Here is a 140418-nt window from a genome sequence, read left to right as displayed (position 1 = left end):
GATATGTCTGTAGCATTTCAAACAACGCCATTCCATCATAATCATTTTGATTCGAGTCCAATAAAACCTAAAGTTGAGCTGTGGTTAATCTGGCGATACAAAGTGCGAAATAAAGAGGATGGGGTGGATGTTGTGACACCATTTAGCAGACCACTGAGACTCGGATCAAGGTGACATTTCCTGATAAGGTAAACTTGGAAGACGGCCCAAAACAATCAAAGTTCATCAAAACCCAGTCATTTATTAATTGAATATTTTTAGGGCAACCTTAGGGCTTATAGCAGTCGTTCTAATACATGGCACAGGGGGATGATAAGAAGATTTACATACCTAATTATAATGACATTTCAGGGGCCCTGAGATGGTTGATTCATTTTAAATCACGTCTTTGCCGTTCGCCATCAGTTTGGGGAGGGGAGGGGGTGTCCTGATGGGTAATGCGAGGGGCTGAGGGTGGTAGTGATGATGGGCAGAGCTGCCGCTTCATTAGAGCTGATGGAGGTTTGGGAGGAGCGGAGTCTGTGGTGCGTGCCCATCTCCGTGCCCACGGCCATGCCCACACAAAGGGCCCGCAGAGCAGGTGCTAACAAGGTCGCAGTGCCTCTGAGCCATCTGGGCAGAGCCTGGCGCATCGTTACCGCACCTCTCTTTGTGCGGGGTGCCGTCTGCAGCCACCTCCGCCAGCGCTCAAAAGAAATCAAAAGACGCTTGCTTTCTTTGGAGGATTGTGTGTTTAACTTGAGCTAAACAAAAGGAGCTCTAATTGGTTTGGAACAATCTGTCGCTGCTATGCAAGGAGCAGTTGGCATGTGCTGAAATCATATACCTCTCTCTCTTTTTTTTTAATTATAATCATTATTGCTTGCAGTGAGCTGCATTTACTCACAGTGTGGCTAACAGTCCATCTGTAAGAAGCTGCGAGTGTAAACATCCAGGAGTCGTCCCCAACTGCTGCTGGTTAGTTGTCGTTTATTCTTTGTGTAATTTTAGTACGGAGGGCTAAAGGTTCAAATCTGAGTAAATCTGGCTTTCCTTCTCTTTTTTTTCTCTGAAACATCTGGAGGAAATTGGCTTTTCATGATCACGAACTGCCTTCAAATATTGCTTTAAATCTGGCCTAAGATTACGAAGGCCTGCCCACTGCACTAATCACAAATTACAAACCCAGAGGCTGGACGCAGACCAAAATTTGTGAGAAGGCTGGGGGAAAAAAACACCATCGCTGGAGTCTAGTTTGTAATTTACGATTAGCTTGGACAAAACGCTACGTGCTTAGTGCTGAATAGCTGGAGACTTCATTTTCACATCGGCTTTTATTATTGCTCTAAAGATTTGCTGACAATGATTTGCGAGTATACGCTATGGCACTGTATGAATCTGATCTATCTCTTACGACGCCATTAGCTTTGCAGGAGGAATCCTATACTTCCTTAGTTTTCTTCTATTTTACAGCTTCGCTGTGGTCTGTTTCTGAAAGTCTTTTGGCTGTCATTATGTGGTTACCTGTTTGGCTCTTCTGGCATTCCTTCTTTGATTTAACCAATTGACGTTTTCAAATGAAGGTATATAAATGGGGAATAATCAGCTGGCTAAAACTATAGCCTATTAAAGCGCGTAACCGCAGCCGGACCTTCTGACTCGATTTGCATTCCAAAACCATTTCAAAGGCAACAGCAGAACTGTAATCTTTCTGTTTATTTAAAAGATTTGAGGGTTCTGTTTTGTGGTCAGCCATGTGGCATTCGAACAAACATGAAAGGGAAGGTTCATTCATAAAGAAACGGCAACCTTATTACTGAAAGACCCACACACGCAAGCGGGCGCACACACAAGCCTGCACTTATCCTCATTTACTGGACTCCTTCAGCAGAGCTGGAGAGCTATAAACATTGATTAAAAATTCATTCCACATCCAGCTGTTTTAAAGAAGTCTTGTTGTATTGTATTAGTGAACCTATGTTTCCATTCAACAAAAATAGGATTGTCGCAAAAACTTTTTTTTCTTTAATGACAATCTTTGGCATTTCAGAATGACCAGAGTACAAAATTACCTATTTCTAATAATGTCTTCTCACTGAGTAAAAAGCTTTTGGAAACTTTATTTCCATTTAGTGTGAATTTTCATAAAAATATTCAGATGGACCTCCTTTATGGTAAAGTTCAATTCATTAAAGGATTACTTCACTAATTATTCAAAACTCAAAATTTCCAAAGAACATACTCACTCCCATGTCATCCAGGATGTTCATGTCTTTCTTCATTCAAAAAGAAATCAAGGTTTTTGAGAAAAATATTCCACTATATGGATTTCGTTTCTATATAGTGGACTTCAATGGTGGCCAACAGGTTGAAGGTCTAAATTGCAGTTTCAGTGCAGATTCAAAGAATTCTATACAATCCCAACCAAGGATTAAGCGTCTTTGTATGAAGAGTTCAGATGCAAAACCAGCTAAAAGCCATCACGGTCAAAAATTAGATAATGATACTGAGTGAATGCTCCTGACACGTATTATACATCCATCAAATACTTTTACTTCAAAATCACTAAATTCCAGTCTCAGCCCAGCCCTCAGAAGTACCAGTACTTAAATAGAAGCCTATACAAAGTAGCCAGAAAGAAATGCTCATTTTAAAGAAATACGTCAGATGGATTTAGAGGCTTTTGCATCTGAACTCTTACTTTTAAACACAAATGCTCATCTCGCACTAGCTTTGTGATTGCGTCTACAATTTCACACATTACGTAATCACCCTATAAATATCACATGCTTGTGTACTTTGGTTCAGAAAGTTAGGGTAGGGCGAAAAACTCCATCTTATTTTGTCCTCCAACTTCAAAATCGTCCGATATCGTTGTTTTACCTTGTTTTATTATGTTTGCTTTGTAAACACTGGGTCAGTACTTCACCCTACGTCACATGTGACCTTTTTTTTTGGCATAAAATGACCAATCGTTTTGCTAAATATGACCCTTATTCCTTGGGCTGGGATCATGTAGAGGCCTTTGAAGCTGCACTAAAACAATTTGGACCTTCAAACCATCCCCACTGTCCATTATATGGAAAAAATCCAGGAATGTTTTCCTCAATAACCTTAATTTCTTTTCAGCTGAAGAAAAAAGACATGAACATCTTGGATGACATGGGGATGAATACATTTTCAGGACATTCTAATTCTGGAACTAAATTATGAACTAAAAATGAAGAAGAAACATTTCTACAGCATTTATGAAACAAGTTTAATGTTAATATTATTATTAAGTTTAGTTTATATTATAATTTATGTGAATGGATATTTTTATTAAAATGTCTTAGTATAAGCAGAAATGAAAATTAACCACACTCTAAAAACTGCTGGGTAAAATATGGACATACCCAGCGATTGGGTTGTTTTGACCCATTTAAATGTTTAATCCAACCTTCTGGGCAGTAACCCAACCGCTGGGTCAAAACAACCATATTTTGTAGTTTGTCCATATTTTACCCAGCGCTGGGTTGTTATTAACCCAGCAGTTTTTACAGTGCAATAAATATTAATAACATTAAATCGTCTTAATATTCATTATAATTTTACATATTTGTATAGAACTTTTTTTCTGAAGTGTTAATTGTTTACTCTACTTTTACCCTTTTTCAGGAAGCTAGAGAACCAGAAAACATCTGTAGCTCTTCCTGAAGGATTTCCACGATAGTCGTAATTAAATCCTTGGCCCCTAATCTAGTATATACACTAATCTAGTGTACACATAAAGGAAGCTATCATAATCCATAGTGTTGAAAGCTACAGTAATACACCGAATGCTGGCTTTTGGCTAGACAACATCTGTCTAAAGAAACGTGTTACACTTTTCCACGACTGGAATCTTCCTCCTTTGCTGTTCATTATTGAGCGATCTATCCTGCTGCAATCTCTGACTCGATAAGAGATAACAGAGCTTTATTGTGACTATACTATAGACTCTTCCCAATGAGTTTTAAAGAACAGAGATGTCTTACAACAATCATAACGGATATTAAAATGCTGTCAAAATTCTGCTCATGCACTGCTCACCACAAAATCCCTTGTATATCTCAGCACAATAGATGACATTTAGGCAGAAGGGGAAAAAAAGGCTGAACTGGGCCTTTCTTGTGGGAAATCCTGCTACTGGCCTGAAATAACAGCATTATCTTGAGAAAATCCCAGATTAAGCAGACAGGTAGGAGCATGGCCGCGCTCTGGGAAGCGCACGGGGTGGAAATCGGGCAGGCTGGGGAGGGGGTGCGGAGAGAGAGCACCACGGGGGGCTAATGCTCCCATCCCAGGCCACAGCTGATCCCCACCTTGACTGACAGGGTGCTGTGCATGGGCCTGCATACAACACAGCCCACGGAGAGACAGACACGGCACAGCATGGCACCTCCCTGCGCAATCCCTCCCAGACTCCTCCGTGCATTCACAACCATGTGCAGCACAACTGCAAAGCTCCACGCATGTAATCATACACAAACCTGCAGTTATACTAACTGCAGATACAGACCTCATAATTATTTAGTTATGTAAAGCACTGCCACATGCTCACATTAGCAGGAGAACATTAGCAACATAGAAATCAACAAAATGCAATGCAGTTCAAGGATTGATTGCATACTTAGCACATCTACATTAGCAACAACACTAGAAAAATATGTAAAATGCATGTTATGGATTCATATACACGACCCTGGACCACAAAACCAGTCATAAGGGTCTATTTTTTAAAACTGAGATTTATACATCATCTGAAAGCTGAATAAATAAGCCTTCCATTGATGTATGGTTTGTAAGGACAATATTTGGCCAAGATACAACTATTTGAATATCTGGAATCTGAGGGTGCAACAAAAAATCTAAATATTGAGAAAATCACCTTTAAAGTTGTACAAATTAAGTTCTTAGCAATGCATATTACTAATCAAAAATTACGTTTTGATATATTCACAGTAGGAAATTTACTAAATATCTTCACGAACATGATCTTTACATAAAATCCTAATGATTTTTGGCATAAAAAAAAATTGATCATTTTGTGTGGGATACAATGTAGTTTTGGCTTTTGCTACAAATTTTCCCCATGCTACGTAAGATTGGTTTTGTGGTCCAGAGTCATATATGCATCATAAAAAGGCATAACCATAAATAGAAATGCATAAAAAGTTGAAGTTACAAGCTATGAAGTCTGAGGTGGCAGTGTTTCAGAGATTTTACAGTCTAGATATTACACTATAAATTCTAAAATGCAACATGTTTACATACAAGAATGACTTCACTTTTATAGCATAATGAACCACAAAATATTGTATGTCCCTCCCCCAGGTGTATCAGTGTTTTGGGGAGGGCCAGAAGATATGGCACGAACTGGAAGTCAACTAAAATTGGAGGCCTTTGTTGCAGACTTAAAAACTTAAACTTAATAGTTCTTATAGTGTGCACTTGCCTTAAAGGAGAAGTCCACTTCCAGAACAAAAATTGACAGATAATGTACCCACCCCTTGTCATCTAAGATGTTCATGTCTTTCTTTCTTCAGCCATAAAGAAATTATGTTTTTTGAGGGAAACATTTCAGGATTTTTCTCCATATAATGGACTGGTATAGTGCCCCGACTTCCAAAATGCAGTTTAAATGCGGCTTCAAACGATCCCAAATGTGGTTGTAAACGATCCCAGCTGAGGAAAAAGGGTCTTATCTAGCGAAACGATCTGTTATTTTCATAAAAATAATACACTTTTTTTTTTAAACTCCCATCTCATGTTGTCCCTCAACTTCAAAATAGTCTTATATCACTGTTTTTCCCTTTTTTGTTGAGGGTGTTTGATCTTCTTTACATGTTCACTTTGCAAAGACTGGGTCGGTACTTTCGTTTGGAGTTTTTCGACATACCTTAACTGTCTTGAGGCAGAATACACAGAGTTCAGGGAGAGCAAGACAAGACGAGCATTGGAGATTAAAAAGTATTTAAATTGTATTTTTTTAATGAAAATAACCGATTGTTTCACTAGATAAGACCCTTCTTCCTTGGCTGGGATCGTTTACAACCGCATTTGGGATCGTTTGAAGCTGCATTTAAACTGCATTTTGGAAGTTCAAAATCGGGGCACCATATCAGTCCATTATATAAAGAAAAATCCTAATATGTTTTCCTCAAAAAACAATTTCTTTACGGCTGAAGAAAAAAAGACATGAACATCTTGGATGACAAGGGGGTGAGTACATTATCTGTCAATTTTTGTTCTGGAAGTGGACTTCTCCTTTAATACTCAAACACAAAACGTAGTTTACAGTACTGAGTCCATGTTACAAGATGGATACAAGAATGTGAAATTAAACTGACATGTTCTACATGTACTGTAGTCGCTCTATGTATTCATTAAACGATCTGTCAACTGGCAAAGAAAAAAAAATGAAGCCCAAACAAACTGGCAGGCATTTGGCATTGATGATGCAAGCAAAGAACTAGCCTATTTTCGACCCTCGGTGACCTTGACAAACCCTGGGAACGCTTTTAAAAGTGGAGGCATGCAATAATTATTTTTTTCTCATTCTTCATCCTGAGCCTCCCACTGAGGGGGGGAGCGTTTCCCTCTGCCCATCCTGAACATCCTTTACTAATGATGGCCCACTATTTCTCGTCAATGACCTTACACTCAAACACAGTTCGATTTACACTCTCTCCTCTGAAATTTACAGAAAGGATGGGTAACCTGAGGAATAATTGGATAAGCAAGGCCAATTAAACGGCTCAAAAATGAAAATGTGCTGATGGTGCCAAAAAGAGACGAGAAGAGATCGTTTCTGTGCTTGATTGCCCTCGCTCCTGAAAAGACACTGGGCAGGGTGCGTGTTTGGGCAAGAGAGATAGAAGAAGGACTTGAAAAGGTTTGACTGCTTAGCCTAGTCCTTCAGCAGGACCCCAAGCGCAGTAACCTTATATCAAAGACAGAGTGTCGAACAGGGAAGGGAACTACATTAATTATTAAAGCACTTTTGGTAACAAGCTGCGCGTCGGTAGATGCCTATTGTAAGGACGACTTCCTCCTGTTTCCAATTATCTACTTTTAACAGTCCTATAGCACTGCGAGTTTCCCCCGAAGCCCACGGACGGGTCTGGCTGCTCCACGGCCAAGTGAGTGAGAGGTGTGTGCTAAACCGTATAACGCTAACTGCTAACATAAGGCGAACTCACTATCCATGTATCCACAGAGGAACAGACTTGCGAGAGGAACCGGTTCATCCCAGCTTTCAGCCGTAGAGTCGGATACAATTATAATTGTTCACTTCAGGAACGCAGTACATGATCTCATTCAGAGAGCTGGTGGTTGACTCCACACATAGCAGAAATCACAACCTGTGCTGAAGGTCTTATTGGAAGGCATCTCAGGCACTCCGACAATTTATTCATTATCTGCCAGACTCGACAGCACCGGCCTGCAGTCTGCCAGTCAGATTTCTCTTATCAACTGTCTTTCGCTTTTTAGCATTTTCCACATTATTTGGTGTCTGTGTAATGCACTTCAGGGGACAGTCGAAACATTCTAAAGGTGTTTGTATTCCATCAAGGTTTTTTTTTTTCTTTTTCTTTTTTTTTTTTACCAGTATTATACATTTGTTGTTGTTGTTGTTATTATTATTATTTTTTATATTCTTTACACTTATTCAAAAGATAGATTAAATTCAATTCAATTTTACTCAAATAATAACTAATTTTAGTGGGTGAAATAACATTTTAGTTGATAATAAAGTGCAAAATTAAAAAAAAAAAAATTAAATGTTTATACATTAATTTATATATGTACATTATTATTTTTTATTTTTTTCCTGTCCATTCAGTGAAAGTCTTATGTATATTTCACAGATGAAAGTAAGCCAATCCCCATGGCCAAAAAAAGATCACAATATATATTTTTTTTTTTTTCATATCACTCGATAAATCGATAATTATTCTCAATAAACAATAAATGTCAAATTTTTATTTCTTTCAAGTTTAAATGCAGATTTTTGCTACAGTGTGAAAGTTGTAAAAACCAGATGGTTAATTGTGGTTTTAAACTTCTTTATGGTCAGAACATGACAAACACTTCATACACTTTTTCCCAGTCATTTTTCCTTAAAATAAATATCTTAATAGAAAAAAATAATTTCTTAGTTGTTAATTTCTTAGTTCTGCTGTTTTAATGAGTAATATTGTTTCAAATATTGAAATATTGATAATATTAATAATAAAACCTTTTTTTTTTTTTTTTTTTTTTGTGTAGCTTGAGTTAGGATGAAGATTTATGTTCATTATCAAAATCAGTAATATCTGTAAAAAAATGTAGCAACCTCATTTTTATATGGTGAAATTTGATTATTCTGACTGAGTTTTTGATTTTATTTTTTGTTTTTTTTAAATTAACCATTGCTCTTCCATAGTATCATCCATAGATCATGATAATACCATGTTAAAACCATAAATATAGCACCTCAGTACCATGGTAAAAATGTAATATGGTTTCTTGTATGGAAAAACACTAATCTAAATACATGTAGTATAAATGTATAAACACTATAGCTTAATCACAAAAATTACTGTAATTATATTCCATTACTCCCCCTTCAATACATTTAATACATGTCTACATTAACAATATAATAAAATTCGACACAAATATACTCTCATTTCTGACACAATACACTGTGCAGTTAGTGCTACTACAGTAAATGATGGCGATTTGTAGATTAAAAAGCCTTCTGACTGTATCGTTGCCGCCATTTGAACTTTGATCCGAGCGGATAAACGGTCCGAGTGGCGAGCTCTTTTGTTCCGCCTTTGCCGCATAAACATTATATCGAACATTTATTGAACTCTTGTTATCATTTATCGAATGTGTGTGTGTATATATATATACACACATATCCCGCGATAATTATCGTTATCAATTTATCGCCCAGCCCTAGTATATTGCTGTTAATTTTCTTTAAAATTATTGCAATAAATTATACTTATGATGCACATTTTCCATCTGAGCTTCCTTGTTACTGACAGGTTTAAAATTCTGTCATTAATCTATGGTGTTCTGATGTAGAACATCCATTTCTCTTAGTTTATTGTCTGTATATTCTGGTTCAAATAAGTAAAGCTGGGTACAAAACTGCAAGTCATCCTCTCTTCAGACATGTTTATGAAGATTGTTTTATGTACAGTGTGCATCAACACATGTCAAAGACTGACACAGAAGAGAAGAAATTGTCAAATAAAGTACTACAAAAAGTACTTACTACCTTTTTGGGCCTTGAATGTGGTAGTTGCGTTGCTGTCTATATGCAGGGTCAAAAAGCTCTTTGATTTCATCAAAAATATCTTAAATTGTGTTCTGAAAATGAACGAAGAGTAATTAAGCAAGCAATTAATGACAGAGTTTTCATTTTTAGGTAAACTATCCCTTTAATACTGGTTGCAGCTATAAATTGAATAAACATTTGCAGACCTCAATCATAAAATTCAAGACTTTATTTCATAATCTTAAAGACTGCTACATCCCACATGGGACATGACTGAGTAAATGGCTTTGTATTGCGCAGGCAGTAAAGTTAAACATCCACACCACTGTGTCAGGTGCACTTTGCACAACACATTGACTCGGCAGGGCTCCACTAAAACTCCACCTCCATCCACTCGGTGAGTAGCCGCTGATTAGCGTGTGATTTGTTTACACTGACTGATGGCCTTTCACCCTGAACTGTCATTTCACACGTCCACAACCTTGTGCCAATGAGCCATTTAACACCCTCCAATAAGACCACCAGCTAGCAGTCACCCCACCCTGAAAGAATCATGTTTATTGGGCTCAATAAAACTCTTTGTTCCTCAGGCAAGAGCAGATAACAGACAGGCAATATCTCAGAGTACTAAATATTGCCGTTATGATAACGGAGATTGATCTGTGTATCATTGCACCGCACAACAGTAATGCAATTTGAAGACTCACTCAGAGGTCATTATCACTTTTATTGCAGCGATGAGAACTTCAGGAAGCTTTGCATCTCTCCTACTGCCTGAACTTGGTGATTCTATCCAATACTGAGTTGAGCATCTTCCAGTATTTCTGCTTACTCCTCTCATGTTTAATTCATTTGTATAATTAAAATATTAATAATTGAAATTAGAATTAATATTCGACAACAATAATGCAGCCTTTGGTACAGGAACATGTTCATGATTGATAAAGATAATTGTATGATTATTCATTATTTTGGTCATTTTAAGTGCGGGATTGATGTAGTGCAACAAAGATGAACAAAGATGAAGTTCATTTCATGGCTCCTTTCAAGAAGACCCAACTTTTAATGGGCCAACTTTCAGCAACATGAAACGTTTTGCATATTTTCTCGAGTTTCATTTTTAATGGAGCTTTTAAGAACTTCATTAAGTACCGAGGAATGTGAGCGCAAGTATGCATTTGATGTGTTTTGGGCTTTCTTTTTTTTTTTTTACTATTATTTTTTGGTGAAAAGAGCAGAACCACACAAATCCCATTGTTGTTGGTGAAAATAAAAACAAGTAAAACTAGCCTGTGTAGTACATAGTCAGGCTGGAGTCCTTTCAAGCACAGTTGTTTCAATTATCTTCAAAGCAGAGTAGAGCCGAAACCTTTGTTTTTTGCACACCAATACGCCGGCTTGAACCTGACCCTGTTTCTTCAAGCTTGTTGAGGATTACATGTTCCTTTAGTACTGTTTGATAGTAAGAGCACTTTTTTCTCATTTATAATTCATTTTCTCCTAATTTATTATTCATTTGATCTAAAATTTCATTAATTTTCTAAAATGTTCCAATTGGGTTTTTCTAGCTCAGGCAAGGATTTCTTTGTCCCTCTTTATAGATGGTTATTATTCTTTAATGTCTCGTGTTGTAGAGGTTATCGTCTTCTTGGGGCAAACAGCATTTTTAAAAGTTTTAATCAGCCTTTAATGAAAAGGGTCAGTGTCAGATTGCTGAGATTATGTCTGTCTCTCTGTATTTTTTTTTTTTTCATGATTTCTTTCACTATTGTTCCGTCACTTTCTTTTCATGGTTCCCTAGTTGCTCTCTCTTTCTCTGAAATGAAACGGCTGCGCTAATTACAAACTGCAGCACGTGGCTGGTCAAACTGGACCGGGAGTCCCTGTATAAGAAACTGATACATGTATTATATGCTCATTTAGACGGCAATATGCGGTATGAAGTTGTGCAAGTCTATAGCTCATTATAATGTTCCACATATACTCTTCTCTAGAGACTTTCTTATAATGTTAATTCCTTCTCACTCACTTCTGATATTTTTTGCACAAGGCTAGCAATACTTCTCTTCACCTACCCCATTTATAATTCCCATTTTTCATTTTAATAACTAATATTACAGCATTGACTTCAACTTCAGCCTTGGGCTTAATGTATTTTAGAAGAACGCTTTAATCCCTGACACAATTAACCCTGTACAGCCATGGATGGTCATTCCAGACTACTACCACACTGAAAGAGGTGAAATAGCTTTATATAGATATTATGTATATGTATCTATATTTTCATGTTGTACAGAAACACCTTGAGATATTAGTGTAAATTTTACCTCAGTTCAGTAGGCTACTGTTAATCATTTAATAATATCTGATTTAACAATGATTAAATGATTTATGCTATTGTCCCGATCTGAATCAAATTATTCATGAACCCACAAAGAAGTCCCGATCTGAATCAAATGATTTGCGATTCACACTCTGAACACACGATCTGAATCAAATGATTTGTGATACGAGCCCCAAAGTCCCTGTCTAAAGCAAATAATTTGCGAACCCACACTGAAGTCCCGATCTAAATCAAAAGGTTCGCAATATGCGCTCCAAATTCCCAATCTGAAATAAATGATTCGCAATTGCGCACTTTGAAGTCCTTATCTGAATCGAATGATTCACAAACCTGCACCGAAGTCCCGATCTGAATCAAATGATTTGCAATCTGAATCAAATGATTTGCGATCTGAATCAAATTATTCACAATCTATGCATCGAAATCCGGATCTGAATTAAATGATTTGCGATATGAGCCCCGAAATCCTGATCTGAATCAAACAATTTGCGATCCAAAGTCCCAGTCTGAATCAAATGATTTGCGATCTATGCACCGAAGTCCGGATCTTAATTAAATTATTCACGATACAAGCCCCAAAGTCCCTGTCTGAATCAAACAATTTGTGATCCGATGTCCCAATCTGAATCAAATGATTCACAAACCTGCAAAGAAATCCCGATCTGAATCAAATGATTCATGATCTACGTGCCAAAGTCAGGATCTGAATTAAATGATTCACTATACGAGCCCCGATCTGAATCAAATTTTTTTTTAGAACCCTCACCAAAGTCCTGATCTGAATTAAATTATTTGTGATACATGCACTGAAGAATCAAATGATTCATGATACATGCGATCTGAATCAAAGTCCCAATCCCAAACTGAATCAAATGATTTGCAATATGCACTCCACCGATCTGAATCAAATGATTCATGATACATGCTCCAAAGTCCCAATCTGAATCAAATGATTCACAGTACACACTCCGGAGTCCTGATCCGAATCAAATGATTCGAGATTCGTGCTCCGAAGTCCCGATCTGATTTAAATGATTTGCGATACATACTCCGAAGTCCTGATCTTAATCAAATGATTTGAGAGCCTGCACCAAAGTCCCGATCTAAATTAAATGATTCACGAATCCTCATCACAGTCCTGATCTGAATCAAATAATTTGCAAGCCTGCACCAAAGTCCCGATCTGAATTAAATGATTCACAAATCCACATCACAGTCCTGATCTGAATCAAATGATTTGCAATCCACGCTCCGAAGCTCCAATCTGAATCAAAAATTCAGTAAAGTTTAGGTGTTTTCACAACGGAGGGACCTTTTCATAGTTCTTGGAACTATTGGCAGAAGTTTCCCCTTTTTGCTATGCTCGCAATGCAGGAAATAGGAACGTATTTAGTTCTAGGAACTCTGTTTGGGGAACTAAATTAGCTCCTACTTCAAAGTCCGGATCTTAATTAAATTATTCACAATACAAGCCCCAAAGTCCCTATCTGAATCAAACAATTTGTGATCCAATGTCCCGATCTGAATCAAATGATTCACAAACCTGCAAAGAAATCCCGATCTGAATCAAATGATAGGAACGTATTAAATAGGAACGTATTTAGTTCTAGGAACTTTGTTTGGGGAACTAAATTAGCTCCTACTTCAGAGTCCGGATCTTAATTAAATTATTCACGATACAAGCCCCAAAGTGCCTATCTGAATCAAACAATTTGTGATCCAGTGTCCCGATCTGAATCAAATGATTCACAAACCTGCAAAGAAATCCCGATCTGAATCAAATGATTCATGATCTACGTTTCCCGATGTACGTTTCCCGAAGTTTAGGTGTTTTCACAACGGAGGGACCTTTTCATAGTTCTTGGAATTATTGGCAGAAGTTTCCCCCTTTTTGCTATGCTCGCAACGCAGGAAATAGGAACGTATTTAGTTCTAGGAACTCTGTTTGGGGAACTAAATTAGCTCCTACTTCAGAGTAGGGTCTAAAACAGTTCTATAGGAACTATCAGTGACGTTAAGTGTACGATGATTGGCATACGAAACACTGGCAACCCAACATTTTTTTGACATTGGTAAATACTGCAAGTAAAGACATCGCTGTTGGCTGCTTCAGAGTTCCTGCTGCTGGTATGAATGCAACCAGTAAAACTACCCAAGGGACAAATTGGTTCTCTAGAAATCAGCCTGCTAGCTACTGTAGTTCCTAGAACTTGTGCAGTGCAAAAGCTCCTCTTCTAGAACAGTGCACTTAAGTACTTCATTATTATCATTTTTTTATTTAAGAAACATACAGCAAAATGACTTTAACGGCAGAATTTGGAATGTTTTTGGAAAACCCAGCTATTATTACTTTATTCAGTTTGTGCATGTGTATGCTACAGTATAAGGTCAAAATAGAAAGACTGGCTCACCTCAGGCCTTCATACAGCAGAATAATAGACTGTATCCCTGAGTACTCCTGACAGTAGGTAGGCTTGAAGTATGGACTCATGTGCGCTACATAGATCTGTGCTGCACGTTGTATTCTGGGTATAGAGTTTTATGTGCCCTATATGAATATGTCTCCTAGTGCATGCATTCATACCTTTGTCCTTCATATAGGCGGTGCGTCTACAAGCCCCAAATGTCAGTAGTATTATCAGGTGCCTGTTTTGGTCAAATTTGCATCTGGCAGCACCAGTGCGGGCCCATTTCTAAAGAGCAGAGGTTCAGAGCAGTCACAGCTTAGCATTCATATTGATAAGGGTGTACTCAAAGGAGGGCTAAGAAATGCATTTGCCATGTCAAAGCTGGACAAATTCCCTGCTGCCTGCCATGAGCTCGTGCTCCTCTGAGGTTCAAAGAGAAGATGACAAAAAGGAAGATTGTCAGGTGCAATGACTGAGAATAAAACCAGTGCAGATAGAGGGAGCAGGAACAGGCGCTGAGCTGTAATTATGACCAGGGTGACCATAGTCTCAGCCTCAGACAGACCGACCAACCGCCCACAGTCTGTTCACCGATTATCTGATGCATATTGCACACAAAACTGCAAAGTCTGTGACTGTTTTGGGCTTGTAAATTCTAATCTAGCTGACTCAATGCAAATACAGTTTGTGTAAAGCAACACAGGGATTTTATCAGTTAGCCTGAAACAAAGTTGTGTTTACAAGGTACCAGCACTGATACAAGTGTAGCAACTAGATATCCACATGCAGAACTGTAGGCCTGTATTCCTATATATCTTCAGAACACCTGCACCACAACAAAAGAAAAAATAGTTTACCTGAGTTGTGATAAAGCAGCTTACACTAAATGTAATGAGATTTAAAAAAAAAAAAAAAAAAAAAAAGTAAAATGCATTATAAAAAATTGAAGGTTTGTTCGTCATGTGCTTTAATGCACTATACTTTCTAAAGGTGTAACAATGAATCCTTCACTGCAGGTAATCATTAGTGATGTCCGTTTGAAGCAAGTTTAGTGTACTTAAGGTTTGTGAAACTTGAATCTGTATTATGATAACATAATTGGTTTATGACTGGTTTATGATAATTTCTCAGGAATTAATTAGTAATATCTAAGATAACAATATAGTAATATCTAGATTAAATATAGCCATGTATGTATGTATACCATTCAGCACACAAACTCATGCATGACCTATATTTATTTATTTCCAGACGAAGTTGTTTTTTCATTGCAAAATACATGACAGTAAATAAATAAAGGTAACAATACAATAAGGTGTCATTTGTTAACATTAGTTACAGTATTAACTAACATGAACGAACAATGAACAATACATTTATTACACTACTTATTAATCTTTGTTCATGTTAGTTAATAAAAATACAGTTCATTGTTTGTTCATGTTACATCACAGAGCATTAACTAATGTTAACAAACTCAACTTGTGATTTTAAAAATGCATTAGTATGCATTAGTTGTAGAAGTATTATTCATTAATGTTAACTAATGAACCTTATTGTAAAGTGTTACCTAAATAAATAAATATCAGTATTTTAATTTTAATCGCTTAATATATTTTGTTACTGATCAAAATGATAAAGAATATTGGATTTCTTTTTATTAAATTATGACAATATTATGATATATATTGTTACTGACCAAGCGATAAAGAATACAGTGACAAAATTTTTGCAGACAAAGCAGACAGTGCTTTATTGAAAATTATTTTACATTACATTGGCTAAATTGTACGAATTAGTTCTAGTAAGGTCATACAAATTTGTTCGATTTCTGAAAATTAGCACACATTTTATAAGTTGGCAAGTTATGGGAATTCGTATGCAGGACCACCTCTAAACCTACCCCTCACATAATTTGTACAAAATTGTACAAGTAAAGTTGTACTAATTAGTACGCCTCGTATGTGATGTACGAATTGGTCGTGAGATAGCGTCAACCCTAACAAAAATTCTTTAGTTGATGAATATACAGTTGTGTCTTTCACAAAGCAGAAACATATCATACTGTGAGTGTGATTAACTCCACTTTTGTTTTTACATAGCGTTTGAATTTATGATGCATGCACATGGTGACATATACAAGGCAGACCATAAATGTTCAATATGTAATGATGGAGGTAACAGCTATATGTTATAGCGTCCACAGCTGTGCATTGTTCCACACAGGCAGGGTGGCTGCAAACACACAGCATGTGAAGTAAAATGAACACACATTCTTATCAGATGCAGATTTTTCTGTTGCAGCATGTGGCAGTGTGGTTGGCTGGCAGTGGCGGTGGAGGGGCCGCTGGCCTGCGCCGGGGGGCATGCTAAGGATAATTGGAGGGCCGGCATATTGAGAATGAGGCCAGGCAGCCCAGTCTGCTCAGGGGGGTCAGCGCTCTGCACTCACAGCTGGTCATTAGTGACCCACGCTGAAAGGAATATGGAGGTATGCTAAAAAACCTATTAAAATTTTAGCTCAATAGCTGTGACAACATTACAGGAGAGAGGTGAGGGAGGGAGATTAATCTTTATTGGGCGATTAGCGAATATGGCCTCCGTCCGCTGAAACGGGACGCACAGGAGGTTGTCAAGTACAGAGCTGACACACACAGACGAAATGTATTCAAAAATGCATATTACTATGTGGTGCTCACTCTGAAGGGCAGAACACTTGTAGCAAGTAGTATGAAGGGTAAGTACATTTGAAATCATTCAAATGTATTTAAACTTGTGTACTATTTCCTGTTGATTGTCCTTGGGTGCTTGATGGGTTTAAATACCAGGTAAGATCTTCAGTAAATTAACTAAGGTTTCAAAATAGATTTTGAGGACATGCAACCTGGGATCTCATTACTGTAAATGGCAAAATTCTTCAAGTGACCATTGCACATACCTATCAGCCTTGTGAAAGGGCCCTTTATTAAGGGATTCAGCTGTTTAATTCATTTATTTCAACTGAATGTCTGTGACCTTTGCAACAGTTTGTTATGAGGTTCAGTCATTCTAACCGTAGTGTAGAGTAAGTTGAAAACAAGAATCATGTTTGGAGATTGCAAAAGTGACTTTAAACTGATTGTATCAGTCATTTAACTTTAAGATGATAGTTTAAAGGCATAGTTATTGGAATTAATGTTGAATTTTAATGATGTCCTCACTACCTTTCTGGGCCTTGAACATTGTAGTTGCACTTTTGTCTACGCAGGGTCAGAAAGCTCTCGGATTTCATTAAAAACATCTTTATTTGTGTTCTGAAGATGAACAAAGGTCTTACGATTTTGGAACGACATGACGGTGAGTAATGAAGAATTTTAAAGACAGAATTTTCATTAATTAATCATTTAAAATATAGTCTTCGTCTGCTCAAACAGGACACACTGGAGGTTTCTATATACAAAGTACAGAGCTAACACACACACACACACACACACACACACAAAACCCAAAATCTGTGTGAAAGTGAACATCACTATGTCGTATTCGCTCTGATAGAGATTATTTGGATTCATTCAAATGCATTTAAACTTGTGTACTGTCTCTGAACCTAGTATTTCTTGGTAATTGTCCTTGGGTGCATTAATGGTTTAAATAGCAGGTAAAATCTTCAACAAATTACCTCTGGTTTCAAAATAAATTGCAAGGATCCACAACCCAGGATCTCATAAATGGCAAAATTATTTTTTTAAGTGACCATCAAATGTACCTTTCACTAACAGCCTTGTGGACGGGCCATTAAAGATGGGATTCAGTTTTTTACTATCATTTGGAACTACCCTTCGAGTAGCAAAAATGCTGTTTGACATTCACCCTAAAATTGAATGTTTGTGGCCTTCACAAGTTTTGTTTTGAGGTTCAGTCATTCTAACCATAGTACTGCAGGGTAAGCCAAAAGCAAGAGTCATATTCAGAGGTTCAAAAGCTCCAAAAGTGGCTTTAACTTGAGTGTATCACTCAGAACTGAAGATGCTAGCTTAATATTCCAAACAAAAAATATTCTATTTCAAATTGGTGCCGGTGTCAGGGGTCAAAAAAACATGCGTTAATGAGATTTTGCATTATGTGGAAAACAAACACAGATTTGAGGATGCACTCCAAATAAAGGTACACCTTGAGGAAAGAAAGCGCTCGACAAAACACTGCAAAATGACCAACAACCTCGTCCAACTTGAAACAAAAGAATCCAGGATCTGAAGGTAGATAATAAAGACAAAAAAAAAAAAAAAAAAAAAAAAAAAACATGGCCTCAGCATCTCCTTTTATCACCCGCATTAATTTGTTCTCCAGAACAACAAATGATTTTTCCAGCTCTTGTGAGAATTTTGTTTTTCTTTTATGTGCTTCTCAGACATTAATTATATATTTTTATATAGAATATGCAAAAAGAAATCTGAATGTTGGAAGGCAAGGTGATTAAATATTAAACAATGCAGAAATCATTCTGTTACCTAAAGGGATGCTATTTCTTTTTCTTCTTTTTCCCCCTTCCTCTTTTTTGTCATCTTTGTGTGTTGAAAATTCCTTTAAAGTACAGCATACTCTGAAGGCATGCATGCCAGACCCGGGCAAAGTTTGTTTCAGACCCCAGCTATTTATTATGGAGCGTGAGGCGACCGGGTCACTTCACTAAACTAATGTGTCATTACTCGCCGGCTGCAGAACTGACCAAAGCGCTTGCAATATGCATTGAGTTTGAATTATTTCTCTGCCTCCTGGCAGCAACAGTGAGGAAGGAGGCAAACGAAGGAGAAAGACTAGAAGAGACAGAATGGGAGAGAGAGAAATGTGCAAAAAAAGAGGAAAGAGGACATTCTGCACAGTTTGGGTCTGATCCTAAGGGAAGCATTAGCAAACCTTTGAAGGGGGAAAAAGGCATCTGCACCATAACCGAGACTAACACTGCAGGGTGAGGGGGTCACAGTCCATTCCACCATGCTGCTATTTTTGGTAGCTGGGCCTGGGGAAGAGGAGGGGCTGAGGGAGGCTTGGAGTATTCTGCGCTCAGACTGAGAGGAAACTTCACGGCAGGTCTTCGTCGGTGTTAAGCGGATGCTCTCATCCAGTAGCGGCGGTAAACAAACGCAATCGTTAGGGTGGGTTCAGGGCTTGTGGCCTCCTGGTGCAGTAGACCTGGGGCTGAGAAGATCAAGGAGACTCTGGCAAAGGAGGGTTGTTCTCTTTGTGCAGGCTGTAAGCCTGCAGGGCTCTGACTCACATACGGTACCTGAATCAATCCACTGCATCATCTCACACTCTCTCAGAGACTTTCAGCTCTGTTCAACATGTTTCACCCGAGGAATGGCTGGATACAGAAGCATCATGCCCATTCAAACTGCTCAGATTCTTGAGCCAAGTGGATTTTGAATGCAACTTCCAAAAATATATATTTGTATGTTTGAAAATGTAAGTGTAAACCAGTGCTTAGCAGAACCACTAAGCTGTTAAAGTTGTTCTTTTTCTTTAGTAATGTCAAATAAGCCAGGACTAGGGATATGAAACAAATAATTTAACAGTGGTTCCGGATCTGATTCATCATTAAAATTCTGGTTCTAATTCGTTAACTATTTCATTAACAATTTTTAGTACTTCTAAGGAATAAATATTTGGGGGGTGGGGGTGCAAATCCATGCCAAGTTTTGCGTTTTTAGACAGACTTTTCACAGTCAGTTTTAGATGAGACATAAGTGCATATATACTATATAAACTTTGTTGTATATTTACTAAACAAACAAAAAAATTGGTAAATTTCATTTATGAATATTTATATACTGAAAAAAGGGCTTTGAAACAATTTGGACTTAGAAATTTCTAGTAAATTTCCACTGATTCCACTGTTTTCTTGGTTAAATAAACATTACTTACACTATCAGAAAAAGAAAAAATATATATTTTATATTTTCACATTAACAATGTGATCAATATTTTATGTATTAAAGCCAAGTATGAATCGTTTTTAGGCATTTTACATTTATTCCAAAATAACTCAAGACAGTAGCAATTTAAACAATGTATTTTATTTGTGAACTTACGTTTAGCTATTTTTTTTTTCCACAGACATGGAGATTTACTTTAAATTTCAGTAAAATAGCTGATTACTCACTAAAAACTCGCACAGATTATGTTTTCATACTATTTTATTTCTTATTTTTATGTAACAAAGTAGTTATTTCTAAGTGTGTGAGTTGTTTACTTACTTTTTTTTAAATTAGTCTTCTCAGTAACATCCTTATATTGTTAGTTCAGACTGATTCGCAAATGCAGAACATGCACAAACACAAGAGGCGGGATTTATTGCATGAACCAATCACAGTCGATCATAACCAGTCGTATCCAATCATACCACAATGGAGGCATTGCCTCCTCTCACGTGACTTTTCCCCCATTCATTCTCAGTTACCCCCACCAAATCCAACGCATGCTTTGGGGGGGTCTGTTAAAACTCAATAAGCTCAGGGGAGACGAGGACTCCCGCTGTAACTTCATCTGCTGGTGTCGCTTTTGGACAGTGTTTCTTTAGAAAAACAAATGATTTTTTTTCCCTGTAATATAACTGTTTTATTATATAAGTAAGCACTCTTTGAGTGTTTTAGCACGGTATTTCCTGCTCGCATAAGTGAAAGAATATTTGTTAATGTTGGTAATTTCTTTTTCTTTTTCTTTTTTTTTAAATAAGCAATAGAACTTGTCCAGTTCTGAATAATGCCCCTGGCAAGATCCACACAGCTTCACTTCATCTGATCTCTTAATATTTAAAATGCATTTCTGGATTTCGTTTGAGATAACTACGAGATGATTCACATGAAAGCGGTCCAGCAGAGAAAGGTTTTTGGACACATTGGTTCCACAGTCAGCTAGCTAATCTGTGAGAGCAGTCTTGCAAAACAAACCATCACCCTCGCAAAGGACCTGCCACCTGGCTCTGATTTCCCTGAACAACCGTGCACATCGTCACTGAAAACACACACACACACATTTTGCGGTCTGCGTAGGTCATCATACTGTCTAACAAAAACTTGCTGGAAGAGCAAATGATGACAAAACAACTTTATAAAGTAAATAACTTTTAAAAGAAGTCTTCACCGAGCAGAATAGCCTCCAAAAAAAGATCATATTGAAATGCATCGGTTTTCGTCAGACAGGAATAAACAAATCTGCGGAGGAGAGCCAAAGTGGTGTTGCTAATGCTTCCCCTTTGGAAAGGCCTGCGTTTGGCCCCGTGGGCAGAGGAATGATTGGCAGGCAGAGGAAAGCAGGAGCGAGACCCGGAGGGGAATGAGCGCGGCAGGGATTTGGCTTCACCAACCCCCCCCTCCATGTTTTGAAATCTAAGAATAAACAGCGATAAGGCTCCAAACTCTTCCCGCCGTTTAATCTTGCCCCCCTCCACCCTGTCTCGCTGGGCAGCCTACCTCAAATGGACTGGGAGGGAAAGAGTGGGCATGCATGGCTGCTCTCACCTGCGCAGGCTGGCTGTGCGGGCAGGAAGAGCCCCCTGACTGCTGCGCTAATCGCCTTTAACAGGAAGCTCCAGTGTCTCTGCTTATGATTCTTCCCCATCTGTCTTTCTCTTCAGTGATGAAGGCATCCGTCGAGATTTCTTCCCCTTCTACTGTATCCCATTATATGCTCTTTCATGCTGCTTTCTGAGTTTGTCTTTCATAGCAACTATGGATGTCCTCTCCTGTCTGAATTTCTAGACCGGTAGTTCTCAATTTTTTCGGGTCAAGTATCACCTTTGATCAAGTCCAACTCTGACCTTTCAAGTACCACCTAAACACAATGGTACTCCCTTAATTTCATAATATCTGCGAGCAAAATGCCATCAGAGCAGCATCTAAAAACACAATAAAAATTGTTTCCTGATTTTGCAGTCCAGTTCACATATATTGCAGAATTAGGGACAATGTAACCCGTTCTAAAATTGTTCAGTTTAAACCCTTAAATACATATAGAATTAAATAACTTGAAACATTTTAAAATTTAGGGTCTTTTAATGTCTTGTGTTTAGCAAACGCATTTATTTGAACAAAATACATGACATATAATTACAAAAACCTTTAAAAAATATGAAATATTTATACAATTCAAAACAACTGATTTCTATTTTAATTTAATTTAAAATATAATTTATTCCAGTGATGGCAAAGCTGAATTTTGTCACATGACCCTCAGAAGTCATTGTAATATGCTGATTGGGTGCTCAAGAAACACGTTTGCTATTGTTGATGTTGAAAAAAAAAGCTTTTTTTTTGTTTGTTTGTTTGTTTGTTTGTTTGTTTGTTTTTTGTTTTTTTGGAAACCATTATACTTTTTCTGGATTTTTAACTGAAAGTTTAAAAGGATTTTTTTTTAAAAATTGTTTTAAGTCTATAATGTCACTTTTAATCAATTTAATGCGCCCTTATTGAATAACAGTATTATATATTAAATAAAATCTGAATAAAATATAAATATTGTTATTTATCTGTATATTTGTTGCCTGGTTGTTATAGATGGACTTTTCAGACATTTCTAATTTTGTTTTATATTGACACATGGGTTTTGGTTTTGTTTTTTTTTTTTTTTTTTCGTGTGTGTGTTTCGTTTTTGTTTTGTATATGCCTCACGTTATAGCAAAATGTGTGTGGCTTTGAGATTTGCTTCCTTCCAGCATATTTGCAACACAAAGGAAGATTTATAGTGGCCTTGTTCAGTGTGAGTTTTTAGCGAGAGTGAGTATTTTACCTATATTTTACCGCACACTGTGTAGATTACAGACCCCTGTGAACTGTGTCCTGACGACCCGGAAGCTGCAGCAACATTATTGCTATTATTCACTTACATGTGTCACACAGAAAGACAAATTATGAATGAAAAATGTGGCAGAGTGAGTGAGAGAAAGCTGATGAATAGAAAGTCAGAAACGGAGTGAGAGAGAAAGAGAACGAGTGTGACAGAGAGAGAGAGAGAGAGAAAGAGAGAGAGAGAGAGAGCAGTCGGGGTGGCTCGGTGTCAGCTGACATATATAATTACAGGAATGGTTCTCTCTCCCTAAACCATTATTTATTTTAGCAGTTCTGACCCACTGCTGTGGCTCTACCACCCCCACTCCTGCCAAAAAGTGGCTTTTTAACTGAAAGCTTTCCAAACAAGCCTCACTAGTACTTGGCTTCACTCCAAGAAACTGTGTATTTTGGTGAATCTGGCCTGTTTTACTATGAGTCTGTGTTGGATCGGAACTACTCAAGTAGCTAATTTGTGTGTGTTTGTGTGTCTGTTAGTTTGTAATACTTTGTGTGTGCGTGCCTATGCGTGCATGTGTGTGTATATGTGTGACTACACGCAAATGGTGTGAAAGTGAAAAGTTTCAGCCTCTCTAAAAGGTGTGTTAGAAAAGACAGAAAGCCTGAAACAATCATATTTAACAGTGTGATCACAGATTAGAACAGAAGGTTGCTGTGTTTTTTTGTTTTTTTATTTTTTTATTTTTTAAGTTAGTCTTCACTTCCTTCTGTTTGAGCAATCTGGTCCAGTCCTCTCCGCACAAAGATTTTTAATATTGTAGATAGGTGGAAGAAATCCAGATAAGGGCTCCGAATGAGAGGTTAAAATAACTAAGTTAAGGTGTGAATGTGCTGAAGAGGCACTTGTCAGAAGTACAGGAAAATGTCACTCATCGCATGATTAAAGTTCAGCTCTGTACTGGCAGCTTTCCTCTGTTCTGAAAAGAGTTGATTTGAATTTAACAGTATCTGTGCTTTTACTAGTGATTAGAAGCAGTGTTGGAAAAGCTTCACAAAAACTAGCTTGTCAAGCTACAAAACAGATTATTTAAAAGAGTTAAATCATAGTCAAGCTACTCTTAAAAAAAAAAAAAAAATAAAGTTGTTGGCTACATCACAGACTACTAATAAAAAAAAAGCAAACAATTTTTATTGTACTACAACTACAAACAATGATCATTTCTACAATATGGATTTGTAAAGTGAGTGTGAGAGAGAGGTGAGTTTGTTCACTTTAAAAATTCAATATTTTGAAACATTTGAAATATTTTTTTCCATGCCTAGAAAGGACAAATCAACATAATGTACACTACAATTCAAAAGTTTGGGATCAGTAAGATTTTTAATGATTTTTAAGTAAGTCTCTTATGTTCATTAAAGTTCCATTTATTTGATAAAGAGGTAAACAAAAAAAAAATGTACTATTGTGAAATATTATTGCAATTTAAAATAAGAGTTTTCTTTTTTAATATACTTTAAAATATAATTTATTTCTTTGATTCAAAGCTGAATTTTCATCAGCCATTACTCAAGTTGTCACATGATCCTTTAGAAATCATTCTAACATGCTGATTTATTATTAAAAGTTTAATATTCTTAATAATTTTTTGGAATCTGTGATACTTTTTTCAGGATTCTATGATTAAAAACAGAAATCTTTTCCAACAATATAAGTCTTTACTATCACTTTTTTATCAATTTAACACATCTTCGCTTTATAAAGTATTAAAAGAAAGAAAGAAAGAAATTTACTGACCCCAAACTTTGAATGGTAATGTATTTTATACAAAAAAAAAAAAAACAAACAAACAAAACAGCAAAACAAAACAAAACAAAAAAAAACACTTTTAAATAAATGCTGTTCTTTTTAACGTTTTTTTTTTTTTTTTTTTTTTCATCAAGGAATCCCGAAAAAAGTATCTCAGGTTCCAATAAATTAATTAATTAATTAAATTTAATTAAATAAGTAGCACAACTGTTTCCAACACTGATAATAAATCAGCATATTACAATGATTTCTGAAGGATCATGTGACATTAAAGACATGTTTATTAATGATAAATAAAAACAAAAACAAATATATATATATATATATATGTGTGTGTGTGTGTGTGTGTGTGTGTGTGTGTGACGTGATATTAATGACATGACATATGATGTTGAAAATTCAGCATTGCAACAAAGGAATATATTGTATTTTAAAGTATGTTAAAACAGAAAACCACTATTTTAAATATCAAAAATATTTCACAATATTGCTGTTTTTTCTGTATTTTTAATCCAATAAACACTTTTAAAAGACTTTAAAAAAGATTACAAATTATACTGATCTCAAACTTTTGAGCAGCAGTGTATATAATATACACAATACACAAGAAAAGTGTCACCCAAACTTAATTAGTTCAAGGGTAAAACAGTAATATTATTTATGAAATATTTAATTTAATGCTTCCGTCCAATTTTATGCTTCCTCGCTGAATAAATATTAATTTTGTATTTATAAACAGACACACACAAGCTAATAAACTTAATAACTGCTAATACAATCTATCCTATTCTGTTCTACCCCATAAAGAGAAAAACTGCAGTAATGTTTCTGTGATTTCTGACTGTTTATGTGAGGGAGTTACTGCTGGACATTTGTTAGTACTTGCAGATGGATGATAACAGTACTGTTTTACATTACAGTACATTAAAGCACTTCCACTCTTTCACAATTCACTCTTTATTCTTTCCAAAGGCAATGAGTTAATAGTGACCTTTGGCCCCTATCAGCTCTCACAGCCTGTTATACCACTGAGGCACATGAGACTGCTAAAACACACCCTAGTGGACAAAAGCCTACACTACAGGCTCAGGATCAGAGGGGAACAGGACTGTAAGCCAACACACTCACTGTAAACAAAAGACACTATACAATAGAGTCATAATATGCTGAGAAAGAGCTTTACTTGTGTATGTGTGTCAGTGCGGTTTCTGGTTTATGGGTTTCAAAAGCTAGTAGCAGCATTGTTAAGCTTTAAAGAAGAGCTGAAATACTTAATAAAAAGGCATGTGTGAGAGGTGCGTGCATGTGTGTGTGTGATAAATGAGCCAAAACAATAAAAGGTGGCCCCTAACTGAAAGATGCACACTGTCAAAGAAAATAAATAACTTCAAGCCTCATCACCTTCTGAGGGGAGAAAAAACTTTCACCGCATGAATATGCAAATATATCAGCGAGTTTACGTTTGTTTACAAAGCTGCTGCTTTTGTGTTGAGCAATTAAGAGCGCAAACATTTCTTTCTTCTCCCGCTCGTCCCATGAATACGCATATCTGTAGAGATGATATGTAAAAGCTGGCAAATGCATGCAGATTATTAATGCAAATGCCATGCAACTTTTTTTCATTTGTTGACATGAAAGGAATGAATGCTGGATTCAGCATATCCTGTGGGCTGTGGGTTGCAGCCAGGCCGGGGCGGGCTGCGCACTGCACTAATGTCCATGATTTTCTCTCCCCTCACCCTGACCGCAACAGTGGCAGAATCGAGTCGATCCGGGGCCGGACACAGGGGACAGGCATTGTCACAATGCATGAGAACAGCTACTCGCATCAATTCACCCCCTCTGCCTCCATCTGAGATATTAATAATTCTAATGAGGATGATGATGACCAGGGCAAAGCGGCCCGCACGAGCAGCCCCATCCGCAGGCTTGTTGGAATAACCTCCTGCTCCCTGGATCTTCCGTCCGAATACACATACACATATATTTGGACACAACCATGCAAATCAGTCTCAGATACGCCCTGCGGAGAGGCAGCGGTCGATCCCCCACGGACAAAACGCTGTCCTTCTCCCTGACCTGTGTCACCCGGAATCAGCAGTCGCTCCTCAGCCGTCCCCCTGACCCACGCATTAGCATCTATGTGCTGTGCATTGTTTGCTGGCTTCTTAATGCAGTGTTTTATATGCTGAATATGCAGTAAAAGGCCTCGGCAGAGAAGACGGACAGAATGTCCTATGGGTAGGAAATGCTAATTGTTGTAATCGTATAACTCACTGCTTGGTTATTTTAAAGGGGGCAGTCCACCCTAAAATTAAAATTATGTCATCATTTACTCATCTTCATGTCTTATTTTCTTCAGTGGAACACAAAAGAAGATATCTAGATGATTGTTAGTAACCAAACTGTTTCGGTTCTCATTGACTTTTAAAGGAAGTCGGTGAAAACTGAAGCTGTTTGGTTACAAATATTCTTCATGATGAAAGAAAGTCATCCAGGTTTGGAAGGACATGAGGGTGAATAAACGAAGATCGAATTTTTAGTTTTAGGTGGACTGTCCCTTTAAGGGGTTTGTTGCTATCTTGTTGAATTTTTTTGCATGGGTTTGAGAGAGAGAGTTAATGTCATCTTGACTGTGTGCACAAGTCAATAGCTAGAAAAGTGCCATTGCTCATCCTGAGAGGAATTTCTCTCATCCTTTTAAGATGTTTTCATGTGACTCGGGATCAATGCCTTTTTATTTCTTTGAACAGCGTGGGATCAATAGTCGGCCGCTGTGAAGAGTGTGACCACCGAATGACAAGCCATGTGAAGAATATGACCATCAACGCACCACAGCCTGCCCTCTCCTATTCTCTTCTTCTCTGCTTGTCTTTCTTTGACTCTGAATCTCCAATTTGTTTCCCACTGCAACAAAATATTTTTCAGAATCAGTCATTTGTCTTAAAATATCAACATCCTTAAATCAAAGTATTTTTACATTAAATTCACATTTAATAAAATACATGCATTAGACCTATTAAACATGATTTACTTCAAATATAAACGTCCAGTATATACTCTCTCAAAATGCTAGGTTATTTTTTTAACCCAAATACTGGGTTCAACTAGTTGGGTTATTTTATTGGGTTATCTTTAATATTTTTTACCCAGGTGCTGCATAGTATTTCTGTAAGTTGCTGGGTCATTTTTAATGCTGGGTTATTTTTTTCTATGCAACCGCTGGGTTAAGCCTGTCTCTGATGAAACAAACCAGCTGCTGAGTTACAGTCAGAGCACAGGCTTTTTGAGTCCTCTACAGGAGAGAGCTGTTCTCAGCGCTGACGATTTAGTGCACTTCTTGAGCAAAATAAAGGTTTGTATACATTTTTATTTCATAAATAAAGTCTTTACTGTGCTGTACATTGCATTATTTTATGCAATGCAACATAAGGACGAGATGTCAATTAGCTACGTCAGCAGCGGTTGTTTTACAGGATGGAAATGCCTTTTGCCTTACATAAAATAAATGGATTTTATTTGTTTTTGTACTAAGTTTAAATTAGTTTGATAATAAAATATGTTCTCTAATGTCAGTACTGTTTGTTTATGGGTTTTGGAGTCAGTCAAAGGATCTTTTTAGCTACAAGTGAAACGTGAGGCCGCTGTCTGAAGTTCGCAGTTACCCCGGCGAACAGCAGCCCTTCACCGGCTCAGATTTTAGCGACTGGCATGAGAATTGGTAAAATAGCGACATTTCAGTAAAACAGTGCTATCTATCTATCTATCGGTAAAATGCAATAACAGAGAACGGTTGAATTGTTGGTTGAATACACTAAAATTAAAATGCTACTTTTAAATGTTACATTTTTACGTCTATGCGTCTATCTATCATTGGATGCAGTTTGGACATTTTGCTAAATTTCTCCTTTTGTGCTCCACACAAGATAGTCATACTGGTTTTCAGTCAATTATTAAATGATCACAGAAGTTAAATTTTTGAGTGAACTATTCCTTTCAAAGATCTGTGGTGGAAAATAAGACAAAATACTCATTGACTATAATGATTTTTTCTGCTCTCTCTCTCTCTCTCTCTCTCTCTCTCTCTCTCTCTCTGTCTCTTTCTCTCCCTCTCTCTCTCGCTGTTGCAAAGATTGGCTATGGAATAGATTAGTGCTCTGCAACATCACTTCAACTCCCAGGCCAGCCAGTGTGTGTGCCCCCACTCCACATTTGTGTTTAATCTTATTTAAATGAAAGGGACTTTGGCAAGAAGGCGGCAGGGAGTGCCAGCCTGCACTCCGGAGCTGGGGAGGAGGATAATGCCCAGCTCGGTGGCAGTGAGAGCAGGGTTGGGGGGGAGGGAGGCCGGAGGGTGGAGAGTCCGATCCAGCCCAGCAGGAAGCTCCAGATGTGAGGCCACGGAGCTGACAGCGCTCATTCCCTCTGGGAAGGAGTGTGGCTAACGTAGCTCAGAGAAAATGAAGAACAGAGAAAGAAAGACAAAGAGAGAAAGGAGAGGCCGACAGGCTGCTGTAATTTATTCTTGTGAAATGGACACAGTTTGGAGTAAACCATAAGTGCAGAGGAACAGAGAGTCTTGTGAACTGTGAAAGTGTGAAGCCTCCAGCCCTCTGTTTTATGTGCAGAGGAAGTGATGATAGTCCCTTCGCCTATATATATGAATTTATTCAAAAATACATTTTTACACTTCTTCTATAATGAGCATGTTTTCAGTTTCTGTAATAAAATTTTATTTTGATGCCTTTGGCAGGGGAAAAATTCAAAAACTGATACAATTATCCTGATAATGAAGAAAAGGCTTTATTAAAAATAATTTGGCATATTTAAGCATAGCTGCTTCACTGCTACTAATATTCGAAAAAAACATTTGACAACTAAATCAAAATCATGAGATGCAACTCCCCAAAACGCTGATATTCATGAACTATTGTACTATATCATCATTCTTGTTCACCCAAAAATGTACTGTAAATTATGTCTTCATTTATTCAACCTTATGTGGATTCAACCAAACTACTGTGGAACACAACAAGGAGACATTTTAAATGGGTCTCATTGACTTTCATTGTATGGTCACTGGTAACTGAAACTGTTTGGTAAATAATGATGGATTTTTTTTTTTTTTTTTGGGGGGGGCGGTTAGGTGAATGCAAATGACATAAAAACGCAGAGCACTAAAATGCTCTAGCAATAGTGTAAAACAAAACTTTCTCTTTCACTCATACACTATTCACATGTGGCCATGAGCAACCAGAGACTTCTCGTAAATGAAAGCTGCACTGAAACTTGCCCGTTTTAAATATTTGTGACCTTACATGGTCTAAAATGAGTTCATTTTTTCCCCATGTTGTCCTCGACCACTGAGCCAATCCAGTAAGTGTCTTGAGATGATCAAATATGTTTAAGCTCTCCACCTCTGAGTGTGTGTTTGTGAGTTGGGGGTCACTTCAAGATATGTAGCTACAGTATGTGTCCCATATCTTATCGTTCTGTTTTTACTTGTGAGTCAACAGTGTACACGTACAAATACACACATGTGCACTCACACACACCCATGTAGTGCTGCGTCAATGTGGCCGGGGGCTGAGAGTGTGGTGGTGGGCCAGATAAGAGGCCGGTGGAGCAGGCGTAGTGTTCCGAGGACAGTCTGAGGACCGATAAGAGCAGATAAGATTCAGCCTGCGAGTGCTTATAGGAACATATAAGCTGAGAGACCCTGCCACCAGCCCTCAAGACTGTGTGTGACACTCCAGAGGCCCCAAAGAAGAACTCACACACACCCCCAGTGCCTAAACGCTCAATTGCTTTTGCCTGAAGCAGTACGGCGAGGAATTGGACATTTACATATTGCTATAACAATAAGTATGTTTCATATTTATTTAATTAGCCACTTTAAATGCAATCAAACTCTTATGAGGGTTTTGCAATGCAAAAATGGTACGACTTTTGTGAAAGGTCTGTTATGACACTGTTCGCTTTAAGACCTTATCTGGAGGTTTACTTCCAGACCAAGCACGAAATACGTCAATGTCAAAGGAGACATTTTGAAGTTCTAGCGGTGGATATTAAGGCCACGCGTTTCTCATAAAACATGACCTTCATTTTCTAGGAGGAAGCCGCCACACGGATCAGGAACTGTTTTGCATTTGATACTGGCTGGTGGGCCTGAGGTTTATTTTGAGACATTTATTGTAACACAGGTGTTCTCTTTTCTGAGAATCAGGAACTAGATGGGTCTGCACGGACCACCATGCTCAGCCAAGTGTCGAAAGGACAGCTTAAACGAAACTGGCCCCAGAGGAGGTGCTGGCAGTGGGGGATAGATCGAGCAGAAGAGCCAATATGACCGTGCAAGCTGCCCTGAAAGGGAAGGAAGGAAACAGGGGCCAGTGGTTCCATCAAACAGACAGCCTCTCGGCTAAAGTCTCTCATGGTTGTGACCACACCATCCCCCTCAGAGTGAGAGCGGACTCCTGACTCTCTCACAGGCCCGAGAGTGAAAATAAACACCACATGCAGCGACCAGACTCCACAGTATTTAATGAGGGGAAAGTGTTTTAAGAGGCTGCTGAAAAGTATGGGGCATGAAAAAGGAAGATATAAGTCATTCTTTGTATTTCGTCGGTCGTTCGATTGTTTTTTTCTTTTTCTTCTTCTTCTGAGATGTCCTGAGAACAGGCTTTACTTTCTGAACATAGCACTCTGAGTGAAACATCTCAAAAGAACCCACGTAGACAAATGTTTTCAATGCATTTCAAGGAAATAAAAGGTGACACTTTTAACAAGTTAATGCCAACATTATGTCCTAAAGGGGTCAATGAGGTGATTCTCATTTTTAAAAATGAAAAATACATTAAAACTGCATTTCATGTTGTGTGATGCAGAATAAATATGATTTTGGTGAGACTCATTTTTTTCCAGGACAGTCCTATATTTCAGTTCTATTTATAGTGTCCTGATTAGAAAAAATCATGTTTTGTCCTGTATTTTAAAATTTCTGATCAAAGCGAATAGTAGTAGTGTTCTGACACACGAGAACACCCTAATCAAAGGTAGCCAAGCTCGTCATAGTACAAAATTAGCATCCAATCACAATTCATTATCAATTAACTTGTAGTTAGTGAACGCTGGGATAGGCAGAATCAAAGCGATCCTTTGTCCTTGCACCTGAATTGTCAAATACACGCACAGTTGTCAAAATGTCCATTGTGTGGAGTATCTGACATAAACACAGTCAGTTATGGCTTAAGTGAACGTAAACAGGATGCTGAAAACCAGATATGTGTCAGTATATTACATCCATGCATTTGGTCTTAAAGGGACAGCAGCACAATACCAGTCTGTATCATTAATGTTAATAAAGCAACAAAAGATGTTAAATAAATGTATAAATGTTAAATAAACCTACTGTATTTAAAAAACAAGTTAATTTATTCACATAAAAGACATTGACATATAGTCCACAAGAAAAAAAAAAAGTTAAATTTATAAAAATGACCCTGTTCAAAAGTTTACATACACTTGATTCTTAATACTGTGTTGGTACCTGAATGAAAACACACAGCTGTTGTTTTGTTGTTGTTGTTGTTGTTGTTGTTTTGTTTTGTTTTTTTGGTTTTGTTTTGATTTTTGATTTTAGTCATGGTTGTTCATGAGTCCCTTGTTTGTCCTGAACAGTCCCACATTTTATTTTGGTTTTTCAGCATTTTTGTGTATTTGAACCCTTTCCAACAATGACTGTATGATTTTGAGATCCATCTTTTCACACTGAGAACAACTGAGGGACTCATATGCAACTATTACAGAAGTTTCAAACGCTCACTGATGCTTCAGAGGGAAACATTATGCATTAAGAGCTAGGGGGTGAAAACTTTTTGAATTTGAAGATCAGGGTAAATGTAACTTTTTTTTATCTTCTGGGAAACATGCAGGTATCTTCTGTAGCTTTTGAAGGGTAGTACTAAATGAAAAAAAAAAAAAAAAAAAGATATTTAGGCAAATGTACACGTCTTCATTTTGTTTAAAAGTTTTCACCCCTGGCTCTTAATGCATGGTTTTTCCTTCTGAAGCATCAGTGAGCGTTTGAACCTTCTGTAATAGTTGCATATGAGTCCCTCAGTTGTCCTCAGTATCAAAAGATGGATCTCAAAATCATACAGTCATTGTTGGAAAGGGTTCAAATAGATAAAAATGCTGAAAAACCAAAGAATTTCTAAGACCTGAAGGATTTTTCTGAAGAACAGCAGGCAGTTGTTGCCCACCCGCCCCGTATTTCACCATGAGAAATCTGGTCACCCTAATAATTGGACTTATTCAAAAGGTGTTAAAATCATTATTAGTAAAATTCTTTAGAGTCCTTAAAAGTGTTTCAAAACCATACGAACCCAATGTTTTAAACTAGATTTCTGTGTCTTTTTTTATTAATTTTTCTTTATCTAGGACCCGCTTATATGTCTTGACTCAAAGACGTTCTTTACATAAACTAAATAAATAATTAGATTGTAAGATGTATACAATTTGGAAACGGTACTGTTAATTCTTTATTCTTATTTGCCTAATTATTATTCTTATTTGTTTTAATCAAAACACCCTTTGAAAGGCATAAATTGTTGCTTCCTCTACCTGGAAACCTCCCAACATCTAGAGAGAAATCTTGTGCAAACCTCCATGCATCCAACCATGACTTTGAATCAACTGTGGGCAATAATGAATAGATATTAATTTTTAATATCTGGGACCTTTGTAAGACTTGTCAAGCTGTCGCGAGGCTCTTTTGATATGTGAGTTTTAACATTCATAAAAGGGCTTGAAAGCCTGCCAATGAGCAGCATCTGCTCCCAGCGCAGTGAGACGGGGCTGCTCAATGAACTAACATGCATGCTGCTCCTCCCGACAATGAGACAAAGTCAAAGACAAGTTCCTTGTTGATGCCTGTCAATGGCAAAGGTGTCACCACTGCAATTAATCTCTTTAACAGAGAGCACGGCACTGCTTTGTTTATTCTGCCGGCTTCTCTCCTCCCCGACTGTACTCCCCATGGCCTCCGCACGCACGTTTATCAGAACCCTTATTTCCTTATCAGTCTGTCATAGCTGACCATGGCCTCTTGAGTAACTATGCTGAAGGAAATGATGAAAAAAAGGGAAAGAAGCAACAAACGGCCAACCCCTTCAGATTTCCACGAACTGCCTTATCAGAGAAGCCCGGCCGACCTCTCTCTACCCACCACATATAGCTAAAAAATGACCAGACCTTCCTCTATACTGCTCCCTCCTTCATTTATTCTCTCACATTTATGTCTCTCAGCACTTTCTACCTTAACAGCAACCTTGTCAGACTCCATACAAGAGGCCCAATCCCCTCCATACCTTTTAAGACTGTTTACTAAACAAACTTGCTTGATACCTTTCTTAAAAGGATTTTCTGTAGTATTTTCCCCCTAAAGCCCAATTACAATGGTGCACCAAAAACATTTGCATCATCATTTAAGAGTGTTTTCATTTTCCGTTATATTTTATTGGGAGTTAAGATCAAAAAGGAATAATTAGCCAAAAAATTATATTTTGAAAAATGTTTCGTTTAACAAGTCAGTAGAGTCAAATTTTGTTTGGACCCCAATATTCTGTGTGTGTTTCTGTTCTTTAGAAGAAAGTAAGTCGACAGTGAGTAAATGATGACGGTATTTATTTTGCCTCAACTTTTGAAGTCTAGACAAAACCTTCTGAAATCATCTTCTGAAAAATCATGAGTGCTACTTTTTTGTAATTTTTAGTGCCTAAAAGTGGCCTTTATTTGTAGGAAATGCATTGCATTTTTTTTTAAATGGTGAGCTGTTCCTTTAAAGGAGAAGTCCACTTCCAAAACAAAGATTCACATATAATGTACTCACCCCCTTGTCATCCAAGATGTTCGTGTCTTTCTTTCTTCAGTCGTAAAGAAATTATGTTTTTTGAGGAAAACATTTCTGCATTTTCTCCATATAATGGACTGGTATGGTGCCCCAATTTTGAACTTTCCAAAATAGAGTTGCGGCTTCAAACGATCCCAAATGCGGTTGTAAACAATCCCAGCTGAGAAAGAAGGGTCTTATCTAGTGAAACGATTGGTTATTTTCATTAAAAAATACAATTGAAATTCTTTTTAATCTCAAATGCTCGTCTTGCCTTTCTCTCCATGAACTCTGTGTATTCTGACTCAAGACAGTTAGGGTATGAAAAACTCCAATCGTATATTCTCCCTCAACTTCAAAAATCATTTCAAAGTCATCCTACAATGCTGCAGAAGTTCCGACCCAGTCTTTGCAAAGTGAACATACAAAGAAGATCAAACACCCTTAAAAAAAAGGTAAAACAGTGATATAGGACAATTTCGAAGTTGAGGGCGAACATGAGATGGGAGTTTTTCGACATACCCTAACTGTCACGAACCAGAACAAAAACACTCCAAGCAGAGTAAGACAAGACGAGCATTTGGCAGTAAAAAGTATATAAATTGTATTATTTTTATTAAAATAACCGATTGTTACGCTACATAAGACCCTCCTTTCTCGACTGGGATCGTTTGAAGCCGCATTTAAAATGCATTTTGGAAGTTCAAAATCAGGGCACAATATCAGTCCATTATATGGGGAAAAATGCTGAAATGCTTTTCCTCAAAAAACATAATTTCTTTATGACTGAAGAAATAAAGACATGAACATCTTGGATGACAAGGGGGTGAGTACATTATTTGTAAATGGTTTTTCTGGAAGTGGACTTCTCCTTTAAGACTATGTTATGACTGGCATTGTTTACATTATTGTTCATTAGGACCAAGTTATTGAATAGACATTTATGTGTAAATATGGGTGGTTGTTTAACATGCTCATGAGTGTGACGATACAATGGTCCTTTACATTTGTGAACATTAGACTATGTGTACTTACAACATCAGATTCTTTCATTTCAAAAGAGTGATGAAACTGGTGTTTCCAAGTCCCCTTTAAACCAACTCAACCGGACAGATCTGTGTCTGTGCGTCCGGGTGACATTCACAGCTGTAGGATCAGTGTGAACAGTGAAAGAGCAGAATGTTCCAGAGACGGCAAGCGTTCTTCTTTCGGCTCTCAGATGAAGGCATGGAAATGAAGGGCAAGTTGACTGAGCTGTAAGTACAGCCAACCGAGTACAGATCAGGAGAAATCCCTCGCTTCAATTAGTCATTCTTTGCCTTTCTATCTTTCTCTCTCCTTCTTTTTTTTTCTGACATCTGATTAGAAATGTATTCCTGGATCTCACCGGCAAAATGAAAGAGAAAAAGAACGGGAGAGAAAGTGCAGGATAAAGATAATCCAACAGCTTAGGAGATACACCATAAAGTCAAACCAGGGCACAGAGGATGTTTAAGAAAAAAAAAGAAAAAGAAGAAGCAGCAGCATCAAGACAACGGTTAAAGAATAGGCCAGCTTTAATGAGTCAGTGGCCAAAAAAAGAGGAAAGAGGAGAAAGAAAAGCTGGCTTTAAAGTATCCTTCATTAGCTCCTCAACTGATGTCACACGCTGGCAATCTCACAGCCATGAAGACAATAAAGCAACAGCAGCCATCTAGTGATTAGAGCTTCCCAGACTACAGACACTGAGTAGTATGAAAAAGTGTATATAGGAGTGTATTAATTAGCATTCTAGCCAATGATGTGTATGCATACAAGCTCACACAATCATTGAACAGAAATATAGATATCTATCCACCTTCTGTATGCTAACACATAATAACAGATGGATGCGTGCAAACAAATTTAATTAAAGATATGCTATATAAATATATCATAGCAACCCAGCATAACTAAATAGTTCTGATCAACTGTTCATGTTGCAAACTATCATAAGCATGTGATGTTTTGTTCTCACCTTTTGAGACACCTTTTGTGTCTCAAAAAACCAATCTCATGGCAATTTGTACATTTTTGACAAGGTGTCTAATTTGTACAAATTCGTACGACCTCACACATACAAATACATACGATTTGTGAAAAATAACACATATTTTACGAGGTGGTAAATTCATAGTAATTCATACCACACATAACCCGCCCCTAAATTTAACTGTCATAGAAATCGCACAAGTCATATGACGTAAAAATTAGCCACCTCATATAACATGTACGAATTGGCCATGAGATACAGTTGAAATAGAAGTTAATTTTTTTGAATTTATCTTTTGCGCAAATAACAAATATGTATTTATTCACATTAACACTGGACTACTTTTGTTTGCTTGTTTGTTTGTTTTAAAAAGACGTTTCCAATTCTCACAAAGAGAAAATACAGTAAAAAAAAAAAAAAAAAAAAACAGTAAAAATTTATACAGGAGTTAAAATCTAAAACATATAAAAGTTTTATATTTTAATCTATTTTGAATTTTAATGTATTCCTGTTGTGGATTTGAACATTTCTTTTTATTATCAATGTGGAAAACAGTTATTTCGAGTGAAAAGGTGATTTTTCTTTTTAAAGGATTCATTGATGAAGAGAAAGTTCAAAAGAACAGGAATTATTTGAAATAGAAATATTTTTTAACATTGTAAATGTCTTTACTGTCATTTCTGATTAATGATTCATTGCTGAAAAAAAAATATTTTATGCTCACCAATTTATTTAATCCAAAAATACAGTAAAAATGTATACAGTAGTTAGACTGTAAAAATTTAAAATAAAAATTATATATTTTGAATTTTGATGTGTTCTTGTGGAGGATTTGAAAATTGCTTGTTATTATCAATGTTGAAAACAATTATTCTGGGGAAAATGGTGATACATTTTTATATAGGTTCTTTGACTAAGAGAAAATTCAAAAGAACAGCATTTATTTGAAATAGAAACCTTTTGTAACATTGTAAATGTCTTTACTGTAACTTCTGATTAATGAGTCACTGCTGGGGGAAAAATTATTTATTTTATGCTCACTAGGGCTGAATTTATTTAATCCCAAAAATATAGTAAAATGTATACAGTAGGTAGACTGTAAAATATTTTTGTTAAAAAAGGATTTGAAAATTTCTTGTTATTATCAGTATTAAAAACAGTTATTTTGGGGAAACGGTGATACATATTTTTAAAAGATTCTTTGATGAAGAGAAAGTTCAAAACAACAGCATTTATTTGAAATAGAAACCTTTTGTAACATTATAAATGTCTTTACTGTCACTTCCGATTAATGGGTCATTGCTGAATATATATATATATATATATATATAGACTTATTTTATGCTCACCAAGGCGGAATTTATTTGATTAAAAATACAGTAAAAATTCATACTGTAGTTAGACTGTAAAATATTAAAAATAAAAATTATATTTAGTATTTTAATGTATTCCTGTGGAAGATTTAAACATTTCTTGTTATCAATGTTAAAAACAGTTATTTGGGGGGAAACAGTGATACATTTTGTATAGATTCTTTGATGAACAGAAAGTTCAAAACGACAGCATTTATTTGAAGAAGAAACCTTTTGTAACATTGTAAATGTCTTTACTGTCACTTCTGATTAATGAGTCATTGCTGAAAAAGAAATATTGATTTCTTTTCAACAAAAAAAAAAAAAAAAAGAAAAAAAAAAAAGTTTTTAACAGCACTGTACATACATGGTTGTGTTAATCTTTATATTTTATTTCATGTGCTTATTTCAAAGTGGATACTTCTGTAGGTGTAGTATAAATACATTCCAAGACATGCTACATCTTGGTTTTGTCCTTGGTAAAGGGTCTAAGGTCACAGGTGTTGCAACGGGCCTGGCCGTTTGCCGAAGACCCCGTCCTACCCTGACAAGGCCACTCATTAGACTCCCGAAGAGCAGGAGGAAACCGGCTAGACAGGGTCTCACAAGGGGACAGATATTGATCAAGGATCAAACACACCCACACACACACTCATACATTCTCACACACAAGCGCACTCACACACAGCAACTCGAATCAAGGGTGTAAATTGGGGGATGCGAGGAGGAGAGCGAAGGGATGCTTGATGAAATAGAGGCCAATATGTGATCAATACAGACTGAGATTTTCTCCTCTCTCTATTTCAATTGTCATGCTGCAAGCAATTAGACGGGGTGAAGATAGTGGGCCAGATTTACCCCCATTACCAGACAGGCCCTGGGAGAAAAAAAAAGTTGCTGTTATTATTTTTCTTAGTCAATATGCTTTGATTTTTTGAAATAAAACTGCACATGGGGTGGAGAGACGTCCTTGAGCTGACAGCAGTGCACTGATGGCAGGTCACTTCTCAGAGAGAGAGAAAAAGAGCGTTGATAATGCTACACAAAATGTTTTACTACATGGTTCACATTTGGGTATTTTGGGGGGAAACCAAATAATAACATTCTAAGAATGTTTGTTCTTTGTAGGATTTTTTTAACCTTTCCTAGAATGTTGCAATGTAACAACCTAAAGAGAACCTACACAGAACATTCTCTAATGCCTATTTTTAGGTTTCATTTTTATAACCACAAACTAACCTTCCCAGAACATAGCAGGGAGGTTTTTTTTTGTGATAACCTAAACAAAATGTTCTGTAATGGTTATTTTTAGGCTTTTATAATCATAAACTAACCTTCCCAGAATGTATTTCATGGATACAGAATTAAATGAAGTGTAAAAGGCCCTTGTACTATTTCAAGTACACACTACAGAGCACACCTGCACAGACATGAATCATGTACAAAAAAAATGTTGGTTCATGTCATATTTACTAGAAAGGATCTCTAGAATGATCTTATTTATAATAACCCAGAGGGAAATTGTATTGCTCAAGGGTTGCTATTTTAGAGCTTATTGCCTCAGATTTTTGAGAAATACTGCATCAGTTTTTGACATAGAGTAAGAGTATACTGCTATAAAATGAATGTTGTTGTCAGATCAAATTATTTGGTGTTGGAAGCATTTGAGAGTTGAAATTGAAGATGTTTGATTGTTGAAATGGCTTGTGAAATGCTACAGGAGACACTAAGATTACTGAGGTCTTTTTCTTAAATGAAACATCTGAGAGGCAGTTCAGTAAAAGTCTCAATTTGCTCTCCATTTCCTTTAATTGGTGTGTGGGAGAAACAATTGAGACGTTAAAGAGATATCATTTGTTTTCTTTCCCATGGGAACTGTTCCACAGTCGGTAGACAGTAGGTTTTGTCCTTACTCCACTCTTGAATGGAATTGTCGTTCTACAGCCAAAAAAATATATTCACTGACAACGATGCAAGAAAATGACTGTAAACAGTAAATAAAGTATCGCTTAGGTCAAAGCGAACATGATCGTTCTTGGCGCTCATATGCATGCCATTGTTCCCAAGCACTGATATGTGGGTAGAGAAAACCACGCAAGATCCTTCACATGACCTTCAGCGTCTGCGTCTTCTGAAGGAGCTTACCTCTTTTTCTAGGAGGGAATGTCACGCAGACCCGAGGCTTTATCTCCAACCCAGTTTTTCATGGGCATCTTAAAGGGCTGTTTGAGCTAGCTGAAGTGTTTGGACAATAGGTATTCATTAAGGGCCAGTGTACAGTGTACAGGGCTGTTTTGTCTGAGAGAGGAAGATAACAAAAGGACATGGCAACCCACTTCAGCATTTTCGAAATGAATGGCTGGGGCGGAGTGACAGTTTAGCATTCAGTGTCAGGTGTCGCCCGCGCCGTACTTTTTTCTCTTGTTTATTTTTCATGGGCCGGGGCTGTCTTGAAACAAAAAGGGGTTCAAATTTGGCACCGTCTCTCTTGTGCGTCTTTACTCTTGTTTGGTGTAATCCTTTAGCGTTGTCTGAAATGACACAAGTGTCAAAGCCAGTGATGTCAGAGAGCGCGGGGCTGCATTCTTCGTCCTGCCTCTGAACTCTTCTTCACAGAGAAATTGATTAGCGAGGGTTCAGGCCCGGCAGCTCAGGCCTCAGCATGCAGAACACTCCCCGAACACAATAAAAAAAAAAAAAGAGGGGGGAAGAAGGAGGGGATAAGAGAGATCCCTGGCAGAGTGAAACACACAACAGGACAGCGGGGACTAGCCAGTTCAAAGTCCACAGTCTGAAACCCTAGAGAACCCCCGCCCCCCCTCTCTGAACCCTGCCCCCTGCCCCTTCCTTTCTTGGCCCTCGTCTGGTTTGAAAGGTCAGTGCGTGTCTGGGAAAGAAGTCTGGGGATCCCCTTCTTTATTAAAGGTCACTATTATTCAATAGCTCTTAACACACAGCCGCTCTGCTTGGTCCAGCGAGTCCGGGTAGGAGGGGGTGCTGAGGATGCTTGCTTGGGGTTCAGACAAGCCTTGGGGATGAGGTTCAGCAGGTTTTTGGGGAGTCCTGCACGGGGCCATATTAGAGAGACCTCTCCTTGAAATCCTTTTGGAATCTTATCTGTTTAGTAACCATGGCGATTTCAGTCTGGATCTCATTTAACTTCATTTTACTTTATGCTAGACATCTTTAAGTTCTTTCAGATTTTTTTTTTTTTTTTTTTTTTTTTTAAGCTCTGCTTATGGCCCAAAAAATGTGAAACTCACTTTCAAGAAATATTAGAGAACCATCAGTTCTCATCTTTTTAAAATGTGACATTTTATAAAATGTTATATATTTTGTATTTTATATTTTGTATATACACTATTTTATACAAGTATATATATATATATATAAATAATTAACTTAATATATTTTATTTTTTTTTATTATTTTGTGTATATACACTACCATTCAGACATTTGGGGTTGCTTTTTTCTGACTTTTATTCATTAAATTGATTAAATTGATTTTATTAATTAAAGTGACAGTAAAAACATTTATAGTGTTACAAAAGATTTTTCAAGAAATCATTTATTTCAAACAAACATTTAACATTTATTTCAAACAAAAAATTTATTTCAAATAAATGTTCCTCTTTTGAACTGTTAAGTCATCCAAAAAATTCTTCTTCTTTTTAAAAAATAATTTAAAAAATTATATATTTTATTTTTTACATTTTGTGTTATATTTTATGTTTTGTGTACCATTCAGACATTTGGGATTGCTTTTTTGTCTGAGTTTTATTCATTAAATTGATCTAAGTGACAGTAAAAACATTTATAGTGTTACAAAAGATTTTTCAAGAAATCATTTATTTCTAACAAACTTTTACCATTTATTTCAAATAAATGTTCTTCTTTTGAACTTTTAAGTAAAAAATGTAAAAAAAAAAAGTATTAAATCAACACATTAGTTTGATTCCCAAAAGATCATGTGATGAAAAGTTTACTAATTCACTTTTACAAATTTAGCTTTACGGTCACAAAAATAAATTACATTTTAAAATATATTAAGATAGAAAATTATTATTTTAAATAGTAATATTTTAGATTTTACTATATTTTTTATCAAACAAATGTGAGCATTAAAAAACATTAATAACAAATATAAAAATATAAAATAAATAAATAAAAACATTGTTATTATTACTATTATTATTATTATTTTTATTATATAAACCTACAAAGAAGCTCAGTGTTGTGTTTACATTATACTGCAGTTCCGTAAAGTGTTCAGGGTTGAGATGTTAGTTGAATAAGTTTATCTGATGCAAGTGTGGTGACAGGCAGTTGAAGTTGGCGGTAAATTGAGGTGGGGGGAGGGGGTGTTCAGGAACGCTGCTAGTTCCCACATTGTATTCGGTTCGCCCCAGCCAAACTACTTCCCGGTTTCTTAGAGAGAGAGAGGGAGAGAGGGAACTGACACACTCATTCTCATGTAAAACACTTTTCGCACAAGCATCCCCCAATCTGCGAGTCCTCATTAGGTATGCCTAGTTTAGCGCTGACTCTTTTTCATCAAGTGGCTCTATTATTACAATAATCATCACCACTACCTCAATCATGTTTGCAGTAATTTCATAAATCAAGGGCCCTTTAGCAGGCCACAGGAGCTCTGGATTCTCTCAGGCCATTTGTTCACAGTTACAGGGAAGAGGTGAGCCAACGGGGGGAGACTGATCAGTCCAGGCCTTTCACACAAGAGGGACAGTAATTACAACCCTGTGCAATGGGTGACAGGGGAGAATTATCACTCTGATTCAAGACTAAAAGCCGCTTACTGGCTCCAATGCTAAATTCTCCATCAGTGAACATTGTTCTTGATTATGTTTTTTTTTAGATATTTCAGGGCCAGATGTGTAAGGTCTTGTACAGAGATGAACACAAGCGGATATTTGAGCAGCAGGGGTTCACGCTGACTTTCAAACAAGATGATTTCCAACACCTGGTTTCGATAAGGCTCCTTTGCAGATGACCCTTCAAGCACATGGCACGATTTCATATGTCATAAAAAGTATGGATTTGGTAACAGGATAGTAAACTTTATACGATCTGGCGTCTTTTCGGAAAAAAAATTCTTAGAAAATTATAGTCTACAGAGAGGGTTTTGCTTAGCCTCAGCCACGAAGGAGGAAAAATTGTGTTGTGGGTAACCAATATTTACTTTGTGTTTTGGATGCTGTTGTCCCGTCAGGTAGACCAGCGTAAACTAGTCTGGACCAGCATAGAAATTCATCTTTTTAGCAGGGAGTTGACTTGAAAGGTTTTGTGTGCTTGTTTTCTTGTTTTTCCGTTGTGCTTTTTTAAATAGTACTGATAACGTGTACAGTCCATTAGCGTCTGAGTCACAACTGAAGGACATTCCCACTTTCCCACTTGAGGATTCATCAGGGAACGGGTGATGGTTCTCTATGTGGTTTTTCATGCTGGCAGTAGCAGATGGCTTCAAATTGAATTAGATTGCAGTGTTAATAAGAGTAACTTTTTGTTTGTGTCCTTGAGATACAGAGGAAGGGGTTTTAATATCTTCCTGGATTCCAGATTAAAAGATTGCTCACACTTTCCATGAGTTTGGTTCATTGGTGACCCTTTGCTATTTATATGTACAATTATGTATTGTATGTGTATTACATATATATGTATATATATATATATATAGTATACAACTATTTATTTAAAAAAAAAAGGGGGGGGAGGTGAAAACTTTTGAACCAATTTTTCTTATTTTGCTGAAATATATTTTTTTTCCATTTAGTACTGCTTTGGAAGCAACAGGAGATACTTGCATCTTTCCCGGAAGACAAATTAAGTACAATTTACCTTAATCTTACAATTCAAATTTTTTCACCCCCTGGCTCTTAATACATTGTGTTTCCTTCTGGTGCATCAGTCAATGTTTGAATCTTTTTTAATAGTTGTGTTTGAGTCCCTCAATTGTCCTCATTGTGAAAAGATGGATCTCAAAACCATACAGTCATTGCTGGAAAGGGTTTAAATATGCAAAAGATGCTGGAAAACTGAGGAATCTGCAGGACGTGGAGAGTGTTTCTGAAAAACAGTGCTCAGTTGAACTGTTCAGAACAAACAAAGGACTTATGAATAACCATCACAAAACAAAAAAAACAGTCATAGATCATCCAGGTAACCACACACAGTATTAAGAACCAAGGGTTCCCAAACTTTTGAAGGGGCTTATTTTAATACTTTCAGCTATTTTTTGGTCTTGTGGACTATAAACATCTTTTATGTAAAATATCTTACGCAGGACAGTACTAAATAAAAAATAAATGATTATAAATAATAGTTACTTTATTAAAATGATTATATATATATATACTGTAAATACTGTAAATACTGTAAAAAGTATAATTATTATTTAGATAATAGATGTTAGATAAACTATGAGATACAAAAAGGAAGACAAATCAATAATCTCATTCCTTTTTTTTTTTTTTTGAGTTTATGGCATTTGTTAAGCTTAACTATTCAAACTATTCAAAACTATTAAATTCAACTATTCAAATTCTTTGTTTTTTCAGACACATCCAGAATTCTTCAAACAGGGTTGGAAAACCCCATATAAATTCAATACGAAATTAATCAGCTCATATATATTTTAATTCAGCCTACTGAAGTTGAAAATCAACATTTTGGAGGTTAAATACGTCCTTAAATACCTCCTTTCACTAATCATTTGCTGAAAAATACAAGTAACTTCATTTTTAAAGAGTTCCAGGTCTTATTTTGTACCATATTCATGGAAAGTGACTGGAGCAGCTCTGTTTAGGACAGCTTAGGTGACCCCATGTGACTTGGTTATAATACATGGCCTTAGATTGGTACTGACAATCTCGCTCACTCCTCATTTGTGAACATACATGTAACTTTTCACCTAAAGGTTGTGGGGTTTGTCTGTAGTCTATGTATGTCACATGCCTGTGTGTGAACGATTGCATGTGCGGGTGTGTCCTGGTGTGTGTGTGTGTCCATGCGATTGTATGGCGGGGTGTGTCTGGGTCTCACCCCAGGTTGTGATGAAGTGTCTGGTCTCTCAGGCACAGTGTCTGAATTTGGGGCTCCAGTCAGAGGGGGGCATCTCACAGAGCTCAGCTCAACCGGGTCATCACACATCTACAACCGAAATGTCCACTATCAAGTGCCATCATGACCGTTATATTACAGCCATCGGAATCCATATTCAGAGGAGACTGTTTGGACCTGGATGCTATGAAAGACATATTTATGTCTAATCCTCAAACCCCCCTCACCCCCAACCAAAAAACAGCTTCCAGTCCCAACCGTCGCCTCAGCCCCCTTTCCCAATCCTGCTAAGGATTATTTTGTATAATGATGAATAATTTATGAAAATCTACCCCCTGGCCCTCAACAGTGTCTCTCAATTGGCCTTGGCATTAAGCCATTCATTCCTCTGTCTGGGGTGGGAGTCGCTCATAAGCAACCGCATAATAAAATCTCATTTTCCCTAAAAGCGAATGATGCCATGACTTAAAATCTTATGAATAATTTCTAAACCTAAATTTGGATACACTCTCCCCTTTGTGAGCTCTAAACAAGAATGGTGCCACTTTTTGGTATACCTTTTTTACTTTGTATCGAACCGCCAATTCGCTTTCTTCGGCCTTATAGCTCTTCCTCTTCATATTTTACTTTCAGTATTAGGAATGTATAGAAGCCTGTTTCCGCCACTGAATAAAAAATAAAAAAGGTAATTACATCTTATCTCACAATTTTGCGAGACTTTTTATCTCACAATTGCGAGACATGAAGTCGCGAGTTAAAAAGTCCGAATTGCAAGATATAAACTCACAATTCGGACTTTTTCACATAATTTCGAGTTTATATCTCACAATTCTGACTTTGCGCAACACGTAAAGTCTTTTTTTTTTTTTGTCTTTTTCCCCCTCAAAATGGGACATTATCATTTGCAAATGCCCATTTATATCTCACAGTTCTGTGGAAAAAAGTCAGAGTGCGAGAAAATGTCAGAATTGCGAGATATAAACTTGCAATTGCAAGGAAAAAAAGTCATAATTGCAAGAATCAAAATTCATATCCCACAATTCTGAGTTTGTATCATGCAATTCTAAATAAAAAAAAAAGTCAGAATTGTGAGGTATAAACATTAGTGAGGAAAAAAGCTCATTTGCACATTTTTATCTCACAATTCTGACTATTTCTCGCAATTGTACGTTTATATCATGCACTTCTGTGAAAAGATGTCAGAACTGTGAATTTATATACCACAATTCTGACTATAATTCACAATTCTGAGTTTGTATCATGCAATTCTGAAAAAAAGTCAGAATTGTGAGATACACACTTGCATTTGTGATGAAAAAAAAGTTAGAATTGTACGTTTATATCATGCAATTCTGAGAAAAAAGTCTGAATTGTGAGTTTATATCTCGCAATTCTGACTATAACTCACAACTGTGAGTTTATATCTCACAATTCTGATTAAAAAAAAGGTCAGAATTGTGAGATAAAAAGTCACAATAACGTTTTTTTTTTTTTTTCGATTGCAGAAAAAGGCTTCCATAGGAATGGGACGTCTCTGATTTCTCTTAACCATTCTGATAACCATTCTAAAAATTTCATTAACAATTCTTTACATTTTTTTTAGATGTGCAACCTTATTGCCAGTTGATATAATTGAATAATTAATAAATGTTTTTAATGATTCATCAATCTTTTTAGAAGTAGCAATCACTAAAAAGAATTATCAATTTACAAGAGTCATTGACTTTGAAATCGGACTACACTGATCACACTGATCTTTGCTTTGTAAATTTAGTAGCAATTTTGCAGAGCCATTTCATAAGTATTGCATATAACAGAAAGAGTATTTCAGAATCAGAGTATTTTAGTGTGGTATTCTATCCACATCGACAAAATAATGTACAGAACTCTTAACTAATGCCAGTCAGTTTCCAGTTAAAAGTTTAAGCTGACAGCACATTTTCTCTTTTAAAGCTAACAGACTGGCCTTTCAGTGCATAATTCATTTACAGTGATTAACAATCCTGCACTTGAGAAAAATAACTGTGTTAATGTGACCCCAGGGTGGCCAGTCCCTAAGGCCAAGCTAATAACACTCAACACTGGACAAGACTCATCATGTAAACTGAGAAAAGTTAGAGACAGAAATCTGAGGCAACTGTGACATATTTTTTTTCTATGTGTGTGTGTGTGTGACAGAGAGAGAGTTAAAGAAGAAAGACAGAGTGTTATCTGAAGCAGCAAAGCCGTCTCTGGCTGCAGGGATCTTTGATGGTGGAAATCAATAGATACTCACTGCATAGTGGCGTAACCTTGTCAGGCCAGAGCAAGGGTACTCTGGTTAAAAATGTGGGTGGAGGAAAGAGAGAAGGAGAGAGGAGGGAGAGGAGGATGGTGAGAGACAGCAGTGTCATGTGGCCTCAGCAGATTAGTATGTGAGTGTCCGGTAATCAGGCCGTGGCCTTGCAGGCCTTTTAAAAGCCTTCTGCTGAAGCAGATCATCTAAAAGTGACCATGGCAGACTGGACTGCACAGTGACACACATACATTGCCTAACATAGTTACTTCAGGGATGAGAAACAAGCAAACATCCAATAAATCCTCAGCTTTTGCAGTCTTGATTCGCACACACATACACTCATCGTAATTTTCCACAAATAGTGTTGGCCTAAAGGTTAGTCTGGAACAAGTACTGGATGCCCTGCATGGAGTCAGGGGGAGAGAATGAAGTGAGTGGTGTACAGGATGACAGAGGCTGGGTCAGGTCAGGGCTGACTGGGCTAAAGCTGCCCGTGTCACTCAGGCCTTGATGGTTTTACAGGCCACAGCAGGTTAACCTGCTAAAAATCCTCATATCCGTTCTCACACTTGGATCTTAGTTAAAGGTGCTCAGTCATTAAAAAGAAGAGGTACACAACAGATCACTATCATGGTGGCTATTTTACTTACTTACTTGTAATCTATCTATCTATCTATCATCTATCTATCTATCTATCTATCTATCTATCTATCTATATATCTATTTAATTATAGAATTTATTTATTTATGTATGTATTTATTTATATGTTTTATATAGGGCTGTCAAATGATTAATCACAATTAATTGCATCCAAAATAAAAGTCTGTTTACATAAAATGTGTGTATATATTTATATACAGTATGTAAACACAAACTTTTATTTTCTGTGTCACTATTATTCCTTTGACAGCTCTCATTTTATATTCTATATTTTATTTATTTATAATATTTATTTGTTATATTTTTAATTATTGCTCATGTAAAATTTAAAATGTAAATATTTTTTTAAATAAAATGTTTTAAAACTGTTGAATGTAATCTTTAGAATACTTTAGTTAATATACTTTTTTCATGCTGTACATTAATCTTGTGGGGTTTTTTTACAAAATATGTAACTTTTTATATGTATTATATATAATATTGCCCATTTTTAGGCCATAAGTCAAAATAATTATTGATTTATTGGTATGAAAATCATACATCATTCATTAAGGATGTTTTAAAAACCAAAATCAGTTTATCCCTATATTAATCTTTACACATAAAAAAGTGATTCTATTTTTTATTTAATATTTATTAATTATATTTTTATGATGCTGTTATAATCATATTTTTAAAATACAATTTATATCCATTTTTCATGCAAGTATTTATATCTATCATATATAGCATCAGTCATTTATTGGTTATCAGGCATTAACATGAAAATAATTATTTATTGATATGAGATTGAATTTTACTATGACATTAATCTTCATGCAAAAAAAAGTGATTACATTTTTATTGATGATTTATTATATTTTTAATCTGTTGCTTACATAAAATAAATGTAAACTAAAACAGAAAATAAAAAATAAATGTTATAACACTTATATTCTTTCAAATACAAATTATATCCATTTTTAATGCAAGTTTTTATCAGTCTTTTATTGGTTATCAGGCCTTAACATGAAAATAATGATCATTTAATTGGTATGAGATTAAGTTTTACTATCAGAATATCCATATATTAAAAAATTGATCATTACAGATAACTGCGAATAGGGACTTCTAAAATATGATCAGACAAGATCAGAGTTGTATAGTCATAAACATGACATTTATAACTAAAAACCTTTTCTTTTCATCTGCTTTTTAGGTGTTGGTTTGGGTAAATCCAAGACTTGTGTGATTGCAGCCATCGCAGCAAAAAAAAAAAAAAAAAGTGACTGAGTGCACCTTTAACCAAAGAAACAAAGAGCCCAGTGGCCACTTCAATGGGCGGGTGTTTTGTATGCGTGTATGTGAGAGACAGACAGATTGAGAAAGATAAAGCTGGCTCTTTGAATGGGTAGGGGTACGGACAGGCCTACAAGCAGTGCCAGGGGGCACAGCCATTGTGCCAGTATGGGCTCTGTCTTTGAGTCCCAGCTGAAACAACAGCGCAGCAATTACACCTGCCCGTCTCCCTGCTCCCTGAATCTCCCTCCGCTCGCTCGCTGTCTGTGGCGCCCCTGTTGTTTCTGTTTGTTTATGTCATTTAGCGTTTTTACTTTCATTTGTTTAGCCTTTTTTTTTTTTTTTTTTTGGTATCTCATGCTTTTTGTGACAGGGCATGAGGGCTGCCTTTGCCTCCAGGAAATAGCAGACAATTTGCAGCAGCTGTGATGCGCAATAATACAACAAATTCACTTACTGAATGACAACGGCTTTGTTGACAAGCCAATTCAATTAGCCAGTGAAACCAACGGGAGTAGCAAGCGGGCAGGCAGTCAGACCCCGGGTCTCTCTCTCTTTCGTTCTCTCTCTCCTTAATTCCCTACATCTCTTTCTATCTGTCCAAATGAGAGGATGGCTGTGTGCCTGCGTTTGGCACTGAGAGAGAAGGCCAGAGCTCTGGCCGTTCTGTAGTCAATGAGAGCTGAATGAGTAGTGTGTGTGTGTGGAGCTGTGTAATGCTAATTAATGGTAGTTTTTCACACAGACTCGCTGGTAATGGCAGCAGAGCTATTATAGCATGGCTCTGACCTATGCCCAGACAAACTGGCCTGCCAGCTTGACCCGGCTAATGGCGGAAGAGGAGTGGGGCCTGCTATTATGCCTTGATCAATCATTTTCCCAGGGCCCCATGTAAAATGCATTGCGCTTGTCTAAGCTAATGTATCGATATCGGACCTTAGGAGACAGCTTAGCCACACTCGCTCACTTGTTAGCTTAATTATTTCACCCCTTTAATATCCTGTTATTAACGTGTGTGTGTTGAGAGGTGGGGACTCTGCTACCACTCTGATTCAGTTCTTCTATCTTCTTCCATCTCTTCTGGTCATTTATCGTCTTTCTTTTTTATGTTGGGAAAAAATAGCGAATGTAGTCATTAACATGAAGTTACACTCCCTGTCGGTTAGAGTTAAAGAGGCAAAAGCCCTTTTTTTAATTAAAGGGATAGTTCACCCCAAAATGAAAATTTGATGTTTATCTGCTTACGCTCAGGGCATCCAAGATGGAGGTGACTTTGTTTCCTCAGTAGAACACAAACAAACTTTTAACTCAAACCGTTGCAGTCTGTCAGTCATATAATGGCAGTCAATGGGACCCACTGTTTTGAGAGTCAAAAAAAACATACACAGACAAAAACAAATTAAACCCTGCAGTTCGTGACCATACATTGAGGTCTTAAGACACAAAACAATCAGTCTGTACAAGAAACTGAACAGTATTTATATCATTTTTACCTGTCTCACAAGATCTCACAAGAGTTCCTCATGGACTGCCAACAGTCAGCAGAAGCAACAGTCCTTTATTAAGGATGTTTTCAGTTTGTGTGGTTTGCACACCATCTTGGCTCAATATGGAACAGGTCCCTGGAGGTTGTCCACCCCCTCCTTCCAGCTATAGCCCCATCACACCTCTGCCCTCCCACCATGACCTTGGGCAGAGCACTTGACCCACCCTGTGGGTCATTGCTGGTGGTTGTAACTGGAGAGCAAAGCTGTTCTGACAGAGCCGGCCGTGTTTAGTCTGCTGCAGCTGAGGGGAGATCCAGTGAAGAAATGCTAAAGGCCAAAGCGTATCCAAAGAGCCCCTGAAAACTAAAGCCCCACTGTCCAACTGAGTCCCAAAGGCCTTAGATGAGCACTAATGGATGCTAATAAAGCAGATGTGTCACTTGATACTTTTAATTTTGGAGAAGGAATATACAGACACCATAATCAGAAGTCTTCCATTATACAAGTGCTGTAGGTGTACAATACTGAAGAGAATCTGCTGTGTGTCTTTCAAACTGATTTTAAAGAAAACTCTAAGGGAATTTTGCTAAATGTATTTCGAAATGTAAGTTGACAGAAGTAGTGACAGAAAATGTGTTTGTATTATAATGTAAATTTGTTCTTTATTGTTACGTAAAATGATTATTGAAAAAGAAAAATGTCGGATGGGGACTTGGTTCTATCCATTGGTTGTTGGTTGGATGAAGGCAGATCTAAATGCAGGCTTTTAGTCATTTTTAAGAAAGAGGTTTACATGGACAAAAGATTGGAGAAATCTGCCATTCATCATTGGAGAGACATCAGCCGTTTTACCAGAAGTACGGATGTGCCCAAATAGTGAATCTGTATAAGGAAAGGCACAGAAAATGGATAACGCTTTCTACGGAGCTACTACATGGACATGGTTATCCGCTTGCTAGCTGTTACATTACAGTACACACAATTTCACTTACTACCTAAACAGAGTAAGGACAGATGAATGATAGGATGATGATGAATTATTTGCAGATCCTGAGCACCACTGACAAAGATCTAATCTTGTAAAATGTGTGTACTGCCGCTCCATAGGCTAATATATGAAGAGTATGTGTGATCACAAATCTCGAAAGTGAAAGTAAAAAGCAAGCAACTGTCAAGCCCTGTTAAAATAGCGTCTAATAGCGTCTCCCTGATGACCGCAATTTATATACAGACCCAATGATATAATCGCGTATTTATGTACTTTAGGTGTTCCGTAGTACACATAATTTCATTTCCAAACATGGTATTCGATTTCCGGCACACCACTAACCAGAAGATCAAGTTATAACATTTTAATTTTTTAAAAAAAGGAAAAAAGAAAAAAGAATGAAAGAAAGCACAAACATGGATGAACCTCTTACAGGGTCCTTAAAATTGCATTAAAAAATCGAATTTAGTGAATTTAAGGTTGAATTTCATGAACATTTCATGCCAACTTTAAAATTATTCATAGCTGAACACATTATTATATTATCTGAAACATTTATTAAATGAGATTAATGGATTTGTTAGACTTTAATTGTAAAGCATTCAGAACTGAATTGAAAATTACTTTTATATTCCAATTTAATTCATGAATTTGAACTGATTAAAAAAATTAAGATAGCAAAAGTAGTTTTGTTTACTATAAAATCTGAAGAGGTTGAGATTGAAGGAGCCTTTTTGGTATGTGAGTTTTTTTCAAGTTAGAAAGCTTAAAAAAAAAAAACTGAGCCGAGCTTACAGTATATCGAAGAGGAAATCAATGGAAAATGGCCCGAAGTTGTTCATGACATATTTAGCTAAAGCAATTTTCCCCAAATAATATCACTGCATAATATCAGTATATATGCCAAAAGCTGTTACTTGTCCATTGGTGTGCAGCGCCCACTGAAGCTTCGCAGACTCGGCGTGGGCCTAGATGGCTGATTTGGTATTCACTGGATGCTCTTGCTTTTATTTTGCAGAGATTTAGTGGCGATGGTGTGAGTAGGAAGTCCTCTTTCAGGTGCTGTGGATGTCAGAGAGAGGGTACAGAGAGAGGAGAGAGTAATAAAGCGCTGATGGTAATTTAAAAAGCAGGCATGCATATCTGAGACTGGCCATGACACCCCTCTGTCCTCCACCCCTCTCCCTCTCTTTGCTTACCGGCCTTCCATTTTTCTTTTTCTCTTCATTTCCTTTCCCCCTGCCAGATAATCAATTTCCGCCCCTGGCATAGCGTTCATCTCTCTTTTTCTTGCCCTCTCTTTTTCCCTCACTCTCTTTCTCTCCATTCTCATGGTCAGATGACTGGAGCTGACCTTTTCACTATAACCCGTTATTAGAGAAACTGACATTCAATCCCTGAGCCCGGAGGACACTGAGAGCCAGCGTCAGTCACCCAGGCCCCCACTGCTGCCCCCGGCTTGCCCCTGACCCTCCCCTTCACACCGTGCAACCCGTCAATCAACTCGCTATCCTCGGGCATCCGCCATACCACCGCAGTCTCTGAGAGAAAGGTGCTCTCCTAGAAAGATGGTCTTTGGGGTCATGTGACCGTCACACCTGTGAGCCCGGGTGCTGTCAGTCAGGTTTACAATGGTAACATAACTGGAAGGACTGATGGAAAGATGAAGCTTCTGTTTAAAAAGAGACTGTGAGGGTGACCTTCACACACATTACTATGACCCCATTTACACCTGGTATTCAGTGTTTAGGGTAAGTAACGCAAGTTACGTAATCAGATTACTTTTTTCAAGTAACTAATAAAGTAACACATTACTTTTTAATTTACAACTAAATATCTGAGTTACTTTTTCAAAAAGTCAAAGTTTTTCCCACTTATTCACTGACACCTCTATTTTTCCTGTATTGAGAGAAATCAGGAGTGAGGTGCAGAGGTATTTCCTTCAGGCTGAGGTTTATTTATTGACCCTTTGCAAAAACCCGCCCTCCTTAGTTATTGTTGCTATGTCCAACAAACAATGCTGCTCTAACACTACACATCATTTTCTCATGCAGTAAAAAATACATCGCGGAGCAAAGAGGAAACCAACAGACAGTTGGTTACTTCTGGTATGAAACAAGGTCTCAGCTTTCAAATTTTGTAATTTTGTAAGAAATTCAAACAATAAATACCATTTTGTGGCTTCTTAATTGTCGTGACAGATCACTGTATTCAACTTTGTTCAAGTGGCATGTGAACCGATCATCTTTTCATATTTACATAATGCATGAAATAAACATGAATGAACATCTGAACGTGTTTTATTTCAACCACAGAAAGACATCAGTATACACAATATTTTACATTTAAATCGACCTAAGTTATTCTATACTCTTCTGTCTGATTTGTTTGTCGGACAAATTGGCGGATTTGGAATTACGATTGGTCAAATCGCCGTCAGTCAGTTGCCAAAAATTGAACTATTAGGGGTTTTGTTATTAAAAAAACAAATAAGTAAATCTAGCTCAGGTGACAAAAAGTAACACAAATGTAAAAAGTATAAAAAGTAACGCAATTACTTTTTTATAGAGTAGTGCAATATTGTAATGCATTACTTTTAAAGGTAACTTTCCCCAACACTGCTGGTATTAAAGGGGTCATTGGATGCAAAATTCACTTTTACATGTTGTTTGAACATAAATGTGTGTTGGCAGTGTGCGTACACAACCACCCTATAATGATACAAATCCAACCAGTGGTATTTTTTAATACCTAAAAATAATATCCCCTTTTTCAAATCAAGTCATTCTCAGCTTCTTGGCCATGTGACCCCTTTAATATTAATTTTGCGTGACCATAGCTATGGCAATTTATTTTTTATTTTTTTATTTAGTTTTATTTATTTAAAATAATCGATTAGTAATATAGTATTATTTTGTGCTTTATCATGAGACATAAATGATGTGAAGTTCAAATATTTGGGGTCAGTAAGATTTTTATCAAGAAATTAATATTTTTATTAAGTACAACCATTAAATTGATCAAAATGGTGTTCTTTTGAACTTCAATTTAATCAAATAATCCTAAAAAAGTTTCCACAAAAACATTAAGCAGCACAGCCGTTTTCAACATTGATAATAAAAATACATTTTTCTTAAGCAGCAAATCAGCATATTAGAATGATTTGTGATTTCTAAAAGATCATGTGACACTGAAGACTGAAGTAATAGCTGCTGAAAATTCAGCTTTGCCACTACAGGAATAAATTAAAATTGAAAATATATTAAAGTAGACAACAGTTTTTATTATTATATTAATATTTCAAAATATAAGTGTACTTACTGTATTTTTATCAAATAAATGTGGCTTTTGTTTCAAAAACATTTTTTTTTTTTTAAAAATTAAGGTTGTGTGGTTTGTAGACCCTCTCTCAAAATCTGAAGTGGTCACAAGAGACACATTTAAGGTGCGCGTTACTATAAGGTAGACAATAATGTGTCTCGGCTGTCCACTTGTGACCAGATCACCCGAAACAGATCTTAATACCATGTTTAAACAGAGCCTAAAAATGTTTAGGATCAAGGAAGGGAGTAAAAATAAATAAAATCAGGTTTCCTTTAGGTTTAAAGTGTTCTCATTAAATGTTCATTACCATTGCAGTTTAATGAGCTCTTGAAGAAAAGATTAAATGGGCGATAGTGGAAAATCTGATACAGAAAAACAGGGGCATAATTTGCTAGGGAAGCATTTCAGCTTTTTTTTTTTTCCTTTTCTTTTTTTTTTTTTTTTTTTTACAGCGAAGTTTATTGACTGACCAGATGAGACACAGACACTGGCAATTTGGACCGACTGCATGTGTGCTTTACACAATGAAAACACACTTTCTCACACTAATTATTTGCCCTTTGCCTTGGCAGAGAGGGGCTCAGGTTATGATAATTTTGTTATTTTTAGGTAATTGTTTCCAGTGTGCAAGTTCATGAACATTAAAGGGCTTGCCGCGTTTTTAATCTAGCGGATGAAGGTTTAACAGCAACGGCGATGTGCTCTAATGACAGAGGAGCCAATCATCGGCTCTCCTCACGCACATGGCAGAGCAAATAAACGGCCACTGGGCTGGGCTGCCTGCTCTCTCAAACTCTTGCTTCCTGCAGAGGCTTGCATGCAGCTGCATATGTGTAAGTGTGTGTGTGTGTGTACTTAAGAAAGTGTCACTCGGTACAGTGCAGGTGAGGAGCAGGTATGTAGGACGGGGTGTGGTCCAGGCCAGTCGAGCAGGTCAAGCATGTGACCAGCGCCAGCGGGCAGAGGGTGTGGAGCAACCTGGAGAGATAAGCACAAGGAGGGCCAATCGGGGCCGATTCAGCTTCAGGTACAAAGTGTGCCTGCGGGAAGAGGAGGAGAACTAATATTTCACACACACATACTCAAGCCTTCGGGCATTTTCCACTGTTTCACAAACAAAAATTGATAGAGACGAATCAGGCTCTCATGTTCAGGTTAACCTCTTACCGTCCACAAGACCCTGAGCACTTGTACACTGAACAAACAAAACTCAGGCATCAATGTATGATGCACATCTTCAGACAACCTTATTAAGACTGTCCTTGTGAAAACGAAGTGCACTTAATTTTATTGAATGCGCACTTGTAGTGTACTTAACATCTTGAATAATGCAATATAATATAATATTATTAATGAAAAAATAGCCAGTTAATGTGCTTAAAGAGAGCATATTTGCATGACTTATTAACATACATAAGGACACTTTTATGAAGTGCACTTTATGTCAGACATTTTATTTTAAAGCATTTTAAATCAATGTTTTAATAATCTTCTGTTGTGCTTTAAAGAATTTAACCATAGTGTGTTATTCAGTATTACACTGATTATCTAAACTACATATCTAAATTTTTAGTACTAAATTGCAATTTCATTACAAATGTGTAGTTAATATGCTTAAATACATAACATACAAGTTTCAATAGAAATTACATTAAAGTACATTTTAGTTGACCAATGTTTGTTTTCAAAGATGATATAAGTAATAATGAAATTAAATATTAGTTAACATTAGACAACTACATTAGTTAACATGAACTAAGAATGAACAATACTTCTACAGCATTTATTAATCTTAGTTCATGTTCATTTCAGCATTCAGCATTAAGTTGTGTTTGTTAATGCACTGTAAACTAACATAGAACAAATAATGAACGACTATTTTTATTAAATAACATTAATATTGTTAGTTAATACATTAACTAATGTTAACAAATGACACTTTATTGTAAGCAGTTGCATTTAATATAAATTTAAACCACTGTATCTTTTCATTTAATTGCAATTTAAAAAAAATAAAAAATTAAAATAAAAAATTAACATTGCATTCAGTTTGCAGTATATTTTTGTAATAACTACTATTTTTTAAAGCAAGCTAAAGTGTATTTCTTTTACACAAGCATGACCTTTCACTAAGCTTTAAATGTCTGCCATTTCAAACAAGCTTTTGCTCTTTTAATGAGTCTGTGAGAGATCTGTGTGTTTGAATAGTTTTAAACACAAATTTACAGAAATGATCAAACAATACAGTAAAATGTTGTTCGGTCCTTCTTTATTAAGTAGTTTTTAATCATGTCACTGTGTAGTTTACAAATTTCTATAAAGAAAAAAAGAGCAAATGCTTTGTACTGTCACTGTTTTACCACTTTGTGAGCACATTTTATTAAAACTCATGAACATTCTGAAAAGCTTGTCTGAATTAGCAACAGTACCTAAGAGAGTCACACTTAGGCTCAGTTGTTTTTATCATTTACATAAAGCTGAGCTATCAGAAATGCAGTCAGTAATGGGCTACAGACGGCTAGTAGGTGTCAAAAGGAGCTGGGTTTGTGTAGGCAATTTAAAGTAGTACAGCTCATCTCAAGGGCCCGGAATCTGGGCCTGGTCTCAATAACACAGTTGGCTTGGTTGTGAGAAAGAGAGAGACGAAAAGAAAGGAAGAAAAGACTCTCCGCACACATCCTGATAATTAGAACATGTAACCCACTGAAAAAAGGTTAAAATTTACAGAAGTAGATGACCTAAAAGACTCAACCTAAGTTGAATAAGTCTCCAAAAGCACCAAGGCACCGTGTGCACCGCTAGGAAATGGAGGACCAGTGTACTAATGCCACTTGCTGGGTGGGTAAGTGGCACACATTAGCAGGCCCTGCAGGAGCAGTATATCCGAATCCACTCGAATCTGCTGGTCATAAACATCCATTATTTCAATTCTGAAACTCAGTTTCTTATAAATGAAAGCCCATTTGGGAAGGAAAGATTTAGAGGGGGATCTTCCCCCCTTTGAGTGGCCTTGTCTCTGAGAGTTCCGGAATGTTGACCGAGCTGACCTGAATCATTTAGCATGATAAGTAATGGGCACCTGTGGTCATCCACAGCATTCCAAGAGGACGGGGCTACTGATATGATCAGTTACTACAAATACTGATTTCTGGGGTTGAGCACAGAGGTCAAAAAGTACACATACACAAATACAAACCTCTAAATATAGACACCTAGACACAAAACATGCACAAACACCCAAAAGTGAACAATTTTGTAATTGTTAACTCAACCCAAAAAGTATTTATTACAGAAAAAAAAAAAAATCCAGAGCAAACGAAATGAAAATTCTGTCATTAATTACTCACCTTCATGTCATTCCAAAGCCGTACGATCTTCAGAACACAAATTAAGATATTTTTGATGAAATCCAAACCCTGCATACAGTAATGCAACTGACACGCTCAAATTCCCAGAAAGTTATTAAAACAGTCCATGTGACATCAGTGGTTCAACCTTAATTTTATGAAGCTACGAGAATCTTCATAAAATTATGGTTGAACCACTGATGTCACATGGACTATTTTAACAATGTCTTAACTAACTTTCTGGGCCTTGAATGTGTCAGTTGCGTTGCTGTCTATGCAGGGTCAGACATCTCTCAGATTTCATAAAAAATATCTTAATTTGTGTTCAGTGGATGAACAAAGTTATTAAGGGTTTGGTTTAGTAATTAATGAGAGAATTTTCATTTTTGGGTGAACTATGCCTTTAACACAGTATATGGTGGGAAAACTGTAAAAGGTTTAACAATGAATAATGTAATTTTGCTGTGAAGTACTGTAAAATGCATGCTTTGTAAGTAAAAATAATTTACCAAGTAATTTTTATTCAGATCATTTAAAAAAATCCAATTTTGTATTTTATGCCATCAACCATTGTCACCATATTTCTTACAGTGATTTTCTGGCAAACACAGCTGCTATTTTCTGTCTTTTTTCTTTAGTGAAAAAAAATAAGAATGTTTCAGCTGTTCTGGTTCATTTGGTGTAAGTCAATGGGGACTTAAACAACAACAACAAAACTCTTTTCAAAACTTGTTTTATAAAATATCTTTGTGTTCCACAGAAGAGAGAAAGTCATACAGGTTTGGAACTCTTTAAGCCAAGTTGGAAAAAGTCTTGGACAGCACAAACTTTGTTGTGTTTGTTTGTTTGTGTGTGTGTATGTTCAATTACAGACTGTAGGGGAGGGTGTTCCCAGAAATAAATATCTCTCACCTGTCAGAGCTTGATCTCTAGTTGGACACTGGCTGCCTGACCTTGGCCATGTCATCGCTGTTCAAACACACACACACACACACACACACACAGCGGTCACCATGCTGAAGACACCACAACTAATGGGCCCCCACCGTTCCGGCAGAGGCAGGAAATGAAAATGTTGATGAAGAAGTTATCGATCGCTCAAATTAATTCGGCCCTGATGGCCCAATAGTCACGGTGTGGGTGTGTAAACAGAAAATCCCTCACGCAGGAGGGCGAGACAAAGACAGAGAGCAAACCTCATCCACTCACTTCATAAACTGAAGTCTACAGAGTCAAGTTTCAGACATTGAGGCTACATTCACACTGTCAGTTTTTGGGATTGACAACCGCATTTACTTACAGGTGTGAGTCTTTAAATGTCCCGTTCACACAGCAGTTTACAGTTGCGTCTCAAATACTTGGGACTTTAAGCAACAGCTTCCAATGCAATGGCTACAATGACCTGAAGTAAGTTGTTACACTACCGTAGCAGAGAATGTAAAAATTATTAAGCAACCATAAACAAGACAGCGCAACACGGCATTCATTTAAGTACAAATTCTGGATTATGAGGACGATGTTTAGGCAAAACTTAAATTGTTCATTTCACATTATCTGTAGTCTCAGTGCTACCTGAGGTACTGTTGCCAACAGCAGACATATGTTTGTACAAATGAAAAAAATCTTTAAAATTAGCTTAAGTTTAAAACATATCGACAGATTAAATGAAAGACTAATGGTAGAATCGTATACTACAGTGGTATAAACTATAAAACATAACATTTATCTACCTAACCTGTCACGTTGTAAAGACTACGGCAAACCTTCATTGGTGCCCCGATTTTAAAGTTCCAAAATGCAGTTTAAATGCAGCTTCAAAGGGCTCTAAATGATCCCATCCGAGGAAGAAGGGTCTTATATAGTGAAACGATCGGCCTTTTTTTCAAAAAATAAAAATTTGTATACTTTTTAAACACAAAAGCTCATGTAGCACAGGCTCTGGGATGCGCGTCCACGATGCTACGAATTAGTAATGGGTCGTTCTTGAACGATTCTTTCATTTTGAACGAATCCAAACTTCCCATCACTACTACGAATCACGTGTAAGTTCATCGTCTGTGTACTGAGTATGGCGAAAAACATCTTATTTTCTCCTACAACTTGAGAGAACGACTTTGTTGTACCTTTTTGTTTGTAAACAGTGTTTACAAACTTACTTGCACTTTCTTAGTCTTTGCGCTTTCACTTTGTAAACACTGGGTCTGTAGTTCCGCCTGCGTTCCTCATTACCTTTCGAGGTGATTCAATAGTACGTAGCGTCATGAACGTGCATCCCAGAGCCTGTGCTACACAAGCTTTTGTGCTTAAATTAGTATAAAAAAATTATTTTCCAAAAAAAATGACTGATCGTTTAGCTAGATAAGACCTTCCTCGGCTGGGATCGTTTAGAGCCCTTTGAAGCTGCTTTTAAACTACATTTTGGAAGTTCAAAATCAGGGCACCAATGAAGTCCATTATAAGGAGAAAAATCCTGAAATGCTTTCCTCAAAAACCATAATTTCTTTACAACTGAAGACAGAAAGACATGAACATCTTGGATGACAAGGGGGTGAGTACATTATTTGTGAATTGTTGTTCTGGAAGTGGACTTCTCCTTTAAAGTCCCTACCTTCTGAATGTGCAACGGGAGTCAAACTCCTATTCCTTACCAGTAACCATAGCAACAGTGACCGTAATATCAAAGATGGCGACATCCATAAAACTGAAAGTTTACGGGTGTGAGTTCGGTTATAGAATGCGGTTGTCACACCCGTAAATAACCGGTATAAGCGGTATAGACAGAGGACTCAAATACAGGACTGACAACCGTATTCTGCTGCTGTGTGAATGTAACCTGAGATTCAATGTATTGTTTAGTCATTGCCAGATCATGTAAAGGGTTTTCACAAGTTCACATGTTAACGTGAAAGGGCAATGAGGTTTGATGCTGCTTGAAATGGAGGTGACCAAGCATGAGCAGCTATTTGTGACACAGGATTGTATGAGTGGGATCAGACTTTATTAGGAACTGACTATATGATCTTGCATTTGATCTGTATATTTACAGATATTGTGATAAAATAAAGTAAAACAAAATAAAATGAGGACCAATTTATTTGTAATATGTAGCAATGTAGCAAAACTTTGTTTTTAATCCTCATTTTGAAACATTTTTAGAGTTGTGAAAATCCCTTATTAAAGGGAACTGATTGGCTGAACATGACTTCAATCTCAAGTGCAGCCTTTGCTGGCTCTCCCCTTCCATTCAGCAGCATGTGTCAGGCCAGACGTATTGAAGTTCATGAAAAGGTCTGAGACACTACAGATCAACCAGATTGTGTAGCATGCAGAGTTCAAAACACCCCCCCTCGGACGAGCAAACATGCTCAGTGAGACTGAAGGGGGAGACCTGCTGCAACGGTGGCCAATCTCAGCACAGGACTCAGAGGGAGGAGCTGCACAATCCTCCTCTTGGATTCAGATATGCAAGACACTTCCTTTCTAGTGGGCCGCCCCAACAAAGGTGCTCAGTCATGTGAAACTTAATCTGCAGCCGTGCCATGCTGACCTCTCACCTCTACCGTCTTAAGGCTGAGAGAAAGAGCAAGAGCTGTGCTTAGACCGAGGGAAACGGCGTGGAGAACATACCAGGGAGACCATGAAGTTGTAAAATGAAGATGGAATGGCCTTTTGAAATCGCTTACAACACATGAAAAATGTTCACTGTGTTCCTGACGCATTTCTCTGTGTGCTTGTTCATGCCTGGGTGTGTGTGTATGTGTGTGACTCTGGGGATACAAACGTGAGCAAGTGTCAAAACAGTCTTAAGCGGTATAGACAGAGTGCACTCGGGTCACTTTAACACAAAACAGTAGGACCACTAGACAAAACACAGTCTCAAATCTGGCCACACTGTTCTTCTCCAGCCCATATTATTAGATCAGAAATATCAAACAAGATGAATTGCCATTTACACCTGGTATTTTATGTGCTTTTCTGAATTTACTAATCAGACATTTTCTTTTAAAGGGGACATCGGATGCAAAATTTACTTTTACATGGTGTTTGCATATAAATATGTCTTAGCAGTATGCGGACACAACCACCCTACAATGATAAAAATCCATTCATTCCTTTTTCGTAATCCCCAAAAAACCTAAACAGTCTCAATTATCAAGGCGTTTTCATTTTCTGAGCAATATGACATCATACTGCTTAAGCCCCACCCACAACTGCTGATTGACAGTTCCGTATTTACATAATTCAGCCCTCAGCCAGTTGTACGCTGTCTGCCATTTTCTCCGCACTTGAGAGGCTGAAGCAACAATGTCTCATAAGCAAAGCAGGTGTTTTGTAGTTGGATGTAAAAGTGAAAACATAAAAGTCTTAATTTTCTTCCGACATCGAGCCACTGAAGACACAATGGATTAGTTTTATTTTTGACGGTAATGCACCACTTAATACAACTAAATTCATTTACGTCTGCACAAATCATTTTACTCCAGACTGCTTTCTGAACAAGGGACAATTCAAGGCAGGTTTTGCTAAAAAGTTAAAACTCAAGAATTGAGAATATGATTATTTGCAAATTGCCTTTCTTTTTCTATGGAAGAAAGGGGCAGGGTGAGCAGAGCTCATTAGCATTTAAAGAGACATGGGTTACACTTTATTTTGATAGTCCACTTTAGACATTCTACTAACTATAAGTAACTTTGCAACTACATGTCAGCTAATTCTCATTCATTTGCAACTGCATGTCTACTAACTCTTAGAGCAGACTGTTAGGTTAGGTTTAGGGTTAGTAGAATAAGTTGACATATACTTGCAAAGTTTAGATGAGTGTTAGAAGATATTAAGCAGGCAGTCTACAAATACTCCAATGACTAGTTGACATGCAGTTGCAAAGTTACTTACTGTTAGTAGAATGTCTAAAGTGGACTATCAAAATAAAGTGCTACTGAGACATGCATCAAAACAGGTCTTTGTAAAAAGAGCTGCTTTTACCAGGTAAAAAGGGTGTTGTTTTACACAACCACTGAGAAATTTTAACTAAAGTACGTTACAGACATTTCATAGACCATGAAACCAAAGACCCTAAAGAATCATACCAACTTGTGGAAAAATGGGCATCCGACGTCTCCACCATGAAACCAAAATTGACAATTCTAATTTTTATGGAATATTAGTATGTTTATTGTGCTGAGAATTTAGCACTTCCAGTTCCAATGTTCTGATGTCAGCAGGTTTCTTGAATGGATTTTTGATTAAATAATGTCCATGATCAACACAAGCTCAAGATATTTTGACGTTTTATTTTACAGCATAAAACATCTGCAATACCCTATTAATACCCAATACCCTATTATGATTAACAAGTGGTTAAATGGGATTATAGTGGTTGTTGGGGACATTAAACATCATCACACCAAACAGGTAAATTCATCTACTTACTAGCCTACAAATAAAGACTGAAATTGTTGAAAGCCCAATACTTGCGAACCTGGTGTATTTTGTTTGTGTAGCTTTTTACTTCTGGTGATTGTATTAGTCAGTGGACAACATAAGTTTTTTCTCTTTCAAGAAGTTGTTTCAATTGGATATATGTCACATACAGGAAGAAAAGATGATCACAACTTTCATTTCATGATGAATTTAAAGCATTAGTTCACTCCAAAATTAAAATTTCCTGATAATTCACCCTCATGTCATCCTAGATGTTCATGTCTTTCTTTCCTCAGTCTAAAAGAAATTGAGGTTTTTGAGAAAAACATTCCAGCATTTTTCTCCATATAGTGGACTGCGGGATCCTGAAGATCCAAACTGCAGTTTCAATGCAGCTTCAAAAAGCTCTACACAATCCCAGCCGAGGAATAAGGGTCTTATCGAGTGAAACAATCAGTCATTTAACTTTATATACTTTTTAACCACAAATGCTCATCTTGCACTAGCTCTGTGATGAGCGTCTATGACTTCACGCATTCTGTAATCACGTTAGAAAGGTCACACGTGGTTAGTTTTTTGTCTGTGTACTCCAGTTCAAAAAGTTAGGGTAGGGCAAAACTCCATCTCATTTTCTCAACTTCAAAATCATCGTTCATTGCTGTTTTACCTTTTTTGGTAAAGGGCGTTTGACTTTCTTTGCACGTTCATTTTAATTTCTTTTTGACTGAAAAAAAAGAAAGACATGAGCATCTTGGATAGTAAATCATAAGGAAATTTTAATTCTGGAGTGAAATAATACTTTCATTAGTTTCATAACATTTCACATATACAGCAGTTAAAATTATTCTCAGCATAATGGATGATTAGTATTACTTGCACATTTTAGATTTTAGCTCCCTCCATATAGCTATACATTTACAAAAAATTATATCAATGACTACTGGTGAAACACCTGACTGGGTAAAGAGGGAGAAAGTACTGTATTTATACAGACAAAGATGAAGAAAATTTTAAAAAATGTCTGCAGCTTCTCCTAAAATTGTGTGTACCTATATTTAGTGCTGACCACTTTTAATCATTTGAGCCCAGTTAATACCAGTTGTAAGCGATGCCTCCTTTTCACACCTGTCCCGTCCTCTCCTCCCCTTTAAAGCCCTCTACCAGCCATTAGGAACTGTCCTGAAAAAATCTCTGCTGTTCAACTTCAGCCGTCCTCTATGATTACCTCATTTTTTTCCCGTCTCTTTCGTAGCGAAGGTGACCCAGGCTGTTCATCTCTGCAGCTGCAATTAACCCAGGTCACCCTGCACAGCTCCCAGAGTTGAGCAGGAACGAGACGTGTTAACAGCAAGCACGGACAGGCTTTTTTTTTCTCCGGCAGATTAGCTCCAGTCTGCCTGGACACTCTGCCTCGCTCTCAACCATCAGGCTACGCTGGGATTAAGGCCTGCACCAGATGCCCTGAGGAGAGGAGAAGAGAGTCAAAGTTGTATATGTGGATGTGAGAGAAACTACAGACTGTCACCACAGACAAGCACTCGGATACTGGAAAACAGATTACTGGCTAGTTAATACAGATACAACTACAGCACACACACACTTAAAAACCATAAATGTTTTCCCTTAGGGAGTGAACTTGACTCTCTGACCTTTACACTCCAGACCGTTCACACACACACACACACACATACACCCTGCCCTTCAGTCCACACAGTCTTAACTTTATCTCGGTTGTCCACACCTTGCATTCCAAGTCTCTTGTCTATCTATAGACTTTAGCCTTCCCAGCTCAGCAAACAGCCAGGGTGAGAACAAGGCCAGCCATTAGTCCAACATGCCCCAGGGTGCTAAAAGAGGACGAGAGAGAGACACACACACACACACACACACACACACACACACACACACACACACACACAGGAAGACACTGATAGATTTATGGTAATGACACACTCACTCTGTTGACCATGCAAGGGCAGGGGACTTGGATAAGTCACCAAACAGTAAACTCCAACATCTGATGTCTGAGGTTCGAAGCTTAATGAGTATGTGTGTGTTTGTGACCATAAAGTGTTATTTTATTACTTTAGTCAACAGATGACCAGGACCACATGAAATCAGTGCCCACGGATTTGCAGAAAACTGGAAACACCCATTATTCAAAAGTTTTACTGCCACTAGATGTTCAGCATTTGCTTGTTTAATACAAAGTCACGTGAGAAGAGGCAGTGCCTCCATCCGGATATGATTGGATATGACTGGTTATGTTAGGCTGTGATTGATTAATGCGATAAATCCCGCCTCTTTTGTCCATGCACGTTCCGTGTTCCTGCATCTGAATGAATTAATGGTGTAAACGAGAAGGCTAATTTTAAAAAGTAAACAACGCACACACTTAGATATAACCACTATGTTACATTAAAATGAGACTTGAAATGTCCTGAAAGCATGATCTCTAGGAGATCACCTTTTTAGTGAGTAATCAGCTTGCTGAAATTTAAAGTTAATCTTCAAATCTGTGACCAATATTTACTGAGCTTTGATGACTGATGATCCAAAAAATCAAAAATAGTTAAAAGGTAACTATTTAAAAAAAAAAGCATTACTCCAGTCTTCAGTGTCACATGGTCCTTCAGAAATCATTCTTAAATACTGATTTGCTGTTCAAGAAACTTTTTATTACTATCAATGTTTAAAACAGTTTTTCAGGATTCTTTGATGAATAGCAAGATCCGAAAATCAGAATTTATCTGAACTAAAAAGCTTTTGTAACATTATACATTATACCATTCAAAAGCTTGGAGTGAGTATTTTATTTTATTGTATAATTTTCTTGGTTTGTTTGGGGGGAGCGAGGGTATATAAATGACAGAAATTATAGAAATTAATACTTTAATTTAGAAAGGATGCTTTTAATTGACCAAAAGTGTTTATAAAGACATGATGTTACAAAATACTTTTATTTCAGATAAATGCTGTTGTATTTTTCTATTCATCAAAGAAACCTTAAAAAATTCTACTCAGGTTTTTTTTCCTGAATATTAAAATGATTAAAATGATTTCTAAAGGACCACGTGACTGGACTAATGATGCTTTTAAGTCATAAGAATAAACTATATTTTTAAATATATTCAAAAAATAAATACCAGATAAATGCAGGCTTGGTGACCAAAAGAGACTTATTCAAAAAACATTAAAAATCAAATAAAAATGTTCAATAACTTATGACTGGTAGTGTAAGTTCACAAAAAATATGTTTCAATTGTTACTGCCTTGAGTTGTTATTTTCGAATAAATGTAAAATGCTTAAAAACACTAAAGCCAGGCTCACACTACATGAATTTTAAAATCCTAACCGATTATGAAATTTGGTTGCGACGCACACGTAAGGAGATTCTTTGCAGATTATCTTCTCTTACATTTTACATGCACACACTATGCATGTAACAGCGCATTGGCTGTTATTAAAGTATTTATGTAATCATGTAACCCTCATCATCCTGATTTAAAACGCTAAATATCAAACATGTTTGATATTAATCAGGGTGGTCCCGATTTGTGTGTGTGCAGATCGGGACGTGCAAGATTCGATCTGTGAACGAACGTCTCACATTACCAGATAAATCCGCGCCGAACATAGGGACTGTTTGAGGTGCTAGACAAGATTTTTGCTCCAGTTCTCGGGAGGGGAAAATCGGGCCAAATTTGGCTAAAAATCCTGTAGTGTGAGCGCGGTTTAACTTGAATTAGTTTTAATAAATAGAATACTGATTGCATTGTTAATGTAAAAATATAAAATAGAATTTTTTTGTTGTTGTTTTTTTTTGTTTGTTTTTTTTGATAGGATAAGTAATGTTTATTTAACCAAGAAAATGTGAATGTGGCATAAATTTACGTTTTATTAAAAATGAAATCTTTAAGGACTTTGCCTCATCCTTTCAGAACACCACCAGTGATCTACATATATCAAAAGCCATTCATTTTTGCAGCACTCTCAGTTTAGATGAACACATTTGACTATATTTAACTATATTTTCTCCTAAAAAAAAAACTTGCACTGAAAATGTGGAAAAAGTCTGCATTTGGTTTTTGCAAGCAGATGGCTAACCTACTGACCTCTTTGAAGTATTATGCGACTCTGACGGGTTTTATTGGGCTTAGTGACATCTTAATAAAAGTCATTTCTCATTCGTCTTTTAAATATGTGAACCTATAATGTTCATTAATGCTCACAGAAGGTATTCGACTGTACATACAGTACGTTCTAAAAATGACACGTCTCTCCAGGGCCTCACACCACTGTCAAGAAAGAGAGAGAGAGTCCATATGTGACATACTTATGGACCGTTCCAGTGACACGCCTTCTCAGAATTCAACACGCCTCATTCAAACAGGCTGTTATCTCCAAACAGGGCTCAGTGTGGGCTATGGGCTCTGTTTATTCAAACCTAAAGGGCATTGCAATCTCCACAACAAAGTGTTCACCTGGGATCAATCAGTTAGCTTATTAAAGCACTAACATATTCAAATGATGCTGCTGCTGCTGTTTGAGTGTGTGTGTGTGTATGTGTGTGTGTATTTTTCTCCCCTGCACCATTTGTGATTAATTATCCCTCACAAATCTAATCATAGAACACACATGGTTGCTCCTAACTATCTATCTGTTGTCCTGTGCTTGAGGGGGAAAAACAACAATGAAGAGACTGATTCCACCTTTAATGAGATTGGAGTCAGCATACAAGTTCTTGTGGCATTGCTCGACCCCCATTCAGCAAGCAGGTGTCCATTTCTAATGACTCCAGGAGCCTGACAACCTGCCGTTAAAGAAAGCGAGACAGAGTGAGAGAAAGAGAGAAGACAAACATGTTAGATGTGGCTCACTGGAATGAGGATAAAATGACACTTGACCAGTTGACCCCACAAACCTTTGGGCAGGCCTGTCAGGGTCAAAGGTTGAACTTTGTTTGACGTTTGGGTGCTAATCTAGTCCCCGTAACCTCTTAACCAAACCCATTTGACCACGGGTAAAGAATAGTCTCTAATCTTTCATTTCTCCTTGAGATCAAATTGGTGTGGAGCTTGCATCTGTGTGTAAATTGCTATGCAAGGCTGTTCTGTAAGAGCCACAAGAGTAGTTTACGTTCAGAAGATGTGCTGTAAATCTAAGCTTGGTTAACTGCCACATACTTTGAGAGCGGGTGCGAGGTGGTCATTGTCCATTAAGGTACACTTACTTTGTGCCCACTCACCTCACACCGCACAATTAATAGAGCAAAGCCAAGCTGGAGTAAAGGAAATGATGCAAAGCTAGTTCAACACACAAGATGGCCACTGGCGATGAGGCATTCGTGTCTAGCAGTACCACAAACTCTCAAACCGACTAGAAAGTTGACAACGTGTAACGTTTAAACAACCGAGTCAACCTCTGTTTAGACAGCGGTACAGTCCGCTTGGCAACCTCATGCTGAACAGCCCAGAGCAGAATGCTTGCCAGCGGGCCATAAACACAAGGAACTTTTGATCAGGAGACCAATTTGCACGGCCAAGTCCACACAGACACAAAACTAAAACAAACCATGCACCTCAGTGTTTTGAGACTCACATTTTCCAAGTCGCTGGAGAATTCTCAACTACAAAACACTGGGAAAAGAAGAATATTTGGGGATACTGGGATTAGATTTTTATAACAGTGAGAACAGAACATTTTTCCTGGAAGGCGCCGATCTTGTTGTGCTTTGGTATCCGTTTATATATTGTTGTATCAGTTGCTAGTTCGATTTTTTGACAGGCCATTACAGGAATAGTTCATCCAAAAATGAAAATTCTTGAAAATGTACTCACCCTCATGTTGTTCCAAACTTGTATGACTTACTTTCTTTCATGAAACACAAAATGAAAAGTTTAGTACAATAAAACATATAATGAAAGTGAAGTTCACCTCCTCACCCCCTTGTCATCCAATGTTGATGTTCATGTCATTTTTTTTTTCAGTCATAAAGAAATTCTGTTTTTTGAGGCAAACATTTCAGGATTTTGTTTCCATATAGTGGACTTCAAAATTGCCTCTGAGTTTGAACTTCCAAAATGCAGTTTAAATGCAGCTTTAAATGGCTCTAAACGATCCCTTCCAAGAAAGAAGGGACTTGTCTAGCGAAACGATCTGTTATTTTCCAAAAAAAAGTACAGTTTGTATACTTTTTAACCTCAAGTGCTCGCCCTGTCTAGCTCTGCGTGAATTCTGTGCATTCCGGGTCAAAACAGTTAGGGTATGTCGAAAAACTCCCATCTCATTTTCTCCTCCAAATTCAAAATCATCCTAGATCGCTGCAGAAGGACCAACCCAGTGTTTAAAAAGAGAACGCGCAAGAAGGGTGAAACCCCCCTTTACAAAAAAAAGGTAAAACAGCGATGTAGGACAATTTTGAAGTTGGAGGAGAAAATGAGATGGGAGTGTTTTGACATACCCTAACTGTCATGAACCAGAATACACAGAGTTTATACAGAGCTAGACAAGACGAGTCTTTGAGGTTAAAAAGTATATAAATGACAAAAAAAAAAAAAAAAAAAAAAAAAAAAAACTAACCAATCGTTTCACTAGATAAGACCCTTCTTCCTTGTCTGGGATAGTTTAGAGCCCTTTGAAGCTGCATTTAAACATTTTGGAAGTTTAAACTCACAGGCACCATAGAAGTCCACTATATGAAGAACATTCCTGATTTTTTTTTTCCTCAAAAAACGTAATTTCTTTACAAACTTTTTGTTCTGGAAGTGAACTTCTTTAAAAGAGGCAAACAAGAGTCATCCTGAAAGTACTGTATTTGCTGAGTCAACTTAAAATAATTTGTAACCTGGCTGCCTTAAAATTTTAAGTTCAGTCAACTCCAAAAAAAGTTTATTCAACTTGAAATGTTAAAGTATTCTAAGTGATAACTTAGATATTAAAATTTTAAGGCAGCTGGGTTACTTACCCATCTGTTAAGTTTAGCAAACACAAATATCTAAGTTGTTACTTAGTACAACTTAACATTTCAAGTTGACTAAACTTATTTTAGTTGACTGAACTTAAAATTTTAAGGCAGCAGGGTAACAAATTAATTTAAGCTGACTCAACGAATTGTGTTTTTTTATTTTTTACAGTGTAGTCCATACAGCTTTTACACTAAATTACAAATGTTCAGAAATTATACAGCTTTGTGTTAAAAAAAAAAAAAAAGACAGAAATCTTACCTTGAAAATACAGCCATTGTCACTATTCACTTCCATTGTATGGACATTCTGACTAACATCTCCTTTTCTGTTCCACATGAGAAAGAAAGTCATACAGGATTTGAAAGACATGAGAGTAAGTAAATGATGACAGAAGTATCATAAATACAGCAAAGTCTGTAAAAATGGAGAGAATTTTAGTGCATGGGTTTATGTGAGCACTTGTTTTTCAGGCATGGAGAGAAAAGTCAGTGATTTGTTTTATTTGTCTGTAGTGTGGCATTGTTTGAGTAGAGTGACATGTTGTCTTCAAGAGCCAGATGAATAAAATGGGAATGATTGGGTAGGGAGGGGTTGAAGTTTTCCGTCTTTCCCACCTGCCAAAACACAATAGGCCTCTCTAAACACAAGTGGCTATTTCTTTCTTGTGTTTGAAGAGGAATCTTAAAGCAACACATCTCAGCCTGTTTTATGGATTTGCATTAGACAAAGGAGAAAATTTGAGTGTGCATCAGTATAAGCAACACTCAGTTTGTGGTCAAGGTTTTTGAAGTGAATGTAGGCGACATTTTTGTCGCATATAAAAGAGGTATACAAAATAAAGACAGTTTCAGGAGTGATGTTGCATCTGGGTATGTGGTAAAGCTGCTAAGCTGTTTTTCTGACCTATGGAACAGGTAAGGTAACACTTTTCAAGACGCTTGGTCACATGACCCCAGAGATTTGCAGAGCAGCCTGAAGGCCCTCCTGCGCCCATGGGCTAAACACACCGTTGCTGAACCACGCAAACACACAGTAGCGGGCAAAGGAACAAGGGGGGAGGGAAGAGGTGCCACGAGTCCTGAGCTGCTCAGGACGGCCGTCCTAATTATTTGACATGCATACACTCAGCGGAGTTCAAGCAAATGAGAGTTAAACACCATTGAGGCTTTAGTGTGATACTCTGAGCTGTGTAAGTGTGTGTCAAATGTCCTCTACAAAAAAAAATAATAATGAATTAATTAAAAGACAAAAATGCTAAAGAGAAAACTTTGCCACCAGACACAGGTATATACTTTAATTTTTTTTATTAATTGTTTTCAATAAAGGGACAAAATTGGTTGGTGAACAGGATAATGTAGACAACTGCCAGAAAACACAGACAGTGGTTTCTCCAATAAAACTCAACATAGACCAGAAACAAAAACAACAAAAAGCAAGTCTGTCAATGACCTTTGGTCATTCTTTTCTTTTAAAAAAAAAAGAAAAAATAATAAATGAAAACAAACAAACAAAAAAGGATCCATTCTATGTCTCCGTTTTGAACAGAGTATTTAAGCAATAATAAATAGTGACTCCCATTGAAAAAGATAAAGTTCAAGTTCAAGTTACAACAAACAGCTCTCATAACAGGAATAGAAAAGGCTGATAACAAAATATTCCGCATTGCCATTTACAAAAGAGTATGAACTTAAGTGGGCTGCTCCTTTAGTTCCATTTCATTTTTAAATATGCTTTGCATATGAAAGTCGTCCCAATCTAAATATAAAGCACCATTTAATATTTGGCAATGAAAAAAAAGAAAAAAACACCTGCAAAACATTGATTATTTGAATTCATTTATTTGAATGATTTTTTTGTTTGTTTATTTACTGGTATTTTACTGCATATGAAGTTAGCTTTTTTTTCAAGATGCTGGAATGTATTCAGGTGAGACAGGTGAAAAGACAGAAGCACACTACAGAACAACCCAACATTAGCTTGCTGTACTGCATACAGAATGGCAGCAGAGGAGATTTTTTAAAAAGAAGAACAGAAAAAAGATATGTACAACCACCTGTTTTAGCTAGTGTGGACATTCTCAAAAGACTCCTCAGGGAAACCATTGAATGGCCTCCTTTGTACAATGCCACATACTTTAATTTTTTAATTTGATTTTTTTTTCCATTTTCATTTTTTAAACATACAAATAATTCGCACTATATTATCCTGCCAAATTAAAAAAATATACCGTGGCAGCTTGTTGTTTTTTTCCACTACCAAAAAAGGTACAATAATACCTTTTGAGAGAACAAGCAACAGTTAAAAATACAAGCCTCAATATAAATACTGTAGTACCTACACTAGGTGAACATTTAATTCAAATACCATTCTAGAAATACAGAAGAAAGTAGACCATAAATGTGTTTTAGCATAGGAACTGACATGATGTGCATTTTCCTATATTTAAGTTTCTCTATTATATATTTTATATATAATCTTAAACCTTTCCCCAATGCAAGTTTGACCTGAAGAGCTGTGAAGAGCCAAGATGAAAAAGAAGAAAGAAAGCAGGAAAAAAAACAAACAAACAAACAAAAAAAAAACAAATCACAGATTTTTCCCATTTTATATATATTGTGATCAAGTCTTGAACACCACCAAGACAAAGAGGAAAAGAGAAACAACAAACTTAAATACAGTTTCCCCTAAGATAATGAAATGTTACCTTTTTTAAAAAAGTCATTTTATTTTCATACTTAAAAAAAGATTTGTACAAAAAAAGTTCTTGCAGTGAAAGCAGCAAGTTTCAATTGTCCGTACTTTGTCAAGCACTGTGTGCTTTGACACAATAATATTATATCGGAGTTGGGCTTTATCTTCATGAGGTGAGAGGAGGAGTTGGCTTTTTTTTACATTAAATAATGACACCACGTTCGATTCGTTAGGAAGTTTTCCCTCTCGTGAATACCTGTAAACTGGGAAACTTTAACAGTGCACTTTGTTGTCCAACAAGCAAGCAATCTTAAATTTATATTCAACTACTATACCTCCAATTAGCATGTCTAATAGAAAAACAAGGGAAAGACAACGTTATCTGAAGTCATTGATGTCATAATGCAACAATGAAAAAGAGTCTCCTTGAATGTCAACTTACACCACACTATGTGTGAAACTCATAGAAAACAAAGGAACAAAAGTGACGTGTACGGTTTTCCCTCTCTCTGTGCGTCTCGCTCGGTCGGTCTTTCAGGTTCATTTAGTCTTTTAGGGAGCTCAGACGTAGGCAATAATAAAGAAATAAGATTTTGACTCAGACCTGTAGGCAATTCATAGTTAATCATCACTGACAGCTGCAAATATTTCAATGCTTTCTTAATAACCGATTCTCAAGTGTACATTACATTAGTTCACTCCAAACGCCCTCAGGCGCTCCTTCGCAATGGATGTTCACGCTAACAATGGTCATCAAAGAAACGTCAAAATGTTGTGCTACTGACGAGAAGACTTGAACAAACACAGAGAAGTCAAATGATTGTGGACTGAAAACTAGTACCGCCAAGTACAGTACCTTCAGACAGAAGAAGTAAACAAGGCTGAATGCCAGTGCCATGCCCAGGACATAAACCACAATGGAAGGATACGTTTCACATAGGTACCTAATGATGATTAACTAGAAATTTCCATAGCTTTTTAGTTATTACTATTTCTCTCTAAAGTCACAGTTGACTGTAGCGGTCAGGTGCTTGATGCAAGAACCTTCTGAGGATCCGATCGATCCTTACGTAGTATCTAGCTGAGACTCCAGAATTACAGCAGATGAGATTAACCAATGCAATTTCAAGATATCCAAGGCACTCTTTTTGTTTGTTTTACCAAATGATAGTACAAATTCAAATCTCAACGCTGTTTCCTTTTGAAGAAATCCAAAGGCTGTCATTACTTTTATTCCGTAATAGGGGCCAATTCGTATTTTAACCCTAAGTGGACAGAACATCTTTTTGAAAGATTAGTTTAAGTGCGATATCCAGCCCGTCCAAAGAGGATTAAGCGATAGCCTGTAGTCCTCCATGTTACAACACAAAACTGTACATGATATGTTTTACAGAATGTATGCAGCATGGTTGTTTTTTCTTCTCTTTTTCTTTGATCTTGAACCAAAAAAAAAAAAAACAAAGAAAAAACATTCTTAAAATAATGAACGATAAAACAGCAACACATTTACTAAACAACTAACCAACCAGGGACAATTTATTTTTAAAATTAGCCAAAATATATCATGCATGCTGTCAAATTTTCCAAAATGGGAAAGAAAAAAGAAAAAGTACACAACATGTAAATTATTGCACAAGAGAAAGGCTCCAAGTTTGCGTCAATGCAATAGTATTGCCCCGATACAGATCATGCATTCAACGGTAAATGAAAAGGGTGTGCTGGTGGTGCCAAGCACGTTGTCTTAGCCGCCACTGGACTAGCGAAACAGGGAAATCTACAAGGATGAGGGTGGGAGTGGGGTAAGGTGTTATTCGCTGTTAACAGCCAAGTGAGCCACCACACTCCACCGCTACTCAGTTTTAATTTCGTTGTTCAATGCGCGGTCACTGTGCCATTTTTTCATGTGTTTCTCAAGGGTGCTGTACACACTAAAAGGCATCTGACAGATTTCACATTTGTAAACGTCCTTGCCCACTTGCCCGTGCGTTTTCATGTGCCGTGTTAGCTTGCTGCTCTGAGCGCAGGCATAATTGCAAAGCTCACACTTATAAGGCCTCTCACCCGTGTGGCTGCGCCGGTGCACTGTCAGATTGCTGCAGTTTTTGAATACTTTCCCGCAGAACTCGCAGGTGTCGCTGCGTCGGCCGTCTTTCGAGCTGGGCCGACCAGGACCCCCGAGGTGTGGCGTGCTGCCGCCACTGCCAGTCCCGCTGCGGCCCGAGACGCCGCCGTCCAGGTCCCCCGGTGGCGTGGAGAAGCGCAGGCTTCCGTTCTCTGAGGAGTGCTCTGAAGATGAGGCGAAAGGCGATTGTCTGGAATCCCCGAAATTCAGAAAGGGGTCCTTCAGCTGCCGAGAGGCAGCATAGCCAGCCAACCACTGGGAATAGACATTCTCAGTGTTGGGGATTGTAGGGGTGGAGAGGTCAAAATCCTTCTCCAGCTTGATTCGTTTGGAGAAAGGACTAAGTGAGCTGGGACTGCCCAGGAGGAGCTTCTTGGACAAACCGACGGAGGCGGACTCGCTGGGGGACGAGCCTCGACCATTGATAGCTGAGCCACAGCCCTCGTCCACTCTGTCCGATTCCAGAGCCGAGTCCTCGTCACACATGTCCCTATGTGCATCATTGTCAGAGTTTAGGGCTCCTCGCTTGTGTTGATGAAACGCCTCGCTGTAGTGCTGCATGCTGGCAGCCAAGCCCATGCCCTGCATGACCTCGGGCAGCGAGCGCGGGATGCCGTCCTCGCCCGCGCCCAGGCGTCCGCCGTTGTTCTCGTGGTGCCGCGCAGCCTCGAGGTTGAGGCTGAAGTGGTAGTTGTTTCTGCCTCCTTCTCTCTCCAGCTCCTCCTCCTCTCCTTCCTCCTCTTCCTCCTCCTCCTCTTCTTCCTCCTCCTCCTCCTCTTCCTCTTCCTCTTCTTCCTCTCCGTTCTCTGGAATCAGGCGGTCGTTTTCGCTTTTGAATTTGGCTACCACGGACTTGAGGGCATTACTGGCACTTCCCACCAAGTCACTGGTTCCTGGCTCAGGGGAGCTGGCTGTGGACAAGCCGTCGTCAGACTTGACTGTCATGGGCGACGACTTGTTCATGTGTGTCTTCATGTGCCGCTTCAGCTTGCTGGCCTGCGTACAGGCATGGTCGCACAGGTGGCATTTGTAAGGTTTCTCACCCGTGTGACTGCGTCGATGCACAATTAAATTACTCTGGAACTTGAAGGTCTTCCCACAGAACTCACAAGACTTGCTCTTCATTGGCGTGTTCGGCTGTTGCGTGAGAGGGGTCGGGGTGGACTGGGAGCCGGAGGGGGACTGCATGGAAGGAAGGGGAGGGGTGGAGAGAAAGGGTGGCTTGGTTCCTGACTGGAATGGTTGCAGTAGCCGTTGCATAGGGCTGGGCCTGTTGGGTGAGAGAGGAGGAGTTGACCCTGAGGTGTTACCAGCCAGCTCCCTCAACCTACGAGAGAAGTCCATAGCTGGGGGATCCATGGGTATGGGGTTGAGGCGCAGCACCCTGTCGAAGGCACTCGGGTGGTGGGTGGCCAAAGCCAGCTCCTCCGGGCTCAGGTGCTCCATGCGATGAGGGTCCAAGTGATGGCGGGGTGGAGGGCTAAAGAGAGGCGGCGTAGGGGGAAACCGACCCTCTCGGAGAGGGGGTCCATCACGTCCAGAGTTGGGTATCCGGAGCAGGTTGAATGGGCTTCCCTCTGGGAGATGGATGCCATGCAAAGGGGGCTGAGAGGAGCAATCTGCACCCATTCCTGAAGGAGCTCCGACACGGGGCGTGAGCGGACTTCCGCGCTCACTCTCAAGGTAGATGCGGAAGCCATGAGTGTTCTGGGCATGTTGCAGCAGAAACCAGGCACTGCTGAACGGCTGCTTACAGGTTGTGCAAGTGTAGCTGCTGGGCTCATCTTTACCTGCAAAACACATAAGATAAGAGTTAATTCTTCTGCAATTAACTGCAATTCATTTCAAGGAACCACAGAACAGAACAGAACCATTAATAGATCTCTAAATCTGCTACATGCATTTGTTCACACTCATTCCCTTTCTCAGCTGCTCCCTAGAGCATTTCAGACCTACAAAAAAAGTCTACAGATTGGGTCTTAATCATTTATGAACCTCCCTCATCTCCCGTCTAGACCCCAGGCCTGTGCAGAACCCCATACTAACAGTCTCTCATCGGCTTTAGCCCCTCAGCAGGCTAAAGTAAGTATCACATAACAGTAAACACAGCTCTTATTATAAACATGCTCCCAAACAGCACTACAGGCCAGAACCCAGTGGAGCAGAGCTTTTCACAACACAAGACCAGACAAAGCACTGGCAGTCCAGCAGAGTAAGACTGTGTTGAGGTTTAACTCAGGTCTTTGCATGGGGTGAAACACTCCTGCTTTCGGCTGTACACTGTTCAGCCGGTTCTTGTAACGGTTGTCAGCAGGGCTATAAAAGCAAACAATAGTGCTCTCTCAAGCTGAACACTTTCATCCATGTACAAGAACAGATGAACAGGAAGCATACAGTAAACAAAATCTCGAAGGACTACAGAAATATATCCTGTAAAGGGGCAACAGAGGAAACACACATATTGTTAAGATGTGTTAAAGGTTACATTGCTTAAAATTCAGTTTTAAGCTAGGAACATTTGTTGCAAAAACCTCACACATTGAAACAGCTTGTTTTGAAATTTTAATTCTATTTAAAAAATTGTCTGCTCTTTAAATGCAAGCTCAAAAAAGATGAGTTTAAGCAACAGTTGCTTAAAATGGAAATAAAGGAATCTACCAGCAGATAAGAAAAAAACAAAAAGAGAAACCATCTACTCCATTACAACTGAAACCGTAAAGTATGTAGACAATTGTCACAGCAAAGGAACATTTAAAACAATAATTGACTTTCACTGGCACTTTGACAATGACCAGTGATTTTCCTCCCATTGCGTTTGTAATCTCATTTAATGTTTCTGACTCCTCCACCACCTCATTTAGGAGATTAAATAATAAAAGAGGCTGGAAACAAGAGCCTTTCAACATTAAACACACTGTGCTGAAGCCTGATGCAATGTTACCCATTTCTGAAATATGTTTTGTCTCTGCATTTTAATGAAACTGATATGTTATATTCTGAAAAAAATAGCAGATGCTAAATTGTACTTGCACTTTAAACACAATTTATCCATTTTACCTTATTTATTTTATTATTCATTCTTGCCTGTATTGTAACACATGGTATTTAGTATTATAAAAATAGTTTAAAAAAATTATATTAATAAAAGGGGGGAGGGGGTATTTTCATTACTACAAAACATACTGGAAGAAAAAACACACACCTCTCATAAATATGCTCAAGACTAAATGTTTTATCTAGTCCAGATGGAAAGCTGTCAAAAGCTACAGAACCATTTTTGATAATTGCACTGAATAAATTCCTAAAAAAAAAATGTTATAAAGTGCTGCAAATGGCATTTGCACCATCAACAGGTAAACAAGCAGCGGGTTCAGGATGCCTATAGTTAAAAAACACACGATTAACTCACAAATGGCAATGAAATGGATATTTTCATGAGGTAATGAGTGTCAGTTTGAACTTTGAAAATTACCAGCGCTAAAAGGGATGTTACATGCAAGGTACAGATATCTACCTACGCTCCCAAAAACGCAAGGTCAAGCGGTCAGGAAAAGAGCCATCATCCGCACAGGAACCACAACAACAAACAGCGAAAATGGACAGGGGAGATGGATTTAACTCCCCCCACAAGCCAGAGGTCTCTAAACTGCTATCATGTACTGTTTACAACCATCCCGAGAGGAAGAGGGGAGAGGGAAAAAAGTAAAAAATGGAGAGATGGCGGGAAGAAAGGCTGAAAGAGGTGCTGAACGGAGCCGAACAGGCAGCGTGCACTCTTTCATCTCGTTTGTTTTCCTCAGAGGGGCTTTCTCTGAAGTCTTCAATAGCCAGCAAAGCATGTAACGAGGCAAGGCCTTTCTGCTGCTCAGAGGAGGAAAGGCAGGCCAGAGCCACTGTGGGTTTTCTCAGATAATCCTGTTAATGCACACAAATGGGGGTGGTTCTGGAAGGCTCCGTGGCGGGCAGACAGCCACCTCCGGACATCGCTGCACCCTTTTGTGCTGTCATCATTTTGTCTCTGCCTTGGCACTTCTTAAACATGGTAAACCAAAACACACACCCACTCTACATAAGAAATGTGTGCAACAAATAAATGATAGTGTTTGGGAATTAGGAATAACATGAGTAAAGCTCAGAATAATTAAAACATGGTGATGCACCTAAGCCCTGAACCCCACCATAAATGTGTGCACTTTTACTCAAATTATACTGGATAGCATTTAAAACAAAAACAGACTCATCAAGCAGCTTCCTATCTCTTTGTCATCCAAGATCCATCTTTCTTCAGTCGTTAAGAAAAATTTTTAAGGAAATCATTTCAGAATTTCTGTCCATGTAATGGACTTCTATGGTGCCCCAAATTTGAACTTTCCAAAATGCAGTTTCAATGCAGCTTCAAAGGGCTCTAAATGATCCCAGCCAAGGAAAAAGGGTCTTAGCTAGCTTATTCCTTGGTTGGGATTGTTTAGAGCCCTTTGAAGCTGCATTTAAACAATATTTCGGAAGTTCAAATTTGGGGGCACCATAGAAGTCCATTACATGGAGAGAAATCCTGAGATGTTTTGCTCAAAAAAACATAATTTCTTTACGACTAAAGAAAGACATGAAAATCTTGGATGACAAGGTGGTGAGTACATTATTTGTATGTTTTTGTTCTGGACGTGAACTAATCCTTTAACTATTTCTGAGAAATCTTTCCAAGTAACCTTGGATCCTGCACATATCCCGGTATATATACTATGACAAAGCCAATCTTGACAGACAAATCTGACAGACATTTAAAAAAATAAATAACTAAAAAAATGATAAAACGAAATAAAAAATAATCCAAGGTCCCGGAACAAGAGACCAACGGTGACGATATCACACGCCAGCTTTCAGCTGAGATGGGCAGTGAGGGAGGTGACGGTTGGTGTGAACAGAGAGAAAAATAACAGCACATTGCTGCTCTATGGCCCTGCCACCCACGAGCACCTCCTGACAATCTCACTCATGACCAACAGCTGAAAGCCCTGCACCAAATCAAGACTGCACACTACTTTATATCAGGGGGGTTGATGCAAAGGCCAGCTAAATTATGGATCATTACAATCTGCAGAAATTACATTTAATTGCTGCCACCTGCAGAGGGTTTAACCTAGTATACATTTTTGTATTATCATGCAAAGGGTATTTTTTTTTTCTCCACTCCTGTCACACAGCTACAAGTGTAATGGCTATCTGTTGTTATGGAGGTTGAAGGAGAGTTTTAAAAACCCAATTCGCTTTCAATGCAGGGTCTTCAGAAGGTTCAGCTCTTTAAATAGACTTCGAGGGTCCACCGTCTCCTCACCAGCCACAGGGATCTCTGAAGGACAGGTTACCGCATCTCCATGTTTAACAAGGGCCCGCTTCATTTCATTACACATGGCAACGCTCAGCGGAATATGTAATCATCTTTTTCACATGACATTTTGAATATCCAACTAGACAAATAATTGCGGCAATAATTGATAGCTTCGTGCAGGCGGCAGTATTATTGACTGGCGTGCCTCTCGCAAGCACCGCCGTGTGCCATGCGGGCATCGTGCTTGGCACGCTCACAGCCAGGTTCTTCTTCTGACAAAACTGTCACAATCTGTTCCGATGACGGGAGTCGGCGAGCCACCGACAGGTGCTCCAATAATCTGCTATTAGACTCTGAAGATTTTACTGGGTGGAATTAAAAGCAGCAGCCTGCCAAAGAAATTAGCCTCCCCCTCCTTTCAGTCTAATTTTAATTTTCTCAAGAGAGTTGAAAGAGTATTCTTTGTGTCATTGACTGTCTTTTTGAGAGGAGAAGTCGAGAGCTGAGCATTGGAGACGGATGAGCAGTAAAAGCAGACGAGGGACTCATGGCTTCACAGCTGTTTAATGTGCGCGACTACGTCTCTTGGCCGCCACTGGGTGCACAAGTTTGCTAAATGCAATGATAATCTGCGCCTTGACACTGGGAGCATTTAAGAGAAGAATTCAGAAAGCGGCCTTGCTCTAATTTTCACAGATTCCTCAGTTAATTAGAAAGCTCTCCAATTTGCAGCGAAAGCGGGTCAGTCCGGACAAGCTGGCAAGCCGCGACGTTCGAGGCAGAGACTGCCGGTGACAGTTGTTGGACTGGTCTGCAGGAGCTGGCAGCGGCACGGCTACTTACAGACGGATGCGAGCGCTCAGTGCATTGCTGGCAGTTTTTACACTGGGAAATGTCAGAGCAATGTTACAGCACAGAGCCACGGGAAAACAAGAACACCCCCCACACACACCCCCCCCAAACTGCCAACCACATCCTCACAGGACCGACTAATCCAGCTAAATCGGCACACACACACACATACACACACACGCATTAAACTGCAGTTAGATAAAGCCACACTAAATGATCTTGACAAAAAGTAAGGCTGTATTACAGAGCGGTGATGGCTTGGCAGAGAGTGACTGGTGCCCATGGTGAAACCGGAGACATGGAGGAAGGAAATATGTTGTGAGCACCCCATCCACCCAATTCCCCCCCCTGCTGAGTTCTGCATCTTGTGCAGGAAAACTGTAGCACACCAAACAGATAGCTTTACAGTGCAAAAATAACCAAAAAGTGTCAAGTTATGACTCGTGCAAATTTCAGACAGCCCGCATAAAATCTGCCTAGGGGACAGGTCAGGCGTATTTTATTGCAAAAGTGGACTCAAGCACAGACACACACACACATAACCTGTTTGTTGTGTTAGTTACACAAGCACATTTACAAATGAAAAATCGTTTTGCCGTCATACCAATTTCATTAAAATACACTTAAATACAGCTAAGTGCATGAAACGAATGGATTTATCTTGACTGACACACACAGATGACTGACACGTATAGATGGAGAGCGTGTATATTTGGAGTAATGTCTACAGTTGGCTTTGTTAAGAGAGCGGGGTGCATTTCTATGTGTGCCGTCTGGATCGATGGCGCTGGCAGACTAAGATGAATGCCAGATTAAAACAGCTCGGGCAGCCCAATATCCCCGACATGCAGATTCATCCATTGTTCTTCCTCCCACCACTAAAAAATCCACCCCCCTCGCTCACACACGGCGTCTGTGGCAAACAAAAGCACCGGATACGAACGCACTTGCGTACAGCGATTCAAAACCTCCTACATGCGAAAGCGCAGGTCATTTGGACAGTTGCTGGCATTTTGCGAGCTGTGCTCTCAGCCTTCCATCTCGACAGCTTCACTGCTGTCACTAGCCGAGACTGCGGCTCCTTTTGTTTTGTCCTTGACGATTGTGTTAAGATTCAACAGCTCTCAGAGATAATGGTAATTGAAGTAATGCAACAATGCAGTAACAGGATTACTGAATGCAGGGGGAGAAAGGACAATGCCATGTAATATCATTTTTGAATTTTATCAGCGGCTTATGCTTTCAAGAGCCTCTGCATATATTTGTGTTTGAGGTGTCCCTTCACCTCTGCACCTGCTCGAGTCGTGAAATTATGACATTACAATTTAAGCATTACATTTTCATAAAGGAAATGAAGCACAATGCATATGAATCCTGTTAACATTGACAAATAAAATCATTTAAGAAATCAATCAATGTCAAACTTTTTAAACCAAGATTCTGAGTTAAACGTGCACAATAAAGTGATGGCAAAGCTTTACTCCAGTCTTCAGTAAAAAAAATATATATACATTTTTACTTTTGAATAGTAGTGTATATCAAGAATCTGTAACTGGTCAATATTAATTTGAAGTTATTTGCCATTTTTAATCACCTTTTGCTTTCGCATATTCGTTATAAATTCTCCTGCAGCGTGACAAATTAATTTTTTAAAGTACAAATATTTCAAGCAAAACTGCATGTACTTTATAAAAACTGTAGTAACTAGTCTAGTACACACACTCACACATTTATAATTAATAAACAATAGCACAATGCTGTTTAAATTACTTACTAATAATACTTTATAACCCAAAATTATTTCCTTTATTAAAAAGTGAACGTCATTGTCTGTTGATACAAGTAAGTATGCCGGTTAAATAATTAATATAATTTGAATAAATAAGCTTTCCATTGATGTATGGTTTTTTAGAATAGGATATGATTTGACCGAGATGCAACTATTTAAAAAATCAGAAATCTGAGGGGGCAAAAAAAATCTAAATATTGAGAAGATCGCCTTTAAAGTTGTCCAAATAAAGTTCTTAGCGATGCATATTACTAATCAAAAATTAAGTTTAGATATATTTATGGAAATTTACAAAATATCTTTGTGGAACATGATTTTTACTCAATATCCTAATGATTTAATCTATAATTTTGACGCATACAATGTATTTTTGGCTATTGCTACTATATATAAATATACCTGTGCTATTTATGACTGGTTTTGTAGTTCAGGGTCACATATTTGCTAATTCTGACCACAGCAAGACTTCTAATGGGTGTCTGTGTTTAACACATGGGTGTCAATGCTCAGGTCATGTGTGTTTCTGGCTTGTATCAGTATTCCTCCAAGCAGTCTGGCTGGGTCGGCCCAGCACCGCTCTCACACACTCGGCTCTTTGTCCGGTTCCAGACTCTTTGTGGTGTGCCGAGTGACTGGCCACAAACAAAGGCCTGTTTGACCAACACTTGTTCACTGACAAAGCCGGACAGAGGAAGTGCCATAAAAATCCCGCAAAAGACTGCGAGACACTTCTCACACTGTGTGTCCTCCAAACCCAAACATTATGCATTTCCCTCCGCCTCGCCAAAAGAACACACACTAATATCTAAACAATGAGATGTAATGTGCCCATTAACTGTGCTTTCCAAATAGACGGAAAGAGGGAGAAAAGACTGCCTTAAGAGATACTGCGATAACTAGAGCTGGTGCTCCTGGGCAGAAGCATGTCAGTAATTAACCTGGACAGGCCAGTGAAAATCTGACTTTCACATTTATTAACTTTCACCATCCCAAACCCTGATAAGAAGCAGCTGGGTCACATTTCAAGAAAGTTTTACTAATGACATAGGAAATATTATGTATGTATGTGTGGAGCTAAGAAGTAAACTTAAAATCTGTGACACTTGAAAAAAAAATGTTGTAAAATAGTGTGAAGCAACCATTTGTTATGGGTCAATCACCCTGGGGAGAAAATATGGGTTAAAATTAAAAATCCTAATGGAATTCCCTCTCCACATTATGTGAGTAATCCCAGCATCAACTCATTCCAACGTACGCCATGTCTCCCATCTGCCTGCCTGCCGGACAGCAAGCGCAATTAAGAGCGGGAGAGATTTCCACACACCTGACTCCCCTCTCCTTATCATTATTACAGTGAGGAGAGACGTGTCCCCTCCAATCAGAAATACACACAGCTAAACAGGGCCTGCCCAGCTAATGATAACCACAGAGAGTGGCATACGTTTCCCTCTCAAGCCAGTCAAATCAAACCCGGCTGATCAGGCCCGAGCGTAACGTGCGCATGTATTCTGTTATTGCTGAATACGAGAAGTTGATTTCAGTATTTAAGAGCAACAATGAGGCTAATTTCACAATCCTCTTGGTGTGTCATTAGGCGCTGCTGTACAATCTGCCACACAAGAACGAAGACAAAACACAATTACCCCCAAGTGCTTTTAAAGAGCTGGGATATGAAAGCGTTATTGTTTTGGCGAGGAGGCCAATCAGGACTTTATATGTGTGTAAATGTATATTTGCGCATGTGAACACGGCGTAGTTGGTTTGACTTGCCAGAGTGGGTGCCAGAGAGTTTCAGAGTCGCTGCTGGGATCCACATTGTGCTTTCTGTACCCTTTAACACTCATGGCAGGTCATCTATTAATTTTCACTATATAATATGCAGATAGATAGATAGATAGATTGATTGATAGATAGCTTATGATATGTTTGGGGTCAGCAAGATATAAAAAAAAAAAATATTCAGCAAGGTGCATCATATTAATCAAAATGGCATTCATGTTACAAACATTTATAATGTTACAAAATAATTATACTTCAAATAAATGCTGTTCTTTTGAAAGTTCTATTTATAAAAATCACAAAAATATTAACCAACTGTTTTCAACAATGATAGTTTTAATTTAATTTAATTTAATTTAATTTAATTTAATTTAATTTAATTTAATTTAATTTAATTTAATTTAATTTAATTATTTTTTGCATCAAATCAGCATATTAGAATGATTTGCTGGAGTAATGGCTGTGGAAAATTCAGCTTTGCCATCTCGGGAATTAATTACATTTTAAAATATATAAAAAAATAATTTTTGAATTGTAATAATATTTCTCAGTGTTACTGTTTCTATTGTATTTTTGATCAGGTAAATGCAACCTTAGTCATCTATTCATTTTCACTAGATAGATAGATTAAAATGACAAACATTTATAATGTTACAAAAGAATTATACTTCAAATAAATGCTGTTCTTTTGAAAGTTCTATTCATAAAAGAATCCTTTTTCCACAAAATATTAACCAATTATTATTTATTATATTTATAAATGTATTTATTATATTTATTGATATAATTATTTACATTTATTTTTTTTTTTATTATTTATTTATTTATTTATTTTTATTTATTTTTATTTTTGTTTTTTTTTTTTTTTTCTTTTTTTTGCACCAAATCAGCATATTAGAATGATTTGCTGAAGTAATGGCTGTGGAAAATTTAGATTTGCCATCTCAGGAATTAATTAAATTTTTAAATATATTAAAATAGAAAACAGGTAATTTGAATTGTAATCATATTTCACAATGTTACTGTTTCTATTGTATTATTGATCAAATAAATGCAGCCTTGGTTAGCACTCTTCTTTAAAATATTTAAAAATCTTACCAACCCCTAACTTTTGAACAGTAAAATTATGTATATTTATCAATAAAAAAGTTTGAACACATACTTAGTACATTCTCTACAAATCGTTTCGAGACAAACATTTTCAAAGTGAAGCTACTAAACACAGCTCTAGCATCACATGTTTGCCGATACCGCTTTGTTATCCATATCTAATACAATGACATTCATACACCTGACTTAGGTGTCCAAAAGTGTCTACATGAACAACCCTAGTGAAACCTTTTCTTTAACCAGCACTCCAACATCCTCTGCTCATGTATGTGAATGTAGGCAGTGTGTGTATCCCAATGATAACTTTATGTAGAAGCAGCCCAGGAACAGTACTGAGGATCTGCTTTACCACTGGGGAACATGCCTGGAGAGCAGAAGCCCCAGAGGGACAGATGGAGTACTCTTGGCGGAGACACCCGTGAACAATGAACAAAACCGTTGTTCCGTCACTCGGATTATTGTAACTGCCGTTCCTGCGCTTTGGATGTGCGTATCAGGCTTCCGTAGACGCTGGAATGGATTGTTTAAAAATGAATTCCCGCATAACCTCATAAACATAATTTTAATAATACAGTCAGAGCCTCTTAAACTGTGTTTATGATTGTAATTAAATGGCCAAACCTTTATATAACCGTCAGAGCGTAAAACCGTGTGCGCATCCTCTCTTTCTCTCTTGTGAGGAGAGAACCTCACTGCTGATGGTGGCAACTGTAGACTACTCTTAACCCAAAACCAAAATGTCAAAATTATAGAGAGCACAAATTACAGCATAGAAGGGTTATGTGCTTTGCTCTTTTCCTTTTTTTTTAGCTAAGGAGAAAAAAAATTGCTGAGAGAAATACCAGCATCCAGATGCTCACATATATGGGACCCTAGAAGGTGGATGGGAAAGAAAGAGTGACATTCATTGTCATAAATAGCCTAATTAATCACTGTGCAAACTACTAGACTGCTCCAAATGCATCAATTAATTAAACCCAGATTCATTTATTCCTGTGGAGGAACACAGGCTTTGTGCCCAAAATCATTACTGCCGAAAAAGTCATTATTATTATTGGAACTAGATCTCCGATTTCAGTCTGAGGTATCCCAGAAGATTTACAAAAATGCTTTTTTGAAATATACTTTTCAATATGGCTGAGTACTAATTAAGCCTCAGCGCTCATTTAACCCACACAAACAGCAAAACGGCATCAAACACGCAGATCGCTCGTGTAACAATGCAGCAAACCGGCGCACGGCCGGGGCTTCGGCTGCAGCCTCTGAAGCACGGATCATGGAGACCTCTTTTCTTCATTGTCTCTCTCGGAGCGAGAGAGAACGAGGGAATGAAATAGACGGGAGGAGGAGGGGGGGTGAGTGAGATATTCACAGCACGTTCTGCATAAATGTATCGCTGCATCTGTAAGGAAGAGAAATTGGAGCTGCGCAGAGCTGGGGCCCGGGGCATGGCTTCAGACACTGTCAAAACATTTTCAGCCATTTTAATTAGAGGACCAAAGCCAGTTCTGAGGCTCCATAACATTTGCTTTCACATAATTGCACTTCGCTCAGCGTTTTCGCCCTTTCTGTCCCCCGTCGTATTCAACTTGGGCAATTCATATTTCCATTAAGGCTTTTTTGTGCTTTTTCAATTTGAATATATTTTCTTATAGGACATTCAAACATTCATGAATAGCGTGTCCTACGGTGGCTGAACAGCTGGAAGTCTGTTCGCTTGTACTTCATTAATTATTCAGCTACCTTCAGCTCTGTCACTGTAGTATAGTGTATATGAAGTACAGTGCACGAGAGGCTTTCATGGCTCTTATTCTGCATTTATCCCCTTTTAATCCCTATGCTCAGATAAACAAACAAGCACACAAATGCTGACACTTGTGATGGAAGGTGTTCAAATGAATTCAGGGTGGTCATTTTTCCTGTTCCTTCATGCGCAATAGGTCAGCGGTCACCTGCACACACACACACACACATACGGAGAGGAAACAGGGATGTGCAGGGACATGCAGACCAGGGAAGTCAGCAGCAGCAGCAGCTGTCGGCTATAGAAGATCACTCATCAGCCTTATAGTACCATCATAATGCTCAGCAAACACCAGGTACTGGCCTCACTCCCTTGGAAAGACACACATCCATAAAACAAAACACTCTAACAAGTCGCTATTTTTTTATGTTAGCAATAGGCATGCTAGTATAACTCTTATTTGTTTTAATGGATTATGTTTAAATATTTCAAGTGAGAAATAAAATCTGATTTATTCAGCTTCTTAAGGTCATGCTAAAAAATGCATTTTTAAGAATAATTAAGGTTAGGAATGTTCAAATTAGGGGTGGGAATCTTTTAATACCTCACGATTTGATTCAAATTGATTCTTGGGGTCACGATTTTTTCATTTTTCATCAGTTTGTTTGTGCACACTGGACATCAAACGCACCAGTATTTTAATACACAACTACTAGTAGCCTATGGGTAGTCCTGACTCAAGAAATCAGTGTTTCCTATTAACTATTAACTTCCTTGTGTCTAAATCTAATCATACCGTGTTCAAAAACGAAATGTACTAAACCCCTTAATATGAGATATATATTTCAGTGCTTTCTCTCCCAATTATATTGTAACTGTATATAAACTGCGGGCATCAGGGAGCCGTTATTAATATGCAGGGCATTGAAAAATGCCACTTGCGTTTTACTTTCACTTTCAAGATTAGCGAACACACCATAATTTGCAAGATCAGATGTTTGTCAGTGGTTCTCAGGATCTGCAACTCATTCGCCATCATCCTATCAGTTATCTGTCCTTACTCTGTTTATGTTGTAAGTGAAATATATATTATGTACTGAAATGTAACAGGCTACCGCTAGCAAGCAGCTAACCATGTCCCTTTAGTGGCTCTGTAGAACTCGTTGTTCATTTACCGTGCCTTTCCAACTACGGATTTACTATATCGACAATGGGGCAGGATGTATTTGTTTTTCTCTCCTCCATTGCTGTTGCTGTTTTGTTCCGACAACATCATGCATATTAAATAGAAAATTGATTTTTGAAAATTGTGAATCGACGCAAATCACAAGAAGACTGAATCGCGATTCATATGTGAAAGTTAGAAAAAGCAAAAAAAGTTAAAGAGGGAGATGACTGACAGCACTAATTATTTATTTATGATAGATAATACAAAAATATCATCACTGTGAATTATTTTGGCCACGGTAATCTGAAAATTAGACATTGTGAAAGCACTTGTTCAGGTAATTTGCATGTCACCTCTAGAGGCAATTCTAAAAGCCAACTGGCTCTTTTAACTGAAAGCCAAGATTTTCATTCATCTGCCACATTAAACGTTACGATTCTTCTCATACATTTTTCTACAAGTGGTTCATCTCCTCCCCCTTACACTGTCTCTATCTCTCTCTTTTGCTCTTATTCATTTGTCCATCGGCACCAGGGGGCTGTTCAGGTGTTTGTTTTTCCCAGCCCAGACTATCTTTGGAAATGTTTTTTTTTTCCCTCCACTATCTGGCTGCAGGTCTGCACTGACTCAACCTCAGGGGTTCAGAAAGGGGCAGGGTGGAGGGGGGGGGAGTTGATGAGAGAGAAAGAGAAAGAAAAGAACAAAAGGAAAAGTTAAACCTGTAAGTCAGAGCCCTTTTTGCTCTGCAGTCTCAGGAGAAGAAACCTCAGCAAGACTGACCCTCTCTTATAAACACACACATACACAATCTAACACACACCTCGCGTCACCAAGAGGCCGCTTTCTGCTTCACAGATGCCCAGAGCTCTCAAAATAACAAGAAAAGATGAAGAGAGAAAAAGCAAGTAAGAGAAAAGGAAGTGAGGCATATGGGACTTTGAGCCTGATTCTGATATGAATTAGAATATTAAGAATATTGGAATAGAAGTTCAGTCTCAAGAGCTACATTTGTTGCACTTTTGCTTTTTAGTATTAAGGACATGAGTGGGAATTTAGTAATTACTATGCTAAAAGTACTAAAAATCAGCATTATGAAATGCAACAGGAATATGGAAATATTCAAAGGCTGTAAATAAATTCAGAATAAAACCTTGTGTTTTAGGCTTTAGACAGCTTCACCACTTCATCTCTCAGCATGCTCTCTCTCTCTTTCTCTCTGTATTAGAAAGCAATCTTCAAATATATTCAACTGAGAGCAACAATCAATAAAAGGACATTTTTAACACAGATATATACTGTAACTGCTGCCCCGTCAACAGTAAAATCCCCTCAATGAGTCTAGTGGCGATAAGGGGGTGAGAGAGAGCCATAAAAAAGTTTATTCACATAACTGCCTCTTACTGCCTCCTGGAGCCACTGACCCTTGCACTACAAGAGCTGACAGACATGCAGAGAGAGGTGTGAGGAGCCCATGTGTTTGTGAGTTCATGAGTAACACATGGGTAAACCCCTGAGATCAGATTGGAGCTAGCTGCTACGCTAACAGAAGCTAATACTCAAATCAATAGTGGAGGAAATCTCCCCATGCAGCGTTCAACAACTGAAATGCACTTAAAAAAAAATAAAATCGCATGCATAACCATTTTCTTTGAACCAGTTAATCAAAGCAAACTGGGCTGTTTCAGGAACTAATACAAAGCTTTTTTATTAAGTATAATGCTGTACAAATTATTTAAAAGAATATGAGTACATATCTGTAACTAAAGGTATTTATTTTACAATTTAAGCAAAAGTGATTTTGCACTAAATACTATATATTCAGTACAACAGAACTGTTTTGAGGAATAAAATAGAAATTAATTAATAAATAAAACATTACATAATAATATAATCAATAATATATGTGACCCTGGACCACAAAACCAAGTGCTCTTTAGTAGCACGGGTATATTTGTAGCAACAGCCAAAAATACATTGTATAGGTCAAAATGATCGATTTTTCTTTTTATGTCAAAAATCATTAGGATATTAAGTAAAGATCATGTTCCATGAAGATATTTTGTAAATTTCCTACTGTAAATATATCAAAACTTAATTTCTAAATAGTAATATACATTGCTAAGAATTACATTTGGACAACTTTAAAGGTGATTTTCTTAATTTTTTTGCACCCTCATCAAGTTGTATCTTGGACAAATATTGTCCTATCCTAACAAACCATAAATCAATGGAAAGCTTATTTATTTAGTTTTATGGGTTATAAATCTCAATTTAAAAAAAAAAAAGACCTTTATTACTGGTTTTATGGTCCAGGGTCACATACTGTATATTGTTTTCAATGACTTATTTTAAAATTAAATTACTGTGTTAATGTATGTAGGACCAAAGCACACACATTTCATTAAATTTACACTGTATACACAACTGCATGAATCGCAATAAAAAAGTGTATCCAAAAGAAAATAAAAAAAACATAAGAGACTTTGTTAGAACGCAGTGAGCAGACTGCGTTGGTGAGGCTTGGTGAAAATGAAAAGCGATGAGAGAAGGTCCAAACAGATAGATCACTCACTCTGCCTCACGGCTCAGGCCTGTGTCTGACAAGAGGACAAAAATTTCTCTAAATTATTCAGAGTGGACAAGCACACATCTACTGGGCACTGCCCTAAAAAGAACACATCCAGAGAGCGGGAAAGTAAGCGAGAGGCTAGCAGGGGTTGGGAGGGAGAAAACGGGAGAGGGAGAGAGAAGCAGCAGTTTGATGAACGTCAGAAGAAAGGCAGTATTGCAGCAGCAGGCCGCCTGGGGCTAGTTGTGTAGGAGAACACAGAGGCACACAGCCGTTACAGAGCAGTCAATAACGACACAGCCTCTGACATTTACACAAACACCAAGGCCCCGCCACTAGCGCCAAACAAACACCCCCAAAACACATACACACCGCCTTTAAAGGAAGCCCACAGTAGCTCCTCGCACTGCGAAGCAGAATGGGAGCGAAGAAGAGGAAGCTACCGACAGGAGCATGCAGCGGGTCTTTGCGCAGGAGTTGATTTAAAGACAGGGCATGTAAGGAGATTGCGAGGTGTTGAAGATCCCTTCGCTTCACCGCTGCCTCTTATCATCAATCTCGTCCAGAGAAATTACCGGCCGTCCTGGTTTCGTTTTTTTATCTTACTTAAGAGGCAAGGGAGAGGGCAGCTGGCAAATTACAGAAATATATAAATCACACATTAAAAAGTTCCAGAAAACTATTTGCAATCCTTTTTTTTTACTGGTGTGTGCGTGCTCGAGTGTGAGTGCTCCATTAGGGCATTTTGAGAGCAGTCTAATGTGGCTAATGTTCCCATCAGAGATACTCTAAGTGCTGTGCCATTCATTTCCCTTCCACCCCCCTGAGCGCAGCGGTCACAAGCCCTCCAAATGCTTCCCTTCGAGGAGTGGCCAGCGCCTTTTAGCCAGGCCCAAAAGATCGGCCGGCCGCGCGGGAAGAGCCAGGCCCCGACCACCGACGCCCTCTCCCAAAGATATGGGTCTACTAATTACCCCCATATCGACACCAACAAACAACTTTTAAGACCTATTAGAGGACAGTTGTCCGGGAAGGGGTTTTATATCCCATTAAAACCAGAAGATTAAATTGCTATTCACATAAATTCACCCGGCCTCAGATACCGGTAGGACTCGGATGCTAATAGCATGTGGCCTATCGCTGCTAAACAGGCTACGGCAGGATGCCACCCTCCTGGAAAATAGCCTCGAGTACGATCGCATAAATAACCTCGGCTTTTCCGTTGAAGCCATTTCAGGTTTCAGTGGAATTCCTGTTCTCACGTCTCTCCCGACCTGTTTTTGTCTTCGCGCTCCCTGTGCTCCACTCCCAGAATCCCCTCAGCATTCGCTATCTGGGTTTCTTTGTTGCTCCTGCCTTTCTCGGCTTTCGGTACGGCCTGGAGGAGGGGGGAGGCGGGCGGGCGGGCACAACGAACGGGCTGGATCTGCCGGGGCAAGAACTAGAGGTAATGTCAGCCAAGGCCAGAGAGAGCGAAACCCAGCAACCATGTCAAAGCCAACAAACACTCCCTATCTCATTCCCAAAGGAACTCTGTGACTCACTCTGCAGCAAGCCCCCGATTCACTCCAAAACTTCCCAGCGTAGCCATAACATACATGCCTCAAATTTGGCGTAGAAACCGCAGCGACTAATACCAGAGATGTGTGTTGGAGGAAGATGGCTGAAGACTTGACAAAACTTTTCCAAGAGTGCGAGGACACCAAATCCTACAGAACTCCAGCTGACCCGATACGTCACACCACCCTCCTGACTGCTGCCCCAAGCTGTGTGACATGTCCACCGGGTCTGGGGAGAACATGTGACATCCATGCCTTTAAGAGCACATCTATCGAGCGCAGCGGGGACACGAGGCCACACACAAACAGAGCACTGTTTCAAGAGCAGCCAAGGCAGTGCTGTTGCATTCCTCCCGACTGGCGCATGGCCGGCTGGTGAGAGTGCGGGCGGCCTGCAGAACTGCCCTACGTCTCAATCGCTCGTACGCTCTGGGTCTGCTCTCGCTCACTCTCTCTCTCCCTAGAGACGTGTTTTGGCGGACTGATCCATAATACTGGAGCGAATACCAGGAAATTACATGTTCATTTACAGCTTCTCATAAATACAGCCAAATTTATAATAAATCAGTGACGAATCTGAAGCCAAAAAGGAATTCCCTGCAAGCTAAAGAAGCTAAAAGAATAGGTTACCCAAAAATGTAAATTCTGTCATCAATACTCACCGTCAACTCATTCTGTAAAGTGTTTGAACCACATTGACTTTCACAGGAATAATACCAACCCAGGCTCATTGGAAATACGTGCCTCTATAAAGATTTCTGCAGCACCGCAATTACGTACCTTACTGCAAGTTTAGCGAAAGTGAAATGTCCAGAGAGTGGCGCTAAAACACACATTCAATACATTACCGTGGCACGTTTTTATTACTTTGGTACAGGAACGTATTGCTGCATTTTTATTACGCTGCTTGAAGTACGTATTGCGGCCGGTGTTGCCAAGTCTGTGGTTTTCCCACGGAATTGGGCTAGTTTAACACTGTTGCCGCAGGTTGTTTTAATGTCCGCGTGTTGAAGCGACCCCAATAACGTCATATTTAGCCCCTGGAATGCTAAGTTTACCCAGGGAATCCTGCCAAAAAATGTGTATTTAGAAACATGATTGGGCTAGTTTTGGGCTAGTTTTGAGTGGCAATTGGGTGGGTTTTGTTGTGAAAACCTGGCAACCCTGATTGCAGCTGTTTAGAATTCAAATATTTAGGTTAATGCTCTATCGTGTTAGAAATAACAAATGCAAAAGTGATATAAAAATGCATTTTTTGGGGCAGCCATGCTGTTTTAACTTCCTTATGCGGATGTGAGCTATTTTGTCGAACCGTGGTTTCTCGGGGTTCATACCGGAGCTCTACATTACTGAAATGCAAAACTGTATCGCGTGAGCTACCGAGTAAACCTACTGAATGATAAAACTCATGCATATGAAGCTGTATATGTGATAACAACATTCATAAGTATCAGTTTTCAAATCGCACAGGATGTTAAAATTGTTCTGTAGCCATAATATAATATTCTTCAAGTAACTGTGTGAAAATTAGGCTTTATTAATCAAAACTCATTAAATCATACTTTGTGTGAAAAGGAAGGCCTCTAGTGTTCATTTCAACTGTAAACTGCAGTAATTTGTATATACAGGTATATTTTTTTAGTTTTGCAGAACTGTATATAGAGGCATGTATTTCCAATGAGTCTATGTTGCCACAGACAATTGTGACATCATTCAAATTTTATTTTGTGTTTAGCAGAAGATAGCAAGTCATATATGTCTGGACAACATGAGCGTGAGTAAACTGTGTCAGGATTTTCATTTTTGGGTTAACTATACCAATAAATGGAGTTATTTAGGATCACTAGTGTCCAGAGTTCATAAAGCATAAATGAATGACCCGGCTGGAAAGATTGCCTATATCGCTTCACATTAACCTTTGGGCTTGAAATCTGCTGCTTGGACTCATTTTCAGTATCTTCGTTTACAGTACACGTTGGTGCTAGAGAGGGGACATGTCCATCAGGGCCGAGGGCCAAGGCCACAGAGGTGTATAAAAGTAAGTAAACAAAAATGAGACGAGGGGGGTGTGTGAAAACGATAATGAGACAGACATCAAAGCTCAGACCAGGAAACAAACCGCTTTCACGCGGTCATAAAACAATTGGAGCCATGCGTCAATACGCTGATAAGGCACATCAGATGCCCGTGGTGAGGCAGCGAGGCAGAGGTGAATGGACAAGCTCTTGTCTGTGTGTGTCTATGTGTGTGCGCTTTATTCATGCGGGACGGAGCACATGACTCAAAGCCACTCTGCGGCCCTGCACTTTATCGGGATAAAAAATTCAGGCTGACCCTTCTACTGCCCCCTTTAGCAGGCCACAGCCATTAGCAGAAAGAGAGAGAGAGACGAGAGAGAATGAAGGAAAGAGAGAGAGACCTTTAGGTTTTGTGACACTGGAGCACTTTGCTCATATATCTGATATAGCAGTGTTGGGGAAGATAGTTTGAAAGTAGCATCCAAAGTTAAAAAGCTGCTCAAAATCCAAAGTATTTAAATGTCAAGCTACTCTTGAACAAAAAAGTTGTCAGCTACACCTGAAGCTACTAACAAACATCTAAATAAAAAAACAGTGGTGTCAAAATTGTGTTAACGAGGGCCATTGATTTTATTTTATTTATTTTTATTTTTTTCATTTAAACGCGTTCAAAATATTTAACGCAATTAACGCTAGGTTTGGACACCGGCACACGCTGTATTAGGCTATAGCCTATTAAAGCGCTGTATCATTTTCAAACCCAAATTAAACTACGAGTAGTTAGTCGTAGTTATGTCGTCAGTTAAGTCATGGAGTTACAAAAAAGCGACTAAAGCTGCCTTAAAACTGGGCATGTTAGTGTTAATTATTTAAGAATCACATTTAAAGAAGTGTCAGATCCGCTTCAAGTTCAACGGCGGCAGCTTTTAAAGTAACAGCAGCCAAAATATCCTAATAACCAGATGCTGTGATGTCTGCTAATCAAAGAACAAAATAAAAAAAAGAGGACATCAATAACTTCTGTAGTTTTAAGCTTTATCTTTTATTTCATTTAGATTTTAGTGTTTGATAACTTTATTAAATTTGGCTATATGTTCTTGCTTAAGGGCACAGGTAGCTATATGACAGTTATTATAATGGGTTAATGTGAAGATTGTTTAAGTTCACTTAAATTACAAGTCTAATAAATGTTAAATTGAAAGCTCTTAATTATACTGCAATGTTGAATGGCTATAGACAGTGGTTAAATATTAGGGAAAAATTCATAGAGACATCAGTTGGTATCAGTGATACTTGCCTTCAGTCATAAAATAGATGGCATTAAACAAATGTAAAAAAAAATATACTACCTTTGTTGTTTCTACATTAGTTTGAAGATTGAATGTTTGGTGGGATTAATCACAATTAATTAATTTCAGAAAAAATGTGCCATTAATTGGTTATTTTTTTTAATCAATTGACACCACTAATAGAAATATAATAAAAATACAGTATATACAATTTTAAATATTCATTGCATACATTCAGATACTGTATCTACAAAAAATATAAACATTTAAATAAATTACACATAAGAGAAAACAGTCTGCTTGACTATTTCTTAAGGTTTTTTGGCTGCATAGTTTTGCACACAATTAAATTATTACAATTAAAATGCAATTTAGAATTGGCATGTCACGCTACCTATTTTCAAAAGTTGCAGCTGTTGTGACGCTACTGGAAAATGTAGTTAAGCAGAGTTCCTGCTTTTAGTTACAGCACAACGCTGTATGACAGCATAAGAAAACGCTGCAAATATTTATCTTCGTCTCACTGTATGTGTGTGTTTGAAGGGTGGGGGGACAGGCATTAGTACAAGGTGGAAAGAAGACGTTAATACTACAGTATAACATTTACCATCAATAACGGGGTGGTAAGATGGATGCTATGCATGCAGGGCTGTGGCTTTTGCAGCTCAGTCTAATTCTTCATGGCAGCGCTTCTACCCACATTTACTCCCAGTCCCACAGATAATTCAATACAAGTGTTCTAATCCATATCATCCCATCGTACGTTACTGCTGACAGCTCAGCACTAGGGCTGCAAACACTCCGCCTCTAACAACCAGCCAGTACGGCCACAGTCCGAGCCCTCCTCTGCAAAAACGAACGTATTACCATTTGTTTCATCTCCGTCCATTTTTCTGCTCGGAGACAGACTTAGCGGTATGAGTTGGACACAAAGCAAACGCTCTGAACTCAGCGTGAGGGCCTTTTCATGTATGAAGACCAAGAAAACCAGCCATTCATAAGCAAAAATGTGACCCGTTCCTACCCGGGACGCTTACACAACCGATATAGAAATTTTAATTACCGCAGCTGTACCTGCAAGCCCTCTTCAACGGCTAAAGTCAATAAATCAGGTTTTAACACGGCAAGGAGCCACAACTCAAAGCATGCTGGAACATTACCTGCACGCTCTGCCAAAAATGTGTCTGGGGTCCTATAGATCAGAGATCTCATAGGGGTGGCGTGAAACAGGGTACAAGGAAGTAAAGCGAACGGAGGAGGGAACAGCTTTCTGTAAGGTCGCTCAGGTTGACGCAAATATCTCAGATGCTTATCTCAAGTGCCTGGACTTCCCAAAAACCGCCTTTAGAAGAGAGAGAGGTGTGTGTGTCTCTCTGACATTTATTATGATGCAGTGTGTTTACCGTTTCTAGAAAATCGACTCACCAAACCCGTCTGAGCCTTCAACTACAAGGTTTTTTCCAGTAGTTGAGAAGAGCAAAGGACACCGGTCTCTCTCTCTATACGAGTATGTGTAGGCGAGACTTCACTGTGTGCATACGATCCTGTTTCAGCTTCTAATTTTTGACCCCAACCTTGCCCTCCTGAGCTCAGTCCTCGACCCCACGTTGCATTACAGAACACAAAGTTATATAAAGCGACGTAAGTAGAGCAAAGCGCAAGCTGCGCCGTTTCTGCCCTTTGTGGCTCTCAGCCAAACAGATAATGTATATTCAGGCTGCGGTGCAAACTAGGACTGTATTTGTAAATACCGCAGCTCTGTACAGTATCAGACTGTTTTTAGAAGCCCGTCTGAACGGAGCAAAATGATTTCGTTTCACAGTGGACAAGTGGAACTAATCCATTTCATTAAAAACAGACAATCAGATTCCAGTCACAGAACAGAGCACTTAGCGCAGACTGGCTTCAAACGGCGGCTGACATCAATACTCTCTGCCCCGCAGTAGCGTGAGGAAGCGGGCGGGCTAAAATTGATGCCGTTCGCAGTTCAGACCCCCTCTACTTTCTGCACTCGTTTACAACTGTCTCTTTTCACGCGTTTCATCAGGGTTGGAACAGGGCAGAGAGAGGCCTCTAACAAACTCCAGATCCCTGTGCACACACACATACTTATACATGAAATAAGGCTCGGCACTTTAAATAAAAAAACAAATATTAAACATTAAATTCTAAACACTACAACAAAAACAGGAACCAAAATGAAGTGCAAACTATAGAAAATAAAGCACACTCAAAAAAAATCAGACTGCAACTGTGCAAACACAGTGATATGGAGTTCAAGACAACAAGCAATTTGATCAAATTCTTATGTGACATGTCACTGTCTAAGATATTTCCTCTGGTATTTCTTCCGTAACACTGCTTGTTTTCAAACTTCTTCATTAACAGGAACTGTGAGTGTATGTATATTTATTAATAATTTATTCATTTTGTTGATTCTGATTCTTAATGTTCTTCAGTAAAAACAACCAGATTTAGTTACTATTATTTTTATGTTTGTAGCATTTTAGATTAATTTATACATACATTTTTTACTGAACTGCACCATAAATTTATCATATGGTGTGACAAAAATTAAGAAAAAAAAACATTATATACAAATTAACATAACATAATTAACATAATGTTTTCCGCATGACTTGTTGGACAATTTCAAGACAAACTTTGACAACAAGATAAACTTTGCTGTCGTCTGTTCAAAACTGCTGAAAATTATACTAATGTAAGGTGAGTGATATTTCCCCTATTACAATACTTAACTGTTTTTTTGGGGGTTTTTTTTAAGCTATTTTAAGGTAAAAACAAATCTGTGGTTGTTTTATGTGCGTCACACCATAGGACATTACATCACACTAAAGGACAGAAATTGTAGCTATTAAATTATTTCTATTTAATTTTGAACACGTCAAAGGAGAAAGAAAGTTTAATTTTGATATAAACAATATCAACATGTTTTTTAAACAAAACTAAATCATTTTCATGGCTCTTTACTTTATAGCAGACACTTTATAACAGTACAAGTTTTCAGCAAAAACATCAGGAAATAGTTAATTAATAATGCAGTAATGTAGTTACTGCACTTAAGAACACTGAAAATGATTAAAAAAAAAAACAAAACAAAAAGGAGTTAAACAAATCAAAAGCAATCTTATTTAATTATTTTAAATGCTTCTTAAAGAGACCTTGTCCTCTGGTGTGACATCTTTGTCCTGTGGTGTAACAGTACAGGTGTCACACCAGAGGACATTTTCTGTCACACCACAGGACGTTTCAGCCTTTTGTCAATTAATGACCTTGCCATTCCAAGCTAACCTGTAAATGGTGGTTTGCAAGACATATTTGCATAATTTTCCATGATTATATAGTTTAACACACTTTTAATTTAAAAATATAATTTAGAGGTGTCACACCAAAGGACAACAAAATGTAACACTTTTGTAGTGGTTCCAAAAAACGTATTATATTTGAACAATTCCGAGACAAAATTGTTGCACGTCATGGGCTTCACAGGGGCTTTAGTAACACGACCATGAATGGGATTTTCTCTGGAATTGGTCGATTTAAAATCAGGATATGATGTCACACCAGAGGACATGGTTTTCAGAGACAACATGTCTCAAGTTCTTACACTTTCATAAATATACGGTTGAAAAAATGATGCCATTTACTAAAACAGACACTTGTACGATTATGCCGGAGGTATTTATTAACATTTTTATGCTTCTATTTTTAATTTATAAAAGTTGTAATTGTACTGATTGTATTGAACCATGCTTGAGACAGTCATACCATACTTTAAATCAGAGATTCACCCCTCAATAAGTCTGTGTCCTACAGGGGCCACTCTAGACAAAAACGTCTGGGCACACCTCTGGAGAAAAGAAGTAGAAGTACAAACAAGGCCGAAAGAAACTTTGGCGTGTCACTTGATAAGCAGCGCTGGGCAGGGTGTGGTGACACTGTAAGAGTCACGGTACAGTAAAGCAGACCAGGAAATCCCCTCTGACCTACAGAATACACACAAACACACATTCACAAAGGCTCCTTCATCTGTCTGGAGCTTCTTACTCGGACACAAAAGCGTCATTCTGAGGGAAGCGCATGAACATTTGACAGACAGAAGGTAACTATGAGTATACAAAACTGTTGAGAAGGAAGTGGAAAAAATAAGATGTGTTTTGACAGCCTCACTCATCAGCAGGGTGTGGAGAGTACCTCACGGTACGTCCAACTCTGAGAGGACAGGGGGAAAAAAAAGTGGAGAAACCAACTCAACTTTTTAAATCAGTGTTCTCCATGAGGATGGAATGGGACTTTTTGCCACTGTTGGAAATAAGCTGGTGGGCAGCGTCAGCCGTGGCACCCTTTTCCCGGTGGTGCCAGATTACATTTCCAACAACAGCTGCCTCCTTTGTCCGCTCGCAGCCAAGCCAAACTGCGCCTAAAATTTCATTTAATCTGCTGCAAAACCTGAGTGTCAGCCACTTAAATGGCAGCTAAAAGCACTACTCTCAGATAACTGACTGACACTTGCTAATAATAGACCCTGGCAACAGGGGAGCCATGGCGGACATTTTGTGTAACCGTAGAGAGACGCCGGGTGCCTGGAAAAAACAGGGGAGTGGACGGTCCCAGCTCCCCTGACGGGTGGGATCCTCTCACAGGTCGCCTGCACCCGTACCCCCCTTACGCTCCACCCTGCCCTGCTTAGCCAATCCCAAACCCGCCAATGACCCACTCATTTAGCCCTCGACCGCCATGCAACAATGGGCCTACATGCTTTTGTCTGAAAACCTGGGGGCAAGTAGGAGACAAGGAAGTGCAAGTCGAAAGAAAGAGCGAGGATTTATAGACAGCTAAAAATGTTCAACTTAAGCCCCCAAATGTCTAAATCGAGACTCGGCTCTCCGGTCACAAGTCCGTCAAGCTGTGACCGTTTGGACCCGGTCAAGGAGCAAAAGATTAGCGCATTGAAGAAGGGGAGAAATCGGAGGAGGAGAAGGGGGGGACAGGTTGAGCAGCTTCTGTGGTACTGTGTCATTACACAAGGTCTCAACACGCCCTGCGTGGGAATCTGAGACAGGGCCTGGCAGGTCAGGGCTGAGCTCGAAGCAATAGAGCACCACGCTAAAACCACTGCTTGTGTGTTTAAGAGCCAAAAGCCCAACGGACACATCATCGTACTCTCTTTCTCTCATACGCACAGGAGAGAGAGTATTTATAGAGAGGAGGAAACACCCTTCCACTGAAAAATAAACAGATTCACTGTACATCACTGAGGCAACAACATTAAAAAAAAAAAAAAGTGTTCTGGTTCAATGGCTTCACAGACGCTGCTCTCTCGGTTTTGTTTTTCACTACCTGTTTTCTGCTTTGCTTTCCTCAGGTGTCATGAGGTGAAGCCGTCTGGAGTGGACACGTGTGGTAGGAAAACCTTGTGAGAAACTGCACAAGGGGGACAAAGAAGGAGTGAGACATTAGGGGTTTCTGACTTTCACATTAGTGGTTTCCATGTGTCTATATATACATATATAAGTTAGTGATATTCCTGAACTGAAAGTCGCCGTTAGGGCGCAACCATGTAGGCGAAATTAGGGTGAAACTTTGCAGACTAAGAAGCTCCATTGTCAATGATGCATGAAGCACCGCTTACTCAAAGGTCACTTTTAAACTAAGCAGCTTTATCTTGGTAAATGTGACGAATATGCAAAGTTTAAAGGGTTAGTTCACCCAAAAATGAAAATTCTGTCAATTACTCACCCTCATGTCATACCAAATTCGTAAGACCTTTGTTTATCTTTAGAACACAAATTAAGATATTTTTGATGAAATCCAAGCACTTTCTGACCCTTCAAAGACAGAAACGAAGCTACAACGTTCAGGGTCCAGAAAGGTACACTGTTGAAAAAAACAGCATATGCTAGTAAGTAAGTTTTGATGCTGGTTTAAGCTGGTCATTTGCTGGTTTATGCTGGTCCTTGACCAGCAACATGACCAGCTAAGGACCAACATAAGCCAGCAAAGGACCAGCATAAACCAGCTAAGGACCAGCTTAAACCAGCATCAAAACCTATCTAACCAGCATATGCTGGTTTTTTCAACAGGGTAGTAAGGACATTGATCAAATAATGATTCAACCTTAATTTTATGAAGCTACGCAAATACTTTTTGTGCACAAAGAAAACAAAAACAACAACTTTTCTCTGTGCATTCCTCTACTTGTAAACTACTGATGTCACATGGAATATTTTAAATGTGTTCTTTCTGGGCCTTTGACGTGGTAGTTGCATTACTGTCTATGCAGGGTCAGAAAGCTCTCGGATTTCATCAAAAATATCTTAATTTGTGTTCCGAAGACAAACAAAGGTCTTACAGGTTTGGAACGACATGAGGGTGAATAGTTAATGACAAAATTTTCATTTTTGGGTGAACTATCCCTTTAACACTCTTGAAAATGATCCAAAATCCACCAGAGGAAATGTTTTGACTCATGTATCTTATGTGAAATTTACAATTCCTGATATGATCATGATATTCCTATTATAACTGTATTTTGCTTATGGAATTTTGCCATACAAAAGTAAATGTGCTATAGTTGTGAGCTCCTTTAACAATCAGATCTCAAAAAATCCAAAATAACAAACAAAAAAACCCAAAAGGTCCCCTTTTTTATGTTTGCATAATAGCTGTGAGTGAATTTCAATCGGCACAAGTGTTTTGAAGTATAATTTAGCTATTTATGCATTTTCATGGTCATTTATTTTTGGACATCTGCAACATATCTGTTGGTAAGGAGGCTGGTAACAGAGAGATGGACAGAGAGAGGGAGACAGGAGACAGAGAGCGAGCAGGGGGCCTCTCACAGCCTCTGATAAAGACATAAAGGGGAGTGAATGAAGGGGGTGATTTAGTCTGCTGTGGGAGATTTTCACTTCTGCATTCTTGTCATGTCCAGATGTTCTCCTCTAAACACACACACACACATACACCCATCACTACACCAAACAGTGTCCACATGTACTCAGTCTATACAAACAGAGTAAACTGCATCAGCAGAGTGACTACTGCATCAATACTATTGGTACAATTTCAATATTGCAAATGACATGCACACAACATGTTGAATCAAATAATTTTACTAAATTTTTACAAAATAAACTAAACTGATATATCTCTCTTTTTTTAACTTATTTGGCTTTGACCCTGGACCACAAAACCGGTCGTAAGTAGGACGGGTATATTTGTAGCAATAGCCAACAATACATTGAATGGGTCAAAATTATCAAATTTGTTTTATGCCAAAAATCATTAGGATATTAAGTAAAGATCATGTTCCATAAAGATATTTTGTAAATTTCCTACCGTAAATACATCAAAACGTAATTTTTGATTAGTAATATGCATTGCTAAGAACTTCATTTGACAGAAAATAAAATAAAATAAAATAAAATAAAATAAAATAAAATAAAATAAAATAAAATAAAATAAAATAAATCATAAAAAAACACAAGGTCCCATTTTTCCATGTTCACATAATAGCTGTGAATGAAATTAAATCAGCACAAGTGTTCTGAAGTATAACACGATTTATGCATTAATAATAAAAAAAATTTTAAGTAAATTAAAAATAATAAAATAAAACTGAATTTTGCCATACAAAGGTAAATGTAGTTGTAAACACCTTTAACAATTAGATCTCAAAATTGCACAATAACAAAAATAAAATAAAATAAAATAAAATAAAATAAAATAAAATAAAATAAAATAAAATAAAATAAAATAAAATAAAATAAAATAAAATTGCATTTAGCTTGTGGTTATCAATATTTGACAAGGTTGTCAACAGATTTTGAAAGTGACAAATGAGATATTACTTAGTAATCCTACTCTTTTTATACTGCAAACAGACAAGTCTCACAGTCGAGTTTATATATAGTACATCAGAAGTGAGTTTTATTTTTGTACAGGAAGCACGGTGGTGGACCTGTTAGGCAAAACAAGCTTCCTCATCTCCACTGAGAGCGTCACTTTTCGGACTAGGCCACGACAGCGGCGGGCCGCTCGGCGCACGCTGACGAGCGAGGGGAATCGTGCGCTGATTACTGGCAGCTTGCCTCTCTGACTTGGCAGCTAGTGGTCACTGGGGGAGGAGGACATGATAGAGGCAGGATTTAGCCTCGGCTACACACACAGGGTAATGAGAGCCAGCCAGTGTGGATTTATGTGCATTAGGAGGCACTGGGCTACCCGGCCTGTGATACATTTATTTGGCTTTATTAGCCTTGTGGCATATACGTATTGGAGGTAATTTGGTTAAAGCTGTTAGGTCCATTATGCAGCGAGCATCGTCGGAGGAGGGAGAGGGCTGTTATTAGTGGTTATCAGATGAGAATTATGAATGATAACGGAGGCCCATCTCTAATTTGTGTGGCTAAGGTCTCCATTTAAATTATGCATATGGTGCAGAGCCGATAAACAGCGGGGCATCTGTGCAGAGACGTGGACGCTCCTGCGGTCAGGAAAATACTCCAGTCCTCGCTTTAAAATAAACACACACGCACTTACAAACGCACACAAATACCCACAGAAAATCAATCCTGAACTGTGCTCGCCCTTTAGTCTGTAACAGCTCTATGTGTGTTCCTGTTTGCAACGGCCTGGGCTGTATCAGCGACCGGCGCAGTACGGCCCGCTGGTCAGATCTGTGTGCGACTGCGGCGGGATGCCGGGGTCACTCTATTCTGAAGGTCAGCGGGGACGTGGATCAGTTTATTGACCGCCAGCTGAATGCAGAGCTCACCCCGGCGGACTGCTCTTACGGTTTACCCTCTCTTCCTGTGACACGCTCACCTCCGCTGAGGCCTTTGAACGCTCAGTGTCAGAGAGTAAAGCGCTTTTGTTCATTTCTGTGTAAAAGATAAATAAATAAAGTACAAGGGCGTGTAAGACATATGAAGAGTGTTACACACTCCTTTAGTCTGCAGGGCAGAGGGGTCACCTGAGAATTCTGCTCTCTGCTGTTAACAGCACTGTCTGGTCAAGCAGAAACAGGCATCTGTGTCTGGTCACAAGGACCATGAGAGGAAAACATTAAGACAAATCAGGAGAGAAGACGGGAAAAAAAACAGCGGGAGCAAAAGGTTGGACATTATGAATCAAAACATGCATAAAATAAAATAAAATATGCATAAAATAAAATATTAAATTAAATTAAATTAAATTAAATTAATAAAAAAGCATTTAGCTTGTGGAATTTTGCCATACAAAGGTAAATGTGCTATAGTTTCCTTTAACAACCAGATCTCAAAATTGCACCATTACAAATCATAAAAAACCACAAGGTCCTATTTTTTCCATGTTCGTCCATGTTCATTTGTGAATGAACTTAAATCGGTAATTGTGTTTTAAAGTATAACTCACACAATTTATACATTAATAATAAAATAAAATAAAATAAAATAAAATAAAACAAAAGTTTGTTATCTGGTACAATTTTGTAATATACTATTATACAATATATCATTTTTATAAATAAATATATATAAATATATCTGTTGTTTATCAGTTTGTGTGTTTCCAGGAATTCAAGCACATAACTTTGACAGTCCCACCACTATACTGTCCAACAATCAGCAAAAATAAATTTTTGTCCTGAATATTAATAGGCTGACTCAGTTATTATAAATTACTTAATACTAATTGATCAGTAAATTATATTATTATTATTATTATTATTATTACTTTTTATTATTATTTTTATTATACAGTTTTTTTCTGTTTTGGGACAACTATTTACACTACCTACATTCTTATTTTCTAAACATTTATGTTTTTTACAGTCAGCGTTCAAAGACATTAAAAAGCTTGATGCTGATTCACATCACAAACAAGTAAAAATGGCCAAAAAGGTACCGAATGCATGAGGATTGTATCTCACCGGTCTCATAATAGTACAGTAAAACTGTGTTTTTTACAGTATGACTCCCCCCGTCCTGCACAAGAACTACTGTACAGTTAAAAATAACTGAAGAGCCAGTAACTCTCTGGCTATTGATACAACCTCAACTCCAGCAGTGAGGTCACACACAGTCTCCTCCCCCACGGCCCGTCCACGCACGCTCCCTCACACATGCAGCCGACCCGCAACTTATCAAAGGCATTAACAACTTTTCGTTAAAAGGCTATAAAGTCTGGCAGAGGTCAGAGTTCACAGCGTCAGCTCTCCAGAGCAGAACAGCGCGGCTTATGGAATCAGTGTAATGCGTTTAACAGCGCAGAGTTATAAAAATGGAATGTTTAAAAAAAAAAGAGAGAGGGAGAGAGAGACAGAGATACACTCCTACACAAGCCCCTGTGTGTGCCGGAAAGGCAGCGCAGTACAACATTGAACAAAGAGCAGCCAGGCTGGCATGATGTGTGTGTGTATGTGTGTACGCAAAAGAGAGAGAGAGGGTAAGAGTTTGCCCGCGGCATGCCGAGATGTCAAAACTGTCTCTCAGTAGCTGCAGAGAGACGCAGACAAAGGCAGAGAGTCAGCCACTGCTGCTATTGATTACTTCTCACTGGAGAGCACTGTGTGAAGAGGGAAGACAATGGAGCAGATCAAACTCACACACTCACCTCTCCACCCCACACAGAGTGCCACCGGCCTCTGCTCTCATGCAAACCACAAAGCCTGCGCTGCACTCCCGAAAAACTCAGCCACATTTCGGAATTAAAGCAATAGATCAGTCCGAAATAAAATTACATCATTACTCGCTAACTCTCGTGTCGTTTCAAACCGGTGTGACTTTCTTTCTACTGTGGAACGGAGAATTTTTAAAGAATGTACCGAATGTACTTTTTAAATATAATAAAACTGAATGGGGACTGGAGCTGTCAAGCTTTTAAAAGCATCATAAAAGTGGTTTGTTTGACTCTTTCAATCTAATCTAATCTAGAGGAGTAATGAACAGAAGTTATTATTCACTGACAATGTGCCCTGGCTCTTCTTGGTGACAGTTTCAATGAATTGGTTCATCCGATTCACAAAACCTTGTGAACAAATCATTCAAATGGTTTAGTGAACTGAATGAAGCATTTAATTGAAAAGATCTGACTCAAAAGACAAACAGACTGAATTTTAAGTTGTTTTTCTCTGAAAATGAGAATCAGCTAACTGGCTCACTGATCACAGCGGTTAACAGCTGACTGGATTAGGAGATTTTTAGAATCAGAATCAGATGAGCTTTATTTGTCAAGTGTAACAAACAAACAAAATGTGTTCTGTTTTCCAGGAGCTCTGGAAACATGCATATATACACTGCATTTACTGTCAAAAGTTTTTTCTGCTCAGCAAGCCTGCATTTATTTGATTCGAAATACAGCAAACGCAGTATGGTGAAATATTTTTACTATTTAAAATAACTGCTTTCCATTTAAATATTTCAAAATGTAATTTATTCCTGTGATCAAAGCTAAATTTTCAGCATCATTACTCCAGTCGTCAGTGTCACATGATCCTTCAGAAATCATTCTAATATGCTGATTTGCTGTTCAAGAAATATTTATATTATTATTATTATTATCAATATTTAAAACTGTTTTTTTTTTTTTTTTTTTTTCAGGAGATCCAAAGATCAGCATTTATCTGAAATAAAATGTTTTTGTAACATTATACACTATACATTTCAAAAGCTTGGAGTCAGTACATAGATATTTTTGGAAATTAATACTTAAATACTTCATACTTTAATACTTAATTATAGAAATTATTACTTTTATTTAGCAAGGATGCTTTAAATTGATCAAAAGTGATGATATAGATTATAGTGTCAGATAAATGCTGTTCTACTGAACCTTATATTTATCAAAGAAACCTGAAAAATTCTACTCAGCTGTTTTCAGCATAATAATAATAAAAATGATTTTTGAGCAGCAAATCAGAATATTAGAATGATGTCTGAAGGATCATGTGACTGGAGTAATGATGCTAAAAATTCAGCTTTAAAATCACAGGAATAAATAAAATTGTAAAATATATGTGACCCTGGACCACAAAACCAGTCTTAAGTCGCTGGGGTTTATTTGTAGCAATAGCCAAAAATACATTGTATGGGTCAAAGTTATTGATTTTTCTTTTATGGCAAAAATTAGGATATTAAGTGAAGATCATGTTCCATTAAGATATTTTGTAAAATTCCTACTGTAAATGTATGAAAACTAAATTTTTGATTAGTAATATACATTGTTAAGAACATTACTTGAAGAACTTTAAAGGTGATTTTCTCAATATTTTGATTTTTTTGCACCCTCAGATTCCTGATTTTTAAATAGTTGTATCTCGGCCAAATATTGTCCTATCCTATCCTTTACATCAATGAAAAGCTTATTTATTCAGCTTTCATATGATGTATAAATCTCAATTTTGAAAAAATGACCCTTACGACTGGTTTTGTGATCCATGGTCACATATTTAAATAGAAAACAGTTATTTTAAATAGTAAAAATATTAAATTGTTCTGTTTTGATGTACTTTGGATCAAATAAACGCAGGCTTGGTGAGCAGAAGAGACTTCTTTAAAAAACATTAAAAAATCTTACTGTTCAAAAACTTTTGACTGTTAATGTCTTTATTTTCGTACATTTTTTAGTTATTTTATTATTAAACTTTTATTCTTAATCCTACATATTTACATTTAATTTAAAAACAATAAAATAATAAATACATAAAAGTAAAAAATAATACAATTATTACATAAAAAAATAATAAAAATATGTTTTGCCAATATAATTTTATTATTTATTCTACCGTGTTTTTGCATCCTTTTTTAACTAAAGAGCCCCAATCCTTCTTAACCTTTGGAAAAGAGTGATCCTTACATTCTTCAAAAACGTATCTTATGTTTTCTACAGCTGAAATCCATACAGATTTGGAACCACATAAGAGTGAGTAAATAATGACCGAAATGTTCCTTTTTGGGTGAACCATTTCTTCAAAAACTCTGCATTTTACAGCTGCTCAGATTAATTTCTCTACATATTCCATGTTCTATACCTAATGAATTACACACATAAAGCTGTATGGATATTTTAGTATTCAGGATTATAGTTTTGTTGGACACACTGAAGCTATCAGTTGTGGACTGGGCCCCATTAAGGGCACTGATGTGGCTTTTGATGGTCCTTCTGCAGGAGTAATAGCTGTGGAAAACTGCTCTCTCTCCCTTTTTTCACTCTCACTCTATGCCTCAGTGCCAAAGAGCTCTTGTCCAGGCAAACTGTTAATAAAAGGCACTTTAACAAGACTTCACACAGCCCAAAAGCAAACATCACAGATACTCTGGCCCCTGTAAGCAGAAAGACTTCACGTTTGCATAACTAAACAGAAACATCTAACAGTGGATGAACCTGTATCCAAGATAAACATAACTATATCCTTTCATGGCACGGACAGTAAACAACAGAAATGGGTTATATAAACACAATTATGAAGAAAAAAAGATGCAGCCTCTTTGTCTCCGCACTTTCTTTTTTAATTCAAGCCAATTATAACCCCATAAATGGAGGTGCACCAGGGGGTGCGAAGGGGCAGTTTTGGCTGCTGTGTTCAGGATGGAGGGAAAGGAAGGGTGCGCAGGTGCTGATGTGAATCTGGAGGGCATGTCCATTCATCAAACGGCCCAATCTTACGGCCCCCGCACACAAACAAAATATGCCACGGTAAACATAATCCATACATCAAACTCCAACACCAGCGACCCCATTACCTTGTTCTCTCTCTATTGATGTGAACAGGAGCAGTTGAAGGGACGGGCAGTTTAAAGATCACTCACTTCCCCTGTGTTGCTTCGGCATCTCAGTACCCTCTGCTTTCATTTAAAAATAATAATAACACAAAAATTCTGCAGCTGTCTTCAAAGTCAACGTTATAAACATCATGGAACTGACAGATTTTTGAACATTCTTCATAAGCAGCAGCTCTGAGTGTCACATCAACAGCCCTCCAGACGAGAGACTTGAATTTTAACTTCAACAGAGTTTGATGTTAGCACGTTGCTAAGCTAATAACAAATTTCTTGTCATCTTTCCAACTTGTAATGAGAAACACTTAGAAACTGGCTGCTGTCAACAAAAGAGATGCTTTTAGAGTTTTCTGTGGTTTTCCACAAGAAAAAAAATGCTCAGTGGTTTACTGCTTGAAAATTAAGAAATTATGACAGCCATAAATATTAGTATTGTAATTTTACAGCTGTGCTGTAATAATAATAAAAAATATGATATTATTATTATTAAATTGTGTAGCCCTCCAAGTAAACACAACAAATTTGAATTTATTTATTGATTTATTTATGACTTAAAACGTAAGTGAATTTTTTTAAGAAAAAAAAACACATTTCGAATTTTTCCTCAAAACATTCAGCCCTGTAATAAACCACATGAAAATGCATAGCACACACACAAACATTTTTTTTTAAATCTTTTTTAATTATACTGAACTATTTCAGTACTGAATAAGAAACCTTAAATACAAAAATAAAATAAAAATATGTATATCAGTAATCAGCATTAATCTTGCACGATCTTGGGTTTATTTTTTCCAAAAAGCTTGTCGCAATGTATTATGGAACTCCACAAAGAATACTACCATAAAATTCAACCAAAACTGAGGTAAAAATGCATCAAGAGCATGTCTATTTTTACGTTGTTCACAAGGTGACCCTGAACCACAAAACCAGTCATAAGGGTACATTTTTTCACTCTGAGGGTTGGAAAAAATCTTGAGAAAATCACCTTTAAAGTTGTCCAAAATGAAGCTCTTAGCAATGCATATTACTTAACAAAAATTAAGTTTTGACATATTTACAAAAATGCATCAAGAGCGTGTCTGTTTTTTACATTGCTCACAAGGTTTTAAAGTGAGCAAGTGATGTGTGAAGGAAAGTGACGGTTGAAAAGAGAAGGAAGTAGAGAAGTTTATTTTTCAGTTGGTGTAGTTGGATTTTGTTTTTGAAAGTTCCTGTTTGTGTAGGAAGTGTAATGCTAATATCAAATAAAACACATTATGAGACATGCGTTTTTACAGTTTCTTGGACATTGTGTGTCTACCATGCATAGCATGTCCAAAAATAGCCCGTTGACCAAAGTGGCAAGAAATAGTATCGAGTTTGCTCTGTGCTATTTAATACACACATAGCCAGATCACATCTATCCTTAGAAATCCAAGCCAGCTACGGTGACGGTGGGCAGGGTGTAATGAATTCCATGTTGTCTATGCTGAGCTGAGTCTGTCCTCCTATACGTACCACTCTGGTCTCTCTGTGTCCAGCCAGCCTGTCAGTCTGGCCCAAGCCAAGCCGTATCTGGCCTGTGGTTACATCTGGGGTTCAGATCTCTGACCCCAGTCGGGTTACATGTACCACAGTCGGTTCTTCCACACACACATACATGAGCGGCAACATGAACACACTCTGAAATGCCAGCTGTCTCATGTAGCACACACGCCGTGACCTGTGTATCTGCCACCAAAACACAGCTCTGGGTGCCAAACATGTGCATACGTATGCTGGTTTGCTTAAAGAGACAGTTAACAATAAAAAAGTCATTATTTTCTCACCTGTAAATGTTGTTTAAAATTTTATGACTTTTTTTGTTCATACAATTAAAGTCAGCACGGTCCAGTGTTGCTTTGGACCCCATTTATTTTCATTGCATGGACTTTTTGTGTAAATCTGCAAAACGATTAGTCGCGATTAATCGATTCAAATTAAAAGTTTATGTTTACATACTTCATGTGTGTGTACTTTGTATATTTATTATGTAAATATAAATATCCACATATACGTGTATATATATATATATAAAGGAAAAATATGTTAGACTTATATGTAAAATACTAACGATTAACCACGACTAATCGTTTTGCAGCTCTACTTTTGTGTTTTGAAGATGAAAAAAAAATCTTACAGTCTTGGAACGACCTGAGAGTGAGTAAATGATGATACGGTTTCATTTTTGAGCGAATTATTGCTTTCGCACACTGGTATTCAGGAAGATGCATAACACACACACACCGAGCTAACATTTGACCGAAGACTCACATTAGCTGGTCTGTCCCCGTGAATTCAGGGGAAGAGCAGGAGACATACACAGCCAGTTCCCTAAAGAGTACTTGGAGAAAACTTCCAGACTGACTATTCAGGTCAGCCACACACACTCACTCACATACAAATAAATGTGACTGCCCTACGGCTAACACATATTTGAGGAAAAATAAAACTCACCAGGAAATCATTCCACTAAAACTAGTGCAGGTTAATAAAAATGCATAAACATAACTGCTGTTGTGTCATAAACATCTGGTGACATACTGAATGCTAAGAGGAGCATAGCAGAATGCACATATTAACTCTCTCGCACACAAATAAGACTGTATAAAAGTAAATATATATCTTTTTGGCTCTAAATGACAACCTCATGTATCATTCAAACGAAAAAGTAATAATCATCTCTGTAATTTACAGTTGGTGCCCAGCAGTATGATCCAGAGGATAACTATTTCAACTGTGCTGGTCTATGAGGCAGGTGTGTGTGTATGAGTGTGTGTATGTGTGGTATGGCTGATTAACTGCAGAGGAGACCAGTACTGACCTCTGTTCCCTGTGTCCAAGCTCACCTTTGATACGACACCTAGCATTAGATGGGGAAGTGGGCCGTGCCACAGATAAGAGGGATTGCTTTTATGATACATTGCTCCAGAAGGAAGAAGTCTACCCTCGCCCTCACAAGACCATTCTAGTCTAGAATATTTTAAAATTGTTTATGTACCAGAGTAAATGAATAAAAGCTTGTTTCAATGTTTAGATCTGATGCAGTGAAACAGAAATTTAACAAAATCAAACAAAGGCTTGAACAAATGTGACCCAGGACTACAAAACCAGCCATAAGGGATTTATACATCATCTGAAAGCTGAATAAATACGCTTTCCATTGATGTATGGTTTGTTAGACGATATTTGTTCGAGATACAACTATTTGAAAATCTGGAATCTGAAGGTGGAAAAAAACTAAATATTGAGAAAATCACTTTTAAGTTCTTAGCAATGCATATTACTAATCAAAATTAAGTTCTGATATATTTACATTAGCAAATTTACAAAATATCTTCAAGGAACATGATCTTTACTTAATATCCTAATGAATCTTGGCATAAAAGAAAAATCGATAATTTTATCCCATATAATGTATTGTTGGCTATTGCTACAAATATACCCGTGCTACTTATGACTGGTTTAGTGGTCCAGGGTCACAAATCAAAATCTGTTCTACCAAATCGACAGCAGCAAACTAAACGTCCAGGAGGCTGGTGTTTGTGACTTTTTAAAACATTCATGATTACTTGGACTGTACCAATATAGAAATTCTGGCCACTACCAATAAGACAATATTATTTTATAATTACTTAACAGGCCAATATTAGAAATCTATACAAAATAATAAATAAATAAATAAATAAATAATTAAATAAAATAAAAGCTAAAATAAATAATTTGTATGCTTAATAATTTGATGAATTAATGTACATTATGAGAAATGAAGGGTAATATTTTCTTTTTAAATATGTCATAGATAAGAGTAAACTGTTGTTAATATAATTCAATATTTTATATGTATTTTACATGTAATTTATTCCTGTGATGGCAAAGCTACATTTTCAGCAGACATTACTCCAGTTTTCACTGTCACATGAGTTTACAGAAATCATTATAATATATTGCATTTATTATCAATTTTAAAAATGCAATATTTTTGTCGAAGCTGTTTTTTTGTTTTTTTTTTTTTAAGAACAGCATTTATTATAAATGTCTTTAATGTCAGTTTAGATCACTCTAATGCATTCTTTCTGAATAAAAGTATTAATTTCTTTCAAAAACAAAAATAAAAATCTAAAGAACCCTTATAATTTCCATATTTTATCATTTTCAATCACTTTAATTTCCCTGTGGAACCCTGTAGACCCGTGTCTAAATCAAACAATCTGGTGCCACTTATGTTAGGTGGCCTTAACTACTATGTACTTACATCAAAAAAGTAAGTACAAAGTACTTATTGTATTCATACTGTATTGCAAAACACTTTTGCTGCAATTGACGTGGGATACTGGTAAGCTTAGGAACAGGTTTGGTGGTATGGGTAAGTTTAAGGGTGGGTTAAGGTGTAAGGGATGGGTCAATGTAATTATAAATGTAATTACAGATGTAATTACATCCAGGTGTTTTTTTGTAAATGTAAGTAGAAAGTAAAACATGTATGTACACAATAAGTGCCTTGTATCAAACAATTCACTTAATTACATAGTAAGTACATAGTAGTTATTTAAGGCAACCTAAGTGAAACACAAAACCAGTCTTAAGTAGCCAAAAATACCTTGTATGGGTCAAAATTATCGATTTTTCTTTTATGCCAAAAATCATTAGTATATTATGTAAAGATCATTTTCCACGAAGATATTTTTTACATTTTCTACCGTGAATATATCAAAACTTAATTTTTAATTATTACATTGCTAAGAACTTCATTTGAACAACTTTAAAGGCAATTTTCTCAAATTCCAGATTTTCAAATAGTTGCATCTCGGACAAATATTGTCTTATCCTAACAAGCTATACATCAATGGAAAGCTTATTTAGCAGATTTCGATTACGTAGATCTCAATTTCAAAAATCTTACCCTTTTGACTGGTGATTCAGGGTCACATATAAAGTGGGACCAACAATCTAGTTTTCCCAAGTTTCACATCACTCTAGGACTGAGTTATGAAGCACAGTCTCAACTGATGAATCACTGTTGCTGGGTCAGTGCCGGCCCAGGGTTCACTGACCATCCCTCAGAGTAGAGGGAGAAATCGATGGTGTCCTCTGTTGGCCGAGGGTAAGTGGGTCATACATCAGGGGTCCCGGGTTCAGCGAGCTGCTTAGCAAGTGGCGATCAAACAGGCGGTCACAGCACAGCTGGGCGGACAGTGACAGACTCCACTGAGGAAATGCCCTTGCTATGGCTCACTCGATACGTGACCCTGTCCAGCAAAACACACACAAAGGGCCCTCATATCCCGTTTAATGCCCTGTTATAGCCTCAGCTCAGCGTAAATGAACTAAGCACTAACAAAATGACCCCTCAAACGCATTGATTTCCTCAAAGCGTGTTTCTCCTCAAACTAATAGTGCTTTTTCGCGTTAATTTGAACTCCTTCTTTACTTTAAATCACCGGCGGGGACCCGCAGGTCACGAGCGTTATCAGTATTGCGCTTTCATTTTCTTTTGGTGTTTTGTTTTTGTTCTCAAAAGTCCTCCAAGCTAAAGAAGATGATGACGGAGCCCAGGCTACAAGGCCAGCTAACCGGTCTAAACTGGTTCTGACATTGGAGGGGGTGCAGCTGGTGGAGAGAAAAGTAGCGTTGTTTTCGCCTTTAGCGAAAAGGAACCTGGAAGCATTTGAGGAATCGGCTGCAGGTACAGAGTAAGAGAGAGAGAGAGAGAGAGAGAGGGGGGAATCAAGTAAGAGAGGCAGAAAAGGAGAGCGAAAATGAGAGGTAAAAGAGAAAGCAGACAACATGACTGACGAGAGAGAGGGATTGAGAGAGGAATTGTAAAGGCTAGAGTGAGTGCGGGCTATGACACTGTCTCATCAAACAGCTGGACCTCGGCCAAGTTCATCTGTTAATGGACAACCACCATAGGGCCCCAGCACTCCCCCTTCAACCAGTACCTCCCTCACCCCCTCAAACCCTCGCCGCTCGCTCTTTCTCCGAAAAAGAAACAGACGTAGATTATTCTAAAGCCTTTCCCTTTTTGTTGGAGATAAACAAAGTACTTCAGGTTCAGGGCTCACCCTGGGACTCTGACAAAGCAATCTATCATCCTGTCTGGCTCAGCCAGTTTGACCACACTGAGCCCAAGGAGGCTAATGGACCCACTGGACAATTTTGTCTTTGTGTGGATGCCCCCTCCGCTCTGCCACCCCCGTTCCAATGCCCCCTCACAGGCACAGATGTGCTTGACCAGGCCCTCTGCGACCTGGATCCATTCCTTCCTCAGTTTTGTCACATACAGCGGGATCCAAAAAGTGAATATGCTTCTATTTTGCATTTTTGTAATTTAATAATATATTTTTAATTACAAATAATATTATCACCTGACAAGTTGAGTGAAAATTGAATTAAAAAATTAACATGAATAAGCATTTTTTTATTGACAACAGCACTCAAGCTGCATGAACTCCACATGCTTTTTTTTTCATCATTTTTAATCATAACATTAGAATTTTCAAAATACAAAAACCCAAGTTTATTCTCAGGTTTAAATTATATTTGAAATAGATTTTCAACTGGGTGTGACTTTAATACAGAGTAATATCAAAATGAGGAAAAAAGAGACGAAAAAGAATTAAGGATGAAACTTAAGAGTTGTGTGAGAGATACAGAAGGGGAAAGAAGAGATAAAAAGAATGGTTAGCATTAGCCTCAAACGTGTCGAGACACATACGGCTCCTGGATTTTCCCTGGAATGGCATGCAACGGAGAGAATAAAACTCAAGAGAGGGAAAAGTATAAAAGAACAAGAGAGGGAGAGGGAGAGAAAACACAGGAGAAAGGGGAAAAAAAGAAGTGGACTTAAGAGTATTTTAGTCCTTGCTTGCGGGGATTTTCAAACAGAGGCCGATTTTACTGCAGTTTTTGTCTCGCAATCAAAGACAGTATTATATATTCTTTTCATATCTTTCCTCAGTCAGGTATTACATTTATCATATTGTCAAATATTCTTCACAGATGATAAATAATGTGGTATATAAGACATGTCACCCCTACTATTAGAAATTTTCACAAAGCTCACCGCCCTCTTTTTAGGATGTATGTGACCCTGGACCACAAAACCAGTCTTAAGTCACATGGGTATATTTGTAGCAATAGCCAACAATACATTGTAAGGGTCAAAATGATCAATTTTTCTTTTATGGCAAAAACGTTAGAATATTAAGTTCATTTGGACAGCTTTAAAGGTGATTTTCTCAATATTTTGATTTTTTTGCACGCTCAGATTCCATATTTTTATATAGTTGCATCCCAGCCAAATATTGGCCTATCCTAACAAACCATTCATCAATGGAAAGCTTATTTATTCAGCTTTCAGACAGTCAAATTGACCTTCATGACTGGTTTTGTGGTCCAGGTCACATATTTTATGAAAAAAAAGCAATTCTGTAAAACAACAAAGAGCCAAAAACAAATGTGGTAACATATTTCATCAGTTTCTTAATGTTTATAAAATACAACTGACAAATCTTTGAATGTGTATCTTTATGAACAACCAGTCAGAAACTACAGCGTGGTCACATGAGTCACAGAATGTTTCATGAAGTTGGACATGCTGAAATAAATGACTTGCAGATCAGTAAACAAGTCAAATTAAATTAGAAACTGCTGCAACTGACACATAAAAATTTGTGATTCACTAAAAAAAGAACTGACTCATAAGTGTCATTCGCTCAGGAATCAGACGTCACTGGTTGCGCAGTGTGTTTTTGATTCACTAAAAAGAACTGGCACATAGGAGTCATAGCCTTGGAAATTAGACTTTGTTTTTCGCGTTGTATTTTTTTTTCTGATAATGCAGAAAACTTATTTTTACAAAGAGAAAGTATTTTAGCACAGCATTCCATGAACATGCGAGAACTGTTAACGGATTCGAATGTCATGAAAATCATTTGGTTCAAGTATTTATTTAAAAAAAATGAGAACTATATTCCATAGTAAACACATAGTGCTCACTTTTCTTCCTTTAAAGCAGACTGTCATCTAATCAACACTTATTAGCCAGACTGATAAAGTTTAAAATATGTCTCGTCCCACTTTTCAGATCATTCCTGGTTTCTGCTGACAACTGATACAAAGATTAAAGCAGACACAACATGAGCAAGTCGTCTATATATCATGCTTGGTCCAAAAACACAGGTAAAGCCCCACTGCGTGTTTATGCATGCATGCGTGTGTGTGTGTGTCTGTGTGTGTGTTGTATGAGCTCAGGCAACAGACTAGAGACAGCAGCACCCATCAGGGATAGGTTCCTGTTCAGAGCACAAACAGACACGGTTCACAACCCCCACTGTGAAACAAACAGTCCAGAGCCTCTGCCAGGATCTCATCTCACACTTACACACACACACGAGCGAATGCATGCGGCACACAACAGATCACACAAGCTGACTGCAAGCAAGACGTCTCAATCAAACAACAAACATAATTCCCAAAGGAGGACAATAGACTCTCTGCTGTACAGGTGCAAAGAGGGAATAAGCTTAAAGCGGAATTGAAGACAGAATTAGACGCAGATGGCCGAAGAGAAGACCTCAGGATGGAGAGATTGATAAAGTATTTACTCTTTAAGTCCGCTAATCAAGGAGAAAAGAGCACTAATCAACCCGTATTACAGAGATCAGACATGCCGCCCGGGATAGAGTCAAACGGACAGCCAGCGCTCTTCCCCTAAACATGCACAGCCGTTTCGTTCTTTCTTTACCCATTTTGAGACGATAAATTATCCATTAGATTTCATCATATCTTACTAAGGCAATTACATCAAGAAAATGATAGCGCGTGTGGAATCAATTATGCATGCCCTTGGCCGGAGACCAGAGGCTGGGAAGTCGGAAAGGGCAGATCCACTCCGCACATGCACACAAACACACACACACGCATGCATGCAAAGAAACCCATACTACACCACGCTACACACACACACACACAAATAAAAAAAGACCCTGGATCTCACAGATGTGCCCCATCAGTTCATCTTACTGCCTAAAAAGTTCATGCACTTAATAATTTATTTGTGTTCTGGATACGGTTTCCCAGCTGAATATTAACAACTTTGAAGCGTGCTCACAGCCAGGGTAGGGCTAAAGGAGTCCGGAGGAAACAGTGCCTGCCGAGTCCCACCGGCCCGAGTCTATTCTCCTCCCCCTCCAACCCTGTCCTCCCCTCCTTTCCTGAAACCGGCGCGTCCGTCCGAGGAGTGAACCGTGTAGCCGTGCGCAACTTACTTTTTTTCTGATTAAGAATTCTTTTTCATCGCAATGTAGGTTTCGGCACTCCCTCAAAGCACTTTTGGTAAAAAACAGCGAGGAGAGAACAGGAGAAAAAAAAGCTATATGCAAAACATGCACACACACACACACACAAAAAAAAAAAAAAAAAAAAGTACCTTTGGGTTTTTTGTTTGTTTGTATTATTTTTAGTTTTTTATTTTATTATTAAAACATTATTTTGTTATTTAAGTTTTTTAGTTTATTTCATCGCTCTCTGATTCCTCATTATAATATATGCATGAATTTATTTGATTGACATTTTTTGTCCACAAGCCCACTCTCAGTCTCTTTCTAGTTCAATTACATATGACAGTCTCTCTTTTGGGAAATGCATGCACTGATACAAGGCGAGATGTGTGTGTGTCTGTGTCTCTACGTGTGCATTTCCATATGGGTTCCAACTGTACAAACGCATGTTTGAGATCTGGAACCATTACAGCCACATGTCCACATGCAGAGGGACACACGCAATGTGCTGAAAGATTTAATTAATTTCCCTCAGCATGTTAACAGAGAGCCTCACTTAGTAAGACAAATCACTCTCAGAAAATGGCACTAGCATTTGAATCCCAGCAAGAGTGTGTGTGTGTGTGTGTGTTTGGGGGGGAGGAGGTGTTCAACATCTGCTTCCTTGTTGGGAAGGGGGTTTACGGTGGGTTTGAAGCAGGGAAAAAAAATGCATGAATGTCGTCATATGCAGAAGGCAGAATAATTGTCAGTGTGTGCGTAATATGAGTGGTTAGACGAGGCTCTCTCCGCTATCTCTGCAGTGTGTTACAGCGACGGGCTGAGCCGGGTCTGATCAGCAGTGATTAAGTGCGCCGCTGTATGCAAAGTGCATTAATGAGGGTGTGCGGAGTCATCAAGTAAATTAAATATGTCAAATCTCCCGGTGAACTTTCAATCTTCACATACAAAACGTTGCTTTCATTTACAACCTCTATTTCTCGCTCAAAATCCAGGATGAAAAAAAGCAAACCGCAGAAGCAATTTATACCTTTGCTTCTTCTCATTTTTTTTTTTTTTTTTTTGCACAGGACCCCCCTCCCCTGTGTAAGCATGCACACACGCTTACAAACACATGCATGCTTTCTCATACACAGCTCCCTGCAGAAGGTCTGACAGGCCATGCTGATGTGTTCAGAATGCGTATGGTAATAGGCCAATCAAAAATGCAAAACAATTGGCAATTACTGAGAAGACCTAATGGTCATTAGAATTTACAACTAGGTAATGAACTAAAGTCTGCCCACACCATGCATATTCATAAAGCAATTTAGGCTTTGAAGATTAAAGAAGTGCTTAAAATTCAAATGAGCCTGAGCAAATTATCAGTAAGATTCAGTCAGGAAGTAGCGGTGTGTGTGTGTGCGTGCGTCGCCAGCGCATGTTTTTACGAGTAGATGTTGCACCATTTTCCTCAAGTTTGTTAACAGGAAAAGCCCAGCGTATGTGCGTGTGTATGTGTAAGCGAATATGTGAGCCCCGTGGGCCTGTCGGAGGCTAGTGAGGGTCTAGGTGTGAGCTTAGAGACCAATCAACACAATAATGGCTGCTTAACAAAGCTGGCTCTCAGCTTTACTCGACTCTTTGCGATCTTTATTTGTTTCCATCTTGTTTCATACAGATCAGTTAATTCATAAAGAGTAAACGCTTTTATGGCAATTGCCGGTTTATTGAGTAAATGATCATTTGAAAAGCAGTTCAATATTTGTGGTAGCAGACGTCTGAAGAGGTAGAGCTGGAACAGAGGTAATAAAAACTAGCTTTAGTGCAGATATAATCATTTGTTTTCCATTAGATATGCAAATTACAGTGCTGATATTATATTTACAATAAAAGCAATTAGATAGCTATAGGTAAATAAATACAAAGCACTGTATCAAATATAAAGATCAAATTTTGTACTATAAAAACATAAAAAAGGCACATTACTGAGAAATAAACTCAGTTTTCCTCAGTTATACCAACTTTCACAGTTTTCAGCACTCATGGAACGACAACGTTTTATGAAAGGCACAAAAATTAGATGATTTGGTGTCTTTATCAATTAAATTAAAGGTTGATCATTTTCTAGTTAAGTGAATTACAGTGCCAATATTATACTTGCAATGAAAGCTATTAAACTGAATAAAATCAATAGCTAAATAAACACTGCATTGATCAAAAAGCCTATTTTGTACACAAAAAGTTGTACTAGAAAAAATGGTGTACTATAAAAAGCCATATCGCTGAAAAATAAATTAAATTCTCCTCAATCACACCACCAAAAGAAAGCTTTTGTGTGAGCATTCATGGAGAGACACAAGAAAGCACAATTAGGAGTGTTTATCAATCAAATTAAAGGTTGGTTTTTGTGTCTAACTGTACACAGATCAAATATTAGAGCTTCTGTGGTCACAGGTAGATTGAGCCTGTGTGGGCTGCAGCTGGGCTCTGGGTGGCTTCATCCCACTCAAATCTAAAAATAAAGCAATTAACTTATTGGCAGGCAGGAGGGGAAAGAGTATGACAGGCCGTCCTGCTCTAGGTGAGGGGTTGTGACCCACACAGGAGATTCAGAGCCCAGTCACCAGTGGAACTGACAGAACAGGACATCTCTGAGCATTCATACACATCTATATAGAGTATACACACATGTATGTGCATACACACACACAGCTACAGTGAGCTATAATATTTGGATATCTGAACACCCTGCAGACCAATATCTGTTGTTAAACTAATGTTTCATATGCTAAATTTAACATATGTCATATATAATCAATAATCTGAAAGATTATGAAAGATCTGAGCCCTCGTCACGCAATGCGTCTGCATACTGTCTCCGCTGCAGAGTCTAAAACCACATACACACATGCAGCTGCGTGCACACACACATACACAAACACTACAACCCACTAAAACTAGGCAGGCACCCAATACCAACATGAGCAGAGCAGGCAACCACCCAAATCACACACAAACACGGAGAGGGAGATACGGACGGCAGCTCCAGTTGTGGCACGCACGCTCTTGAGGACCTCACATGGGTAAGGGGTGTGGAGTGGCTTCAAGTAAAAGTGTAAGTGAAAGGTTTTGATGGAGATCCACCAGCCTGCAAGAGACAGCCTGTCCTGCTTAACACTGTTGCTGGGGGGGGTTAACAGAACCGGATCAGAAAGCGAGGATCTAACATCCTGTCTTCACCTGTGTAAGAAATCTGAGGGCACTTCCCTGAGGGAAATTTCATTGCTTAGAGATTGCTCTTTTATAGGTCAGGTGACTTTGAGTTTTAAGTAACAACTTTGAGAAGGTGAAAATTTTTTTTAGAAGAAACAAAAGTTAAGGTTTTGTCAGATGTTTCATTTAAAATGATGTAGGATAAATAAAAACACACACAAATTAAACGACTGCTCAAAAACAGGAACTAATAAGTAAGATTAGTTTAGAAAACTCAGCTTTGGAAAATCTAAGACATTGATAAGAACTCTTCTAAAACTCAGGGAGATTCCTACTGTCTTTTTTTCTGAGTAGATTGTAGCAAAACCCTCGTGCTCTTTTATAGCTCAGTTGACTATTAAGTTTCAAGTAACAAATTAAAGAGGACAAAAAAGAATTTTAGGAGAAACATCTGAAACAAAGTTGACCTTTCCCCAGATGTTTTGCTTTAGGAGAAATAATAATAGACACAAATGAGATGATTGTTCACATATAAAGAAGAAAATGAATGTGGATAAATTAAAATCAAATCAAAGCTGTAGCTCAGATAATTAAGTCTTGGAAGAATTTGATAAATGATGGAGTTCATATTGAGATCTCATTTGGCTGCAGACTACTTCAGCAAATCTTTTCAGACGTTAAAAACTCTTCTAAAACTATAAGATTTCTAAAGCAATTTTCTGAGGAGAAAATCTGAGAAGTATGAGATTTCAATAAAAACTGACCTAATTTATAGCTAAGTTGACTTTTAAATTTAAAAAAAGGAATTACAGGGAAAAAGGTCAGTCAAAGTTAACCTTTTTTGAGATGTTTCTCATAAACTTCTTTAAGAGAAATCAAAAAATAGACACAACTGAGATAATTTACAAACTATATATCAGATAATTCAGAGTTGATATCTTATTTGACTACAGATTGAAAAATTTGAGTCTGAGATCGTTTCCAAAGTACTTCTGAGGAGAAAAATCTAAAATATCAGCAAAAACAAAAACGCAATCTCGTCATTTGAAGCAACTGTTGAGATATTAAAGCGATCTCATTTGTGATTTTTCTTCCCTACAGGTGGAAAGCGGACCCCCTTAAGAGATTAGTAGAGACAGAATGATAGAAGGAGCGACAAAACAGACAGGAAGGGAGAAGAAAGAAAAAAACACAGAGCGCTGAAGGTGTCTGTAGAGACTCAAGTCCTGCCATCTGTAACCATTAGAGCCCAGATGAATTGATCGTATTGAGCGACCCGCCTGGCGCGGGGGCATAGCTGGTCAAGGTGACCTCGTAGTGGAGTTGTGTCCGCCCGGTGCTTCCAGAGCAAAAAGAAAGAAGACAGAAAAATGAACTAGCCTAGCTCTGAAGCAGTGACGGGGCTATCGCATGTGTCTAAAAGCGTGTGTGTGTGTAAAAGGTAAACAGAGTAGTGGAGCACACCCCTCCTGAAGCCCACCCGATGCCTCCAGCCCTGCTCCGTGCCAATTTCTCTTTGGCATTGGCCGCTGAGGGATGTCCTGCAGTACTAGTGCCAACTCACACACACACACACACCTCACACACACGGCTGAAGAAAACCACAAACAAACGCACAGGCCTCTCGCAGTCACACATGCACGGCCTAGCAATTCTGCACCATTCCTATCTGTGTTTATAGAAACTGTCTGTAATCCGCTGAGATTTATAAATATGCTTTGTAGTACATAAACATTTTTATGGACACGTTCCTCTAAAACATCTGACACAATTTGAGAGCTGCAATACGACAGGACCCAGTGGGTCTGTGCGCGTCCACCCACATACAAAACACGCACACATGTTGGCACAAATAAAACGCGGCGATCAGACCAGAGGGGAGCTTGAATATCAGTAAAACGATCACAAAATCTCTCCGCAGAGGCATAATCACACTTCTCACGGACCTAAAACGAACTCTACACCTGCACGTACCTGCAAACAACAACAGATACCGAGCGCTTTTGCATAGCTTTTATTTTTCAGCTAACATCCGGCGGAAGACAAAGCGATCGCTTGAGGTAGTCCCAGAAAGACGGCGTGATCAGGTGGCATTATGGAGATGAGGACAGACAGAAAGGAGAGAGCTGGGTATTTCTCCTCTTGTGATGGAGGAGGCGATGCCATTGTCTGCAGGAGGGAGGGATGGGGGGGGATGAGAGCGTCATTGGGTGCTAAGAGCGTATGAAGGGGTGCGGGGGTGGGAGAACTGAGACGGAGCGGGTGGCACCGTGCCAGGCAGTGCCCGTCTGGCTGCTAAATACCTTTGTTTCCTTGCACGCCGGCTTTGGTGCAAAAAAACAGGTAAAATGGTGTGATTTTTAACGTTTAAAGCTTCAAATATACATTCTTCATATAACATCTCTCAATTTCAACCGAATACAAATAAGTATTGCACAAAAAATGGATTCTCGGTTTTTCCCATGCAACACAAAATTCCCAACCCAACAAAAAATGTGAGCTGTAGCCCATTAGATGAGAATGGCGAATGAAAGGAAGCCGTCCACCCCCACAGCACCGAGTCGACTGTATCATGCAAATCAAGCCCGAGGATGCAGAATATCACAATGTTTCTGCGAGGGATGCTGCGAGACACATCTCCACATGCAGCAAAACAGCTCCAAGAGAATTAAACATCATTCTGTTCTATTATTACACCTCTTCCCTCTGGAAATGCTCTGCACACCCCTCACACACACATTCAGTAATGTTATTTTTTTTCCAAGATCAGACAGGAGATGCTACACATATGCAGGGACTAGATACAAACGCACACGGGCACTGTGTTTTTTGAAAGGGACGACGGGGTTTGTGTATGAAGAAATCCTGCCGGTGAAGGGAAATAAAAAGGTTTGGAAAATTAGAGGCGAATGCCTCCCCCCCATTTCGAATACATATTCATAAAGAGCCGCTTCCAGGGTGCCATCGCCGCTCGGGTAAGACATGTCTCTTTGTCGCTTCCTGATAATTCATTTTCTTGATTGTAAAAGGACATGCAAGGTTTGGGTGTCGCCCCACATTAAGCCGTGACAGCGCACACACACACCTGCACAAATAAAACACTCCTGTGACACTGAGCAGCCTCTATATACATGCATATTTCCACATGTGCCTCTCTAAAGAAAGTCTATTACGTCTGTCAGAAAAAGACACACACTTCCATCCTGCAGAGGGAGGTTCGGAAAATAAAAACAACTGTCGTGGTTGCCTCGGCTCTCACTGATGACCAAACGTCAGCTAACGCTGCTCCTCACAAGTCCTCTTAAAAAACGATCAGTGTCAGCACACCAGCTCCCTCGCAGCTGAACTCCAGAAAGGCGCTTTGATGATAATTATGATCATGACAGATCGTCAAGCTCCAGATAATATGTGATTTAAAAAAGGAGGAAGGAAAAAAAAACAATAAGGAAAAAAAGCTTAAATTGCTGGGGTCTTTGTTAAGCCACTCATTTGGGTCACATTTTGGCACAGAAAATTGCAGGCGGCTCACATGCCAGACAATCGCACACAGTGTAATTGATTCAATATTAATTGGATGCCCCTGATTTACATTGACTGCTACAGCCATATGCATAGCAGAGAGGGAGAGAGTGACAAAATGGGCGAGCGAGTGAGCGGGAGAGTTAGAGGCATTAAAAACCCACCCAGCAAAGGCCATTTAAAAAACAATTATCTGTATTGAGGTCCGTTCTGCATGGCGGCAGTGTTAGTCCGATCTAATCTGCCGATTTATTGGAGAGCAGTCATAATTTCTGAAGGGCTGCCATAGCGAAAGACAGAGTCTTGAAAAGCACTTGATAAAAAAAAAAAGTTCAGAGCTCCAAATGGCCCCATATCGTGAGCCAAAGCGAATTCAATCTGTTCCATCGACATGTTTTTGGACAACGCGTTGCGAAACAGAAGATCATAGGATGTTACTCTGCATAATTTTTACATTTCATCAGACGTCTTATATTGTGCAGCAAAGGACACGATGCTGATTACATCAGTGGAGCATTAATTCAACAAGACACTTTTGTGTCAACCTGTCTATTTTCAAGAAATGAAAGGATTCAAAATCTCATTTAGAGATTAAAAATTAAATAAATACATCATGACTGTATCAAATCACTACATGGCTGAGGAGAGGGTCTCAGTTCTCTCTAGTAAGGCCTCCTCACCAAGATGCATTGTGCTATTCAGGGTAATACACAGTCTCACACACACGTGTGTATTGCCACTTTCTGTGCTCACACAGCAAATTCATTCCTCTGTGGCAGGTACTGCTTTTTCTCACACCGAGCAGCTCTATATGGAAATGGAGTTGTTACATCACACATTCCAATTTCCTTATTTGGTCGTCTGAGCTATAGCCTAATGATCCGTCTTAAAAAAAGACAAAAAAAAAGCAAATAATTTATAAAAATAAATGAATAATAAAATCAATGAATACAAAATAAAAAATTAAATATAAAGATAAAATAATATATTAAAAAATAATAAACAGAAATACTATATGTAGAAAACAGATAGAATAATAAAAAAAAAAAGAACTTGCAGTTCTGTTATGTTCTAGACCACCTCTAACCCTGGTACATAAACACACACACACACACTCAGATTGTTCTGGTTTATACATTCATGGTAAGCTGCAGTCATAACTAACCTTGAATATGTTATGTCTGAAATCGTCTATAATATGGCTAATTAATATCTCTTCCCTGTCTGACCTGCCATGCAGCAGATTCAGTAACATGCTGAGAAGCTGTTATGGACCTTCCCACAAAACTGTTTAAAAAAAATAATAATAATAACAAGCACACATAATACCAGTGACCCAACGCTATCAGCTGAACCCTGATACATTATGATGTAAATGAGTTTAATAACCCAGTTTAGCGGCTGACAGAAACAAGAGACGTGCGCGATAGCCGGCTCGCATAAAGGTTGTATAATTTGTGCTGAAACTGCATCAACATGCTTAAAACAAAGAGGGCAAGCAGACACAAATGACCCCATTCAGCCTCCATATCTGATCAAATTTAAATGTACTATAGCACAAAACTGTAAACATTTATACGCACACAAACCAGAAGACTTGATTTGCTGTATCTCAAACTATGCAAGTGGGAACTGTTGAAAAACAACTTGATACTTGAACTCAGCAGACGATAATTAGCCCAGAGCAAAGGGTCAAGTCCAAATGACTGTTGATGGGGCTAACCGGACCCAGACGCTTCCTGGAACCTGATCTTTGAGGCAGACCAGAGAATGGCCAAACGCAAAGCCAGGCCAGAAAAACAGACTGGAAAGTCTCACTCTCACATTTTCTCCATTTAAAAAACAGCCACTCTAAATCGCCCCGCCAGTCCGACGCTCACGGACACATAATAACACGCCGACAACTTAAAGCAGTTCATTTCACTTAACGCTCAGCTTAAGCAAGATTAGACTTACGCTACTATAAGATTCCAGGGCTGTCTTTATTTTAAGTTGTTTACAGTGGAAATTAGGGACGATCTTTTTTATGACTGTATTTTCCACGTTTTATATAGTGCATAAGTCGACCGCTAATTAAAACGCACATCCGCAAAACTAAAACAAATAATTAGTGTTGTGTTATTGTTTCCTGACAAACCAAAATAACCGAACGGCCTTCCATTTCCTTTCCTTTTTTGACAGAAAGTGAAAATGTGCAGGCGTGCATTTATACGGATAAGATGTGGCTGTGCGAGAACCCACAACGAAATCAAGATACATCTGTCGAGACCACATGAGAGAGGCTGTGCAGCACAGAGAGGCATTTCCCATGAGCCTGTGGACACACACCGAGGGGGATGGCCTCTCCTGTCACAGCAAGGACTCCTCGAACCACCCCTCCACTGCCAAAATTTCCCCCTCTCAATCCCTCGGCTTTTTTTTTGTCTCCCAGTAGGGATGAGCAGTCATGCGGCCGTGCCATAAAGAACACACCCTTTGCACTCTGCTTTAACCAATCTGCAACTTTCAAGTCACAGTCTGCCACTTTGGGCCTCATTTGATTACCGTGGAGAGTGAACGACAAGTTAGCAGAGAAAAAGGATTTGAAACACAAAGTGCAAATGTGCTAAACCGAAGCATGCAGTCGGCGGTGGGAATGTGTGATCTACGGTTCGAATCTGAGCTTAATTATCCAAATCCCACAGAGTCCATCTGAAGGAGATCCTTGATTCCAAGCAGCGATGATCTTCAGATAATAAATCAGATTTTAAACGTTTTTTTTTTTATCTTTGTACTCTATGAAGTAATGCCGGTTCCTCTTTTGGTCTTCGTAATGGCTTCTCACTCTGAGGTTTGATTGAATATACCCCCTTCCCCTTCCTGCCCCACAGCTTTTAAATATTCAGCACTCTGATACGTCTCCAGAGCTGCGAACGAGACGCCCCACCGAGACAGGACATGTGTCTACGATATGTGGCCCACACAACAACTCGGCTCCACCGCAGATACACGCACAGCTCTTCTATATTAATAAAAGAACAATCACATGGGATGAGGTTACCTGTAATGTTTTCCTGTTTGGGACAGATTCCTCGAGAAGACGTTGATAAGCAGTCATCGTCCTCTGGCGTGACCTGGACGCCCACCTCCACGGGGTTGGAGGCTCTCCTCAGCTCACCGTGCGAGGGCGAGGGGGGCTTATCCACTGCTTTGTCCATGCACAAAGTGCCATTGCACTGCTTCCTTTTGTGCTCAATGAAAATAAGGATGTCTCCCAAAGGGAAGTTCATCTGACACTGGCCACAGGTGAGCAGGTCCTGGTCTCCCTCTGGAGCTACCTGTACCAGCCCGCGCTGTTCCTGCCTCTCCTCCGAGACCACGGCTGACAGGGGCTCGGCTGCACACAGGAAGAATCCATATGCGACACAGAGGGAACGAAAAGCAGAGGGAATATTAGAGACTGGGTGCTGTAATGAACGCAGTCAAGACGAGGGAGCACATAACAAGGATAAAAACAAGAATGCACATTTTATGCTTATCCACCACTTTCATTTAGTTTTTAAATCTGTTCTCATTTCAGATCCATAATTACCTTACAAGTTATAAAAAAATAAAAATAAAAATAAACATAAAAAAATATCAATTAATCACTGTCAGTTAAACTTCAGTGAACAAGCATAAAAGCATAATATTCACATAACTAATAGCAAGGGCTTGACATCTTATTAACATATGATTTATTATGATATAACAGTAAAGGCAACAAAATAGTGTTGTATTTGCTTTGGTGCATTAACATCTGTGTCTAAAACTACAGTAAATTCATTTCAGCCTGACTCTTTGTTTCACTCAAGCATACACACATCTGGATCATGAAATAACTGCATGGACAACACGTGTAGATATCCAGAAAACCCAACACAAGTCACAGCTGCAGCAATACATACTTCACACTGTAAATACTATTAGCTTTTTTTCCCCCTCACGATAAAGTTAGCTATAAGGTTCACACACACACACACACACACACATATACATACATACATATGCAGGTATTTTTTATAATCGTTGTTTAGTGAAATCTTTTGCGCAGAGGTTACACTAGCTTCCTAATGGTTAAGAATCTTGACCTTCTTTATAAGCTGCCAATTTCATGCTTTAATGAACCTAAAACCACTGAGAATCAAAAAATAGATTTTAATTTTAGTGGGTGATGATTGGTACAGATTTTGATAAAAAGGTGTTAGGATCATGTGCAGGGCGGTTAAATTTACTTCAGCCCAGTCTGGGGCAGATATTGAGGGGCAGATGTGGAGTATCTCCCAGACGTGCTTATGAGGAAAATATTCGACACATTTGCACATGAAATAACAACGACGAAGTGGCATAAATGTCTCTTCTATATGCAGTAATGCTTTTCGCTGTTGTGTTTTTTAAATGCGAGTTTAAATGCTCGCTATGGAGAAATAATAAAAGAAAGCCTAGCCGATTTAAAGTGAACTCAAAGTATTTTAGATCTGTTTCCTAGATATAGAGTGATTCATAGTGATATTGATTGGTAATGAATTCGTAATGATAACCGCTGTAGAACTTCCAGTTAGGTGTGATTGTGATAAAACACAGAGATAATCGATACATGCAAAACTTCAGTCATGATTTAATAATAACACCGAGTGAGAACTTACTATATAGTTGGTGACATATTTCAGCTGCAATAAAATACGTTTCGTTTAAATAACAGCTTATATTCAACACTTCAGTTAGCTATAACAATTGCATTAAGTGCTTATTTTACTATCGAAGCTGCAATCTAAAGATATCCGCACATATGCATATTTTTGAATTACATTACAGAAACTTTACACGACTGACCATGTATAAAAAAAACAAATTCTATAAATAGTATGCAAAATAATATTCGACACTCTAGATCATTCAAAAACAAATTAAGTCTGTTCAGAACGTGTGAAAACTCTGGAAAGCTGTACTACACTGAGTTTCCCCAATTGCTTTAAATTCCACCACAATCAGCGCTGGCACTAAAAACGATATTAAATTTAAAACTGTTTTTTGCGAGAATTTTAGCGATTTAAAATCAACCCAAGTGTTTAAATACAAAAACTGCTTTAATAAAAAAATGCTAATAATATTTTCAAATAGCTCGCCTCTTAAAAGTATCTGTGTGCAGCTTATGAACGTGAATATTTAAAGCTGTTTTTGAATAAGATAATATTTAATCGATTGAAATAACAGTTCATTCGTTAGAATGTCTCTTTCACTTTAAAAAATACCTTCTGTGTAATTATGAATTAGATCAAGTTTATCAAGATAAGCTGCATTTGGTCTGTTTGTATTGAACATCCTTTTTTAGTTTACTTGATCTATCACAAAATACTCAGTATAAAAATTCTACATTTCATGCCAGGTCAGGACGGGGTAAAAAAAACAGTTACAAGTTCATATACAATACGTTTCGCTCTTGCTAACATATGGTCAAATATAGATAAAGATAGCGGTGAAACTGATCGGGTTCGAGTCTAGTTTATGATCGTCGTCTGCCCCCTAGCGGTGGATTTCTGACACGAACAGTAGCGAACACACGGAGTAACCCGCGCTGAGATCCCACAGCCTGTGTGTGGAAACCCAATAATGTTACACGATACTTTACAATGTTACAACAACTCGGGATTTGTGTCAAACATGTTTATCTAATAAAACGCGGACTAATGCTTTTGTAGCTTTACGTTTGAGATATCAACACACGAAATCTAAAGACAGGAGCTAAATGTTTTCGTTCCGTCGTACTCCTGACAACACTTGAGCTCCATAAAATACGAAGCAGGCTTTATTTACAAAAACGCTACCTAGCACAGTCCTTCAAGGCATGTTAGAGTAAAAAATAATCATCTGAATGATAATTCGGAGAACAGTAGTTGAAGGCTACGAATGTGTGCATACAAAAAGAGCAGAGCTGACTGGTTTTCTTGACACACTTGCATCTAAATAGTAGCATTACATTTAGGTTTCGTCTTACCTTTGTCACCGACATTTAAGACAAAAATCAGGCCTAAGTGAAATCGAATTTATCCTTGCATAAATGCACACGAAACGGCAAAGAGCGTAGCGTAAACCTGTCTCCTATTGCTTTTAGGCGAAAGCCCATACGAGCAGATCGGAATCGCGTTTTGCTTCAAAGGTAAGAAAAGCTTAAGTTTAAAATTCGAATGGATTTTATATGCAGATGCCTTGCTCTGCAATGTTAGTCTCACACAGGCGACTATCGCGCTCTGTTTGCTGGCAGTGGGTAGTACGCGCACGCGGCGCTTGTAAACAGTCGGACACGAGATTTTTCCCAATCAAAATTCACTTCCACTCTTTGAAAATCTTCCAAAAATAGTGCGAGAGGGGGGAAATCCTGCCCAGAATCACAGACAGACAGCGTTACGGGACATTCCACGAGATGTGAGCGTAAATAAGCGAGCAAAAGCACGCGTGCATATACCCACCACAGTCCGGTATATGTGAGCGCTTGCTCTTAAGTGGTCAAAGCGACTAGGGCACGACAGCCAAGACATATGCGCCTAAACACAGAGTCGGCGTGAACTTCTCCAAGTACAGCGATGGAAAGCAAACTTTTGTGGCATTTCGGCGGACGAAGGTGCGCGTAAAGGCATTTCAGAGATGGGGACGCTCTCTTCACTAAAGTCCACTTGATCTGCGCTGTCCAGTGTCCAGTGTGTCTTGACTGAGAATTACGCTCCTCTCCAGCAACTCAACACTACAGAACGGAGCCAAAAACAGGTAAAGCGAACGGGCACAACATATATTTGTCTTTACTTACGCGAAAAATCCCGTTTGCTTAAGTGCTGGGGTTTGCCTTGCTTGCGGCGAGACATGGTGGTTGGTGGTGGCTTTCAGCTCGGTTCACATCGGGAGAGCCGGGTTAGAAGGGAGACTCCAGAGAAAATATCTTCATCAATGCCTTTGACATCCAAAATAAATTAGAAATAATACAAAGATGGCGCAGGGAAGATGGATTGTGGGATAGCCGTCATGGCTTTTTTGAAAAGAGAGAGAGAGAGAGATGAAAAAATGGCAAAAGCCCCCCCTGAGCTGCAAGTTCAAGTGCGGACGTGACGTCCCTGCGAACTTGAACGTCAGGAGATGGATGGACACAGACATACAGAACATGGGCAGGGCAAAGCCGTGGAGTGGGAGGAGGGAGTGGAAATAACAAAACCAATGGACACTCATTAGGGGCTGGACATGAAAAATAGACCCGAAGAAGCCAATGGACAGAAAGATCAGGGGGCCGGACAAGAGGCGAGAGAGAGAGAGCGAGAGACACGCTCACACAGCGAGAGAGAGAGAGGGGGGGGGGGAGATATGTTTAATGAAAGCAATGTGCGCTGCGGCGTGTGTGAGTGTGTGTGTGTGCATGTGTGTGCATGTGTGTGCGCGCGCGCTGGGGGTGGACGCAGGAAAACAGAGCACGAAAAGCCAATGGACAGGAGATTCAAGGGGGCCGGACATGCTATATATACAAAGAGAGGGGGAGAGGAACCTCGCATATAAGGTTTCGTAGTGGACACTGATGGTGCTTCAAACACACTCACTCAACTCCTGGTCAAACAGTCAGTCTGAGAGGTAGCGCGCAAGCTGCTTCTCGGTGAGACACGCGATCGGGTTGCACGAACAGGACAGACAGGTTCCGAGCCGGGGCATGTGGGTTCAACGGCCGCGTTGCGCTGCCACATTCCTCCGGGCTCCCAGAACAGACAGAAACTTAAGGGACATCATCACACAGAGCGGGATAGGATACGCGCTAGCTCGCGATGTAGGTGGGACTTAAATACTACTAGAGTGTAATTGTAAAAATATAACAACACACTGACGAATAGATTGTGGGAGCAGCCCACTAGAAAGAAAGGGGACGGGGTAATAACTTTCAGATGTGTTCAGATTATAGAGAATGGTGACTGGGGGGAGGAGGGGGGTGTCAGTAAACCGCCGCGTGGATTTAGAAATATAAAGATGCTGTAAACAGCGCCGATGCATTCGAAATTAAAGAGACATGAAGCGTATAACCGAACGCGATGACAAGCTAGTTCAATGCATGAGGTGGGAGGAAGAGAGAGACACCCCTGCGAACTAGTAGAAGTACGACTAGACTATAGCGACTGCTCCAGAGACTCAAAGCAGAGGCTGCGTGAACAAGTGACAGTCTGCGGGGAAAAAGGCACAATTCAATAGGGAACCGATCGGAATTGAAGTCGAATGCTGGAGATAATACGTGACCCGCGAGCAGGCGAGCGAGCGAGTGAGTCAAACTGCTTTGCAGGCTTATACGCTGACATCTTTGTTTCTGGACCAAGACTGATCGCTGTGTTGGTGCGTGTGTGTGTGTGTTTTTTTTTTTTTTTGTTTTTTTGGTTTTTTTTTTGGCGCGAGGTGTCAGATCTTTACGCGAAAGTTGAGTCAGGTTTGCGCTGGGTAAAAAGGTCAACTCTGCGCGAGGGCTATCTGGGAATGCCAATGGATTCGCTCGACTGTACCACTCTGTGGCTGTGCCGATGCTTTTCAGGTCATTGTTCTCAACAAGTGCATATGATTAAAAGCACCGCATCGATCTGAATTTTGTATATAAAGCCTTTGATTTCGTTTCAACGCAGCGCACTGTTCTCCAGCATGCACAAAGGGAGACAGATACATTTAATGCACTTTTAAGTGTGCGGTGCGTAAATTATGTCATTCTTAAAAAAATAATAATAATAAGGTGCTTTAAGGTGCTTTGCACAGTTCTTGGGTTGGCTATATGATTATTTGCATATTATAAAAGCTAATTCAGATTTCTAAGCTCTTTAAAGCACCAGCATAAACTGGTTTCTGGACAATAAAAAGTAACCATGGAAGTTCTCACACAGAATCGAGCTGTAAAACATATTTTGACTCTAATTAGGACTTTTATTTTTAAGCGTCTGATATTTCTGCAAACGTGCAGCGTGATTGACAGAAATACATCACGGATTCCTTCAAGATCTCTCTCGAGAGATTGTGCTCCGCAGTTCATGCATCCCACAGAAAGACTGCATTGTTTAACCTCGCTCGAAATATTTCCAAGTGTGAAAAAATAACTTTGTTTTAAAAAAGTTGTCGGGAACCGTGATTTGTGAAATCTTGAAGTTTGCATGGAACAATAGATATTTCTTTATGCGTGGATAGCAAATATTAGATTGAAATAGCTTTTCCTTTTGACTGAGCGATCTTTCTGTATAGACGCTTTCGGTGCTGAATAAATTTGGGGATGTTCATGCATTTCAGTAACACTAACCATGGCACCTGCCCACTCAGGCCATTGGTTGATGGACCGCCTTTTTTTCCACATTTTTACTTTTCTGAAAGTCTGTCCCTGCTCCCAGGCGGACATTGATCAGCGCAAACGGAGCGTTTACACCTCCTTCAGGAATGGAAGCTATCAGGCAGCAACAAAACGCCGCGTACAAACAGAATCTCAATATGTAAATGACAATGCGACTGATCCCATCATAAATCAGCCAGACGTTAAATGCATTGCAATATCCATCTCTCCAATGCACGGTCAGGCGCGCTCGCTCGTACAGAAAAAGTGCTTTTGTGTGAGAGAGTGACAGAGGAAGCGATTGGAAATGAGAGTGAGAGGAAAGTGCGATGACAGATTCATGCTTAAAATAACGTTTCAGCTCAATGCGCGAGGCCCTGTGGATGACACAAAAACCAGATTACCAAACCTACATAATACCTTGACTATTGCTGGTAGATCACTTTATTAAAACGCGTTTGTAGGGTTTCACTATTTAAGACTGCCAAAAATGAATATTGGGTCAGAAAAGGGGGGAAAAGGAAGACGTGCCTTTTTGGTCGTGTGCTTGCCTTCCACGGGTAGTGGCTCAAGGAAATTGACTGACTGGCCCCTTGGGCGCATTTTAATATATGGAAATGACCGAGGGCTTATGCGATAAATCAACGCCCAACGCCCTGTTCATGCTTCACTCCTCTCATTTTCCCACTAGCTCTGGCAATTCATCAGCAGATCTGTTTTCCTGCAACTGTTGTCCAGCGCTGATGTCATGTTGAAAGAAGGGCTTTATTGGCATTTATGGTTTACCAGCGAGATTAGCACTGAGTAAAAACCCTCGTGTGCACTTGGTGTGTGTATGAGTGAAAGAGAGCGCCAGTGTGTTCATTTATCTTTGCCTAACTTTAAACTGTAAAGACCTTTCGGGATAAAACGCGCATTGTGTGTCTTCTTTGTTGTCATTTTGTCATTATTAAAAAAAAAGTAGTTTTTTGCATGGGTTCCAATTCTAAGCGTGATTTAGTGAGATTTAGAGCACTGTTCCAATGCATTACACTATGTGGCCAAATATAATAAAACTTTTCGATAAATGTTTTAGCACTCACTGAGCACTTGTCACTCGTTATTGAGCATTTGGTAGTCAAACAAAGTGTCTGGTAAACACTAGTACCTGTTCTAACACTTTTGTGTTAATAAGTGCTAAACAAACTAACACGAAAACAAAGAAAACAATTTGTGCATCCTTTCTTTTTGTTACATGTTATGTTTTTGAATAACTTTGCCGATTCAGTTTTATTTATTTATATTTATTAGTTATTTTTATATTGTTATATCTATTGCAACGTTCTAATTACATATTATTATTGCACGTTATTTTTTATTTAAAGTGTACATTTATTTATTCTCTTAAAAACTTTCTTAACATAGCGATTGCAGTGCAAATATCATGTTACTGAGAACTGGGATACGTTTTACTGATTTAATTCAAATACAGAGCCAATGGTTAAGTGAAATGAAAAAAGTAAACTAAAAATATTTGCCAAATATATATTTGCCTCTCTATCTGAGTGTTTTGTTTGCCAGATGTGGCGATTAGTAGCCCACGTTAAGATCTCCATACTCTCTGGTTCACAGTTTGTGGATGGCCACAGAGTTTGGATTAATTGCTGACAGATAAAGAATGAAGGCCATGCACTGACCCTCCTGGATGGAATTAGATCGGCCTTGTCTTGTTGCTAGTTCTAAATTAAATGGCATGTATCTTTCAGATATGGTTGTAATCATGATATTATCCTCTTACGCGTTCCTCTGGGACAGGCTCTGCGAATCGCGGTTGAGTAATTAACCATGTAAAATGTCACTATAAAACTGAGCATTATTATCGAAATTATTTTAACTAGGTGCATTCGCTTCCAAAGCATGTTTAATTCGTACAAAACACAATAAAAGAAAGCACAGAAACCACCATAAAAGACATCAGTGCAAACTACATTTCTTTACTTTCTGTCTAATGTCGCAAAGACGAATGTGTTATTTGACAAAAGAAATCAGACTGACCGGAAGATGAATTAGGCCTTTTCGTGTCGCCTGCAAGACGTTGACCACCTTAAGTCTACATATCCCACTGAATACAAGTTTTATCTCAAAGGACGGAGAGAGGCGAAATGGGAATGCTCTTAAAATCCCTGGTAAGTCAAGCCTTGCCTTCTTTAAGGAATTTTAAGCTTCAGCAGTTCAGACACATTCGCAGACTGAAAATTAATATTAATGGCTAGATTTCACAATGTGGCATTATCACACTGAGCGATGGGTGGGCATGCCATCTGGGTTTTGGCAGGTATTAGATATAATCAAAGGGATTACGTCTCTGTGGGCGAAATTATAAACGTGAGTACGGTTCTTCCACAAAAAGCAACGGCATGTGAGTGTGTTAAACAGAAGAAAACGAGAAGAGACGGAGAAAATCAGATTACCTGTGATACTGCTTGTGGACTCATGCTGTAAGATATAAAGACTACAATTACTGTGAGGGAAAAAAAGCTTTAAAAGAACAAGTAGCCTAAAATACACATACTCAATATTATTGCGTAACCGTTGTTATTTCAAGGTGATGCGCTGTACAAGTTCATGCCAGCCGGTGTTTATACTGTTGTAGCTGTTAATCTTACATTAATAGGATGATAAATGGAAGCACACTGGGGACGCCAGTCGTTTATCTGTTAAGTTAAGGCTTTCGTTTATTTTCATGTTTAAAGATTGCGCATTGAAAGTGTACAGACTTGAGAGGTTTGTTAAAATATAATATAATGTAAAAAAACAGAAATATTTTTGTAAAGCACATTATAAACATCTTCACACAGGCCTATGCATTAACTCTACGACAAAAAATTACATTCCCGTCCTGTATGAGTAACCGAGCATCCAATCCGAGAATAAACTGCTGCCTGCCATATTGCCTTTTACGCTAAACTTAGACTAATTTAGATTAATGACACTGAATATATAAAAGCCTTTACAAAAATCTGAAACATAAAACTCTAGCACTTTTTAAATACAATATAAGCTAAAATATTTGCATAGTTGCGTTAAAGCAAAACACAAACATGGTACATTTAATAATAAACGTAAGCGGGATAAAAGGTTAAACATTTGAGTCATTAAAGAGGTTTCTGTTGATGGACAAGGAATCGCGGAGTTTGGGAGATTCAGAGAGCAAAAGCAATGTGCTGTGCTCCAGGCTCCCCCTAGTGTTCAGAATTATGATGACAAGGAATTCCGCTAGTCTTCACAAAATGAAACATACTGAGAGACGTGATTTAACCAGCTTGATTTTACGACATTAGACCGTTAGATTAAACAATTTAGTAAAAGAATACAAACACGACTTTTTACAGCAATACATGTGTGGGATTTAAAACTGAAATCTGGTTCTTTATTAAACTGTTAAGGCTTTTTTCCTTATTTTTGAAACACTTATCTTTACTTTTGTACAGCTGAGTTACATGCTTTTCTGTTCAGTTGCTTAGTTGGTTATCCTAATTCTAGCCTATTTATTATTTTATTATTTGTTTTAAAAAAAATGTGAAGACTTTTTACAATTTATACGTTCATACAATTAGTCTATTATTTGTTTGTTCTTAATAATGAGGATGAGGAGGGTGATAATCATTAATTATAAGGCAACATGTAAAATAATGCAGTGCGATGAATACTTCTGACCAAAGACCTTCAAATGACAAAATTATAAATATCCTTTAATATTTGCCTTGTTTCGGACGTTTTGCACGAATTGATGTGTAACGCAATTGTAAAAACGGTCAAAGTTTAAAAAAGTCGAGGCCTATATCTTTTACACGTTTGTAGTATACATTTTTCATATGAAAATGTTAGATGTATGACCGTTTAAATTGTTATTTTCATGCCTCCAACGACGGCCTTAAAATGAAGAATCTCGACCAACTCTCATTTGAACTACTGAACATCAATTTGACAATCACAACAGATTTTTTATACGCAAAGAACGAAATATCAAATATCACAAATCAGAGATGCAGTGTATATGCAATCGCTTAGTCAGAAATTTGGTCCGAACATCTTGGCATACCCCTAATATCCATCAATAATTTGGCAAATTGATTGTATTGATATCATTTCAATCAGACTGAAGAATTCTGGATGTTATAATTGCTTCAGAACCATGGACAGCGACTCTTGCAAATGGTTCCCACAGCCACACAAACTCTAGCATTGTATAAGCTTGTCTGTAAACACGGGAGACATGCTGAGGAAACGCATTGGTTTTACGGCTCACGATACTTCAGAAAACAATAACAATAACAATATCCTTCAATCTGACAACGCACTGATTCAGATTACTAATGCTTTCCTGCAGACTCTACATAGAGTCTGTTGCACCGGTACATGCCTTAAAAGTGATAATTCAACCACAAATAAGTATTCAATCATCACTCACTCACCCTCATGTATTTCATGTCTAGAGGACATTATGAAAAATGTCTGTGTTTTTATCCATACATTAAAAGTCAATGGGTATCGAAATGGTTGGTTACCACATCATTCAGAATCTATTATTTTGCGCT

The 140418-nt window shown here is 38.3% G+C and overlaps 1 protein-coding gene across 2 annotated transcripts; it reads right to left on the bottom strand.

The window, feature by feature from the left end:
* Positions 1–71972: 71972 nt before the first annotated feature.
* bcl11aa (BCL11 transcription factor A a) lies at positions 71973–133817 on the bottom strand. Of its 2 annotated transcripts, none has more exons than XM_051126341.1 (3): positions 133325–133817; positions 129545–129880; positions 71973–77288 (listed from the first exon to the last, which is right to left on the bottom strand). In XM_051126341.1, exons 1-3 carry the CDS (start codon positions 133377–133379, stop codon positions 75226–75228), a joined length of 2454 nt encoding a protein of 817 aa, XP_050982298.1. In that variant the 5' UTR covers positions 133380–133817; the 3' UTR covers positions 71973–75225. The 2 variants fall into 2 exon arrangements, with proteins under 2 accessions (XP_050982298.1, XP_050982299.1); XM_051126342.1 differs by lacking the exon at positions 133325–133817 and adding an exon at positions 132518–132677.
* Between the last annotated feature and the right edge of the window lie 6601 nt (positions 133818–140418).

Source organism: Labeo rohita, chromosome 13 (assembly GCF_022985175.1).
Source record: "Labeo rohita strain BAU-BD-2019 chromosome 13, IGBB_LRoh.1.0, whole genome shotgun sequence".
Lineage (NCBI taxonomy): Eukaryota > Metazoa > Chordata > Actinopteri > Cypriniformes > Cyprinidae > Labeo > Labeo rohita.
This window is presented reverse-complemented; position numbering and strand designations above follow the sequence as displayed.

Coding starts and splice junctions, on each gene's coding strand:
- bcl11aa (XM_051126341.1), bottom strand. CDS start 133,379: ATGTCTCGCCGCAAGCAAGGCAAACCCCAGCACTTAAGCAAACGGGAT. Junction 129,881..133,324: donor AAGCAAACGGGATTTTTCGC/GTAAGTAAAGAC, acceptor TCCTGTGTGCAG/CCGAGCCCCTGTCAGCCGTG. Junction 77,289..129,544: donor CAAACAGGAAAACATTACAG/GTAACCTCATCC, acceptor TGTGTTTTGCAG/GTAAAGATGAGCCCAGCAGC.